Here is a 144,179-nt window from a genome sequence, read left to right on the forward strand (position 1 = left end):
CAAAATGCAGCCTTGACATACTCCTTTCCCGATTTGGAACCAGTCTGTTGTTCCATGTCCAGTTCTAACTGTTCTTCCTGACCTGCATACAGATTTCTCAAGAGGCAGGTCAGGGGATCTGGTATTCCCATCTCTTGAAGAATTTTCCACAGTTCATTGTGATCCACACAGTCAAAGGCTTTGGCATAATCAATAAAGAAGAAAAAAACGTTTTCTGGAATTCGCTTGTGTTTTCTATGATCCAACAAATGTTGGCAATTTGATCTCTGTTTCCTCTGCCTCTTCTAAATCTAGCTCGAATATCTGGAAGTTCACGTTCACCTACTCTTGAAGCCTGGCTTGGAGAATTTTGAGCATTACTTTGCTAGCATGTGAGATGTTATATACACACATACAAATGTATTCATAACAAAGTAAGAAAGAAATATTCATGACAATTACTTCATTTCTGTACTTGGCCACTGGTTGTAGCTGGTATCTATAATCTCCATGTTCTACTACCCAAACTGGTTTCCCTTCACCTTCATCAAGCACCTCAGCTGGTCATAGTTCTTTACCTGATGGGTGATCAAAACCTTTATTCCTAAAGGATCTGAGCCACTAGTATCCTTCTTGGGTTGGGTTGTTGTATTTTTCTATTAATCTTAATAACAAAACATGGTAATCCTTAGAGATTTCCTAAGGGATCTTTTGTATTCTAAAGGTACTCTTTGTTTTAATTTCAGTGAAGATTAGTAACCAATTCCCCGTGGTAGTCAGTATTGGTCATCACAGCCAGCAAGGTAATTCCTTTCTCTGCCTATTTATTCAGAGGCATAAGGAGACCAAAGTGACCAGGTGGCAGTCTTAACCTTCAGACAAATGATGTCATTGTTGTGTTTCCTAGTAGAAGTATCCTTTCTTTGAAACTTAGACCTCTAGACAAGCAAAGCATAAAGTCATGGAAAGAAGAAGCCAAAATTTTGCGAGTGACATCACTGGGGTAAAAAATACAACAGTTGTTGATACAAATGTCAGTGGAGCAAAAAGGAGGGCCACTTACTCCAGACTAGAAGAAACAGGATCAAGTAGAAATGAATGTTTGAGTAAGTTGAATTTTGAAGAACTGAATCAAAACTGGCTGAATATAAGGAAATTGACACACAGAAAACACAAATGTCTGGACTGGCTATTAACCTATTGTCTCTTAGCTCTATGTCAATTCTACTACACTATACTATGCTCTGAAATATTAGAGCCCAGAGTCTATAAATTGCATCTGCCAAACATCCTTTCTAGCTGACTTCCAGTCAGCCTCTGCTGATTGGAATGCACTGGGGGGATATTGGGCTTCCTAGATGGCTCACTGGGTAAAGAATCCATTTGCCTGCAATGCAGGAGACACTGGAAATGCAGGTTCGATCCCTGGGTTGGGAAGATCCCCTTCCTCTGGAGGAGGAAATGGCAACCCACTCTAGTATTCTTGCCTAAAAAATCCAATGGGAAGATATTAGAAAAAAGGAGAGAGAAATAACTTTAAATCCAAAATTTGCCACATGACAGCACCTCCATCATGGTCCCAGCTCCTGAAGTTGTGGCCTCCATTCTCATAGTTCCAGGTACTGTAGTGACAGACCTTCCTTGGATAAGCTCACCTGTCCCCTCTCTTTTGCCTATGTTTAGAGAATTTATTAGCTTTACTTCCTCATTTCATCTCCTTTTTGTTTTCATAGGCTTCCAGTATCTATGTAGTCAATTCCTTCTATTAAATCCTCTCCTCTGAAATAGGTGATGTGGTTCCTCTTTCCCTCATTAGTGTCCAACTAACTTGTACTTAGTAACAAGCTGAGATTCTTGAATTAGATTGCTAACTTTTTGAGCTTAAATGCAGTGAAAACCTCTTCATCAAAGTAAATCGGGACACTAGTAATTTGTGATACGCAATGACATCATGCTTTTGCTTGGAATGAATTATCTACTGAAAGCAAAAGTTTGGGAGCCCAGGTGGCTACTGCACTTAATAGGAATGATGCCCAGGAGAACTGAGAGGCTGCCTAACTATATTCTACTGTTCTGGAGAGCTTACAAAAAAATAAAAGATTAAGTTTAGTAATTTAATCTCAAACTATGAAAAAAAAAATCTTTCTTATAACTACAGGACAAGTATGTGTTAACATCACACCGGATGAAGTTAAGAAATTTGAATCCTAAGATTACTCTGATATTTTAATATTTAATTTAAAATTAAATTTACTGTATCCTTGCCAGTATACATAGATCTTCTTCTCTATGAAAAACACTAGTTTTCCAGTGCTTGAAGACATTGCAATGGCTTTACCTGAGGTTAATAAACTTACCAAGAAATTCCTCAAGGACCAAACCATAAACCTTCATTCATTGCTTCCAATCCTATAACTGTAATCAGATATCAATATACCCCAGGAAGATAACTATTGAGCCTGACCTAAAAAAAAAAAAAAAATGCAGCTTATACTCCTAAACTTTGAAAGGCTTTAAAAATACACAGCAACAAAACAGTCCTTTCGACAAGTAGTGCTGCAATGAGTGAAAATATTTAGCAATCTGCTCCAATGTTGTATTTCATCCTCTTTGGTTTAACACCCTTAGAATAAAATTATACATATGCATTTATGAAACAGCTTTATTGATGCAATTTTTATACACATATATATGTATATGGGCTTCCCAGAAGGTGCAGTGGTAAAGAATCTGCCTGCCAATGCAGGAGATGCAAGAGAAGTAAGTTTGATCCCTGGGTCGGGAGGATCCCCTGGAATAGGAAATGGCAAACTGCTCCAGTATTCTTGCCTGGAAGAAATTTCATGGACAGAGGAATCCAGTGGGCTATAGTTCATGGGATCCCAAGGAGTGATACATAAATGAGCAAGCAGACACATACATATGTATATACCCCAGGAGCATGCATGCATGCTCAGCCTCTTCAGTTGTGTCTGACTCTGCGACCCTATGCACTCTAGCCCACCAGGCTCCTCTGTCCAAGGGATTTTGCTGGCAAGAATGCTGTAGTAGGTAGCTATGCCCTCCTCCAAGGGATCTTTCAACCCAGGGACTGAATCCATGTCTCCTGCATTGCAGGCAGATTCTTTACTCACAGAGCCACCTGGAAAACCCAGTATACCCCATATGCACATATATTTCACCTTTCCAAGGATTCTAGACTTAATGTATGACTCCAAGAAGTTGGGGAGTATCTCTAATAGTTTATTTGATTGTTTGATGGAAATAGAGACTCATCAGTGAGCTACTTTTAATGAAGTTGAGTCATCACTCCCTGAGTTAATATAAAAGAAATAAATGGTTTAGGAAGATGACATAACCTGAAAATGCACACTTCACTATGTCTTCCACAGAATAGGACATTCCATAACCAGGAATAGGGAAATGACTTAATAAAGAGAATTTTGCATTGCGTCAATTACAAAGCTCTGTGACACTTGTCGTCTGTAAGTTAGAATGATGGTGGGAGATTCTGTAGTTATAACCAGATTCCTGGTAGTAATGGAAATAGTGGAATCTCAGAATTTTTAAGATAGGCAAATTAGCATAATAGGAAATAGAACCAGAGCTGCAATCAGAAGGTTTGAACACTGGTCTGTAGATGTTTGGTAATGGCTAATTAATCACCTTATCTCTGGAAAGAAAATTGGTGAAAATCTTATTAATGTATTACTTGATCTTGATAACAAACTCCAGTTCTTATGGGCACTATAATGTAGACTCACAGCTTCTTGCTCAGTTACCCAATCTAATGGAATCCACTTTAAGAAAAATCCAACGATGCTGCCCAAGACTATACTGAAATATTCCTCCAAGCTTGACTTAAAGGGATCTAAAATTATTATTCCAGATGAGTCTCCACAGGAAAAGGAATCTTTCAGGGATTATTAAATATTGTCCCTAAGTTGATTCTAATTTGGAAGTATCCAAAACATTAGAGGCCCACCAACAAAGGGAAAAATTAATGAGGTCAAGAGATAAAACATTTTGGCCCAGCTCTCACAATGAGTAAAATAATTCTACAAAACCATTATGCATTGTCTTTCCAGTGAGTAAATGATTGAATTCAACAGACTTATTTGGCAACTGGACAAATGGAATGTGACAGTAGGAAGAGCCAAGTGAAATCCCCTAGAACATTCCCTCCATCCAGGAAGCCAGCACTCCTAGAACAAGCCAAAAGGTATGGCTTCAGTGGCCCCAAGTGTGTCACTGACACACTCCCTTAAGTGTCCCAGCAGCAACTGTCTGGCACCCATTAGGATATCAGATGCCCCCTCCATGGGCCCAGTCTCTGAAACTGTGATTTCTCATCCACAGTCTTAGCTCCTGAAGTGATGATATTTCTTTAGGCCACTGGGGTTTTTGAGGAAGTGATCCCTCCTTCTCACTTCTAAGTTGTGATTAACAAGATCTCCTCCCTGTTGTTTTTCCAGACTTGAATAACAGAGTGCATGCATGCTAAGTCGCTTCAGTCATGTCTGACTCTTTACCAACCTATGGACTGTAGCCCACCAGCTCCTCTGTCCATGGGATTCTCCAGGCAAGAGTACTGAAGTAGGTTACAATGCCTCCTTCAGGGGATCTTCTGAGCCAGGAATTGATCCCAAGTCTCTTACATCTCCTGCATTGGCAGGGGGTTCTTTCCCACTAGTGCCACAGGAACTTCCAGCAAGTGCTAATCTTTCTTTATTAGCTCTTTCAGATTTTCAACACCTGCATAACCAGTTTCCTGAATTACACTCTTTCATCTTGAAAGACTTTGCATAGTTCCTTTGTCTCTGAGCAGAATCTGACTAACATAGGGGATCAAAGATACAGGGTATTTTTCATGGAATGAGATAATGAGATTCAGTGATTTATGTAGTAATCACATATTTCAGTATTTGATGTGTGGTTCCAGGAGTATGCTTACCTTGGTAGAGAGCAGCACTGTTAAGAAATTATCATATAGAAATTAAAAATACAGCCATGGTGCATCAACAGCATGTGCAACATGACAAAAGTAAGCACAGGTAGAAGAGATAAGCCATTTCTAAGACTCTAGAAGTGATGGCCTCAATACCAGGAGTAAAATAGAGTAGGAGAGACATCTCAGAGAGGGGAAATGAAGGAATCTTAAAACTTACATAGAATAAGGGACTGTTGTGATACTTATTCAATTGCCTGACAAAAGTTCAAAGTCAACTTGCTCAGGGAAATAATTGATGGCATTTTCCTAACTCTATCATCATACATTCTTTTTGTATTTTATTGTCTCCTTTTTAATGCCAGGGTATAGATAGTCAAACTGATTCCTAAGAAGTTTGCAAGCCTAGTATTTCCTGGAGGTTGTTTAAGATATAGACATAAACATAGACATAGACAAGGATATTAGCATAGATATAAATATGCTTAATAGTCAAAAGTGACTGACAATCCCATCTGACATATTGAGAGCTCTAATGATGGACTACAACTTTATCCAAAATTTATTTTTCAGTTTTTTTTAACAATTGGTAAATGATTATGTATTGTTTTTTGCATTCAAAAAATATGGTTGACTTGTCCACAAAATATGGTATGAAATTTTGATACTTTTAATTTAAAGCATTGTGCAGTAGGATTTGCTGAAAAACTGAAATTAGTATTCTACTAAGAAATTGGCTGCATGTTACTTTCAGAACATGCACAGATATAATCGGAAAAACTTATGATTGGGGGAATACTTTAATAACAGTATATTATGAGTGTTGTCTTCATTTACCCATGCCTTTCTGTATTCTTGCTTTTTGTTTTTAATTGCTTTACTTTAGCTTCATTAATGCCAATTTTGTTTTCAGAGTGAACCGACAAGTCCAGTAAGCTGATAAAGTAGCCAGCAACTAATGAAGCTAACTCTGGACCCTAACTATGAAGTTAACTAACTAAGCTAACTATAAATGGATGGTTTTATGTAACTATTACACATAGACCCAATAGATTTATGATTTGGAATAAAGGACAATGAAAAACAGAGTGACTGTGTGAAGAGGCAGCTATTTTATCGTGGACCAAATTAAGATGGCTTCATGGTTGAGAAAGCAAAGAAGCTGTAACTATGACAGGGCAGCAGTAAGCCTACAGAGAGCCATCAGGGTTCCAGGGTTTCTGGTTACTCCTTCTCTATGGTTGTTTGAGCGTCTATTTGGGCTAACCTATATATGTCTATTTATAGACTGCCTATTTGGCAGGTCAGTCAGTCAACAAGTAATTATTAAGAGAGGCTAGTATGCCCTAAAGTGGGTCTGAGTGTGTTGTGAACAGTGTATTAAGTGATGAAAGCCAAATTCCTAGAGACCATGAGCTGGAATGTCACTAAATCTCACATACTTAGAGCAGAACATCTTCTCAAGGAGGTAGAATAAATTAGCTAAAGTATATTTGATCATTTGAAAGGTATCAAATGAATGCATTAATAAGTAAAAAAATTCAAGAAATATTCTCTTTAATTCATGAATCATATTAACTATTAATATCAAAAGGATAGAGGAAGGATACAGATTCCAACTAAAATACATTCTGTCAGAATTCACAGTGGTGTAGATTCATCCCAGAGACTCTTCCAATTGTAGGGCTCCCACCTCCTGGCACTGTGAACCAGTCAGCCCTGAGCTGTCTCCCTCTCCCTGCAGATACTATTGCTGAAAGAGAAGAGGATTTCACTGCTCTAGCAACACATTCCTCTCCTACTTCTTCGGCAGTGACAGGGAGGCCAAAAGAAATTATCCATAGAATAAGAGTCTCAGCCTAGGGACTCATAATCTTGGCTTCCAGAGTGGTTAGAATGCAAGGGTTCCTGGTGGACTGGAGGGAGTGAGGGGTGACAAAGGAGAAAAAAGAAATGGTAGTATATACACCTTGTCAAGTTCATGGAAAGGATTATATGTCCTTTGAATTACAAAGGGGAGATTTCTGCAAAGAGCTGGAAATTTAGTCCTGCACTCAGCTGATTTGTTTAATTATAGCAAATCTAAGGTATCCCATTAGTTCAAGCTTTACTGTATTATTGAGGGGAGGTTTTTAGGGATAGAAATATCTCTGAAATATGAGAAACCTTTCTTGCTGCTGTAGGTGAACTTATCTCTCAGTCATCATCTTCCCAGCTCAGCTTTAACGTCTGGAATACTGTTACCCCAGACACAACAGTTATTTAATCTCATTTCATTTTTCAATGTCAGGGCACATTAATATTTTAAAAATAGAAACAATGTCCATAAGCTAATTTTTTTCTCATAAAAATGCACAGACATACTTTTTAAAGTGACATGATTAATTTTATCATTATAATTTTATGATCTTTTAAAGCATCTAACAGTGAATATCTGAAGGTCTTCCCTTCATTGCATTGAATCATCTAATAATGTTTGGTATGTGAAAACAACAATCTTCTATTAAACAACAGAAAGTACCAAATGCAGTGCTATAAGGATATTTAACTTGAAAGAAACTAAGAAAAAGAGTATCTCTATAAATAAAAGCAAATTTTAAGAGCTATAGCAAAATTATTCAGAGTAAATGAATGCTGTCATGATATTTTACTTACTCCTTTATAATTTACCTAAAATGCCAATGTTTAAATGGATTTTTGGTTGTCAAACATTAATTTTTAAAGGAAACAGTAAACAATAATTGCAAAGGATTTAATTTAATGACCCCCATGCCAAACTTTTTTCACTTCACATGGTTGACAATTTAGTGTGTTCCCACTTAAAAAAAAAAAAAACCTCTTATGGGGACAAATACATCACTATTGCTTATTACTTTATAGGCCCCATGTCTGAGGGAGTATAGACAGTGTGGATCAATGGCACACACAGGCCAGATTAGACACTGCGTGGTTTCATTTCACTGGACACTCATAATTTGGCAAGTTTTCTCCTCCCTGTTATTGGCGATTTTCTACCAATCAGACACCTTCATCACTGAATTTTTCCCCAAAGCACACTAAAAAACACTACCACCCTGCAACAAACATAACACCCCTCTCCCTCGGTGCTTTTAAACATCTGGTACTGAATCGCCTCATATGTTAGTTAAAAAAATTTTTTTCGTAGCAACGATCTAAGACAAGGGTCTCCAGATAACAAGTCCTGAGTGTCCCCTGAAAATGTTTAGAACACATCCCTTGAGGCTGGACTACTGGGACCCTTGACCCTCTACTTTTTCTCTATTTCTACCAGTTTCACTCTTCTTTCTCCCCTTTTACTTTGAAGTTCATCATTAATATACCGTTTAAGAGAAAAAGTAAAAGGTTCCATTATTTTTACAAGTTTAAGAATCTTTTACTCTCAGGCTGATTATATCTCATGAGGCAGATTTTTTTCTTTCATTTTTCTCCTAATTGAAGAAAATGTGTGTTGCATCTGGCAAACGAGGGGACAAAGGCAGATGAGCATTAAGTGTGTGTGTGAATCATTTATGGCCTATTAATAGCTCTTCTTGAATAAGTATAAGTTTCAGGAGGACTGGAAGCTCTTCACATGCTGTTATCCTCTGAAGCACTAAAACAGTGAACAAAGACAGTGAACCTCAGTAAAAACTAGCTGGTTTTTATTTTCCTCTTTCATCCTCCATCAATATTAAAATAACTTTAAATTCTGAATGATGTTTATTTTTGGATAAGTATGCTCAAATATCTGCAACCATGAGTCATATCTACTTAGTGGACAATTTAAAGCACCTTTTCAACAGGATCCTGAGGCTCAACTGTGTTTTGTGCACGGAGTGAAAATCAATGCTCCATCTATGTCTATCACCACATGTCACATCTCTGATTGAATCTTTTCAACCTCCTTATCAGACATACAGCACAAGGATAAATTTATCTTTATACACCTTATATGTTTCACCAAAAATAGCCTCAGGAGCACTATAACCTAATGAACTAAGAATGCCCGATAAACAATTAAGCTGCATTTGACAGGGCAAGCTCACTCTTTTTTAAAAAATCTAAAGTACAATATTTCTGGGGAGAATCTAGTTCCCCAGAAATTCCTCCTAAAATAACACCCATGATATTTTAACATTTTCCAGATGCATAGTCTTCAGCTTTTTGTCCTAATTTTACTGACATTTTTCTACAAAGCACCCATAAAGGTCATTTTAATCATAGCCACTTTTTTTTTTTCCCAAGGAATAGCCCTAAATAAGGGCTTCCTTCAGAGAAGGCAATGGCACCCCACTCCAGTACTTTTGCCTGGAAAATCCCATGGATGGAGGAGCTTGGTAAGCTGCAGTCCATGGGGTCGCTACAAGTCACTACAGTCCATAGGGTGGCAAAGATCTGGACAGGACTGAAGCGATTTAGCACATATGCACAACCCTAAGTAACTTTGTTATTCCTGCCAACTTTAAAATTGAAGGTATCCAAATTTTCTGATTTTAATACTTTATCTGCTACAAACATAGTCCAGAGTGTAATTTATCTAAATATCTATAAGTACCTCAAGATCAATCGTTTTCAGAAGAAAACAGTTTTATGGCCCTAGCCTAAGCTTACAAAATAAAATGGTATGATCTATAAATTACTCAAGTAAGAATCGAATAATAAATAAGACTTTTGTAACACAATATAACTAATAATGTAAGTGGGGACAATCAAGGAAAGTCTTTTTATCAAAACACATATAAATCATAAAATTCTCCTGACAATTCAGAGGCTATTATACATTAATTAATTCAAGTAACTTTTCTAAGTCTATGATTATATTTGATATGCATTATGTTAACCCTGGAGGCTTATCTGTCACTTTATTTTCAAATGTAGTATAATAGAGAAATAATATTATACTTGGACTTATGCATATAATATGCTGAAGAGGTAAAGATGAAGTTATCAGCTTGCCATTGCTAGGTAATATGCTGCTGCTGCTAAGTCACATCAGTCGTGTCCGACCCTGTGCAACCACATAGACGGCAGCCCACCAGGTTCCTGTCCCTGGGATACTCCAGGCAAGAACACTGGAGTGGGTTGCCATTTCCTTCTCCAATGCATGAAACTGAAAAGTGAAAGTGAAGACGCTCAGTCGTGGCCTACTCTTTGCGACCCCATGGACTGTAGCCTACCAGGCTCCTCTGTCCATGGGATTCCCCAGGCAAGAGTACTGGAGTGGGGTGCCATTGCCTTCTCCAGCTAGATTATATACATAATAGCTGTTGTTCCATGAAGGGAAATTGATTTTCAATGATCCACACATGCTTTTTCATTTGCTTTTGTTTGTAGCCAAAATCATAAATCTGCAGGTCAGTTGGCCAAGCTGTATAGCGTAATCTCTAGTTACAGACATAAATGAAGCAACTGGTCCTTACAAAGATGAAACTTATTGCTTTAACCTCATCATTGTAATGTTTTAAGCAACCTAACAAACCAGTTTGAATCAAGGATGCAAATCCTTGCAAAATATAAATGAAATACAATCATTTTGATTGCCAACTCTAAGGATCTCTGATCATCTGGGAAAAAATTTAATCATTAGCAGGGTATATAAAAGACCCATCCTGAATTGATGACTTTTTTATTTCTTGCTTCATCCTCAGCTATTTCCTCATTCATTAACAAACATTTATAGAAGGCGTATGCTAAGTAAGCACTGTAGTAGATTAAGTGGACACAAAAATAAGCAAGTAATAATTATGGCCCTTGAGAAGCATTCAGTTTTCTAGGAGGAAAAAAAAAAAAAAAAAGCAATAACAAACAGTAAGAGTGCAAGATAATAAAGTGCTTTCTGTTCAAATTGCTAAGGGGACTTAATAAAAGGCATCTTAATCAGATTGGGGGAAAGGTTGGATTCTCAAGAAAGAAATTAAGCTTTGATCGATGCCTAGGAAGTAGCCACATAGAGAAGGTGTGGAAAATGCCAGGCATGCAGCTATCTGTGTAGATTTTCAGCTTCTTCTAATCCTTCAAGCTCAAGTTGTGCTCCCCATGTGTGCTTCCTGGACATTTTTCAGTTCTCATGATAACACTACAATTGTAATTTATTCTTTATTTACTTTCACCTACCATTCTACACTATAACCTCTCTTTTATTTGCTTTCAAGTCCCTGTAGTCTGCAACCAACATAAAGGCAAAGACAGCATTTGTCATTTTAATAGGTGTAATAACACCCAGTATCTTGAATTGTCATGGCATAAAAACAAGAGCTAAGTAAATCATTATTGAATTAAAGTTGAGGGAAGGGACAGTTTGTGTAAAAGCACTAATATGAGAAACAACTTGATAGGAAGCTTGTATATCTAAAGGAATATGTAATGGATAACAGGGTAGAGATGTTTCTAATTCTAATTCTTGACAAGAGCTGTGACCATTTTGCGGCATAGAATAATGGGTTCAATTACAGCTTGGAAGCTAAACTGCTTAGAATGTATCCTATCTATTAAAATTTCCTAACTGTTTTATGTTAGGAAAGATATTTAATCTTTCTATGCCTCATTTTCTTCATCTGTAAAGTACCTACATCAGGATTTTGTGATGTAAAATTGAATTATTTTATATACACTTAGAATAGTATCCTTTAAATGGTATGCACTCAATAAATATTAGCTAACATTTCTAGACAGATAAATTTTTCTAAGAACTATGCAGACAAGAATTTCAAACAGTAATGAGATATGATCATCTTGGATTCTGTATCAGTCAGAATTCACTGCAGAAACCAACACTTTTCACCCTGGTTGGTTGTTGTCTGCAAAAATTGTCTCCAAGTTGTGTTTCTCAAAGGTATAGACACATCTTATTTATTTATGGAAGATTTTTCATCTTCCATGTATTCTGGCACATATTAATTCCTCAACAGCAGTTAATGAATGAATGCCTTTGGAATAAAGAAGAACATTGTATCCAAACCTTTTTATTCTACTAAATTCTTTCTGAAACTGTTACTCTGAGAATTTTATGATCATTGCTGCATCCTCTTGTGACAAATAGTAAATGCCATATAAAAAGCAACGTAGATAGAAAATATAACTCAGACACACATCCATGCAGAGTTGGAAGAGATTAGTGATACAATTCAGAGTAGTACCATGGTTTGTGAGCCACATTCCTTCTGCCAATTAATTCAAAACAAGACAGTAGAAACCATCCATGGACTCATCCAAAACCACTGTAGTGATCAGCTTCCATTCCAGTAAGTCACCATCTACATTCCTGCTGTTTGATTCCAGGTGTGTAATTATCAACTTGTTCATTTATTCAGGATACACACCTGCCAACAGTTTTCTCCATAATAATCCAAACAGCTTTTTTCAACCACTCTGGTTGTCCAAAATCAATGATAGGTTGCTACATGTGCTAAGTCCCTCAGGACAATAAACACACAGTAGAGGAGCAATGGATAAATATCTTTTTCCCAGCTGAACATTGCAAGCCTGAATTTGTAACCCTGTGGTCAAAATCTTGGCAACTGCCTTTGGCTTTATAACCCATTGGTACTATGGATTCTTGCTGTAGTATATACTTACAGGTGAGATCATTTCAGAAGGCCATCCCTTGAGTTCTTCAACTACCAAACCTTATTATATTGCCTACAGAAAGACCTTACTAGCACTTTAAAGATATTTATGTTTTAAAAAATGTTTGTTGTTGTTCAATCGCTCAGTCATATCCAACTCTTTGAGACACCATGGACTGCAGCATGCCAGGCTTCCCTGTCCTTCACTGACTCCTGGAGTTTGTTCAAACTCATGTCCATTAACTCTGTGATGCCATCCAACTATCTCATCCTCTGTCCCTCCCTTCTCCTCCTGCCCTCAATCTTCCCCAACATCAGAGTCTTTTCCAGTGAGTTGTATCTTTTCTTCAGGTGGCCAAAATATTGGAGGTTCAGCTTCAGCACCAGTCCATCCAATGAATATTTAGGGTTGATTTCCTTTAAGATTGACTGTTTTGATCTCTTTGCAATTCAAGGGACTCTCAAGAGTCTTCTCCATCACCACAGTTCAAAAGCATCAATTCTTCAGTGCTCAGCCTTCTTTATGGTCCAACTCGCATATCCAGACATGACTATTGGAAAACCATAGCTCTGACTGTATGGCTCTTCATTGGCAAAGCAATGTCTCTGCAAAAAAAGTTTACCTATATTAAAATCTTCCTCAAGAATCTGTCTCTAGTACTCATACATAAAGCTCAGAATAAGAATGTGCAATGAGTAGGAGTCAATTAGAGGAACCTGTTTGGGATAGGAGGGAGTTAACACAATCATGGTAGAGATCAATCTTCTCAAGCTCCTACTGAGGAAAATTTCAGTTCCTAGTTCAGAGCAGAGAATTCAAAGAAAATTTTGTGCTGAGCCAAGTGCCATGTGCCCACATCATCCATGGAGGTGTCCTACTCAGATCTCCTTCAAGGAGTAATGTTGACCAACAGCTTTCAACTGCTATACCTGTAGATCTATCACACCATTCACACCAGGCCGTGCTTCCTCAGGATTGCTCCCAGGGAAAGCCTGAACACAGTGAGGGCTGGAACAGAACACTGATGTCTAATGCAGGATGAAATTCTGACTCAGGAGCTTCTCTTAAGCTTGAATGGACCTTTCTCAGAACTAAGCTTCAGTCTGAGTGTCTTCTTATCCAACCCTTCCTTCCCTCTATTCTTTTACAGGTGTCAGGTCCATATTTCAGTCTGAAGGTTCTCCTTGCTTACTCTTGTTATCTTTTCTCGTATCTTTCACCCGCATTTCTTCCAATCAGTCTCTTGCATATCTCACCTCAATGTAGGTGTTTACTTCTCATAATTCTTGAATTGTCAAGGTGTGATGATATTCAAAGCAGAGAATTAGGCTGACTTCCTGCTCAGAGGGCTTGCAGTGGAATGCATGCATTACCTTTTAGCATTGCTGCTGTTATTTAAAGTCTCTCTTCTGTTGTATTATTTGGAGATTCGAACATATTAAAGTTTGCAGCAACAGAAAGTACTCAGTTCTCACTTCATTTTCTTCAATAGGCAAAATGTGTTTAGGTTTATTTTCAAGGTCTTTTATCATACTTTTTCATTTATTCCAAGAGATTTTATGACCCCCAAAACATGATCTGGTCAGTAAGTATTTGAGTACATTCAGGATGTTGGATCTCTCAAGAGAATCAGGGGGATCCAGGCACTGCTAAAGAGAGCAAGTAGCTCACCTTCCCACAGGTCATCGTTTGGGGCTATGGTCAAGGACACACCACACACTTATGATCAGAATGGATAATAGATTTGGCAACTTCCTTAGTCCTGCTCTCTTCAATATTTTATAGAGCTTTGTACTAAACACTGGGTCTAACAATATAAAAAATCATATTTCAATAGGAAATATCATTCTTTTCTCAGTGTGAGCATTCAGACTATTGATTTACAGACCATTAATTTACAATGTGAGCACTTTTTTCTTTTTTTCTTTTGTCTTTATAGTTATTACCCTTTTTTTCCTCCAGATATGTTTGATTTCTATATATGCATTACCTTTTTGATGCTAACAGATTAAGAACAAAATATTTCTCCTCTACCTGAAAGCATGTTTACAGTGCATATATTTGTAGAAATTCTCAGCTTTCTTTCGTGTTCTTATTTTATCATAGACTTTTAGTTCTTGATATTTCTCTTAATTCTTTTACTTCTTAAAAAAAATTCCCTGAATACTATTTATTCACATCTTATCACAATTTACTGGATATTTGTAAATGTCTAATCCTGTGTAAATCACCTTAAAAACAAATTTAAAAGGGCATAAACCCTGTAGATAAGATTAAGTAATATTTAAGATAAGTCTGAGGGTATAAGACATGAGTCTAAGAAGGTTTCCTGGCATTTCCAGATCATCCAAATTTCTCGCTCTTCTGAAATTCAACCATCTTATCACACATTCAGATCAGGTATAGGATTTTTAGAATCTTGAACTACAAAATATCACATTTACAACTTATCTCCATACTAAATTGTAAATCTTTTTTAGAAGGTATTACTTGCGTAGTACTGGCTTAAAGCTCAACATTCAGAAAACGAAGATCATGGCATCTGGTCCCATCACTTCCTGGGAAATAGATGGGGAAACAGTGGAAACAGTGTCAGACTTTATTTTGGGGGGCTCCAAAATCACTGCAGATGGTGATTGCAGACATTAAATTAAAAGACGCTTACTTTTTGGAAGAAAAATTATGACCAACCTAGATAGCATATTGAAAAGCAGAGACATTACTTTGCCAACAAAGGTCCATCAAGTCAAGGCTATGGTTTTTCCAGTGGTCATATATGGATTTGAGAGTTAGACTGTGAAGAAAGCTGAGCGCTGAAGAATTGATGCCTTTGAACCATGGTGTTGGAGAAGACTCTTGAGAGTCCCTTGCACTGCAAGGAGATCCAACCAGACCATTCTGAAGGAGATCAGTCCTGGGATTTCTTTGGAAGGAATGATGCTGAAGCTGAAACTCCAGTACTTTAGCCACCTCATTCGAAGAGTTGACTCATTGGAAAAGACTCTGATGCTGGGAGGAATTGGGAGAAGGAGGAGAAGGGGACTACAGAGGATGAGATGGCTAGATGGCATCACTGACTCGATGGACATGAGTTTGAGTGAACTCCGGGAGTTGGTGATGGACAGGGAAGCCTGGCATGCTGCAACTCATGGGGTCTCAAAGAGTCGGATACAACTGAGCGACTGAACTGAACTGAACTGACTGTATAACCTCCACTTTATCTTATGTATATTAAGTCCTCAATGAAGTATTCCCTGTAGTACACCTAGGCAGGAATCAGCCTTAAGTCTCCATCTGAAATCCCACCATCTCTCTAAATATAGCCTGACTAAAGTGGCCTGATTTGGAAGGTAATCATGGACTTAGAGACACCATATTGCTTAGGGATAAATTGAGGATTGGGGGCAGGGAAAGCCTGAAAAAGATATTCCCTACTACCAAAAACAAATAGACTTTAATATGCTTTACTGTACAGCATGGTGTGTGTGTGTATGTGTGTGTGTGTGTGTGTATTAGTCACTCTGTTGTGTCCAACTCTTTGTGACCCCTTGGACTGTAGCCTACCAGACTTCTCTCTCCATGGGATTTCTCCATGGGGATCTTCCCAACCCAAGAATTAAACCTGGGTCTCCTGAACTGCAGGCAGATTCTTTACCATCTGAGCCACCAGGGAAGCCTGTATAGCATGGTACATATATAATTAACATAGTATAAAGTATACTTGAAAGTTGCCAAAATATCAAATATCCTCCTTACAAAAAAGAAATAGTAATTTTGTGAGATGGTAACTTTACTGTGGCTATCATTTCATAATATATGCATATATCAAGTCATCACTTTGTATACCTTAAACTAACATTATGTTACATGACTATTATACCTTACTGGAAATAAAAATAAAATTCAGTTCCTCAGTGACAATGTGTGTGCTCTTTGGCTTAGTCATATCTGACTCTTTGCAACCCCATGAACTATATAGCCTGCCAGATTCCTCTGACAATGGGATTTTCCAAGCAAGGATATTGGAGTGGGATGCCATTTCCTCCTACAACTCAGTCACACTAGTCATATTTTAAATTCTCACTAGCCATTTGTGGCTAGTAGCTACCATGTTACAGACTGCAGATACAGGACATTTCTATTGCTGCAGAAAGTTCATTGGAGAGTGTTGATCTGTATTATTTAAGTGACACTTTAATTACCAAGTACACAAATAGTTTTGGTTTCTATACTAAGGTATATTTGGCATTATACAGTGTTACTGTAAGTATTGCAATCTAATGGGAAAAAAAATAACTGAAGCAAATGAATGTGTAAAAAATATATTCATGACAAATGAAGAACAAATGACACTGAGAGGTCTATAAAAATATTGCTTGGTTAGTAAACCATGAAGCACTGGAAGATGATAATAACATGTGGATTTCAGAAGGACTTTCTTTGAATATTTCACTTTGCTAAATATATTTGAAAATCAACTTAGTCCAATAAATTAAAATTTCTTGATTTTTTTAGTTTAATATTTATATTTTATTTAATTTGCAATAATTTCAGTTTTCAAAGTTAAATATGAGCCCTGGATATAAGTTTATTGATAGTTGGGTTTATACATAATTTAAAAATATCAAAATAAACATTATCTGTCAACATCGAGGGTACTCAAAAATTTACTTCAGTTCAGTCACACAGTCATCTTTGACTCTACAACCCCATGGACTGCAGCACGCCAGGCTTCCCTGTCCATCACAAACTCCCAGAGCTTGTCAGACTCATGTCCATTAAGTTGGTGATGCCATCCAACCATCTCATCTTCTGTTGTCCCTTCTTCTCCTGCCTTCAATCTTTCTCAGCATCAGGGTTTTTTCCAGTAAGTCCATCTTCACATCAGGTGGCAAAAGTATTAGAGTTTCAGCTTCAGCATCAGTCCTCCAAATGAATATTCAGGACTGATTTCCTTTAGGATGGACTGGTTGGATCTCCTTGCAGTCCGAGGGACTCTCAAGAGTCTTCTCCAACACCACAGTTTAAAGAATCAATTCTTCAGCGCTCAGCTTTCTTTATAGTCCAACTCTCAAATCCACCCATGACTACTGGAAAAACCATAGCTTTGATTAGATGGACCTTTTTCACAAAGCAACGTCCCCACTTTTTAATATGCTGTCTAGGTTGGTCATAGCTTTTTCTCTAAGAAGCAAATATCTTTTAATTTCATGGCTGCAGTCACTATCTGAAGTGATTTTGGAGCCCCCCAAAATACAGACTCTCACTGTTTCCATTGTTTCCCTATCTATTTGCCATGAAGTGATGGAACCAGATGCCGTGATCTTAGTTTTCTGAATGTTGAGTTTTTTAAGCTAACATTTTCACTCTCCTCTTTGACTTTCATCAAGGAGTTCTTTAGTTCTTCTTCACTTTCTGCCATAAGGGTGGTGTCATCTGCACATCTGAGGTTATTGATATTTCTCCCAGAAATCTTGATTCTAGCTTGTGCTTCATCCAACCCAGCATTTTGCATGATATATTCTGTGTAGAAGTTAAATAAACAGGGTGACAATATACAGCCTTGATGTACTCCTTTCCCAATTTGGAACCAGTCTGTTGTTCCATGTCAGTTCTAACTTGCTTCTTGACCTGCACACAGATTTCTCAAGAGGCACATCAGGTGGTCTGGTATTCCCATTGCTTTAAGAATTTTCCACAGTTTGTGGTGATCCACACAGTTAAAGGCTTTGGCATAGTCAATAAAGCAGAAGTAGATGTTTTTCTGGAACAGTCTTGCTTTTTTGATGATCCAATAGATGTTGGCAATTTGATCTCTGTTTCCTCTTTCTTTTCTAAATCCAGCTTGAACATCTGGAAGTTCAGGGTTCATGGACAACCTTATCCTAATCCGTCAGAGGACAGACAGAATGAAAATCACAATCACAGAAACTAATTAAACAGATCACATGGAACACAACCTTGTCTAACTCAATGAAATAATGAGCCTTGCTGTGTAGGGCCACCCAAGATGGATGGGTCATGGTTGAGAGTTCTGACAAAGCATGGTCCACTAGAGAAGGGCGTGGCAAACCACTTCAGTATTCTCACCTTGAGAACCCCATGAACAGTATGAAAAGGCAAAAAGATAAGACACTGAAAGATGAACTCCCCAGGTCAGAAGGTGCCCAATATGCTACTGGGGAAGAGTGGAGAAATAACTACGGATAGAATGAAGAGACAGAGCCAAAACAAAAACACTGCCCATTTGTGGATGTACTGGTGATGGAAGTAAAGTTTGATGCTGTAGCAAACCGTATTGCATAGGAACCTGGAATGTTAGGTCCATGAATCAAGGCAAATTGGAAGTGGTCAAACAGGAGATGGCAAGAGTGAACATCGACATTCTAGGAATCAGTGAACTAAGATGGACTGGAATGGGTGAATTTAACTCAGATGACCATTATATCTACTACTGTGGGCAGGAATCCCTCAGAAGAAATGGAGTATCCATCATGGTCAACAAAAAAGTCCAAAATGCAGTACTTGGATGCAATCTCAAAAACGACAAAATGATCTCTGTTCGTTTACAAGACAAACCATTCAATATCAGGGTAATCCAAGTCTATGCCCCGATCAGTACCGCTGAAGAAGCTGAAGTTGAACAGTTCTATGAAGACTTACAAGACCTTCTAGCACTAACAGCTAAAAAACAGATGTCCTTTTCATCATAGGGGACTGTAATGCAAAAGTAGAAAGTCAAGATATACCTGGAGCAACAGGCAAATTTGGCCTTGGAGTACAAAATGAAGCAGGGCAAAAGCTAACAGAATTTTGCCGAGGGAACACATTGGTCAAAGGACATACCCTCTTCCAACAATATAAGACCAGACGCTATACATGGACCTCACCAGATGGTCAATATAGAAATCAGATTGATTATATTCTTTGCAGCCAAAGATGGAGACGCTCTATACAGTCATCAAAAACAAGACTGGAAGCTGACTGTGGCTCAGATCATGAACTCCTTATTGCAAAATTCTGACTAAAATTGAAGAAAGTAGGGAAAACCACTAGACCATTCAGGTATGACCTAAGTCTAATCCCTTACGATTATACAGTGGAAGTGAGAAATAGATTCAAGGGATTAGATCTGATAGACAGAGAGCCTGAAGAACTATGAACAGAGGTTTGTGACATTGTACAGGAGGATCAAGACCATCCCCAAGAAAAAGAAATGCAAAAATGCAAAACTGTCTTTTTGTCTGAGGAGTCCTTACAAATTACCTGAGAAAAGAAGAGAAGGGAAAGGCAAAGGAGAAAAGAAAAGATATATCCATTTGAATGCAGAGTTCCAAAGAAAAGCATGGCGAGATAAGAAAGCCTTCCTCAGTGATCACTGCAAAGAAACAGAGGAATAGAATGGGAAAGTCTAGAGATCTCGTCAGGAAAATTAGAGATACCAAAGGAACATTTCATGCAAAGATGGGTACAATAAAGGACAGAAATTTTATGGACCTAAAAGAAACCGAATATACTACAAAGAGCTTGCAAGAATACACAGAAGAACTATACAAAAAAGAACTTCATGACCCAGATAACCACAATGGTGTGATAACTCACCTAGAGCCAGACATCCTGGAGTCCAAAGTCAAGTGGGCCTTAGGAAGCATCACTACAAAGTTCATGGTGATGATGGAATTCCAGTTGACCTATTTCAAATCCTAGAAGATGAAGCTGTGAAACTGCTGCACACAATATGCCAGCAAATTTGGAAAACACAGCGGTGGCCACAAGACTGGAAAAGGTCAGTTTTCATTCCAGTCCCAAAGAAAGACAATGCCAAAGAATTTTCACATTTTTTGTTTAAGGGAGGTCTGTTCATTATACAAGTGTAGTAAACACTGAGCCGAGCTAACAAATGAAGGATATTAACAGCTGAGAGCAACCTTTGAATGTGCATGATTAGCACTCCAAATGAATTGCTCCCCAGCAGCGGTGCATTACTTTGAATTTTTCTTTAAGGTTTATGTATTTGCATTCTAAGTTCATTCAATTAGATTTCATTCAATCTATACCTTTATTTGTGCTCAAGTTTTTATTTTCAGCATTATAAACAATGAGATAATAAAGGATGAGATCCTTAATCTATTTAAGGGGCAAAAAGGTCATTTCACATCCCAGTAAAGGGTTTCAAAACACATTCTGAATGTCAGAGACCCTGCAATAACCTCCTCTTGAAGAGGTTGTAGCAGGTGGATGAAAAGGCACCAGGGTCCTTAACAGACATCTCTGGTCTCCAACTCATTCTCCTTGGATCTGATGTAGTTACATGTTCAGTGTGCAGTATTCAGTCTAAGAACATCCAACCCCTTTGTTTTATTTTGTACATCTTCTGCACTAATATTGTTTAGTTTTCTTCACTTTCACTATAAAGCATGTGTAGCGGAGGATAGAATGAGGAATCAAGGCAGGCTTCACAATTTTTCACAGAAATAAGGTTATGTTTAAGTTATTTGGACATCTTTGCTCATAAAACAACTCCTACTTTATGGGATTGGTTATTGGGAATATCACTCTGCAATTTTCTAAGTCAACCAAGGAAGCTTAATGGTTTTTTATTATATTCCTATTTTTGGACTCTAAAGTGGAAAATGGAATTCACAGAAGAGCAGGATATGAAATTCTAAAAGCCACATTCAAGGAAGTAGAATGTAATTGTCACCAAAAAAAAGAAAACATATTTTTGTAAGAATAAATCTGGCTATGAAAACAACATAACATGTCACACAACTACATACGAGCCCCCGACCCCCCACACACACACACAGCTATATGTACATATCTTATATGAAAAAACAATAATACAGACATGTATATATTACATATATGTCTGTATATATGTTTAAATCAATTTTCTGAGCAATCAGAGTTTTACATTAATTAGAAGTTACATAGTGAACTTTGCCATTCATTAGCTTCGTTTTTGTCTTGGACTCAATTAAATAAAATCCTAAATATTTGTGGGTTTTAATTATGATTTAAGGTAAAGATCCCAACTCCTCATGCCTTTCTGCTTTCATGGTAATTAAATCTTGATAAAGGTTTTATTGCAGAGTGAAATGCTTTGACTATGAAATCACTGACTTACAGAGTATCCGTAGGATATTTGCTTAATGATATTTCACAAACGGAAGTGTGGAAATAGCTTGTGGCATTACTAGGCCATCTCTTATATAGATTATCTGCATTGAAAATTCAAGATTAAATTATTCTGATTATGGCAAAATACTCCTAAGCTGCAAAAGACTGTGTTGTTTGTTTGTTGTTGTTGTTTTTCTTTTTTGCACAGTGAGTTTGGAAGACCCATTGCTGAGCCCTCCACCCATCTCCCTACCACTGACCCCCAATTCCACCACTCTGTGAGTTTATATTTGAGCTCCTAGTTGCTTACAAGGAAAAAAGCTCTGGATATTTCCTCCTTTGGTTTCAGTGTTGGTAGCAGGAAAATATAGATGTTTTCATATAAAATGCTTTTATAATATATTTTTTAAAGATAACTACTAATATAAAGTGGTCTGAAGTAATATTTGTCAATTTGGAAGTAAAAAGCTTTCTAGTTACAATGCTAAACAGTCAACAGATCATTTTGGATCAAGTTGTTTACAAATTAATGTGGTCCTCAGTATTTCCTTCATCCTCCCCTAATCAATCTACACATTTTCTTATAATATTCATCTCCCTTTATTTTCTAAGCTAAGAGTATTTACCTCACCCCTTTCATAAACATTAAAAATAGATCCACTCATTCCATATACCCCCCTCCATCTCATGGTTTTACAAAATCACAATGGGTCTATAGAGAGATTGGAAAAAAATAAAAGTTTATATATATATATATATATATATATATATGTAAAATCTTCTCCCTGATCTTTATGGACAACATCCTGAATGTTAGACTACTTTCATGATGACTCAAACAAGTACATGAGGTTGTATGTACTTACCTGTAACAATGGAGAGTCTGGTCTGACAACAAACACATGAACCAGAAGTGTCCAAATCTAATGTCAATTCTGGGAGAAATTAATCTCTCAAATTCTCACATTTTTCACATTTAAACCTTGAAATGGGATAATTGAGAGGCAGGTCTTAAAATCCATAGTAAGTAATTCTGTAAGTATAATACACAAAGGTTAAAAAAAAAAAAAAACCCAAACTTATTTGATTTCATTTTCCCTCAAGTCTTAAGATTTCCTTGTTGCAGTTTTCTCTTGAATTCTCAAATTTTTTTCTCTTAAAGACAATTTAAGTTTGATATGCTAAATAACACATGAGGGCTGATGAGCAAAATAGTTGCCCGAGGTGCACACTGCTCAGGACGCAAATCACCTCATTTGGATTTTGAAGGTCATGAAACAGCATCATCTCAGAACCACATCATACACTAAAGCTAAAAAGATATCACATGCTACAGGAAGTCTTCTGAAATGAAACCTGGCATGTGTACCTAAGGGTTGGCAGCAGAATAAGGGAGGAGATGGAAGAAGCAAAGGAACACCTACATTTGCTGAGTGCCTCTCACCGACCGGGTGCTCCATAATCCTCCCCACAGAGGCCTGTATTCACCCCAGTCTTATCACTGCCCACAGGAGGGGTGATTGTGTGTTTACTTATCTGTCTTCTCCACTGGATTATAAATTCCATTAAGGATAAGATAAAATATTATTTAATATCTACTTGCTGTCTGCAATGCAGAAGACCCAGATTTGATCCCTGGTTTGGGAAGATACCCTGCAGAAGGAAATGGTTATCCACTCCAGTATTCTTGCCTGGAGAATCCCATGGATAGAGGAGCCTGGTAGGCTACAGTCCATGAGGTTGCAAAGAGTCAGACATCACTGGGTGACTAACACTTTCACTTTCACTTCACTTCCTGTGACAAAACATTACTTACAGTGATCAGCACAAAACAGACAACATAGATTTGTTGATTGAATGAACATGGCTGTGTGTAACAACTCATATTCCCAGTAGATGAAGAAGAAGACAAAGGCTGAAAACCATTCAGTAACCTATCCAGGTCAAGGATCAGAGAGGTTAGTGAGTAGCTGAAAAGGATAACCAATCCAAGCCCATCACACTTCAGAGAACCAGGTTTCCTATGACACCAAGCTGCTCCACGGAAGCCAAAGTAGGATCAAGTGTCAGACAAGAGCCTCAGATTTTGATGGAAGGATGGCAGTGGGAGAGAAAAGTTTGACACATTTCTGCCTGAAATGGAAAAATCTCAGAGACATTTGACAGTGAATAACTTTTTTCTGCAGATGGTGATTGCAGCCATGAAATCAAAAGACGCCTACTCCTTGGAAGGAAAGTTATGACCAACCTAGATAGCATATTCAAAAGCAGAGACATTACTTTGCCAACAAAGGTCCGTCTAGTCAAGGCTATGGTTTTTCCTGTGGTCATGTATGGATGTGAGAGTTGGACTGTGAAGAAGGCTGAGCACCAAAGAATTGATACTTTTGAACTGTGGTGTTGGAGAAGACTCTTGAGAGTCCCTTGGACTGCAAGGAGGTCCAAGCAGTCCATTCTGAAGGAGATCAGCCCTGGGATTTCTTTGGAAGGAATGATGCTAAAACTGAAACTCCAGTACCTTGGCCACCTCATGCAAAGAGTTGACTCATTGGAAAAGACTCTGATGCTGGGATGGATTGGAGGAAGGAGGAGAAGGGTACGACAGAGGATAAGATGGTTGGATGGCATCACTGACTCGATGGACGTGAGTCTGAGTGAACTCGGGGAGTTGGTGATGGACAGGGAGGCCTGGCGTGTTGCAATTCATGGGGTCGCAAAGAGTCAGACATGACTGAGCGACTGAACTGAACTGAACTGAACTTTTTGCTGGCTGTAGTACACAGTAGGATAAAAGTAGAAGCAGTGACAGATTTTCTTTTCTTGGGCTCCAAAATCACTGTAGACCATGACTGCAGCCATGAAATCAGAAGACATTTGCTTCTTGGAAGGAAAGCTATGACAAAACTAGAAAGCATATTAGAAAGCAAAGACATCACTTTGCCAACAAAGGCACATATAGTCAAAGCTATGGCTTTTCTAGTAGTCATGTACAAATGTGAGAGTTGAACCATAAAAAAGGATGAGCACTGAAGAATTTGTGCTTTTGAACTACAGTGTTGGAGAAGACTCTTGAGAGTCTCTTGGACTGCAAGGAGAGAAAACCAGTCAATTCTAAAGGAAATCAACCCTCTATATTTGTTGGAAGGACTGATGCTGATACTGAAGCTCCAGTACTTCAGCTACCTAATGCAAAGAGCTGACTCACTGGAAAAGACCTGATGCTGGGAAAGACTGAAGGCAGAAGAGGGTGGCAGAGGATGAGATGGTTGGGTGGCATCACCAACTGAATGGACATGAACTTGAGCAAATTCTGAGAGGGGAGGACAGGGAAGCCTGTTGTGCTGCAGTCCATGGGGTCAAAAAGAGCCGAACATGACTTAGCGACTAAACAACAAGGATAAAATCAGAGCGTCAGAGTAGGGAGAGTCTTGTTTTTATGTCCTGGTAGCTTCTTCAATGTCTGTTCCTCTCCAACAGCTTGTATTTGTTTCCTTTTCTTTTATTTTATTTTCTCCTACCTCTCTCAGCACAGACTCTACTTACGTGGTTCAAACTTCCAGGGAGATGACTCTATACAAGGGTCAGAAGAAGTAGCCAACAGATTATGGATGACAGCACAGATTCTGGAGTCCAGCTGCCATACTTCCATCCCAGCTCAGCCTCACTCTAACCATGTGACATTGAGCAAATTATTCAATCTCTTACTGTCTCAGTTGCTTTATCTTGGAAGTGAAGTTGTTAAATCAACCCTTCTATTGTTATAAGAATTAAAACAGTGAATATAGGTCAATTGCTTAGCACAGTTCTGGCACAAGGTAGGAACTTAATTAGGAGTAGCCATTACCATGCTGTAATGTAACGTACCATGCTATCAGGGAAGCTCTCAGGGCTTCCCTGGTAGCTCAGATGGTAAAGAATCTGCCTGCAATGTGAGAGACCTGGGTTCAATTCCTGGTTAGGAAGATCCCCTGGGGAAGGGAATCCCAACCCACTCCATTATTCCTGCCTGGAGAATCCCATGGACAGAGAAGCCTGGCAGGCTAGAATCCAAGGGGTTGCAAAGAATCAGACATGATTAGCAACTAACATTAACTAATTACCATGCTGTTAGCCCTAAATCAGGACCAGAGTCAGCTTCATGCATGCTACAGCCCATTAATCCCCAAACACAACTGTCATGGTCCAGATTAAGCTCCATATATAGGACCGCCATGTGCTCTTTCCTCAAAGGCAGCAGTGAAGTGTCACAGGAAGTAAATGAAAGAAATCTGAATAATTTCTTCTATCTCCAGGGTTATATGGCCAGTGGTTTGGGACATAGGCAGGTGTAGTCAAAAAGGATAGTCTTTTTCTTTATTTTATTTATGACTGTGCTGGGTCTTCATGGTGGCAGATTAGTGCTTTGTTGCTGCATTCAGGCAACTAGAGTTGTGGCAAGCAGGCTTCTCATTGCAGTGGCTTCTTTTATTGAGAAGCAGAGGTTCTCAAGTGCACAGGCCTCAGCAGTTGTGGCACACATAGGCAGTTGCCTCATAGCATGTGGGACCTTAGTTCCCAGACCAGAGATTGAACTCATGTCCCCTGCATTGGAAGGCAGATTCTTCTTAACCAGTGGACCACCTGGGAAATCTCAGAACAGTCTTTCTTTATAGTTCTCTGAGCATGAATCTCTCTAATAGTATCACAAATTCATCTCAATTCAAGAATGAATCTCCCCACCCCTCAATCTGGAGAACCAAGGACTAGAGATAAGGGAGAGTGCCTGTAGACAGGAAACCAACCAAATTTATTTGGAGCCATTTTCTTAGCTATGAGTCATGATCAGCAAAAGCAATGATGAGGATGAGAGAGGGGCTAAAGTAACTAAACAGAAGCTTATTTTTCTAATACAATAACATCCAGAGGTATGCAGTCCAGAGTTGATGTAACTGCAGTGCCAGTTATTGAGTTAAAGTCCAAAGAAGAATAAGTGAAGGGAAAAGGCAAAGAACAGAAAGTTGAAAAAACATGCAAGCAAAACATAGCTCCTATAAATTGCTTCACAAAAACTCCACCCAGTGATATGCATTTACATCTTCTTGACCAAAAATATTAGGTTTGGTCACATAATTTTTGCTGATAATCAGTTGTGTTTGTACTGCATATGGTGACTGTCACCATGAAATCAGAAGACAATTGCTTCTTGGCAGGAAAGAGATGACAAACCTAGGCAGTGTGTTGAAAAGTTGAGGCATTACTCTGCTGACAAAGGTCTGTATAGTCAAGGCTATGGTCTTCCCAGTGGTCACATAAGGCTGTGAAAGCAGAACTGTAAAGACAGCAGAACACCAAAGAATTGATGCTTTTGAACTGTGGTGCTGGAGAAGACTCTTGAAAGTCCCTTGGACAGCAAGGAGATCAAACCAGTCAATCTTAAGGGATATCAACCCTGAATATTCACTAAAGGGCTGATGCTGAAAGCTGAAGTTCCAGTATTTTGGTCATCTAATGTGAACAGACAACTCACTGGAAAAATTCCTGATTCTGGGAAAGATTGAGGTCAGAAGAACAGGGCATCAGAGGATAAGATGGCGGATGGTATCACTAATGTGATGAACATGAACTTGGGCAAACTCCAGGAGATAGTGAGGGACAGGGAGGCCTGGCATGTTGCAGCCCATGGGATCACAAAGAGTAGTACACAACTGGTTGACTGAACAACAACAACATAAAAATAAATATAGTGTATGATTCAACCTAATGTGGCATATGGAAACCACTGGCTACAAGAGAGGCTGGGAGATAGGATGTTCATGTGAACCGACTGCCACTCTGAATAGAATCAAAGTTCAGCTAATAAGAATAAATGTTAAATAAATACTGAATAAGTAACTAGCAATGTCTCCCATGTTCACAGAGAGAAAGTTTAAATGCTTTGGAATGCATTTCCTAATCAGAATTTATCTAAAATAGCCAAGCCACCATGACTGAGGAGAATAATGATGAAATATATTCTCTTAATGGAATAGAATAATCTCCCCACTTTAGCAGAGCATGTGCCCAGAAGCAGGGTAAAAATAAGTGAATCAATAAATACAAATATAAGCCTACAAAAACAGAGTTCTATTGCAGCAATGACTCAGATTCCAGCTTCCTATCCTCATCTCTGCTTGACAAAGATGACCAAATGGTTAATATAAACTTACCTTCCTACATAGGTTCCAAAGAAAAGATTCAAAAGATCCCCAAGGAGAGAGTGATGGTACTCAAAGAGATTCAACCTGCAACTGTTTTTCAGCAATTAAAACAGAAAAGAAGATGTGGATTCCGTTGAGAGAGAGAGGGGTGGGGTGGGGGGAGATATAATGAGATGATATACAAGAGTTTGAGGGAAAGACAAATGGGCAATACTACAAAAATAATCTGAAAGAGAGAAAGAAAGGAATCTGAAAACTCACTGTAGAAAAGTAATAAGATAGGTAATGGGATTTAGCAAGAGACACAAAAGGATCATGGAAAAGGGGGAAAAGGCAATCAAACACAAATGATAGACATGAAAGATACATCATGAGCTACAATATAGAAATAATTGTGTGTGTGTGTGTGTGTGTGTGTGTGTGTGTGTGTGTGTTTAGTCGATAAGCTATGTCTGACTCTTTTGCAACCCCTTGTACTACAGCATGCCAGGCTCTACTGTCCATAGGATTTCCAGACAAGAATACTGAATGGGCTGCCATTTCCTTCTCCAAGGAATCTTTCTGACACAGGGATTGAACCCACATCTCCTGCATTGGCAGGTGGGCTCTTTACCACTGAGCCACCAGGGAAGTCATAGAAATAATAGCTATATATGAAAACAAAAGTCTACAAAAACAAAAATTAATTATTTAAGAAATATTTCTACTTGGGGTAACATTAAAACCTATATTCTCTGAAAAAATCTGTTCAAAAACATAATTTCAAAATAAAATGTGATTTTTTTAAAGTATAAATATACAGCTGAAGTGGTGAAACCATAAAGGAAATTCTCAAACACAAAAATGAATAGACAAAAAGGAGAGGGAGATACAAAGATGACTAAATAATAAAAATGAAATAGAAGTAGGGGTTTAAACTAGAATAAAACTTCAGTTGTCCTGAAGTCATTGACAGTATCTAGGATGGCCAAGTTTGAGTTTTGACAGCCCAGAGGACAAAAACAAGGTATTACATATGGGAAAATGCATCTTTTAGAAAATGGAAATGAAAAATTAGAGAGTCAAACATAAATCTTAAGTTATAAAAAAGAAAACATAAAAACTTGAGAGACAAAAGTAAAAATTAATATTTTGGAGAAATATTGCTTGAAATATGAGACCAATGTTAACACTGAATATTTGAAGACACATAAAATAATCTGGCAAAACTGTTCATGAAAAATAAGTCAGGAGGTAAAATTAAGTAACACTTAACTAATACCTAATTTTTAAAGGGGGCATATTATACAGTAGATATTTAAACAAATAAGAATGTTATGCATAATTTTATGCTACCAAATTGAACTTACAACTGAAATTCAACACCTCCTAGAAAATGGCACTTGTAAAACAGAACACAAGAAGAAATAAGAAACTTTAAAATATCTCTACTCATTTTAAAATATAAAATGATAGTCCAAAATCTACACACACACACATAAATCCAGACAGTTTTACAGATGAATTCTACCAAATATCAAAGAATTCCCATCATAGGGAACATGTTAAAGACAATAAAACACTTTTAAAGATCATTTTATGAAGTTAAAATTTATGACATTAACATAATCTTAGTTCCAAACTCTAACTGGAAATAAAATTAAAATCTAGTATTATTATCATAGAAACACTAAGAGCTTACTTGAAGTTAGTGGACATGAATTTAAAGTAAAATCACCCCTCATGATTTTGTGCCTCCCCAGATACTTTGAGTTTCATGAAGGCAGGTGCAAAGCATGTTGAGAGTTAAATTTAGCCAAGCTGGTGGTTTTGCCAAATGCATTGGAAGGGCAAGTGGAGGAAAGGAGTTGAGAGCATACAAAAGGGAGTCGTTATAACCATAGGTCATAGAATCTATTCTGAATAAGGAAAGAAGAAAGGACATCAACAGATGAGGGATGGTTTAAAAGGCCTAGGGGCAATGAACTGTAGTCTCTGTTGGAAATGAAAAATTAATTTTATCAGTAATCCTCAGAGGTGGGAAAGGCAATATAATTGTCACATTCATGCATGATGAATCTGAGACTCAGATATGTTAAAGGACTTCTCTAAAGTAACTAAATACAGAGAAGAATTAGCAGAGCTTTCACTCCAACCTGAATACTCTGGCTTGAAGTCCCTTTCCTAGCCGTGGCTGCGCGGGCGCAGGAGGGCCTAGAGGAGCTATCCCACATTGAAGGTCAGGAAGGGCGGCGGTGAGGAGATACGCCTCGTCCAAGGTAAGGAGCAATGGCTGCACTTTGCTGGAGCAGCCGTGAAGAGATACCCCACACCTAAGATAAGAGAAACCCAAGTAAGACAATAGGTGTTGCAAGAGGGCAAAAGAGGGCAAACACACTAAAACCATACTCACAGAAAACTAGTCAACCGATCACACTAGGACCACAGCCTTGTCTAACTCAATGAAACTAAGCCATGCCCATGGGGCAACCCAAGATGGACGAGTCATGGTGGAGAGGTCTGAGAGAATGTGGTCCACTGGAGAAGGGAATGGCAAACCAGTTCAGTATTCTTGCCTTGAGAACCCCATGAACAGTATGAAAAGGCAAAATGATAGGATACTGAAAGAGGAACTCCCCAGGTCAGTAGGGGCCCAATATGCTACTGGAAATCAGTGTAGAAATAACTCCAGAAAGAATGAAGGGATGGAGCCAAAGCAAAAACAATACCAGGCTGTGGACGTGACTGGTGATAGAAGCAAGGTCCGATGCTGTAAAGAGCAATATTGCATAGGAACCTGGAATGTTAGGTTCATGAATCAAGGCAAATTGGAAGTGGTCAAACAAGAGATGGCAAGAGTGAATGTCGACATTCTAGGAATCAGCAAACTCAAATGGACTGGAATGGGTGAATTTAACTCAGATGACCATTATATCTACTACTGTGGGCAGGAATCCCTCAGAAGAAATGGAGTAGCCATCATGGTCAACAAAAGAGTCCGAAATGCAGTACTTGGATGAAATCTCAAAAACAACAGAATGATCTCTGTTCGTTTCCAAGGAAAACCAGTCAATATCAGAGTAATCCAAGTCTATGCCCCAATCAGTAACGCTGAAGAAGCTGAAACTGAACGGTTCTATGAAGACCTACAAGACCTTTTAGAACTAACATCCAAAAAAGATGTCCTTTTCATTATAGGGGACTGGAATGCAAAAGTAGGAAGTCAAGAAACACCTGGAGTAACAGGCAAATTTGGCCTTGGAATATGGCATGAAGCAGAGCAAAGACTAATAGAGTTTTGCCAAGAAAATGCACTGGTCATAACAAACACCCTCTTCCAACAACACAAGAGAAGACTCTATATATGGACATCACCAGACGGTCAACACTGAAATCAGATTGATTATATTCTTTGCAGCCAGAGATGGAGAAGCTCTATACAGTCAGCAAAAACAAGACCAGGAGCTGACTGTGGCTCAGACCATGAACTCCTTATTGCCAAATTCAGACTGAAATTGAAGAAAGTAGGGAAAACCACTAGACCATTCAGGTACGACCTAAGTCAAATCCCTGATGATTATACAGTGGAAGTGAGAAATAGATTTAAGGGCCTAGATCTGATAGATAGAGTGCCTGATGAACTATGGAATGAGGTTCATGACATTGTACAGGAGACAGGGATCAAGACCATCCCCATGGAAAAGAAATGCAAAAAAGCAAACTGGCTGTCTGGGGAGGCCTTACAAATAGCTGTGAAAAGAAGAGAAGCGAAAAGCAAAGGAGAAAAGGAAAGATATAAACATCTGAATGCCGAGTTCCAAAGAATAGCAAGAAGAGATCAGAAAGCCTTCTTCAGCAACCAATGCAAAGAAATAGAGGAAAACAACAGAATGGGAAAGACTAGGGATCTCTTCAAGAAAATCAGAGATACCAAAGGAACATTTCATGCAAAGATGAGCTCGATAAAGGACAGAAATGGTATGGACCTAACAGAAGCAGAAGATATTAAGAAGAGATGGTAAGAATACACAGAAGAACTGTACAAAAAAGATCTTCATGACCCAGATAATCACGATGGTGTGATCACTGACCTAGAGCCAGATCCTGGAATGTGAAGTCAAGTGGGCCTTAGAAAGCATCACTACAAAAAAAGCTAGTGGAGGTGATGGAATTCCAGTTGACCTATTCCAAATCCTGAAAGATGATGCTATGAAAGTGCTGCACTCAATATGCCAGCAAATTGGGAAAACTCAGCAGTGGCCACAGGACTGGAAAAGGTCAGTTTTCATTCCAAGCACAAAGAAAGGCAATGCCAAAGAATGCTCAAACTACCGCACAATTGCACTCATCTCACACGCTAGTAAAGTAATGCTCAAAAGTCTTCAAGACAGGCTTCAGCAATATGTGAACCATGAACTTCCTGATGTTCAAGCTGGTTTTAGGAAAGGCAGAGGAACCAGAGACCAAATTGCCAACATCCGCTGGATCATGGAAAAAGCAAGAGAGTTCCATAAAAATATCTATTTCTGCTTTATTGACTATGCCAAAGCCTTTGACTGTGTGGATCACAATAAACTGTGGGAAATTCTGAAAGAGATGGGAATACCAGACAAACTGATCTGCCTCTTGAGAAATTTGTATGAAGGTCAGGAAGCAACAGTTAGAACTGGACATGGAACAACAGACTGGTTCCAAATAGGAAAAGGAGTTCGTCAAGGTAGTATATTGTCACCCTGTTTATTTAACTTATGTGCAGAGTACATCATGAGAAATGCTGGACTGGAAGAAACACAATCTGGAATCAAGATTGCCAGGAGAAATATCAATAACCTCAGACATGCAGATGATACCACCCTTATGGCAGAAAGTGAAGAGGAACTCAAAAGCATCTTGATGAAAGTGAAAGTGGAGAGAGAAAAAGTTGGCTTAAAGCTCAACATTCAGAAAACGAAGATCATGGCATCTGGTCCCACCACTTCATGGGAAATAGATGGGGAAACAGTGGAAACCGTGTCAGACTTTATTTTTCTTGGCTCCAAAATCACTACAGATGGTGACTGCAGCCATGAAATTAAAAGACACTTACTCCTTGGAAGCAAAGTTATGACCAACCTAGATAGCATATTGAAAAGCAGAGACATTACTTTGCCAACAAAGGCTCGTCTAGTCAAGGCTATGGTTTTTCCTTTGGTCATGTATGGATGTGAGAGTTGGACTATGAAGAAGGCTGAGTGCCGAAGAATTGATGCTTTTGAACCGTGGAGTTGGAGAAGACTCTTGAGAGTCCCTTGGACTGCAAGGAGAACCAAGCAGTCCATTCTGAAGGAGATCAGCCCTGGGATTTCTTTGAAAGGAATGATGCTAAAGCTGAAACTCCAGTACTTTGGCCACCTCATGCAAAGAGTTGATTCATTGGAAAAGACCCTGATGCTGGGATGGATTGTGGGCAGGAGGAGAAGGGGACTACAGAGGATGAGATGGCTGGGTGGCATCACTGACTCGATGGACGTGAGTCTGAGTGAACTCCGGGAGTTAATGATGGACAGGGAGGCCTGGCGTGCTGCGATTCATGGGGTCGCAAAGAGTCAGTCATGACTGAGCAACTGATCTGATCTGATCTGATCTTACACTGGCTTGCAGATCCTTCTAGTTACTGCTGTTTCTCAGGGGTCATGATATGAGAGTTGGACCATAAAGAAAGCTGAGCACCAAAGAATTGATGCTTTTGAACTGTGGTGCTGGAGAAGGCTCTTGAGAGTCCTTTGGACTGAAAGGATATCAAACCAGGCATTCCTAAAGGAAATCAACAGTGAATATTCATTGGAAGGACTGATGCTGAAGCTGAAGCTCCAGTACTCTGGCCAGCTGATGCAAAGAGCCGACTCATTAAAAAAGACCATAATGTAGTCGGTAGTAACCACAGAGTTTTAATCTATTCCCTGTACAGATGGCTAACAAACACATGAAAAGATGCTCAACATCATTCATTATCAGAGAAATGCAAATCAAAACCACTATGAGGTACCATTTCACACCAGTCAGAATGGCTGTGATCCAAAAGTCTATAAGCAATAAATGCTGGAGAGGGTGTGGAAAAAAGGGAACCCTCTTACACTGTTGGTGGGAATGCAAACTAGTACAGCCACTATGGAGAACAGTGTGGAGATTCCTTTAAAAACTGGAAATAGAACTGCCTTATGACCCAGCAATCCCACTGCTGGGCATACACACTGAGGAAACCAGAAGGGAAAGAGACACGTGTACCCCAATGTTCATCGCAGCACTGTTTATAATAGCCAGGACATGGAAGCAACCTAGATATCCATCAGCAGATGAATGGATAAAGAAAGCAGTGGTACATATACACAATGGAGTATTACTCAGCCATTAAAAAGAATACATTTGAATCAGTTCTAATGAGGTGGATGAAACTGGAGCCTATTATACAGAGTGAAGTAAGCCAGAAAGAAAAACACCAATACAGTATACTAACGCATATATATGGAATTTAGAAAGATGGTAACAATAACCCTGTATGTGAGACAGCAAAAGAGACACTGATATATAGAACAGTCTTATGGACTCTGTTGGAGAGGGAGAGGGTGGGAAGATTTGGGAGAAGAGCATTGAAACATGTATAACATCATGTATGAAACGGGTTGCCAGTCCAGGTTCGATGCACGATACTGGATGCTTGGGGCTAGTGCACTGGGACGACCCAGAGGGATGGTATGGAGAGGGAGGAGGGAGGAGGGTTCAGGATGGGGAACACATGTATACCTGTGGCGGATTCATTTTGATATTTGGCAAAACTAATACAATTTTGTAAAGTTTAAAAATAAAATAAAGTTTAAAAAAAAAAAAAAGACCATAATGCTGTGAAAGATTAATGGCAGGAAGAGAAGAGGGTAACAGAGGATGAAATAACCGGATGGTATCACTGACTCAATGGACATGAGTTTGAGCAAACTCTGGGAAATAGTAAAGGACAGGGAACCTGGTATACAGCAGTCCATGGATCTCGAAAAGTCAGACATGACTGAACAACAACAACAAATTTTCCTCTAGGGTCAACTTAGATTCCCATATCATCAGATATTGTTAAGGTTCAGATTTTATTGTTATTTTACCAGCGTTTTAAATTCTAATTTTTCAAAATTAATATTACTTTCAGAAGACAGTATACATATTTTTAAAAGATAAAGTTAGTTCTGTTGCCATAAAATGTTAACTTTAAAATGGATAAGAATGGAAATTTCAGCCCAACATTCTCAAAAATCCATTTATGTTCTACTGACAATTAAATTTTCCTTCAATTTTTCTCCTCCTTTTGTAACTCATTCACAAGGTCCTTTTGCTCCTTTCTGAAATGTTAAATTTTGAATGCACTATTTACTACCACAAGTTTTGTTGTTTCTTGGTTCTATATAACAGATTGACTAACAAGTGCCAAGAATTTTCTTCGCTAGGTACTTGTAAATCTCCTCATAATGTCTGTGTGTTTGACAACCTTCCTCCCCCTTGATAATCTTACCAAGAATTTCTTCAAGGTCATCAAACTTGAAATATATATTTGTAATCATTATATAGTAAGGTCTTCAAAAGGAGGACTTGTTTGGACATTTTTTGGTACAAAGTGACATTTATTCTTCGGCCAGTATCAATAAATAAGAACAGGGACAATTTATATGTGTGTCATCATTCAGAAAATTGACAAAAATGGCTAGAGAACTGTCTCTTAAGTAAACCAGTTATCATTTAGTATCTGGGTCAGAAAATGTATAGTGGTTAGGTTGATTTATCTTCCGTGTTGTATGCCAACTTCTTCTTATCATCTGTTTCCTGCTGCTGCTGCTGCTGCTGCTGCTGTTGCTGCTGCTAAGTCACTTCAGTCGTGTCCGACTCTGTGCGACCCCATAGACAGCAGGGATTCTCCAGGCAAGAACACTGGAGTGGGTTGCCATTTCCTTCTCCAATGCATGAAAGTGAAAAGTGAAAGTGAAGTCGCTCAGTCATGTCCGACCCTCAGCGACCCCATGGACTGCAACCTACCAGGCTCCTCCATCCATGGGATTTTCCAGGCAAGAATACTGGAGTGAGGTGCCATTGCCTTCTCCAATCTGTTTCCTAAGTGTAACCTATCAACTTTGAGAGATCACTCTCAGGTTCAACAACAGTGTGTTAACATCTTTGAAGGCATTCATCATATATGTAAAAATCAAGAGTAAATTCCTTCTAAGAGTATATTTCTAAGATGTTTTTGGAAAGGGACAAAAAGTGTAACATAAATAAAAACAGAACACTTTAAAATTGGAATGCAGAATTCTGACTGTCCTGTCTAAATTCATGTCATAAGTAGAATCTGTGTTTAGAAATCACAGGTATTACCTTGATATTTTCTCCTTCTTTCATCACTCCTAAAAGGCCATATGTGCTTTTATTTTCATGTCTTCTCCCTATCCCACCATATAAGATTTTCTTACACTTATTTACTTTTGATTTCTCTGTAGTTTACCCTATGTGATCTTCTATACAATACCAAATCCCTACCAGTTCTGCAAAACACATTTCATATTGCTTTAAAGTGTGGTTTTTCTCAAACCCCAGATGCAGTAAATGTGAAACACTATGGCGTGTGTAAATGCAAGTCACTACATTCATTTGGTTAAGACAACTTAATTGCTTGCAGAAGCAACTCCACTTTCATCTAGGAAAACAAGTCCAATGATCATTGGAAAGTGAGAATAAAAAAGAAATAATCCATCATCTGTCTGCCAGTGGCTCTTTTATAACACCTCTCACCACCAAAGAGTCAATGCTGTAGGGAGGGGTGTCAAAGACAGTGAGGATGGTGAACTGACAGCTAATGTTCCAATGAAATTACTGCTGAACCAGAGGTAGAAAAATAATACCAAGCAAATGTTTCAATTAGGAAAGAGCTGCATGCAATGACAGCTCTGAGAGCTTTTGTCACAATAAAATGTATAAAAGGAGAAAATGGTGTTTCTTAGAATTCTGAGCTTCTAAAGGGAGCAAATTAGAGAGATCTGGTAAGCTGTGAATAAAACAGAAGGCAGTTGACATTACCCAAGATTTTCAAAAAATTGTAACATATATATTATTATGAAAATTCACTACACCTCTTCTCTAACTCAGAAATGCATATGGAGTATTTAGAAGACCAAGGTTACAGAAGGAGAAGCAGGTGAGTCTAATCCCAACCAAACTACTTGGATATTTCACAATTGAGGCAGCATGGGACGGATGTTGGTGACAGAATCCTAAAGAATCCTATAAATGACCCTATATTTTAAGACCATCTGCAGATGTACAGGAGCTTGAGGGAGTAAAGGGAACTACAAGAGAAATCTTAAGGAAAGAGGATGCCCACTTGGGGCAAATGATTTATTTTGATGACCTCTGAAGATTTACTTCCACTGAAAGGCATGCTCAGGAGAGACCATAGTGCTTAGGTTGCTAAAACTGGCAAGAACTCTGCTGCCCAGGACAGATGACAGTAGGATATACCTTTGAGCTTCATACTGGTAGTCCCCAAGGATATTGTTTTATTTCTACCATTTGGTGGGACCTGTGAAAGCCTGGAACATTAGAGTTCCCTTTTGAGTGTGAGGTACATGAAAAATTAATCAAGGAGAATGCAGAAATTCTCTCTCAATTGAGCTGATATTAGATAGCAGTTTGTAGAGCTGTTCACTGGATGTTATCCTTGAAAAGATCAGAATAAAGGTCATCCAGTGACTCATTTTGCAAATGAGTAGAAAAACAAAATACCATGGAGAACTGTCTCCCAACACTGCCTTTCACTAATGGCTGTCCAAGGGATTAACATTTTTTCCAAAAATATTCATAGACCAAAGGAAGTACCACACCCCTACTCATACATTCTACCTTCAGAAAGTAATTGTATAAAAAACATTTATTCAAATACAATTTTCAGCATCTGATGCAATTTTTATCTCCTCATGCTCTTATCTACCATTTTGTAATGAACTTAGTGATTCTATTTCATAGTAAAATGCTCCATAATATTTACTGAGTATTTTTATAAGCCAGGTATCTTGCCAAGCACACAACATGCTTTATATCACTCAAAGCTTGCAATGAACTTATAATGAAATATTATTATCTCTATCTTATAGATAAAGAAACAGGACTTCCAGTCAAGATAGCATGGTAAGTCTCTGTAAGGTACATACACTCACACGTCCACCCACACAAAAAAAGCACACACTCATGCACCAAACACACACATGTTCAGCCAACTGACACTGATATTCCAAAAAGAGTTGATAAAACTTAAAATGAAACATTATAGAGATGTAGCCATTTTCAAATATAATATTAATGACTATATATACCTGAAAAGCAACAAAAATAAAAAGCAGAAAGCAGAGGTAAAAAACAGCTTCCAGGGTTTCACATCTGAAAGTAGGCAATGGAATCTGACTCCTGAAAGGGATTGGAACTAAAACTATTCCCACAGAAGGTGAGGATCCGGAGCCAAACTCATTGCTTAAATAGGATAAAGCTTCCCTATTGGTAAAAGAGAACTGTAAAAGGCTGACCATTGTCATTGAACACATCTTAGATAAATGCTACATTTTGATAGAAATAGAAGGAGCAAAAATGCCTTCCTTACAGTATCTGGGCTTAGTCACCCAGAGGTTTCGTGACTGTTCTCTGATACGCATAATACCAACATGGGCCAGGGGCTTGGAACACATAAAACAGTTCTAAAACTGGATGTACCAGAAGGATAACTGGTGAAAATAAGAACCTGAATATGGGGACAGGGAAGGGTAACAAATAGGAGACTAAAACAAGATGATAGACTTAAACCCAGACAGATCCACAAGTATGCTAAATTTTTTTATAATAAGCACTCCAATTAGAAGATAGAGATTTGGGAATGGATTTTTTAAAAACCCAACTACATACTTTTAATAAGAAACATGTTTTAAATAAAGACACAGATGGGTTAAAAGAGAAGAGATGGAAATACACATACTATTAAAACTCTAATCAAAAGAAAGCTGGTATGATTCAATTAATACCAGCCAGAGGAGACTTTAAAACAAAGAATATTTCCCAAGACAAGGAAAGGCATTTCATAATAATAAGATGGTTGATGGTTTATCAAGAAAACAGCAGTTCTTAATGTATAAGAACCTAAAACAGAGCATCAAAGTAAATGAAACAAAATTAACAAAACTAAAAGAAAAAAAAAAAGATCATGTTTGGAGATTTCAGTACTCCTCTATCATTGATAGAAGAGTTAGGTGAAATAATCAATGCAAATTTAAAGAAAATTTTGAATAATACTGTCAACTTGTCCTAATCAAATGATAATGCAACACATCCAGAAGCTACAGCATACACAGTCTTTTCAAAAGCACATAGAATATTCACCAAGACAGACCATATGATGACCTCAAAATAAACCTCAAATTTCTCAAAGTATTGAAACAATACAAAGTATTTTTGATCACAAAGAAGTTTAACTAGAACTCAACAATAATGATGTATCTAGAAATTCTCCAAATACTTGGAAATTAAGCATACATTTCTTAATATCCTAGAGGTCAACAAAAAATCAAAAATGAAGTTACAAAATATTTGAACTTAATGATAATAAAAAAACAATATGTCAGATTTCGTGAGATGCCACTTATGGCATTACCATAAGAAGTTATAGAGAGAAAAAAAGATTAAAGTAACCTAAACGTAAATAGAAGGCTTTCCAGGTGGTGCTAGTGGTAGAGAACCCACCTGCCAATGAAGGAGACTCGAGATGTGGGTTTGATCCCTGGGTCGGGAAGATCCCCTGGAGGAGGGCATGGCAACTCACTTCAGTACTCTCTTCTGGAGAATCCCATGAATAGAGGAGTCTGGCAGGCGCCAGTTCATTGGGTCACAAAGAGTCAGACATGACTGAAGTGACTTAGCATACACACACCCAAGATAAATACAAGGAATAAAATATAAAAAATACTTTCTCTAAATTAATAAAGATCAAAAACCAGAAAACAAAAATTAAAAAAAAAAAACTCAACAATGAAATTTGGCTTTTTGAAAGATAAAAAATTGATGAATCCCTAGCAATTCTGATCAAGTTGAAAAAAAAAAAAAAAGACAGAGAGAGCAAGAAACACAAAGTACCAATATCAATAACGAAAACTGGTACCTCAAGACAGATCTTACAAACATTAAAAAAAAAAAAAAAAGGAAATATAATTAACACCTTTAGGCATGCATTCTTCAGTCGATGGGGTCACAAAGAGTCAGACACAACTTAGTGACTGAGCAGCAAAAAGGCCAATACATTTGATAAAGTACATTAAAAGAACAAGTTCCCTCAAATACACCAATTAGCAAAATTAAAGCAAGAAGAAATAGGTAACATATATAGCATTTTCTTTGATAAAAGAAATTAAATCAATCATTTTTAAACTTTCTGAAAAGGAAGCTCCTTCCAGGATGGCCTCAGGGATGAATTCTATCTATCATTAAAGTTAAAAAAAAAAAAAAAAAAAAATCACCCAATACCACCCACACACTTTCAGAAAACAGGAAAAGGAAACACTTTCCAACCTATTTTGAAACCAATAGTACCATAAAATCAAACCTTGATAATGATATTACATGGAAAGGACATCTTTCATAAATATAAATATAAAACATAAAATAATAGCAAGTCAATCCAATATTATATTAAAAGGATAGTAAAATAAGAAAGGGGGAATTAATTCCAATAATACAAAGGGAAGAACTAGATAACCTCAATAAATGTAATAAAAGGATTAGTCAAAATCCAGCACTGCTTTAAAAAAAAAAAAAAAACTCTCAGAAAACTAGAAATAAAAGGAAATATCCTCAATTTGATAGACGACTTCCACAAAAAGTCTACAGCAAACTTCACAGTACTAAAATATCACTGTTACTCAAGTCACAAAAAAACCCAGGAAGTATTTCTGCTCTCAGCACTTCTGTTCCCATTGTACTGGGGTTCTATCTGATAGAGTAAGGGGAAAATTTTAAATAATAGTCATAAAAATTACAAAAGAAAAAGGGAAACGTGATTGTTTCTAAATTGAACAAGTGTGGGTGCATGTGTGCTAAGGCGTTTCAGTCATGTCCAACCCTCCGTGACCCTATGGACTACAGCCCGCCAGGCTCCTCTGTACACGGGATTCTCCAGACAAGAATATTGGAGTGGGTAGCTATGCCCTCCTCCATTGGCAGGCAGGTTCTTTACAACTAATGCCACCCGGGAAGCCCTTAAACAAGTGTACACCTAAAAAATTCAAAATAGTCTAAAAAAAAAAGTACTAGATCTCATAAATCAATTCTACCAAGTTCAGTTGTGTCCTACTCTTTGCAATCCCAGGGACTGTAGCCCACCAGGTTCCTCTGCCCATGGAATTTTCCAGGCAAGAATACTGGGGTGGGTTCACATTCCCTTCTCCAGGGGATCTTCCCGACCCAGAAAATGAAGCTGGGTCTCCTGTATTGCAGGCAGATTCTTTACTGTCCGAGCCGCTAGGGAAGCTCCCACCAAGTCTTAAGTACAAGGTTAATATATGAAATATATTTGTTCATGTCAGCAACAAACAATGGGGATTGAAACATTTTTAAATTACTATATTTTTTAGTAGCAGAAAAAAATCTAAAATAACCAGCAATAAACTACAGGGAGCTTGGGGCTGGTACACTGGGATGACCCAGAGGGATGGTATGGGGAGGGAGGTGGAAGAGGAGTTCAAGATTGGGAACATGTGTACACCCGTGGCGGATTCATGTTGATGTATGGCAAAAACCAATACAATATTGTAAAGTAATTAGCCTCTAATTAAAATAAATAAATTTAAATTTAAAAAAAATAAAAGACATTTAAGGCCACTATATAGAAAACTATAGAACATTATAGAATATTCTGAGGGAAATTGTATAAATAATACTTACTAAATAAATAAGGAGGTGTATCAGGTAGCATAATGGTAAAGAATCTACTCACCAATGCAGGAGACTCAGAGACGTGAGTTCCATACCTGGGTCGGGAAGATCCCCAGTAGTAGGAAATGGCAAATCCATTCCAGTATTCTTGCCTGGAAAATTCCATAGACATAGGAGCCTGGTGGGCTACAGTCCTTGGGATCACAATGAGTTAGACATGACTGAGTGATTGAGTGCATGTGTGTGTGCACACACACACACACACACACACACCATATCAATAGGTTAGAAGACTCACTATTATAAAGATGCTTTTTGTCCTAATATTGGTTTACTAATTCAGTACAATTCCAGTCAAAATCCCAACACATTTTATTGAGAAATTGGCAAGCCAATACTGAAATTTATATAGATATACAAAGGATCTAGGGTAGGTAAAGTAAACTTCAGAAAGAAGGACAAAGTTGAAGAAAATACACTGCTTGGTTCTAATAGTTACTATAAAACTGCAGTGGTTAAGATGGTATCATGCAGACATAAAGACAGAAAGATAGAATGGAACAGAATAGAATACAGAAGTATGTGAGAGAGGTAGGCAAGAAAATTGTTGCAAACCTAAAGACCACTAAACATAAAAGAAAAATCATAAACTATGCATTGTAAACAGTAAAAACAACAGACATTGTTAAGAAAAAAAGAAAAGGAAAGCCAGATTGGGAGAAAATATCCACAACTGTGGTTGCTGTTCAGTCGCTAAGTCGTGTCCAACTCTTTGGGACCCCATGGACTGCAGTACACCAGGCTCCTCTGTTCACCATGTCCATTGAGTCAGTGATGCTATCTAACCATTGCATCTTCTGTTGCTCCTTTCTCCTTTTGCCTTCAAATTTTCCCAGCATCAGAGTCTTTCCCAATGAGTAAGTTCTTTGCATCAGGTGGCCAAAGTATTGGACCTTCAGCATCAGTCCTTGCAATGAATATTCAGGACTGATTTCTTCTAGGATTGACTGGTTTGATCTCCTTACTGTCTTGTCCAAGGGACTCCCAAGAGTCTTCTCAAGCACCACAATTCAAAAGCAACAGTTCTTCAGCACTCAGCCTTCTTTATGGTCCAACTCTCACATCCGTACATGACTACTGGAAAAATCATAACTTTGACTAAACAGACCTTTGTTAGCAAAGTAATGTCTCTGCTTTTTAATATGCTGTCTAGAGTTGTCCTAGCTTTTATTCCAAGGAAAAAGTTTTTAAATTTCATGGCTGCAGTCACCATCAGCAGTGATATTGGAGCCCAAGAAAATAAAACCCATCACTGTTTCACTTTTTCCTCTTCTATTGGCCATGCATATATATTTTTTTTTCTTCAACAATGTATGTTTTACAAATCAATAACATAAATGACTGAAAAGCCAATTAGAAATGCACAAAAGAATTCTAAGAAGTTCTTTAAAAAGCTAGACATACAAATAAAAAGTGAAAGTGAAGTCACTTAGTCGTGTCCAACTCTTTGCAACCCCATGGACTGTAGCCTACCAGGCTCCTCCATCCATCCATGGGATTTTCCAGGCAAGAGTACAGGAGTGGGTTGCCATTTTCTTCTCCAGGGGATCTTCCCAACCCAGGGATCGAACCCAGTTCTCCCACATTGTAGGCAGACACTTTTACCATCTGAGCCACCAGGGAAGTCACCATACAAATAAGAGATAATATTCAAATAAAAGTTTCATATCATATGTCATGAGTGAAATATAAATTGAAACCATGAGATGCCACTACACATGCAAGAGAATGGTAACCATTAAAATGGTTGACTATAACAAAAGAATATGTAGCACTTAGATAATGGATCTATGGTACAATCGGTTTGAAAAACAATAGTAGATTTTTTAATACATTTATGACCTAACAATTCCACTGTTGTTTATTACCAAAAAATTGAAAACTTGTCCATAAGCATGTCAATTGCTGCTTTATTTACTTAACAAAAAAGAGTGTAGTATCCAGAAACAGGAGACTGTGTGGTGTCTTGAAATCCAAGTGAAGAAAATATTTCAAGAAGTGGTAATCAATTGTATCAATTTATAATGTTCTAAGTAATATGAGAACTGAAATGATCACTGGATTTAGGTAGGTCATTAAAACCTAAACAATATTAAGTATCCTAAAATTTAGTACAATTTTTAAAATTATTTTGCTTAATATAAAATATTTCAATTAAGAGTAGAAATTGCATTACAATCTATTTTCCATTCTTCTGCCTTGCAACTTTGTTTCAATACACTTTTGGGGAACAAAAAAGGTATAATGTTCTTCTTAAAATTACCTAATCTACTCTTTTAGAGTTTCCATAATAATCAATCCATTTACATCATATTGTTTTAATATACCTAACAGTCAATGTTTGCACAAAATATTAGCAGCTTTCACAATCAATAATTTTTACAACATTCCCTGTTGTAGTAATAAATTTATCCTTATGATCCCAAGTAACTCACAGGAATTTCAAGATATAAAGCATAAGTGAGATTTTGCATTATAGATATATGCTTACTTAAATGTGAAAGTGAAATTCTCAGATAATAGCAATTCAAATCAAAGTTTTGGTTTACTTACCTATATGAGTATGCTGATAAGATGGTAGCTTGCATGAGCACATAAACTGGCCAGATATGTCTTTGAAATGGACATTAGCTCTCCGACCTTCCTACTAGCAAGTATGAACAATATGAGACCAGGATGGTGAGCTGGTTGAGGCTAGTATGTGGAAGACCTGAAATGTTATCACAGAAATTTGACCTAAAAGCATCAAGTGAAAGGTTAAACTGAGTGACCTTTAAATACCTCCATCTTTGAATCTTTATAGCTCTGTAGTTCTAAGATTATTTCTCCCTGGAATCATTATTCACACAGACCTAGTAATTTTTTTTTTTTTTTTTAGAAAGATGGTGTATCAGTTCCTGCAAAATTTCATTAAGCAGTAAGGAAACCATCCATTAAGTATTGTGCCCTTTAGAATAGTCTTCAAAGTGCTAGGTAGGTAGAATAGGGGAAAGGAGTCCAAAATGGCGGTGGCTAAAAGACAAGAAAGGGGAAAGCCCGCAAAAATAGAACAAAGGAAGGTCCAAGGACCAGAGTGAAGACCTCAGGTAAAACAAACAACACTCCTGGCTGGCCCAATTTACATAAGAAAGGCCCGGGGTGGGGGGGAACAGTTAAAAAGAGGAGCCAAAGCCAGCGGGAGCACGCACACACACGCGCTCTCTCTGTCTCTCTCTCTCTCTCTCCCCACCCCGCTGCATGCTGGGGCACTCTTCTCTTCATGTCTTTGGATCGACGTGCCCTCATGCCTCGAAGATGAATTTTCCTGCTATCTTCTAAATAAAATAGAGCTGTAACACTGAGCTGTAACACTGGTTTGTCTAAGAGCTATAACATGGTCCGTTTGAGACCTGAGAGCTATAACATGGTCTGTCCAAGACCCAAGAGCTGTGACACGCCGAGGGGGCTTTAATATCCATCACTCCAAATCTTTGTTGTGATGAGACAAAGAACCGAGGAGCATACACTCGCATGACATCTATGGTGCCGTGACTCAGGTTTAACCTGGCTGAAACAACTTCTGTGCAGAAGAGGCCAAGCACAGCAGAAGCCCACCTCAGCGAAAGCTCCCGTGGTAGAACCGGAACACCAAGAAAATCCAGCGCAAGGGAAGGCCCATCGTCCTGGAAACCGGACAGCGAAAAATGAGCTCAGCAGAAAGCTCACTTGGCCCAGTCTCAGATTCCAAAAGATCTCCGGTTAAGGTAGTAGGTCCTCACTCCTATGGCTGGAGGGACATATCCCTAACGAAATTTTAATTCCTTGACGATCTCTTGTTTCTTGTCTCCTCGAACCTCCTGCAAACATGCGGGCAACAGTGGGCACAACTGAGGGACTCTGGAGAGGCTACTCCTCAGCATGTCCCAAAGGCACTATCTGCTGAGCCCCAGTAGCTGTTACACAAGCCAGTGGGGGTTCTTCTGTCCTTTCTCTTCTCTGTGCCAAGAATCAGACCAATGAAAATTGTGAGCACTGGTCAGATATCTAGCAGATTTTCCGACAGGCTATGAAGGGGATTCCTTGGCACGTTTTTCCCACTGCTTTTTCCTCCTGTCCTTCAGCTCTCTTTCCCGGAACTTGAGCCCGACCAAAACCCAGGATGCCCGACTTCAGGACCTAATGAAGCTCAGGCTCTGATGTCGCGTTGCAAAAATTCAGTGAGAGACAAACCGATAAGTGAGAAGTGGATTTGTTAGGATTCAGAGAAAAAGCGCCGCACTCTACAGTGTCCAGGCCAAGGAATGTGGCCTGGCTAGGTTTTGCGAGCCAGGCGAATTCATATGCTAATGAGTGGAAAGATCATCCCAACCATTGGGGAACCACCCACTCCTCTGTCTTTTGGCAGTGGCTTAGAGCTGTCCTGCCACCTCTGGGTGTGTCTTTTGGCTTATAGATTGGGGATTAAGATTTACTTGAATTTGACTTGTCATCTTGGACCCAATTGATTTTAATTGGCTTACATTATGCCCTTGTGCTATGTCATTCTTTCAAAGATTGTGCTCTGTCCCCTTCCCTCCTGTTTCATGCTCTTTTCCTCAGCCCCAACGGGGCCCACGGTGTCACCTCTACAATCTTATAGAGGTACAACCAGAAAATAGTTGGCCTTTGGGATGGAAATACTGTATAATATCCAATCCCTCTAGATATTCAGCCCTTCACCTTCCATGTTTCCTACAACATGTGAAACATCAACATCTCCCAGTGAACCCACTAGGGTGGGCGACAGGCACACAGTGCCTGCTGGAAGTCCATCAGTTGGCATCCCTTCAAAGGCAATTGGGCTTCCAGAGATAATGTTTGCCACTTTGGGAGTTAGCCCTGCATGCTGTTTGGGCCCAAACCCCTACCACCCTTCTCCTAAAGTTACAAACATTCCCCTGGATCAAATCTCCTCTCCACTTTTGTGGAACATTTGGTCTGTTGCCTCTTAACAAATTTGTTCTTAAGCCAATTACTAACTCCTATAATCAGGGCTCTGCCCTCTTGTAGGCAACATTGCTCCACCCAGCCTACTATTAAAATACCTTAATGTCTCTAACAGAGCCAGATAAACCACTCCTTTGTCACTATTTCTGTTATTACCTAAAGTGGATCTATGACAACGAAATGCTTACCATTGGAGACACCCTAACCTGCTCTTATGGAGGACTAGGGAAAGAAATCAGTGATTTACAACCCCTTAGAGCAGCACTACAATCCCCGACAGAATGTGGTCCACTGGAGAAGGAAATGGCAAACCACTTCAGTATTCTTGCCTTGAGAACCCCATGAACAGTATGAAAAGGCAAAATGATAGGATACTGAAAGAGGAACTCCCCAGGTCAGTAGGTACCCAATATGCTACTAGAGATCAGTGGAGAAATAACTCGAGAAAGAATGAAGGGATGGAGCCAAAGCAAAAACAATACCCAGGTGTGGATGTGACTGGTGATAGAAGCAAGGTCCGATGCTGTAAAGAGCAATATTGCATAGGAACCTGGAGTGTCAGGTCCATGAATCAAGGCAAATTGGAAGTGGTCAAACAAGAGATGACAAGAATGAACATCGACATTCTAGGAATCAGTGAACTCAAATGGACTGGAATGGGTGAATTTAACTCAGATGACCATTATATCTAATACTGCAAGCAGGAATCCCTCAGAAGAACAAGAGTTCTTGTTCTTGGTTCATGGTCAGCACAAGAGTCTGAAATGCAGTACTTGGATGCAATCTCAAAAACAACAAAATGATCTCTGTTCGTTTCCAAGGCAAACCAGTCAGTATCACAGTAATCCAAGTCTATGCCACAACCAGAAACGCTGAAGAAGCTGAAGTTGAATGGTTCTATGAAGACTTACAAGACCTTTTAGGACTATCACCCAAAAAAGATGTCCTTTTCATTATAGGGGACTGGAATGCAAAACTAGGAAGTCAAGAAACACCTGGAGTAACAGGCAAATTTGGCCTTGAAATACGGAATGAAGCAGGGCAAAGACTAATAGAGTTTTGCCAAGAAAATGCACTGGTCATAACAAACACCCTCTTCCAACAACACAAGAGAAGACTCTACACATGGACATCACCAGATGGTCAACACCGAAATCAGATTGATTATATTCTTTGCAGCCAGAGATGGAGAAGCTCTATACAGTCAGCAAAAACAAAACCAGGAGCTGACTGTGGCTCAGATCATCAACTCCTTATTGCCAAATTCAGACTGAAATTGAAGAAAGTAGGGGAAACCACTAGACCATTCAGGTATGACCTAAATCAAATCCCTTATGATTATACAGTGGAAGTGAGAAATAGATTTAAGGGCCTAGATCTGATAGATAGAGTGCCTGATGAACTATGGAATGAGGTTCATGACATTGTACAGGAGACAGGGATCAAGACCATCCCCACGGAAAAGAAATGCAAAAAAGCAAACTGGCTGTCTGGGGAGGCCATACAAATAGCTGTGAAAAGAAGAGAAGCGAAAAGCAAAGGAGAAAAGGAAAGATATAGGCATCTGAATGCAGAGTTCCAAAGAATAGCAAAAAGAGATAAGAAAGCCTTCCTCAGCGGTCAATGCAAAGAAATAGAAGAAAACAACAGAATGGGAAAGACTAGAGATCTCTTCAAGAAAATTAGAGATACCAACGGAACATTTCATGCAAAGATGGGCTCAATAAAGGACAGAAATGGTATGGACCTAACAGAAGCAGAAGATATTAAGAAGACGTGGCAAAAATACATAGAAGAACTGTACAAAAAAGATCTTCATGACCCAGATAATCAAGATGGTGTGATCACTGACCTAGAGCCAGACATCCTGGAATGTGAAGTCAGGTCGGCCTTAGAAAGCATCACTACAAAAAAAAGCTAGTGGAGGTGATAGAATTCCAGTAATCTATTTCAAATCCTGAAAGATGACACTGTGAAAGTGCTGCACTCAATATGCTAGCAAATTGGGAAAACTCAGCAGTGGCCACAGGACTGGAAAAGGTCAGTTTTCATTCCAATCCCAAAGAAAGGCAATGCCAAAGAATGCTCAAACTACCGCACAATTGCACTCATCTCTCACGCTAGTAAAGTAATGCTCAAAATTCTCCAAGACGGGCTTCAGCAATACGTGAACCGTGAACTTCCAGATGTTCAAGCTTGTTTTAGAAAAGGCAGAGGAACCAGAGACCAAATTGCCAACATCCGCTGGATCATGGAAAAAGCAAGAGAGTTCCAGAAAAATATCTATTTCTGCTTTATTGACTATGCCAAAGCCTTTGACTGTGTGGATCACAATAAACTGTGGAAAATTCTGAAAGAGATGGGAATACCAGACCACCTGATCTGCCTCTTGAGAAATTTGTATGCAGGTCAGGAAGCAACAGGAAGAACTGGACATGGAACAACAGACTGGTTCCAAATAGGAAAAGGAGTACGTCAAGGTAGTATATTGTCACCCTGCTTATTTAACCTCTATTCAGAGTACATCATGAGAAACACTGGGCTGGAAGAAGCACAAGCTGGAATCAAGATTGCTGGGAGAAATATCAATAACCTCAGATATCCAGATGACACCTGCCTTATGGCAGAAAGTGAAGAGGAACTAAAAAGCCTCTTGATGAAACTGAAAGAGGAGAGTGAAAAAGTTGGCTTAAAGCTCAACATTAAGAAAACGAAGATCATGGCATCCGGTCCCACCACTTCATGGGAAATAGATGGGGAAACAGTGGAAACAGTGTCAGACTTTATTTTGGGGGGCTTCAAAATCACTGCAGATGGTGACTGCAGCCATGAAATTAAAAGACGCTTACTCCTTGGAAGGAAAGTTATGACCAACCTAGATAGCATATTCAAAAGCAGAGACATTACTTTGCCAACAAAGGTTCGTCTAGTCAAGGCTACGGTTTTTCCTGTGGTCATGTATGGATGTGAGAGTTGGACTGTGAAGAAAGCTGAGCGCTGAAGAATTGATGCTTTTGAACTGTGGTGTTGGAGAAGACTCTTGAGAGTCCCTTGGACTGCAAGGAGATCTAACCAGTCCATTCTGAAGGAGATCAGCCCTTAGATTTCTTTGGAAGGAATGATGCTAAAGCTGAAACTCCAGTACTTTGGCCACCTCATGCGAAGAGTTGACTCATTGGAAAAGACTCTGATGCTGGGAGGGATTGGGGACATGAGGAGAAGGGGACGACAGAGGATGAGATGGCTGGATGGCATCACTGACTCGATGGACGTGAGTCTGAGTGAACTCCAGGAGTTGGTGATGGACAGGGAGGCCTGGCGTGCTGCAATTCATGGGGTCGCAAAGAGTCGAACACGACTGAGCAACTGAACTGTACTGAGAGCAGTAAGAGAATAAGGCTTATGACTGTTACACTGTTTCCCAGTCTCAAGGCATGGGCTTGGACTGCTTTACATCATGACATCTATTCCCATCCACGTTGGACAAACCAGCAATGAGTTAAGATTATAACCCCTTAATCCTACCCAGCACTGGTCACACTGGAGATCTTGGGGATGCCTAAACTCCAGTCCGGGGGTCCCAGGAGGTCATCACGCCTTGACCTGCCTAGGGATCTGGTCCTCAGAAGGTTGTCACGCCTGAAGCTGCTTGGGGATCTGGCAGTCCCAGGGGTCCCAGGAGGTCATTACGCCTCGACCTGCCCAGGGACCCAATTCTCAGGAGGCCGTCACATGTCGGCCTGACAATTCGATCTCTAGGAGGCTTGACAATTCGATCTCTAGGAGGCTGTCACGCCTCAGCCTGCCTGGGGATCTGCACCCTGACCCAGGGACGCCTGGCTCTCAGGTTGCAACAGTATTGGGTAGGATAAGCTTCAGAAAGACTCGCCCCTAAAAATGGAAATTGAAAGAGGCCTATTAGTTTTTTTCTTTTTCTTTTCTCCCTGTCCTGACTGTCTTTCAGATGGGAAATAACCAATCCACTTCCCAGCAGACGCCTTTGAGATGCATCCTTGATAACTGGAAGCTGTTCGACCCTCTAGCTCTAAGGAGAAGTCGCTTAAAATTCTTTTGTGCCACTGCGTGGCCACAGTATCCACTGGGGGATAAGGAACACTGGCCTGAGGATGGGACTTTAAATTACAATACCTTCCTGCAATTAGAATTATTCTGCAAAAGACAAGGGAAATGAACAGAGATCCCCATGTCCAAATTTTCTTCCAAATAAGAGATATGAAGGAACTCTGTCTTAAGTATGGGATTGTCGTATGCCCTAAAAGTGAGCCCACTAGGCAAATGGTGTTAGGCACAGGCAACTAAGAAAAGGAACCCCCCGTAAAGGCTCACCTCCCACAGCTCCCGAGTTGCCTAGTGCTCCTTCCTTGTATCCAAACGTGCCCCCATATCTGGGAGCACCCCCTCCACTAAAGCCAGCTCGAATTTGTCCCTTAGTTGAAACTAGAGGAGAATTTGGACCAACCCGGGTCCATAAGCCCTTCTTCCTCTTAGAACTAAGACAGATCAAACAAGACCTGGGAAGCTATATAGATGACCCAGGCAAATATATAGATACATTCCAACATATTACCTCGGCCTTTGACTCTACGTGGAAAGACATCATGGTCATATTTAGTCAAATTTTATCTGATCCTGAACATACCAGGGTCTTAAAGGAAGCCTGGAGGTATGCAACAGGGCTTCACATGTCCAGTGATAGATACCCAGTAGGGGAAACTGCAGTCCTCTCCTCCGATCCTAATTGGAATTATAATGACCCTGAGCACATATGGGAAAGGGATCATTTTCTAATCTGTGTGAAGGCAGGACTGAAAGCAGCCCAACAAAAAGTAATTAGTTATGCCTGGGTCTCAGCAATAACTCAGGAGCCCAATGAGAATCCCATTGCCTTTCTGGAGAGGCTAAAAGAGGCCCTCCAAAAGTTTACCAACCTGGACTTAGACTCTTACAAGGGATGGGTGATTTTAAAGGACAAATTCCTGTCCCAGTGTGCATCAGATATCAGAATTAAGTTACAACAGCTACAGCAGCAGGACCCTGCTGCCTCTTTAGATGAGATGGTCCAGACAGCCACCAATACCTTTTATAACAGAAAACAGGAGAGGGAGAGAAGGAAAGAGACAAGGCATGCCCAGATGCTGGCCGCCCTCCAGAGAAGCCCTATGGCAAACCCCGAGTCTTTGAAGGACAAGGCATGATACAAATGCCTAATCTGTAGACAGGCGGGGCTTTGGGTCAAAGAGTGTCCAAACCGTGACAAGTCTCCTAAAACAGCTTGCCACAAATGCCATCAACTGGGACACTGGGCGGCACTATGCCCTCAGGACCCAAAAGCCTCAAGGTCAAGCACCAAGCCTTCCCTCACGATGGTTCAAGAGGACTGAAGTGGCCCGCTCCAGCCAGCCCGGCTGTCACAGATAACCATCACGGGGCTGGAGCCAAGGGTGCAACTGGATGTGGCAGGTAGGTCCAAGAATTTCTTGGTTGACACGGGGGCTACCTACTCTGTCTTGATCTCCTATTCCAGAGCCTTCTCCTCCCAAACCTGTACCATTTTGGGTGCTACAGGAAAAACAACTACTAAAAGATTCACCCGAGCACTTCTTTGTTGCTGGGATGGACAAATATTTTCCCACCAGTTTCTGGTGGTCCCTGAGTGTCCTACTCCCTTAATGGGAAGAGACATACTCACTAAACTGGGGACCACCCTTGTGCTGGGAAGCTTTTCAGCCCCTAGAGCCCTACAGCTCCTGGTTACTACTGAAGAACCCATTACACCTTCTCCAATAGGAAGGGACCAAAAACTATGGGAAGACAAAATTAACCCCCAGCTGTGGGACCAGGGAATTCCTGGACGAGCCCACCAAGCTGAACTGGTCATCATTGTCCTCCAGGATCCCACTCGATTTCCTAACCGGAAAAAATATCCCCTCAAAAGAGAGGCTTGGGAGGGACTACAGCCTTTAATAAATAAATTCCTTGCTTGTGGGCTATTGGTCCCCACCAGTTCACCATGTAACACCCCAATCCTCTCAGTAAAGAAAAAGGACAGAACCTGGCGAATGGTTCAAGATCTCCAGATCATAAATGAAGCTGTAGTCCCTCTCCATCCCACAGTACCCAACCCCTATGTAATCTTGGGAGAAATCCCACCCAGTGCCAAGTGGTTTACAGTCTTGGATCTCAAAGATGCATTTTTTTGCATACCACCAGCTAAAGAATCCCAATATCTTTTTGCCTTTGAGTGGGAAGACCCAGGAGAAAAACACCAACAGATGACTTGGACAGTATTACCTCAGGGGTTCAGAGATAGCCCCCACCTGTTTGGACAGGCCCTTAGCTGGGATCTCCGAGTTCTGGACCTAGGACCTAATGGGAAAATATTACAATATGTAGATGAATGACCCACTAATCTACTCTCCTGATGAGAAAAGTGCCCAACAACGTAGAATTCAGGTTCTAAACTTTTTGGTAGAAAGGAGATATAAAGTCTCCCGTGCTAAGGCACAGATGATGGAGACAAAGGTCACTCACCTGGGAGTTCAGATTACACATGGGTCTAGGAGGCTGTCCTCTGATCAGGTACAAGGAATCCTCCAATTGCCCTTACCCCCCACGACTCAAATACAATTGCAAGCTTTCCTGGGGCTAACTGGGTATTGTAGAATCTGGATACCCAACTATGGACTAATTGCCCAGCCCTTATATGAAAGCTTAAAGGGACGAGATCATTCCATCCCACTGATGTGGGAAACTTCTCAAAAGAAGGCAGAGGCTACACTAAAACAGGCCTTAACTCAGGCACCTGCCTTGAGGTTGCCAGACCCAGAAAAAACATTCCAACTTTATGTCCATGAAAGAGAGGGAATAGCCTTGGGAGTGTTAACTCAAAGGTTGGGATCTGAGCCCCAGCCTGTAGCTTAATTATCCAAGAGGCTCCATCCAACCGCCTGAAGCTGGCCCTCCTGCCTTCGAAATCTTGCAGCTATTGCAATCATGATAGAAGATGCTTTAAAACTCTCCTTTGGAGGCAAACTATTTTTACCAGACACCAAGTAAAACAACTCCTAAATGGGAGAGGCCATTTATGAGTGTCTGATCAACGAATCCTCAGATATCAAGTAATGCTGATGGAAAATCCAGGCTTCACTATATCCCCTTGTGAGGTTCTTAACCCAGCCACCCTCCTGCCTACCCCCGAGGGCTCTCTCCCCTTTCACTCTTGTCTAGAAACCTTGGACCACTGGACAAAACCCTGAGAGGAATTGTTGGAAGATCCTCTGACCAATCCTGGGGAAATCTGGTACACTGATGGAAGCAGCTTTGTCTTGGATGGAAGAAGAAGAGCCGGGTATGCAGTAGTCCCCAATTTTGAGACCATAGAGGCTAAGCCTCTGCCACCAGGTACTTCAGCCCAATTAGCTGAGCTCATGGCCCTGACTCTAGCTTTAGAGTTGGGAAAAGGAAAAAGAATAGCCATTTACACTGACTCCAAGCATGCCTTTCTGGTGCTACATGCACATGTGGCTATTTGGAAAGAAAGGGGCCACTTGACCACCTGAGGGTCCCCAATCAAATATGATGATCAAATTCTTAGACTCTTGGAGGCAGGGCATCTGCCCACTGAGGTTTCAGTCTCCCACTGTAAAGGACACCAAAAAGGGAGCACGGAAGTGGCACAAGGGAACCAAGCAGCTGATCAGGCAAAGAGAGCAGCATTACAGAACAATGACCTTATAGGGATTGCCACCTTAGTTCCACAGACTACTTTGCCAGAAACTCCTTCATGTACTAAAGGTGAGACTCTTAAAGCTAAGAGTAAGGGCTGTCAAGAAGATCATATGGGGTGGTTCCAAAAGGAGGGACTCCTTTTTCTGCTTGGGAACCTCCAATAGAAGTTGGTTAACTCCTTACATGCCACCACTCATTTAAGGGAAAAGACCCTCCAAAGATTACTAGAAAGGTCCTTCAGAAGAACAGGCTTCCAAACAACTATAAGACAAGTGGTCTCCTCTTGTCCCACTTGCCGATTAAACAACCCCCAAGGAGCTTGAAGACCCCAGCTGGCCCAGCCCGTCCAACAACGTGGGACCTATCCAGGAGAGGACTGGCAGATGGACTTCACACAGATGCCAGTTTCTCAAGGGTATAAATACCTATTAGTCATGATAGATACATTCACAGGATGGATTGAAGGCTTTCCCACCCAGACTGAGAAGGCTGAGGAGGTTGTAAAAAAAACTATTCCATGAAATCATTCCAAGATTTGGTCTGCCCAGGTCATTACAAAGTGACAATGGGACATCATTTACTTCTAAGGTCACCCAAGGGGTCTCTAAAGCATTGGGCATTACTTATTACCTCCATCGTGCCTGGAAGCCTCAGTCTTCAGGAAAAGTAGAAAGAGCTAATCAGTTCTTAAAATCAGCGATAAAAAAGATAACCCAAGAGACCTCCCTGAGTTGGAAGGAGGCTTTACCAATAGCTCTTCTCCACACCCATATTGCCCCTAAGAAACAGGTTGGTCTTAGTCCATATGAGATGCTATATGGGAGATCTTTTGTTTATGTCAATGACCTCTTCCTAGATCCAGAGGTTCGGACTCTCCAGTCTTATACCATGGCCATTGGACAATTCCAACAGGATATACGTTTGTAAGGTATAAACCAGGACCCAGAAGAGTCTAAGGAGTCACCACTATATGTTCCAGGGACTCAAGTCCTAATTAAAGTCTGGAAAGATGGGTCCCCAAGGGCTCAACTCCAGCCCACATGGAAGGGCCCCTACCCTGTAATAGTTTCTACCCCCACAGCAGTCAAGATACCAGGACATGACTCCTGGATTCACTACTCACATGTCAAGCTGTGGAAGAAAACAGAAAAGGACAATCGATACACCTGTGATCCCCTGGGAGATCTCAGATTCCTATTCAGGACTACAAATGAGTGCCATTCTAATGAATACCCCCAAAATCTGGTTTCTGGGGACAAGATTTCTCAGGATAGCTCTAAAGAGCCAACACAGCTTGGTAGGGACTGTACCCCAAAACAGACAGGAGATAGATCTTCTGATCCCTGAACAAGGAGGGACTTGAGCCACCCTGGTGATGTGAATTTAAAATTGGCTAATGCCCCTACTAGTCCTTGTTATGCTATACTGATGATGCTTATGATTATTCCATGTACTATCAATTGTCTAACCTGTTTTGTCTCTGCCTAGGTCAACAAACTACAACATATAGTGCCAGTTCAACAAAGATATAAAACTACAGCCAACCATGGAAAATATCACACACCCTTAGATGGATATTGCTATAAGTACTCTGAGGCCTGAGACTAGAAAGAGGGGGAGGCCCAATACCCCTCGCCATCCCAGTTCAGCAGGAAGTAGCCAGAAAGACCTCAACGCCCCTATTCACAAAGAATTGGGCCTCCCATCTCTTGAGGGGGGAATGTTAGGTAGGTAAAATAGGGAAAAGGAGTCCAAAATGGCAGTGGCTAAAAGACAAGGAAGGGAAAAGCCCATGAGTGAAGACCTCAGGTAAAAAAAAGCAATACTCCTGGCTGGCCCAATTTACATAGGACAGGCCCCGGGGCGGGTGGGGGAGAGGGCATATAAAAAGAGGAGCTAAAGCTAGCTCTCTCTCTCTCTCCCCCACACACTGGGGCACTCTTCTCTTTGCCTCTTTGGATCGACGTGCCCTCACGCCTCGAAGATGGATTTTCCTGCTATCTTCTAAATAAAATAGAGCTTTAACACTGATTTGTCTAAGAACCATAACACGTCTGTTCGAGACCTGAGAGCTATAACACGGTCTGTCCAAGACCCAAGAGCTGTGACACGCCGAGGGGGCTTTAATGTCCATCACTCCAAATCTTTGTTGTGATGAGATAAAGAACCAAGGAGCATACACTCGCGTGACAAAAGCATTCCAAACTGAAAAGCTTCAATTCTTGTCCTCAGTATATAAGAAATAGGGCTAGAAGGAAATTGATGGGTTTATAATAATTTGGGGGGTTGGTTTTGTCCCATGCATCTGAGTCACACGTGTTGTAAAGGAATTAATCAGTATAGTACAAAGTTGATTTCTCCCATGCTTCTTAAGTCATCTGCCCTCCAGGGCCTGGCTCCTGACCCCAGATATTGAAGCTCCTATAAGCTCAAGACACACCCAAATACAAAGGGTCTGTGTTGATCAGGGAAGCCCAGAAGCCAGGTTGTACCACATGGAACATAAAATAGCAGTCCTCAGCTGGGAGCCAGAAGAACTGTATCTTAGTCCTGATAAATATTTGTAGCAACAGAAAAGAAATACTCTCTGAATTTCAATTTATTTGAACACTTTTTCACACCTTTTCTTATATATCTCTAGTTCCCACAGACTTTGAGTTCCTTGAGGACAAGAATCATGTTTATCACTTTCCCTTATACAGGAATGTAGGCCTGGTGCTTTGCCCTGGAGATGGAATAGTGAACAAAATTGATATTTACCTCCCAACAAGTAAGTTAACATAGTAATGAGAGGGTAACAGGCAGGAAGGCCAGGGGTCTCCAAATGGAGGAAATAGGCTGCAAGTGCCAGACATTTTTAATCTCTCTTAAGCGCAGGAGGAAACAAACTAGCGATATTATTTTTCCTTCTCTATACAAAGTTAAAAGGAGGTTTCTCTTAAAATACTGTGTTGCCATAATGACACCTGGTTTCACCTGAAGTTAACTATTCTCAAACCTTGAGTTAACCAGTGCATTTTTCTTATGGAAATGTTTGTCTTAAGCTATGTTAATGTACTATGCATTTACCCCAGACTCTGTCTTCAAGTCGGTTCCACCTAATGGCTCAGAACCTACTTGACAAACCAGTATGTTACACTCAGACATTGTTCCCCTAATCTATGTAAACGAAACTATTTGTATGGTAATCTGCCCTTCTACAAGATTCAAGTCAATTGTTTTATGGCCCGGGATGAATCTTCTGGTGCCAAGATTATCCCAAAATGCATCTTATGGATGAGGGGCCTGGTGCTATTCTGAGTTTTAAGACATTCCTTTCTTTCATTAATAGACTGCTAGTGACTATATAACATCCAGCTGAAGACTAGCAGGGGGGTACTCTTTCTGCCCCCTTCTGATGCCTATGTCAGAAGCTTTCTCTATCTCCTTTGTACTTTAATAAAACTTTATTACACAAAAGCTCTGAGCGATCAAGCTTGTCTCTGGCCCCAGATTGAATTCTTCTCCGGAGGCCAAGAATCCCGATGTCTTTTCGTTCAGCAACAACCTTTCAGTAACACATAATAAATGTTTGTAAATTAGTAACAATGTATCACCAAAGCAGAGGCTCAGTATAACTTATCCCTGAAAATTAAGGAGCATCTAAAATGGAGTAAGGGACCCTTCTTTAACTCTACATTTCTCTGTGCATAGCAATATTAGTGATTTTGCTAAATTTTATTGGAATTACCTCTTCATGGTTCCTTTCTCATCTGACTATGTATTCTTGTAAGGAAGGGGCTATTTATAGTTTCTGTATCAACCAGCATGTATCACAGGATCTGACACTTTGTATGTGCTCAAAAATACTTGTTTAACATATGTTTATCCTTTGTAGTTTCCCAAGAAGAGAATTAACTCCTTTTTACCTGTGAAGTACCTATAGGACATCCAAGTGCTGATACTAAGTAGACATTTGGAAACCCAACAAAAAAAAGAACAGATAGGGTTCAGTAATCAAGTGAAAATTGAAATGACAAAATTGGAAAAAAGATTATTTAATACTTCTATGGTTCCTTTCAGATCCTGCACTATACAGCACCTATGTAACTCCTGCCTTGATAACTTTAACTTGAATTGTTGGCTGGGTGTTTAGTAGTTCAGTATTCAGTCATCTCTATGTGTTCTACTGAGTTATCAATTTGCTTCAGTCACTCAGTTGTGTCCAGCACTTTGCGACCCCATGGATTACAGAACACCAGGCCTCCCTGTCCATCACCAACTCCCAGTGTTCACTCAAGACTCACGTCCATCGAGTCAGTGATGCCATCCAGCCATCTCATCCTCTGTTGTCCCCTTCTCCTCCTGCCTCCAATCCCTCCCAGCATCAGTCTTTTCCAATGAGTCAACTCTTTGCATAAGCTGGCCAAAGTACTGGAGTTTCAGCTTTAGCATCAGTCCTTCCAAAGAAATCCCAGGGCTGATCTCCTTCAGAATGGACTGGTTGGATCTCCAGTCCAAGGGACTCTCAAGAGTCTTCTACAACACCACAGTTCAAAAGCATCAATTCTTCAGTGCTCAGCCTTCTTCACAGTCCAACTCTCACATCCATACATGACCACTGGAAAAACCATAGCCTTGACTAGACGGACCTTTGTTGGCAAAGCAATGTCTCTGCTTTTTATTATGCTGTCTAGTTTGGTCATAGCTTTTCCTCCAAGGAGCAAGCGTCTTTTAATTTCATGGCTGCGGTCACAATCTGCAGTGATTTTGGAGCCCAAGAAAATAAAGTCTCTCACTGTTTCCATTGTTTCCCCATCTATTCACCATCGAGTGATGAGACCAGATGCTATGGTCTTTGTTTTTTGCATGTTGAGTTTTAAGCCAGCTTTTTCACTCTCCTCTTTCACTTTCATCAAGAGGCTTTTTAGTTCCTCTTCACGTTCTGCCATAAGGGTGGTGTCATCTGCATATCTGAGGTTATTGATATTCCTCCTTGCAATCTTGATTCCTGCTTTTGCTTCATTCAGCCTGGCTTTTGCATGACATACTCTGCATATAAGTTAAATAATCAAGGTGACAAAATACAGCCTTGATGTACTCTTTTCCCTATTTGGAACCAGTCTGTTGTTCCATGTGCAGTTGTAACTGTTGCTTCTCGACCTGCACACAGATTTCTCAAGAGGCAGGTCAGGTCATCTCTTTAAGAATTTTCCACAGTTTGTTGTGATCCACACAATCAAAGGCTTTGGTGTAATCAATAAAGCAAAAGTAGATGTTTTCTGGAACACTCTTGCGTATTCAATGATCCAACAGATGTTGGCAATTTGATCTCTGTGTCCTTGGCCTTTTCTAAATCCAGCTTGAACATCATATGCTTCTGCATTTATTTTACAAAAATTGGCTCATATATAAAGTTTCTCCACTGTAATAAAATCCTTCCTACTCAGCTGGTGTAGCTCTAACTCATTCTTACCAATGGTTGCATAATATTTCATGGTATGCTACTCATTAAAGTATATGACTACATTGTGAAAAGGAAGAGATCTAAAAATGCCAATGATCAAAAAAACCAAAGTTTTCCTTTCATCTCATAGTTCCAGACAGTTTTTCCCTCTCCATACACTGGCTACTTTGTTTCATATAGCTGTTTGGGGTCCAGCTTGATGGCAGTTCTCCTGTCCTGGACACCTAGCTTTCAGGGTTTGCTCTAGTCATTTCTAGCCCCACCCTGGGTGGAGAAACAAGCCTGAAGGATGCGTGTGGATCTAGCAATTGAATAAGTCACTTCTAGTCACAACCCATTGACAAGAACTAATTTACAAGGCCACGCCTAGCCCTGGGGTTGGGGGGGGTGGGTGAGGGGGCTGCCTTGGAAGACTCTGGCCAGGCAACCACATACATCCCAGATTTGCCCTGACTTCTTTAGAAGGAAAGAATAAACGTTGGTGGTCAACTGGCACTTTCACCACAATATAGACTTACCAAAATATCTTTAACCTTTCCCCTAATGATTTATCTCTATTCTTTTTTATTTACACTTATCTTACTAGTGTTTTTGTTTACAAAAATTCCATGAAATGGAAGTATGATTTAATAAAGGTGGTCACATTGCTTTCCCAAGTGTGTCGTATTATTCTGCAATTCCACTAGTAATACATGGGACAGAGCGCTCTTTTCCCACCCTATTTGCTCCAACTCAAGATATAATCATTCTGCATTCTTTTGCCATGCTATTGAGTAGCAATAAATAATGTAGAAGCTCACTATTAATTTTAATTGGCATTATCTTGACCACTATAAAACTTTAGCTTCTATTATATATTTGCTGATCATTTGGATTACTTTTCTCTGAATTGGCTTTTTATAGCCTTTGTCTATTTTTCCATTGAGTTATTACTCTTTCTGTTGTCAATTTTATCTTGCTGACTTCATATTTTTAAAAATACAAAGAGATCTGATAGTCATGAAAATACGTATTTGTTGATTGATTTCTTCCCCCAATCCTCTCTGTACTTCATAAAAATCATAGACATTAATATATTCCAAAGGGTAATGTTTCAAATGCACTAGAATGTTTTCATGATCCCTTATAAATCTGAATATACAAGCCTGAGCTTAACTTGTTCTTTAATGAATAATCGATAGTGCAGGCTGATATTTTATTTAACAGTTTTAAAATACCACCACAAAAGGTAGGAATCAAGAAGTCTTCTTTTGTCAAGAAACACACAATCCCAGGCCTGCTAAACTACTCTGCCAATTGTAGAAGAGCTAATTCGTTGAAGAGGAAAGTGATCATCTTGTAAATAGAACACCAGGCCCCTGGTTCAAGTACACTGTGATTTGAGATTGATATGCAAGGCATTTGATGGGCTTAATTTGATCCCCAGTGATATGTAATCAACATTACAAAATTCTCACACATCACCAGGATGAATTTGGATAATCTTCCATTCTGCATTCAGAAAAACCCCTAAGCAGAGCACATCTGTAAGACTGAATAATTACGTCTATCCTCTTTCAGAAAGCTCAAGGAAGTTTGCAAGCAATAATTAAGTCCTGGAACATTTTTAAGTCATGGGACGAATATTTTCTCTTTATACACAAACTGCAGGATGAAAACAGTCAAATGATTAAATGAAAGAGCTAGTCAAAGACAGATCCCCGAAGGCTGATGTCAGAATAATACTCAAGCCACTAGACTCTGCTTCTCTCCTTGTTATTTAAGAGGCAGGTCTCTTTAGGTCCTGGTTTAGCAAATGCAAGCAGCATAAAGGAGCCTACTCTGGAGCCAGTCAGCAGATAAACAAGATAATTTCACTTTGCTGAGAGGCCAGACTTTACTGTTCATAAGCCTAAGTTGTATCACACAAAGGAAGATTAAAAAATAAAAAAATGTTCGAGGACCTACGATGCTTTCTTTTGAACATTTGACAAAATTTGTCTAATTTTAAATAATAATAATTGTGTTTAGAATAATCTGACTAAAAGTATTAAAATCATTTTACTTTCATTTTCTTTTTCAAGGTACTTAAAAAGGGCTATCCTACCTAGGCTGGCAAAATTCAAATAAAATCTATTTTAAAATACATATGGCTAATAGAAGAATAATTTTCTTTAGTTTTGATACATTTGTAATAAAATTATCTTTTGTATATTTAATACATTATTCAGTATGGTAAAAATAAATATCAATTATGTATATGTCTCTGTTTGAATTGCAAATTTTATATAATATATGCACCTTGAATGAATGTTTATTTAGCTTTTGTCTTTTTAGAATTTTCCTTTTTCTTTAGTATACACTTTAGGGACATATGCATGAAGTCATTTTATTAAATCTGTTAAAGGTTTTCAAAATGATATTCACTGGGTAGAAGAAGACAGTTTATTTTTAGATGCACATTGCATTCTTGATATAATAATAATAATATTTAACTTACTGATAACCATTTTCACAACTAAAACTTAGATTGGATTGTATGACTTGCAAACCATTTTCTATATATGCCATTTCACCACAACAAACTCATGAGTTGCATTTTATTATTATTCCCTTTTCATTGAAAGAGAAGTGACAATTCAGACAAATTAAGAAATCTTTTTCAAGGCCACACAGTTTAGTGACATAGCAGGGGCTGGAAAGCAGGTCTGCTGATTCCAAATCTGATTCCTTCCTACTATCTTGTTAGTTGTTATGAACTTATCTCCAAATAGAATTTTTGTTAAGGCTAAAGGGATCTTTAACTTAATCATAAGACTGTGCTGACTGGTTTCACTTTAAATTTATCTCCACAATCATAGATTCTCAGCACAGCCTGGCAGCCCTCCTACTTCTCATTTGTAAATTTGCTCTTCTACTCTCAATTTCCTATTTTCCCTTTGTCTTCTTTCCTCAAACTTTCGCCCCCTACATCTTCCTTTTCCCCTTCAAACTTGACTCATATTTCCCTAAAAAATCCTATGAGGACCTCCCAACCTCCCACCAAATCCACCAGGCTACCACAGCTGTTCCCTGACTCTCAGTCTCTACTTCTATTCCAGCAGAAGACAACCCTCCACTCCTATCAAAGAACAATCCCTCCAGTGGTCCTCTACACCTCAGGTCCTTTCACTTTCTTATAATCTTCCATCTTCATTAACCCAATATCCCAACTTAAAAAATAGACACCAAGAAAACTTCCCATGACTCCACATCCTATTTTCCTATACACGCCTTCTCACCAACCCAGGTAAAACTTATGAAGTGTTGCCTATACCCACCATCTCCATATTATAATGATCCACTCATCTTTCATTCCTGAGAAACCTGTATGCAGGTTAAGAAGCAACAGTTAGGACTGGACATGGAACAGACTGGTTCAAAACTGGGAAAGGAGTACGTCAAGGCTGCATATTGTCATGCTGCTTATTTAACTTCTATGTAGAGTACATCATGTGAAATTCTTGCTGGATGGATCACAAGCTGGAATCAAGATTGCTGGGGAAAATATCAACAACCTCAGATATACAAGAGATACCACTTTAATGGCTGAAAGCAAAGAGGAACTAAAGAGCCTCTGGATGAACATGAAAGAGGAGAGTGAAAAGACTGGCTTAAAATTCACCAGTAAACTAATATCATAGCATCCAGTCCCATGACTTCATGGAAAATAGGAAAAAGTTGAAACAGTGACATATTTTATTTTCTTGGGCCTCAAAATTACTGCAGGTGGTGACTGCAGTCATGAAATTAAAAGACAATTGATCCTTGGAAGGAAAGCTATAACAAACCTAGACAGTGTATTAGAAAGGCAGAGACATCACTTTGCCAAAAAAGATCCATATAGTCAGAACTATAGTTTTTCCAGTAGTCATATATGGATGTGAGAGTTGGACTGTGAAAAAAGCTGAGCACCAAAGAATTGATGCTTTTGAACTGTGTTGTTGGAGAAGACTCATGAGAGTCCCTTGGACTGCAAGGAGATCAAACCAGTCACTCCTAATATTCCATGAATATTCACTGGAAGGACTGATATTGAAGCTGAAACTGCAATACTTTGGCCAACTGATGCGAAAACCCTGGTGGAAAAGAACAAAAGACCCTGATGCTGGGAAAGATTGAAGGGAGAAGAAGGGGATGACAGAAGATGAGATGGCTGGATGGCATCACCAACTCAATGGAGATGAGTTTGAGTAGACTCCAGGAGTTGGTGATGGACAGGGAGGCCTGGTGTGCTGCAGTCCATGGGTTGCAAAGAGTTGGACAAGACTGAGCAATTGAACTGAACTGAACTGATAGCCAAAGCTATGGTTTTTCCAGTATTCACATACAGATGTGAGATTTGGACCATAAAGAAGGCTGCAGTCTAAAAAATGGATGCTTTCAAATTGTGGTGCTGAAGACTTCAGAGTCCCTTGGACCACAATGAGATCAAACCAGTCAATCCTAAAGGAAATTAACCTTGAATATTTATTGGAAGGACTGATGCTAAAGTTGAAACTGCAATACTTTGGGCACCTGATGCAAAGAGCTTACTCATTGGAAAAGACCCCGACGCTGGGAAAGATTGAGGGCAGGAGGTGAAGGTGGCAACAGAGGATGAGATGGTTGGATGGCATCACAGACTCAATGGACATGAGTTTGAACAAACTCCAAGAGATAGTGAAAAACAGGAAAGCCTGGCATGCTGCGTCCATGGGGTTGAAAAGAGTCAGATAGGACTTAATGGCCAAACAGTAGCAACAACTCATCTCTCAGGCTCCCAATCCTTCTACTTCACATAAAAATTACTTCTAAAGTCACATCAGTTCAGTTCAGTCCAGTTCAGTCACTCAGTCGTGTCCGACTCTTTGTGACCCGATGAATCACAGCACGCCAGGCCTCCCTGTCCATCACCAACTCCCAGAGTTCACCCAAACTCATGTCCATCAAGTTGGTGATGCCATTCAGCCATCTCATCCTCTGTCGTCCCCTTCTCCTCCTGCCCCCAGTCCCTCCCAGCATCAGGGTCTTTTCCAGTGAGTCGACTCTTCACATGATGTGGCCAAAGTATTGGAGTTTCAGCTTTAGGATCAGTCCTTCCAATGAACAGGACTGATCTCCTTTAGGATGGACTGGTTGGATCTCCTTGCAGTCCAAGGGACTCCAAGTCCAAGAGTCTTCTCCAACACCACAGTTCAAAAGCATCAATTCTTTGGTGCTAAGCTTTCTTCACAGTCCAACTCTCACATCCATACATGACCACTGGAAAAACCATAGCCTTGACTAGACGGACCTTTGTTGGCAAAGTAATGTCTCTGCTTTTCCATATGCTATCTAGGTTGGTCATAACTTTGCTTCCAAGGAGTAAGTGTCTTTTAATTTCATGGCTGCAATCACCATCTGCAGTGATTTTGGAGCCCCAAAAAATAAAGTCTGACACTGTTTCCACTGTTTCCCCATCTATTTCCCATGAAGTGATGGGACCAGATGCCATGATCTCAGTTTTCTGAATATTGAGTTTTAAGCCAACTTTTTCACTCTCCTCTTGCTCTTTCATCCAGTCTCCTTATTACCAATCCAATGGTCACAACTCCACCTTCATCTCCCTCAAATGTCCTTCAGGAAGTGAAGTGCTAACTCTAGGCGCTAACTCCTCCATCTCCTTCCTACATTTCTGGCCATTCCTTTTCAGTTTTACTTGCTTGTTCCTCCTCCACTGTCAATCTCTAATCTTTGGAACTTTCCACTTTTCTATTTCCTTGTCCTAAGTAATCTCATCTTCCTCTCTACACTGACTTTGATTATCATCTATACAGTGAAAATTCAAAATGTCTGTGACTCTGCCCTTACCCCTGCTGTCTAAACTCATCCACAAATATGTTCATTCGCCATCGATCAGCATTCCACAGCTTAAAAGTCGAAAACAAAATTCTCTACTTTTCTTCTGCAAACTCATCTCACTGTCATATTCTCCACCTCAATAACCCAGGTATTCACATCAAAAACCTAATAGGCATTCTGGAGTCTTCTTTTCCCCTCAGATCTCCAATCTAATCAGTCAACAAGTCCTGTAAACTCTGCCACTGAAACATATACCCACACTTGATTTTCTCCATCTCCACTGCTGTTGAGCAGACTGATATCATAGCAGAAACTCTCACTGTTCTCACCTGAACAACTAACTGTGGGACAGCTAGTCTTTCTGTCTTCATTGTTGTCCACTCATATTTTCTTCAACTAGTCAAAGTGATACTTTAACAAGATAAATATGAGCAAGTCACCTCAAACTGAAAACACTTATTTTTTCTCATTGCACTAAAAATGAAATCCAAATCTCTTACCATAAATAATAAAATCCTCTATAGTATTCAGTTCAGTTCAGACACTCAGTTGTGTCCGACTCTTTGAGACCCCACAGACTACAGCACTCCAGGCCTCCCTACCCATCACCAACTCCCCCCGAATTTATTCAAACTCATGTCCATTGAGTGGTGATACCATCCAACCATCTCATCCTCTGTCATCCCCTTCTTCTCCTGCCTTCAATCTTTCCGAGCATAAGGGTCTTTTCAAATGAGTCAGTTCTTCACATCAGGTGGCCAAAGTATTGGAGTTTCAGCTTCAACATCAGTCCTTCCAATGAATACTCAGGACAGACTGGTTGGATCTCCTTGCTGTCCAAGGGACTCTCAAGTCTTCTCCAACACCACAGTTCAAAAGCATCTATAATTACCACAAAATTCTAGAACTTCATTTCTTACCATTCAGAGAGATGATATTGCTTGTTATTCTCCAACTTCATCAATCTCCTTTCAAACATTCAAACATACCATGCTGATTTCTACCTCAGGATCTTTACAGCTGCTTTTTCCTCTCCTCAGAATTCTGTTTCACTGCTTAGTGACACCTCTTCATGATTTCAGATCTCAGTTAATATGCAACTTTCTCAGAGAGGATTTATAAGATCCCTTTATTGAATACTGTCATTTCTTAGCACTGAAATTATTTTATCATTTTTATAGTTTTGAGCTTTCCTAATAACTTCTGTACTTCCCAGACTAATACAATATCTCCAACAACAGAAATACTGTCTTTCTAATCCATATTATCATCTCTGGTGTCTAAAATGCTCTGAAGCATACTAAGTGTACAGTAAGTATTTTGTAATGAATAACTTCAAGTTCATGAGTATTTGCTCACATTTAAAAGAGAAAATTCTAGAAACAATCCAGTCTGAATAACGTGTTCAGTAATTTTTAGTCTTCCTTTAAAACTCTTTAGGATATACTAAGTCTTTTGTAAAAAAAAAAAAAAAAAAACTCATCTATCCTACCTACCAGTACCTTAGCCCAAGTTACTGTGGCATAATTCCTAGGCTACTTCAATAGCCTTATTATGTTCTCCCTACTTCTGCTTTTTTCTCTTTACAATGAATTCCACATATTAACTTTTAAAATATAAGCATGTATACCATTCAAAATCTTCAGTGTCTCTCCGATGTACAAAATAATGTCTTATCTCTCCATGGTCTAGTTCCTAAACCTCCAAGTTCAGACGGTAAAGAATCTGCTGCAGTGCAGGAGACCCAGGTTCGATCCCTGGGTCAGAAAGATCCCCTGGAGAAAGGAGTGGCTACCCACTCCAGTATTTTGCCTGGAAAATTCCATGGACAGAGAATACTGGAGGACTACAGTCCATGGAGTCATAAAGAGTTGGACGTGCCTGAGTGAGTAACACATCCACTTTCATGCTCATACTGTGTTAATTTCTAAAATTATGCTTCTTTCATGCTCTTATCCAAATCTTAATGACCTTTAAAATCATTCTATTTTACCCTTGATAGACCTCCTGTTTGTTCCAACTACCACTGATCTCCCATTGCCTTTAAAGAAATCAGTATCTGTATGATATTGTAGCAATATCTGTTGACCCTTGATATTAACTTAATGCTGTTCTGCATTATTACTCAAGTATTTATGCAACACTTTTTTTCACTCACTAGTTATTTACTGAGCATCAACTGTCGACAGATATATACTGGATGTTACAGCTATATAAATACTAAAGTTCTCAAAGAAATCACTCACAGTCTACTAGAAGGGAATAATGCATGTGCTATGTTCTTTTAATCTTTTCTAATACTTGCATTAATGCTATAAATTTCCCTCTAAGCACTGCTTTCACTGCCCACAAAATTTTGACAAATTATGTTTTCATTTAATTCAAAGTTTTAAAAATTTCTAAGATTTCCTCTTTGATACTTGTATTATTTGGAAATGTGTTGCTTAATCTCCACATATTTTGAGATTTTCCCATTATCATTTTGTTCTTATTGAATTCTACTGTGGCCTGAAAGTAGAAATTTTACAATTTCTATTCTTTTAAATTTTATACAGTGTGTTTCATGACCTAAAATGTAATCTATCCCAGTGAATGTTCCATGTGAACTGAAAAAACTGCGTTCTGTGGTTGTTGGATAAAGTAGTCTATAGATGTCCAGTGTCTAAGTGATTGATATTTTTGTTGAATTCAACTATGTCCTAACTGATATTCTGCCTGATGGATGTGTCCATTTCCAATACAGGGGATTTGAAGTCTCTAACTATAATAATGGATCCATCTATTTCTCTGAATTTCTATCAGTTTTTGCTTCATGTGGTTTGGCACTCTGTTGATATGTGCATACACATTAAGAATTGTTTTGTCTTTTTGGAGAATTGCCCACTTTATCATTATGTAATGCTCTTTATCCCTGGTAATTCCCTTATTTGAAATCTACTGTCTGAAGTTAATATAGCAATACCTGTTTTCTTTTTATTACTTTTCGCATAGTACAGGCTCCCTCTCTATTTGACAGTATAGCATTCCTACCTACTAGAAACCTTTCCTAACCCAAATGACATATAGTGAAGAGTATCTGCTTTCCAAAAGTTCACCTTACACCACTTCACTTTTACAACACCACCACCAAAAAAAAAAAAAAAAAAAGCCCTACATTAGTACCCATTTATTGTTAACTGAAAGAAATCCAAAGAGGATATTCACTTTTACAAAAAAGTCATCACTATACTAATGTATGTCTTTTGTAAAAGCAAAGTGATATAAGCAAATTTTTGGAAATCAGGGGATACCTGTATGCTTCTCCATGCATTTGCTTTTACGGTATATCTATATCTAAAGTGGGTTTTTTGTACACAAAATATAGCTGGATCTTATTTTTTAATCCACTCTGACAACCTCTGTCTTTTAACTGATGCATTTAGACCACTGTCCTTCAAAGTGATTATTGAGGAGTGACATCAGCATCATGGTGACATATGTCATTCCTTTTTTCTCTCCCCTTTAACTTACAACTAATTGTACATTTATAACGAACAAAATGCCTCTCACCAGGACACCCAGCAACCAAACTCAAAGGCAGGGAATATTGTGACCTAACTGATAAAGAACTAAAAATGCCTATTACAAAAGAAAAAAAAAAATCAACATGCTACAAGAAAACTCAGAAAGGCAATTCAATAAATTCAGGAATAAACTTAATGAATAGAAAAAGTTCTTCACCAAGAGATTGAAATGACAAAACTGAACCAAAAAGACATTCAATAGCTGAGAAAATACTGAGCATATTGCCTTGGAAAATCATGAAATTACAAGGTCAGACAGAAACAGAGGGAAAAAGAAAAAATGGAGGTACAAAGCCACCAGAAGGCAAATAAGATGGCAGAAGTTAAGTCCTGACATATCAATAATCACTCTAGATGCAAATTGAGTAAGTTCACCAGTAAAATGGCACAGAGTGTCTGGATAGATTTTTAAAAGGAAAACACTCAACTATATGCTGCCTACAGGAAACTCATTTCAGTTCTAAGGACACACACAGCATCAAAGTGAAAGAATGGAAGGTAATACTCCACACAAGTGGAAACCAAAAGTGGAGCTAGACATACTTATATCAGACAAAACAAACTTCAAGCCAAAAATGGCAACAAGAGACAAGGTTATTAGATAATGATAAAGGGGCCAATACATCAAGAAAATATGCATGAATGGGTGCTGAGTCGCTTCAGTCATGTCCGACTCTTTGCAACGCCACAGTCTGAAGTCCACAGGCTCCTCTGCCCATGGGATTCTCCAGGCAAGAATACTAGAGTGGGTTGCCATTTCCTACTCCACAAGAAGACATAACAATTTGTAAATATATATGGACCCAATATCAGAGCACTGAAATATAAGGAAATACTAAGTCTAAAGGGAAAAATAGACAACAATACAACAGTAGCAGAGGAATTCAATATCCTACTCTCAGCAATAGACAGATCATCTATAAAGAAAATCAACAAGGAAAAGCTGGATCTAAGATATATTTCAGACCAAATGGATGTCACAGCTATATATAGAACATGCTACCCAAAAACAGCAGAATATACATTTTTCTCAAGTGTCATGGAACATTCTCAAGAACAATAATAGGAAATAAAAGAATTCTTAGCAAATTTGGGAAGATTAAAATCATACCAACTATCTTTCCTGACCACAATGGTATGGAACTACACATCAACAACAATAGGAAAGCTACAAAATCTATGAATATATGGAAATTACAGAGCACTCTTCTGAAAAACCAATGGATCAAAGGAGAAGTCAAAGGAAAAATTAAACTTTATCTTGAAATAAATGGAAAGGGAAATATAACATATGAAAACTTATGCTGCTGCTGCTGCTAAATCGCTTCAGTCATGTCTGACTCTGTGTGACCCCATAGATGGCAGCCCATGAGGCTCCCCCGTCCCTGGGGTTCTCCAGGCAAGAACACTGGAGTGGGTTGCCATTTCCTTCTCCAGCAAAAACAGTTCTGAGGAGAAAGTTTAGACTGATAAGTGTATATATTAAGAAATTTAAAATATCTCAAATAAACAACCTAACTTGATATCTCAAGGAACTAACAAAAGAATAAATGAAACTCAAATTTACTAAAAGAAGGAAATTATTATAAAGATTACAGCAGAAATAAATGAAATAGAGACCTGAAAAGTAATAGAAAGGTTTGATGAAACTAAGAGCTTGTTCTTCCAAAGGATAAACAAAGTCAACTCTTTAGCCAGAGTGCCCAAGAAAGAGACAAGTCTCAAATACATAAAATTAGAAATGAAAGAGGAGTGATATAAGTGTACTACAGAAATACGTGGAAGCATTAGAGGGCACAATGAACAACTGTATGCCAACAAATTAGATGGCCTAGAAAAAGCTTGCTCAAAATATACAACTGAAATAGAAAGAAATAGAAAATCTGAACAAACAATGGGTAAAGACATTGAATCGGTAACGAAAAACCTCCCAACACAGAAAGTGCCAAGACCAGACAGATTCACTGGTGAATTCTACCAAACATTTAAAGAATTGACAACAGTCCTCAAACTCTTCCAAAAAATAGAGAAAGGAACACTTACAAGCTCATTCCATGAGGATAGCATTACAGCATTACAGAAAAGAGCATCACAAGAAAAGTATAGAACACCATCCCTAATGAGTAAAATCGCAAAAATTCTCAACAAAATATTATCAAACCAAATTTAAGAAGACATGAAAATTATTATTCATCATGACAAGTGGAATTTATCCCTCAGACACAGGAATAGTTCAACATATGCAAATCAGTATGTTGTAACACATCACGTAAATAAAATGAAAAATAAAATCACATGATTATTGCAATAGATGCAGAAAAAGCATTTCACAAACTATACCAATCTTTCATGATAAAAACCCTAGGTAGGTTGGGTATAAAAGGAACAACTAAATTACATTCCTGTCTTACATCACTCACAAAAACTAATTCAGAATGAATGAAAGATTTAAGCACAAGACTTGAAACCATAAAACTCTTAGAAAAAAAAAATGTAAGGAAGAAGTTCATCAATATTGGCAGTGATTTTTTTTACATGACACCAAAAGTATAAACAACAAATCAACAAATGGGACTACATCAAACTTAAAGGCGTCTGTACAGCAAAGGGAATCATCAATAAAAAGCCAAACCACAGAAAGGGAGAACATTTTAGAAAATCATCTATCAAATAAGGAAATAATATCCAAAGTATATAAAGAACACAGCTCAATAACAAAAAAACAAACAATTCAATTTTAAAATGGGCAAAATAAACAGACACATTTTTTCCAAATAAGATATCCAGATGGTCAATAGATATTTAAAAATATGCTTATTATCAGTAATCATCAGGGAAATACAAATCAAAATTACAGTGTTCTTGTCACCTCACACTTGCTAGAATGGCTGTCATCACATAAATAAGAGATAACCAGTGTTGACAAAGATGTCAAGAAAAGGGAACCCTTGTACACCATTGATGAAAATATAAGTTGGTTCAATTACTATCGAAAACAATATGGAGACGGCTCAAAAAAATCAAAAATATATCTGCTGTATGACCCAGCAATTCCACTTCTGGGTATATACTTCAAGGAAATGAAGACAGACTCTCAAAGAGATAGTCTTCTTTATTCACATTCATGTTTATTACAGCATTATTTATAATGACTAAGATATGGAAAACAACCTAAGTGCCTACCAATGGAGGAATAAATGAAGTTGTACTCAGTGTTCTTCCTTTCTTTATGCAGATCCAAAGTTACTAACCTATATTATTCTTCTCCTCTTTAAAGAATCTCTTTGAACATTTCTTGCAAGGCAACCCTATCAGCAACAAATTCCCTCAATTTTTGTTTGTCTAGGAAAGTCTTTATTTCATCTTCATTTTAAAGGATGATTTCATAATTTACAAAATTCTGGGTCAGTGGTTATTTTCTCCCAGCACTTTACTCTATTCCTTTCTTTTCTTGCTTGCATGGTTTCAGAGGATTAGTCAGATGCAGTTTCTGTTACGGTTCCTCACTAGATAAGGTTTCTGTGGTTTTTGCTGAGATATCCTCAAGCACAGAAATTTTTTCCTCAGTCATGTCTTGTCTACCAATAACACCATCAAAGTTATTCTTCACTTGCGCTACAGTGTTCCTGATCTGTAGTATTTCTTTTCAGTTTTTACTTAGGATTTCCATCTCTCTGTTACAGTGTTCATCTGTTCTTGCATGTTGTATACTTTATCCATTAGAGCCCTTAGCATAGTAAGCCCAGTTGTTTAAAACTCTTCATCTGATCATTCCAACATCCCTGCTAAGTCAGGTTCTAAGGCTTACTCTGTCTCTTCAAATTGTGTTTTTTGTCTTTTAGTCTCCAGGTAATTTTTTCTTGATAGCAAGATCTGGTGTACTGGATAAAAGGAACTATCATAAATATGCTTTTCATGATATGATGTTGAAGTGTGGGAGGTAAGGCATTCTAGAGCCCAATGATTAGGTATCGGTCCTTTAGTAAGCTTATTCCCATGAACCGTGAACTTCACAGGTATTCTTATCATCATTCTCCTCCCCGACTTAGGCAGAAGAGGATTGCTGGAGTGGACTGGACTTCAGTATTTCCCTTCTCAGATGAGTTGGGCTCCAGTAATACCCCAGCAGGTTAGGCTCTAGGTAACTAATTTCCCCTAAGGGTAGTCTTTGTCAAGAAGAAGATAGTGGTCTGGCACTTTTCATTTCAAAAGGGTTCCTTTTTCCCTCCCTCTGCTAGAAGCATAAGGAGATTTTTCTCTTGTATTCACTGTGAAAACTTGGTTTCTTGCAAAAATATAGGGGCCTCTCTCATACAGGTTCCCCTTGAGTTTTTAACTCTCAGACTTCTCATCACTGAAGCTGTGGCAATTTGTCAGTTGCAGTTCTGATTTTCCTAGTGATTTGTGCCTAATGTCACTCAACTGATAAAAGACAGATTCAACATAAGCAGCTGGGTCTGAATGACCATAAAGTTCAATTTTAACACTGTTCCTGAGTAAATATTTTATAGATATTAATATATTTTTATACTATCTTAATAAGAAACAGTGAAAAGTTTTATATACAAGTACACTAAAACCTCAGAAATGTAACATATCCTTCTGTAGAATAAAGTCTCATAAAACAGCAACTATGAACTCCATTTGGAAATGAGGGACCTGCTCTCTGAAATCATACTGAAGGAATTTGATATTTTATCTGAATTAACACCTTAGCTTCTGACAAGCAATTCCACAAAGCATAAAGCCTTCCTGAAGTCTTCCTCTTATTGTTCTAAACACTGGAGTCTAAGATTCCAGAATATTGGCAGCTTGAATTGTAAACAGCCTCTCTGGATCTTTAAACTCTTCTGAGTGTCTGGTACTAGTAGGTAAATTAGGCATGGAGAATGCAGTGGGGACTCCAGGCTCTCTGAGTGTTCCTACAGAAAGACTCAGAGCAAAGATACTGCAGAGTTGGGTGTACCTTTGATGGAGTGAATGAGAATATGCATTGATGAATGGAATTTTCTAAATCCATAAGGCTATGAAATTCTAAGGAAAGTGCATTGCAGATTTTTATCCTGGTGCCCTTTAGACACAGAAAATTGGCAGCCCACCTGCTGCCATCCCACCAGCCCAGGTCAACACAGACCACTGTATTCCAACATCCACTGTAGTGGCTTTAATTAAGTTATTCTGACTTTTCAAAACAGCAATAAAAGCTAGTAGTTAGTGAAAAAAACCTTCAGCGTGCTAAAAGAAAGTGCTAAGAGAAAGTACTAAAAGAATTCCAGCTGGAATTCTATGCCAAATTAAACTATTTTTTAGCATGGATAAATGAAGACATTTTCACACAAACAAAACTAAATGAATTCATCAACAGACCTCATTGAAAGAAGTTCTAAAGGGTGTTATTCAGGCAGATAGAAAATAATTCTAAATATGAGGTATGGAATACAAGATAGTGCAAAAAAATTGATATGGGGAAATCCAAACTAATGTGACCATGTAAAAATAGTAGTAATATCTAATTGGTGAGGTGGAAAAGGGAATAGGATCAGCCTAAAGGATTTGACACATATATTGGGCATATTTAAGGAACATCTCCTCAGAGGGCAGTAATCTAAGTTAGTGTTCTGTTTCAAAGTTTTGCTTGGGAAGAGGGTAAAGATCTTGGTTTACCTCTGAATTTGCCACGGGGTAAATAAGTAAATGGGCTTCCCATGTGACACAGTGGTAAAGAATTCGCCTGCCAGTGCAGGAGACACAGAAGACATGGGTTCGATCCCTGGGTCAGGAAATGACAACCCGCTCCAGTATTCTTGCCTGGAGAATCTCCATGGACATAGGAGCCTGGTGGGCTACGGTCCATGGGATTACAGAGTTGGACATGACTGCGCAACTGAGCACACACACACAAACACACACACACACACACACATAAACATACACACACACACACACACACACACAAATAAATAAATATGAGAAGAATAACTCCCAAGCAAGTGAGGCAGGGAGTTATAATGAGGGAGAAGAAAGAAAACAAATTGCCTACCCAAAAGGAAGAAGAAAGAGAAAACAAAAAGCTTCTAAAGAGAGAAAGAAGAAATAAGACCAAAAAAAAAAAAACTCTATCAATACTTTTAATCACTTCAATTAAAAGACAAAGATTATCTATTGGACTTAAAGAATTGTTAAGCATATTCTATTTCAAGAGACACAAAAAACTTTAAAAACATAAAATTTTCAAGTGAAAAGATGGAAAAATATGTGCAAATTAAATTTTTATCAAAATAAGTGTGTGTTTCAGATATAATAGACTTTGAAGCAAAAACAGTTAAACAAAAAGGTTGATACACAAAGGGTTTTATTCTCAAAGAAAATATAAAATTAGAAGATATCTCTAACTTAATAAAAATATTATATACTGTTATTGAATTCTCAATAATTCTCTAATGTTTATCTGAATAACTATTACTTTTTCCAATAATTTCAGATTTTTCTCCATGACAAAATAATGACAACATAAAATTCTTTTAATTTTTATTAACATGTCTAGCCTGTGTGACAAAATCACTAAAGAGATTTTGCATAAAAATATAAAAGTTAAGAGAAACAAGAAAAATGTATGAAAGACAAAGTTATCAAGGCTTACATATGTGTAACAGGAAAATGTTCAAAGCTATGGTATAGGTGTATACTGCCAAGCTGCAGACACTCAACTGGGCTACGTGGGTGTTCCTTTGTTTAACTGCTCCAGCTCTTCTGTCCAAGGCAGTCAACCGAAACAGAATGCATACGGTGCAGGACTCAGAGTAAATGAGCAAGGACACTCACAAGCAACTCACATTATGATGCAGAAATTGTTAAACTTAGGCTATTCAAAAATCCTGTATACATGGGCTCAAAATGTTCCAATTTTTTTTCTTAGAAGATGCATACACTTAGAAGATACATACCACCAGTTCCAAAGCCTTACAGATCTAAGATGCAACTCTAATACTGTCTCTCCCCAAGGTCCCTAGGTGCTCTCTTCTGAGCTGTGGGTATATACATGCTTCCGTTATATAAGGAGGTTTTTGCTCACAGATATCATCTCTTAATCATGTATTTGAAGTATCCAGCACAATGCACAGCATATGGTTGGTGTCTGATAACTTTTGTTTAATAGTTGATAATGAATTAATTGATTTAAATTTATATAGGAGCTCTTTTAAAGGAAGTAAACCTTTTTTAGCCTGTAAAATTGAGTTCAACATTGAAGTAATAATAAAAAGTGCTTAGCATGATATCAGGCCTTCAGTAAGTGCTCAATAAATGCTAACTATTAAAACCTCTGATACTGTTTATAGAATGATAGGTAGGTCAAGCCAGAAATTTTTAAACCTGCCTGTCAACCATATTTAATTAAACAAGGAATTTATGTATCACATTCAGAACTCAAAAAAATGAAGTTAATCTGTAGGAAAGACACTATGAATGATTTACTACTGCATAGTTAGAAGTCAGGATGCATTATTCACTTAAATCCTGTTTGCCCAAACCCAGAAATGAGATACTTTTTATGTCAAGCTACCTGTGCTGAATATATTTCAAGTAGATTTAATTACATTTGAGGAGAAATTCAGGATAAGATCTATGTAAATGTGTATATTCACCATTAGCTAAATTTTATCAACTTGCTTATACAAAATTAGAATTTTTCCATCCTCTGTCATATCTCCTTATTTGTATGTATCAGATATTCCTCAAGCCTTTCCCATTAAAAAGCAGTCTATTTCTCTGCAAAGATGTATTTAATGCCATTGACTCAACAGATAAAGTAATGGTTTTTGAAGATAGTTTTCTTCAATAATGTTGAGCATTGTAAACTCACAAAATCACAAATGGATTGCCCAAAATTAGACTTATAAACAAACAAAAATGTAGAACTTTCCTGGAACATGAATTTTTCATTAGAAAATTACCTATAGCACCATGTAGTAGAAAGCAGGCTTTAGGATCAAGCCAAGTATCTTAATCAATAAAATGGGGAAATAATACTCTACCTCTTATTATTGATTTTAAAAATGGAATAAAGTATGTAAAACACCTAAGACACTGCTTGTTATATAAAATACTAAGGCAATTTGTTAGCTTTCCTTCTTCCAAAAAACAGTAAGAAACTTTTTCCATGTAGAATTATGAATTTTCTTTTCTTTCCCTGTTATAACAAAGTATCTGGGCTTTGAGATTTGTGTTCACTTTAGCATCACAGCTTCCTGAACCATAGAGTTAGATCCTCATCTTAGAAGAGATTTTGTGTGATTGGTACAGAGCAAAGTTCTCTCTCCTTAGTTTTACTTTTGGTTCTTTGCAAAAATAAACTTTCTCTTAACAAAGGGTTTCTTTCTCAGGTCCTGATATGCTTGACTCTCATTCAAGGATTTTGCTTTGACCTGATGTAATTTAATTTACTAGGATTCTCCTATCAGCATTATTAGACAGGAACATTTCATTTTTTAACATTTACTTAGCCATTTTTAAATGTTTAAATGCTTTAACAATCTTCCTTTAAGTAATGATTTTCCAGAATAGCCCTTTGTAATAGTTAAGCTATATTTGAAAGAATGTGGAGGAACTGGAAATAGTCCAAAGAAGAGCAGGGAAAATGATTAAAGGAATGGAAAATAAATTCTCTTAGAGTAAGCTACAGAGTTGGAGCTAAAAAGAGAAAGCAAAGGTGTAATGTCACTGGTCTAGTTCTCCAAACCCTCAGACAAATCAGTTGGTGGCATTAGACAAACTAGAGTGGAAAGCCAGCACGCATACTTCTGAACCACAAGAGTAGAGAAAGTCTTCAAAGTCTCTCTAGTTCCAACTTCTGATTACTCTAGTCCTTTGCTGATTGCTCACTTCAATTGTAAATCAGAAGCAGAAAATGAACTGCCTTATATGAACTAACTCTGGTGATGGTTTGGTAATTTGAAGATTATGAGTGCGTTTTTACAATGAATAGGGTCTCCTTAGAAATTTGGGGGATTAACTTCACATCCAGTTATGACTCACCAGGACACTAGGATCTTATGAGAATCCTGTGATAATTAGTACCTGAGTCATCCAAGGAAAAACTATCTATATTCCTACTCAAACACCAGTTCTTATTCTGGGAACAAGGGGAAAATGTATAGGTAATGACACTCTTCCAGTTTATAGTCCTCAAAAGCGTGCCTACACTAGTTATCTCGTATTTTCCTCTGCTCTTTGTCACAAAATTCCTGAATTACCTGGGAATCTACATAAAATGGACTTCCTGCCATGTGGCTCCCAGTGAGAGGTGCCGGCAGATCAGAGGACAAAAGGAGAGGGTGGTCAAGACATCCCCTGCCTGACTCACTGCCTGCTACCGAGTTAGCTGAGGCTCTCCCAAAGCCCGGTGTTCCTTTCAGCAGGTGTTTCCCACATAGCTCTCTTTCCACATTTGGTAACCACTTCATCTCCTTGGTGAGTGGGCTTCCCTTGTGGCTCAGCAGGTAAAGAATCCGCCTGCAATGTGGGAGGCCTGGGTTGGGAAGATCCCCTGGAGAAGGGAAAGGTTACCAATCCAGTATTCCAGCCTTGAGAATTTCATGGACTGTATAGTCCACGAGGTCACAAACAGTCAGACACGACTAAGCAAATTTCACTTTCACTTTTCACTTTTTTCATCTCCTGGGTAACAGCTCCCTCAGTTGCTAGGTATAGGGCCCTGAACTCTTCTTTGCTGATTTGTTTAACCCCACTTACTTTATAAGCACTTCCCTTGTTAAACTCTGCTTATATTGCCCAGTTTGAATGTACAGTTTTTTTCAAGAATCTCAACTGATACAGTACCCCATAAGAATAAAGTGGTATACATGCACAGTCAAGGAATATGGATGCTTCTGAATGCTTTTCTCTGAGCTCCATAATTGAGAATTACATTATATATGCATGTCTAAATGTTGCTGGGCTTCCCTGGTGTCTCAGACGGTAAAAAAAAAAAAAAATCTGCCAGCAATGCAGGAGACCCAGGTTTGATCCCTGGGTTGGGAAGATTCCCAGGAGAAAGGAATGGCTACCCACTCCAGTATTCTTGCTTGGAGAATTCCATGGACAGAGGAGCCTGGTGGAGTACAGTCCATGGAATTGCAAAGAGTAGGACACAACTGAGTGACTAACACACTTTAGACAAGACAAACACTAAGTGATGCTAAAAGATTAATAAAAGTAAATGTCTCAATGTTATCTAGTCTTAAGCTCATAGAAATATCACCCCTCATTTTGTGTATCTCCAGATTATTCTGCTTATAAAGGGGAAGCTATCATTGGTCAGTACAGTACTGTGACTTACAGACTTTCTGAAGCATCTACTCAAAAACAGTTTAGATTTCCAAGGGCTGAATAATGTTTTGGGCGTCTTGGGGAAACACTATTGTGTTTTCCTTGATAGTCACACTCAAAATACTTCTGACACTAAATGTGTGGGGTTTTTCCCCTACATCAACCAATGTTCCAACAATAGTTGTGTGTCCTACAACTCAATTCAGTGCTGACACTGTCTACCTGGATTTAGTATCAGATTCCACAACTGAAAGGCTCGATCAGTCACACCAGGCTCCTCCCATTTCAGATGCCAAGGGCAAGTTCCAGGTTGTCACCTGCACTTCTGACTGGTCAGCTCTAAATCAAGTTCCCATGATCCCCTCCTCAAGTTTGATCATTTGCTAGAATAGCTCAGAGAACTTGGGGAAATAATTCATACCTACTAGTTTCTTATATAATAAAGGATATTGGAAGGATATGGATGAACAGCCAGGTAAAGAAATATACAGACCAAGGTCCAGAATTGTCCTGAACACAGGAGAGTCTGTCTCCATGGAATTGGGACACATCACACTAATCACAGCACACACATCCTGCACATGAATGCCTTCACCAACCTGTAAGCTCCCCCAAATCACACACTTTGGGGATTTTATGGAGGTTTCATCATGTAGGCATGATCGATCATTAACTGTTTTCAGCTATTCTCCCCTTCCTTGAAAAAAGGGCTGAGTAAGGGCTGAAACCTCCAAGTTTCCAATCATGGCTTGATCTTTTTGATGACCAGCCCCTATCCAGCAGCCTGCTAACCATCACCTCATTAGAACAAAACACGATCCTATCATTAGAATATTCCAAGGAATTAAGGAACTCTGTGTCAGGAATAAGAGTCAAAGATCAAATACACTCCTAGTAACCTTATCTGGAGAAGGCAATAGCACCCCACTCCAGTACTCTTGCCTGGAAAATCCCATGGATAGAGGAGCCTGGTAGGCTGCAGTCCATGGGGTCGCTAAGAGTCGGACACGACTGAGCGACTTAACTTTCACTTTTCATTTTCATGCATTGGAGAAGGAAATGGCAACCCACTCCAGTGTTCTTGCCTGGAGAATCCCAGAGACGGAGGAGCCTGGTGGACTGTCATCTCTGGGGTCGCACAGAGTCGGACATGACTGAAACGGCTTAGCAGCAGCAGTAACCTTATCAACTAGGAAATTACAAGGATTTTTAGGAGTTCTGTGCCAGGAACTGGAGGCAGAAACCTATATATAAATGTTTTCTATTATTTCTCACTGGACTAGTTTCTTAACTTTTCTTCTGTGATTAAGCTCCCCAGGTTTTCTAAATTCAATCAAAGTTTACTGAACCCTTAGTATTGCCAAGTAAAATATTACCAATGAGTGTAGTGCAAATCCCAAATCCAGGATAGAATTAAGTGGAAGTGTTACTTTTCCTGGTTACCTCCCCCCTCCACCCCCTGCCAAGGAGCTCTGCTGCTGCTACTGCTAAGTCGCTTCAACTCTGTGCGACCCCATAGATGGCAGCCCATCAGGCTCCACCATCCCTAGGATTCTCCAGGCAAGGATACTGGAGTGGGTTGCCATTTCCTTCTCCAATGCATGAAAGTGAAAAGTGAAAGTGAAGTCGCTCAGTCGTGTCTGACTCTTAGTGACCCCATGGACTGCAGCCCACCAGGCTCCTCCGTCCATGGGATTTTCCAAGCAAGAGTACTGGAGTGGGGTGCCATTGCCTTCTCCGGCCAAGGAGCTCACAATCTAGTAAATGAGGTAGAAATATAAATGATCAAATATAAGACAAGACAGAATGAACTAGTAGGTCAATATTCATTTATTGAATATTTACCAGGCAAAGTGCTTGGTATTGAAGATAAAAAGATTAGTAAAATTGGCCCATACTCTCAAGATGCTCACAAATCTAGAGCGTCGCACATTGCAATTCAGTGTGAAGAGTTCTTTGAAAGATACAAATTAAAAAGCAACTAATTCTTGTGATGGAGCATTTGAGAAAGATCACAAAGGAGATGGCATTTGAGGAAGATGAGGGACCTGCCTAGACAAAATCAAAGAAAAATGAAATTACATGGAGCGTTTAAAGACTGAAAAAAGGAAACTGGTGTGAATAGAGCATGAGACAGGCTTCAGTGGTAAAGACTCCACCTGCAATGCAGGAAACACAGAAGACTTGGGTTTCATTCCTGGGTCCAGAAGATCCCCTGTGGGAGGAAATGGCAACCCGCTCCACTCTTGCCTGGAGAATTCCATGAACAGACAGCCTGGTGGGCTACAGTCCATGGAATCATGAGGAGTCCCACAAAGAGTCAGACACAGCTAAGTGACTGAACAAACAGCATAAGACAGGGATGGGAGACACAAAAGTACGAATTGGGACTTGGGGGTCTAAACCCTGGAAGAGTAAACTGAGGAGATAGTTACCATCAAAGATGAATTATTCACTGGGCTATTACAGCAGTTATAAGAAAAGTAGTAATGACATGCATCTGAATGAAATAAAAATAAAGCAAATACATTGGATTTTCCCTTCCCTACTACACAATCAGTTCATATTTACTCCTACCTGACTTTTTCTCTTGTGCCTTATGAAGAAAGAATAATAAAAAGTCCAGCACATTTACAGATGAATGGTTTGACTTCACTTTAACAAAAATATTGAAACCCTATTCTTAATAGTTCTTTTATTTATTTATTTGGCTGCATCCGGTCTTAGTTAAGAATGCAGGCATCGCTAGTTATGTTGCATGGGCTTGGTAGTTGTGGCATGCCGGCTTAGTTACCCCGAGGCCTGTGGGATTTTTGCTTTAACCAGAGATCAAATCCATGTCCCCTGCTTTGGAAGGCAGATTCTTAACCACTGATGACCAGAAAAGTGTCCCCACTCTTTCTGAAGCACTATGCCAAGCACTAAGGAAGAATACAAAGCAACAAGATATTCTCTTGCCCCTCTTTTTATAAAAGAAAGAAGAGTGTTATGAAATAACTTGTCCAAGGCATTCATCTATGTGAAGGCAGCCTTAGCAATATTCCAGCTACTAGGATACTATGAATAGCATCTTCTTACTCCCCTAATTGCTTTCAAAGTATCTCTATATTATAAATAATACTTGACAAGAAATTGTACGATTCCATCACCTGCAACAGTGATAAATTAAGACTCAAGACCTTTACATGTTGATGTTGATCTCCACCAGAGCTTCCCAACAGAAAGCAAAACTGGAAAGCAGCACCAGGAAGCCTGAGAAATGTAGTTTGCAGAAGTCAGATCAAAACAAGAAAATGACAGGGAATGAGTCTGAGATCAAACAAACCAACATCCTGCACACTCTATGTATGTTCTCCCTTGCCATTAGTAAGGTGTCTCAGCATCCTTGCCCCTCTTTCTCCCTGTTTGTATGCCTTCCTTCAAGGAAGGTCAATGTCTGTGTCCTTAGCCATTCATTTATGAGAAATTGCTAGTACTTTAGGAATACACTGTACCTGGACAGAGGTTCCTGCAAGAAAAGCAGTATAATCACCTACAGAAAAGCAAATCAGAGGTGGTTTATGGGAAAGTTTCATATTTCAGAATGTCCTCAAAGAATGTTTAATAGCATCATCAAGCTGTTTTATGAATATCCATTCCTAAAAACAATGGTGATCATTGTCTAATACAGGAGTTGCGGAACCCCTTCTTCCCCACCTTGCCCCAGCCGCACAGCAGGAGGTGAGCAGCTGGTGAGCAAGCAAAGCTTCATTGCTATTTATAGCCAACCCCCATCATTCGCATTACCACCTGAGCTCTGCCTCCTGTCAGATCTGCAGTGGCATAACATTCTCAGAGGAACACAAACCCTACTGCGGACTGGGCATGTGAGGATCTAGGCTGCTAATCTAATGCCTGATGATCTGATTCTGCATTATGGTGAGTTGTGTAATTATTTCATTATACATCACAATTTAATAATAAGAGAAGTAAAGTGCACAATAAATGCAATGTATTGAATCATTCCAAAACCACCCCCACCCACTTTAGTGGAAAAATTGTTCTCCATGAAACTGGTCCCTGGTGCCAAAAAGTTTCAGGAACATAGGTCTAATAGATTCAGGAAACTGAATATTGTCTTATCCTTTTATGAACTGTTTCTTAAAGTCACCTTTCTGGTAAAATTGACCATGCCCTCCTGTGAAATAGAACTGTGCAGTGATGATATTGTAATCCCCAGCATTGTTTGAGCTCTTTAGAGTACCAGGTATTGGGCTAAATACTTTTATGAATCATCTATTTCTCCTAATCACCCCATGAAGTGGGGTGATTCAAAACACACTTTGAAGATAAAAGAAATGAGAGGAGGTTAAATAAATTATCAAGGTCACATGGCTTAGCAGACTAATACTCTAATCTAGGACTTAAAGACACTAGAATGCCCGCCCCCTCCTCCATTTAACTATTATACTGGCTGGTAAAATGCTGTAGACCAGCTATTTCTTTGCATATCTTATATCTTTCATAGAATACAAAAGTGGGCAAGGTAAAAGAAATACACAGAAAGTGCATTCTCACCAAATATACAAAGCAAAAGCATTACAAGCTGTCTTCTTAATCTCACAACAGATTTATTCTAGAACTCAATTTTGTCTTCAATAACTCTCAAGCCATCTAATTTTGAAGCGTTTATTACCAAAATGCATTTAAATGCCTTTCTGTGCATTCTAAACTCAAGCTCTGTAGATCAATAAAACTCAAATTGCTTTTTAAAAAGAGATTCTAAGACTTATATTTTAAATACTTCAAAAGCAAGATCAAGATTACAAAGTGAGTTCAAACTATGGAAAAACGCTAAGGAATATCAAAAGGTTTTCCCAAAACAAGCCAACTGATGCTTGGAAATTAAGAAAATAAGAAAGATAAACATTCTTAATTAAGTCAAACAGCAAGCATAAGAGAACATTCGCATCAAAATAGGAATTATTTTTCCTCTTCATCCTTTGTAATTCTCCACATTCAGCTATGTGAATACTGATAAATTGTTTTTTTACTTTGTCAAGAAGTAACTTTAGAATCACACTCCTCAAAAGTTATTTTCACTAATATTCACCTCATTATCCATCATGGCTCTTAGTCCTTTAGGACCAGCAACTATCTGGTTCACTATTGTAGTCCCAGCAACCCACAAAGCACGTGTGGGTAACAGTCAATGTTTATAGTATGCAAAATAAAAGAATGAATGCATCTACCCTGAAGATTGAGATTTGTTTCATTCATTATCAAAAGACACTATAATTCAATGAAAAAATACTGTCATCCACTGACTCTTATCCTTTCATATCAACTATCCCCTGAGGTCAATGTCTTTCTTAATACTTTCAGAGCAACTAGAAAAATAAGATTCTACTTGTTGTACTACCATGGCCATTGCATTAAGAAAAGTGTTTGTAGGAAGCTTTAAAAAATTGAAAACCTAGAGATAATCTTGGATCTGCTAATTAGCACTATATATGCCAGTTATAGGGCTTTCCAGGTGGCACTAGTGATAAAGAACCTGCCTGCCAATGAAGGTTAGAGGTAAGAAATGCCAGTTCAGTCCCTGGGTGGGCAAGATCCCCTGGAGAAGGAAAAGGCAATCCACTCCAGTATTCTTGCCTGGAGAAACCCTTGGACGGAGGAGCCTGGTGGACTACAGTCCATAGGGTTGCACAGAGTCAGACATGACTGAAGCGACTTAGCACAGCAGATGGCAGTTATAAGAAGTGATAACAATCTGAAACAAAAAGATTTAGGAAGAGTACTTTGAAACAGTTCAAATATCACCTATTGCTTTGGCAAGATTATTTGCCATGCCCCTTTCAAAACTCTCAAAAGTACCTCAATTTAGATGATTAATTATACAGTTGTTCCAATTTTAATTTATTAATAAGTTCAATTCAGTTCAGTTGCTCAGTCATGTCCGACTCTTTGAGACCCCATGAATCGCAGCATGCCAGGCCTCCCTGTCCATCACCAACTCCTGGAGTTCACTCAGACTCACGTCCATCGAGTCAGTGATGCCATCCAGCCATCTTATCCTCTGTTGTCCCCTTCTCCTCCTGCCCCCAATCCCTCCCAGCATCAGGGTCTTTTCCAATGAGTCAACTCTTCGCATGAGGTGGCCAAAGTACTGGAGTTTCAGCTTCAACATCAGTTCTTCCAATGAACACCCAGGACTGATCTCCTTTTGGATGGACTGGTTGGACCTCCTTGTAGTCCAAGGGACTCTCAAGAGTCTTCTCCAACACCACAGTTCAAAAGCATTAATTCTTTGGTGCTCAGCTTTCTTCACAGTCCAACTCTCACATCCATACATGACCACAGAAAAAACCATAGCCTTGACTAGATGGACCTTTGTTGGCAAAGTAATATCTCTGCTTTTCAATATGCTATCTAGGTTGGTCATAACTTTCCTTCCAAGGAGTAAGCGTCTTTTAATCTCATGGCTGCAATCACCATCTGCAGTGATTTTGGAGCACAAAAATATAAAGTCTGACACTGTTTCCACTGTTTCCCCATCTATTTCCCATGAAGTGATGGGACCAGATGCTATAATCTTAGTTTTCTGAATGTTGAGCTTTAGGCCAACTTTTCACTCTCCTCTTTCACTTTCATCAAGAGGCTTTTTAGTTCCTCTTCAGTTTCTGCCATAAGGGTGAGGTCATCTGCATATCTGAGGTTATTGATATTTCTCCCGGCAATCTTGATTCCAGCTTGTGCTTCTTCCAGCCCAGAGTTTCTCATGATGTAAGTTAGGATACCCCAAATCTCCTTCTTAATTGGCTCTGCTCTTATTCTATTTTTCTAAACTGTTTTCCTCATTTTTCAGACTGCCTTTCTCTCCCACTCTGTATTTATTTTGTCATTACCAATGTGAATGAGTGATGAAATAAATATTATCTATTATTAAAACAAATTGCCAAAATACACTTTTGGTAAATAAGGTTGGACCTTGCCTAAATGAAGATCATAAAGAAAATAGAATTTTTATGAGTTCTGGAACAAATGAAAACACTCAGAATATATAGCATCAGTTTATGGCCAAAATATCTCTAGTTTCTTTAAGCAAAGTTTTTTTTGTTTGTTTTTTTTTTTTTAGTGTTACAAGTTTAAGGCCAGTTTTACCACAAAATTAAGGCAACTGAAGTACAGTTGATTCATTTATTTCAACTATCTCAGCCATCCATGCAAACCACTCCAAAGTCATTGAGGCCATGAAATCACTATTGATCATAAAGACAATTGAAATTAATAATCAAGTTCATAAGAAGATTGTATGCATGACCTTGCTTCAGTGGAATATTGTATTTCTAATGTGTCTTCACAAAAGATGTTTCATAGGTTTCTGGTAAATAAGAAATTTTTCTGAACATATTCAATGGCAGAGAATGCAAGTCATTCCATGAATTCTCATTTTCTCATTCATTCTTGCATAAACTAATTTTCTAAGGCCCTAATAAGAGCCAAGGATTGTGTTACACACCAAAGATAACAAAGACACCATCTAAGAACCTAGTAGAGAAGACAAATCCCTAAAGATCGTACAATATGTTAAACAGAGTGCTGTGCTAGGTTGCTTCAGTTGTGTCTGACTCCTTGGGACCCCATAAACTATAGCCTGCCAGGCTGCTCTGCCCATGGGATTCTCCTGGCAAGGAGTGGGTTGCCATACCCTCTGGCAGGGGATCTTCCCAACCCAGGAACTGAACCCAAGTTCAGTTACGTCTCCTGCATTGGCAGGTGGGTTCTTTACCACTAGCGATACATGGGAAGCCCTTGTTACAGAACCATGCTCCAAATGTGATGCAGTCACAGGAAAGAAATGATTAGCTGCATCAGGAGTGAGATAAGACCTTACAAAGGAAAAAAAAAAATTCCATAGCATTAATGGTTTTCCTTGATCTGCCCAACTTTCTTCTCTATCTTCATGTAATATTTCCATCTAACTTTTCTCTTACCTATAATACCAGCTACTGGAAGTTTCCCAGATGTACCATGCTGTGTATAATTTCCATGTGTGCTCAGTCACTTCAATTGTATCCGACTCTTTGGGACCCCATGGACTGGAGCCCACCAGGCCCCTCTGTCCTTGAGGATTCTCCAGGCAAGAATACTAGAGTGGGTTGCCATGCTCTCCTCAGGGTATCTTCCCGACCCAGGGATGGAACCTGTGTCTTCTACATCTCCTACATTGCAAGTGGATTCTTTACCCCTGAGCCAGAGCAGAAGCCCATGATATATCCATACACTGTGCCTCTGAATGTGGAAATTCCGACTGCTGTGTTCTCACCCAATGCCTGTTTAATGGATTCCTATATCTCCTTTAAGATCCAGCTTATGTCTTTCCTGACCACCAATCCTGAGAAATTCCTCTTTTGAAAGTTTTGCATGTTTTTTCAGTGTGCTTTAGGTAGAGTTTTTCCTATATTCACCTATGATCCCCTGGTATCTTGCACAGTGTATTTAGTAAGTATTTATTGAATGAATAAATGAAAAATTTAGCTAGATCTTAATGAGCACCACAAAATAATTAAAAGCTAAAATTTTATATGTATATAATATTGATTGTGTGACCCAGCATTTCTACTTCTAGTTATTTACTCAAGAGAAATAAAAACATATGTCCACATAAACATATGTACAGGAATAATACTTTATCCATAATAGACAAAAACTGGGAATAATCCAAATGTCTGTCAAGAAATACTACTCAGCAAGAAGAAGGAATTAACTATTGATTCTCAACAGCATCATGAATGAATATCAAAAATGTTAAGCTGAGCAAAAACAGCCCAGACACAAAGCAATACATACTGAATGGTTCAATTTATATGAAACTTTTGGAAAGACAAGTCTAATCTATGATGATAGAAATCAGATCAGTGGTTGCCTGGGGACAAAGAATAGTATCGACTGAGAAGGGACACAAGGGCACTTTATGAAGCGAATAAAATAGTCTATATCTTGATTGTGGTGGTGGCCAGATGGCTATTTACATTTGTCAAAGAGTGTCAAACTCTACACATAAAAATGTAACCATTTTGTTACATATAAATTATACCTCCATAAAGTTCATCTGTTAAACTTTAAGATAATTTGCATCTACAGGGGCATATCAGATCTGGTGAACCAGAAACTCAGAGATTTTGAGTATCCTCCTTAATAAAAAATACAAAAATATATTAACAGCTCCTAAAACGAAGATCATGGCATCCGGTCCCATCACTTCATGGGAAATAGATGGGGAAACAGTGGAAACAGTGTCAGACTTTATTTTTGGGGGCTCCAAAATCACCGCAGATGGTGACTGCAGCCATGAAATTACTCCTTAGAAGGAAATTTATGACCAACCTAGATAGCATATTCAAAAGCAGAGACATTACTTTGCCAACAAAGGTCCGTCTAGTCAAGCCTATGGTTTTTCCAGTGGTCATGTATGGATGTTTCAGCTTTAGCATCATTCCTTCCAAAGATATCCCAGGGTTGATCTCCTTCAGAATGGACTGGTTGGATCTCCTTGCAGTCCAAGGGACTCTCAAGAGTCTTCTCCAACACCACAGTTCAAAAGCATCAATTCTTCGGGGCTCAGCCTTCTTCACCGTCCAACTCTCACATCCATACATGACCACAGGAAAAACCATAGCCTTGACTAGACGAACCTTTGTTGGCAAAGTAATGTCTCTGCTTTTGAATATGTTATCTAGGTTGGTCATAACTTTCCTTCCAAGGAGTAAGCGTCTTTTAATTTCATGGCTGCAGTCACCATCTGCAGTGATTTTGGAGCCCAGAAAAATAAAGTCTGACACTGTTTCCACTGTTTCCCCATCTATTTCCCATGAAGTGATGTGACCAGATGCCATGATCTTCATTTTCTGAATGTTGAGCTTTAAGCCTACTTTTTCACTCTCCACTTTCACTTTCATCAAGAGGCTTTTTAGTTCCTCTTCACTTTCTGCCATAAGGGTGGTGCCATCTGCATATCTGAGGTTACTGATATTTCTCCTGGCAATCTTGATTCCAGCTTGCGTTTCCTCCAGTTCAGCGTTTCTCATGATGTACTCTGCATAGAAGTTAAATAAACAGGGTGACAATATACAGCCTTGACAAACTCCTTTTCCTATTTGGAACCAGTCTGTTGTTCCATGTCCAGTTCTAACTGTTGCTTCCTGACCTGCATACAAATTTCTCAAGAGGCAGATCAAGTGGTCTGGTATTCCCATCTCTTTCAGAATTTTCCACAGTTTATTGCGATCCACACAGTCAAAGGCTTTGGCATAGTCAATAAAGCAGAAATAGATGCTTTTCTGGAACTCTCTTGCTTTTTCCATGATCCAGCGGATGTTGGCAATTTGAACTCTGGTTCCTCTGCCTTCATAAAAGTAAAAATCCACAAAAGCAAAGATATGGAAACAAGCTAAGTGTCCATCAATGAATGAACAGATGAAGAAGATGTGAGATATATCTATATATCTATCTATATATATATATATATATATATATATATATATATATATGACAGAATACTTTTTCAACCTTAAAAAGTTAGGGAAAACATGTACTAATGTATTAACAGGTCTCTCATAAAAGAAAAGGGTCATAAAGTAAACTTTCAAAAAATAGGGGATACCTGTATTCCATTATCAAGTATATTACTTAAAAAAGTCATTTTGATCAGGCATCAATGAAAATCAAATCCTCTACTTAAGATTTTACACATTCCGGTGTTTGGAAAAATTCTCCCTAATTTGGCTTCTAGTTTTTACTTTTCAAATATTGTGTCTTCTCTCCTACCCACACTCCTGGAATCAAGTACTGCAGGGGACATTTGAATCACTGTAAGATCTCTGGCACTAGATGTTCCTGACCTAATGATGGTTAAGTTGGCAGATAGGACACTAGTACACTGAAATGTCCTGCAATGACATCTAGCAATAATTTATTTATACCAAGAAGTGACTGAAAACGATATAAACATACTATCAAACCCAAACTAAATGTATCTGAAACTCCACTTCATCTTAGATTTCCCACAGCCACATCAGTGTCACGGACATGAGGGTAACAAAGGGAAAAATCGGAGGGAAAGGAGACGGAAATTAGATTTTAAGTGATTGCTCTTAGAAAATACAACTTCTGCAAATTTTCCAAAAACATATGACCATTTGAGTACATTGCTTAATCTAATTCATTAGCTGCACAGTAAATCCACTCTTAATATTTCTTGTTCATTGATACAACAAATACTTTATTTTTCTAGCAAAGAAAAATTACAAAGATTCTTTCTGGACATAATCATGAACTTGGTAATCCTTAGTGAAATTTAGCATGAAGCTGTGTAATTCTATATTAATGATGTAGGCCAAAATGTTTCATATATGGGACTGAAGACTGAAAAATGAGTTTCTTGGTTGGTTTCAATTTTGATAGTTACATTATACCTGCCAAATATCTGAACAATTCACATGCATCTTGTATCAGACTCATAACAGCTTCACGGAAACAATGAAAAACAATAGTACTTGCTGTGTAGCAAGGGGAATATATTTTTTGAGATTTGAAATCTAGAGTCAATGTTCTTCAAACAACTTAAAGGAGGGAATGACCAGCTTTCTGAAAGAATTTTTCCAGTAAGCATTTCTCAAGAGGTTAGACAATCTATATATATAATATAGAGATGTATAGACATTTACAAACACTCTTTTTCATTGTTTCTGGGGAAATGATCTTTCTCTGAGATTGTAAAACGGCTAGAGGAAGTACAAATGCTGATTGATCAGTCTGAGGAGACTAAAATGTATGAACTGGAGCAATATTTGCAATAAATCTTGTGTTTTCCTCAATACCTTGGGACTACTCAGAGAACGTGACTCTGCTTGCTATATATTTTAATACTTTCACAAATACTTTATTGCATTGCAACTCAAGTTTTGTTTAAATTCTTTTTTTAATTTTAGAAAGCAAATTTTATTAAATATTTTACTTCAAAAAATGTAGGTTAGCCTTCAAAGATACAAAGTATTTACATCAAATGATATTACAACATGTAGATGGTTTGTATCTCATTAATTTTAAAGATTAGGCAAATATAAAAAAGGGAAATTGGCAAATATTTCCTGCTCCAAAAGAAATACCATCTTTGTTGCTTCTAAGTTTCCTTCTCCATCTACCCAAGTGGTCAAGTAAAGGGGCATGCAAATAATTCACAGTCCTATGTTAGATCAGTAGACCACCTAGAATAACATCACAGAAGCCTTTAATAACCCTGGTCTACAGCTCACCCTCCTAGAGGGAGGTAATGCTTGCTCTTGAGACAGATGGACTTCTACTCTCGTTTAGCCCACAAAACCAGCTCTGTGTCTGCCTCATCCCCAGTCTCTACTCCCATTGCCCTACACTTGGGCATTTAACCTCTCTGGTAAATGGATCCTAGCTTTATCCATGGACTAAGACATGAACTTGGACTTTCTTTCCTTAAGACTAACTCTTTTCCAGAGGGATTTTTCAGTCCCTGTTGGTAGGAGAACATCTCACTAGTCTTACAGACATGTCAAGACACACCTGAATCCTGAGTAGAGCATAGCTTAGCTTCAAGGGATGGATCATACTATATTATGATTTGAAGTTGAGACAGAAAAAACTTTCTAACAAATAATTCATATAAACAAGTTAATGAAAAAGAGATTAATTGTGTGCATTTAAAATAAGCTGAGTTTATGTATGAAGAATTTAAAAATCTTATTTTCTAAACACTGGCAAAAATAAATCATTTTTTGGAAAGTACCTGTTGATATTATGTACATTTGTTCTTTTAGGGCCTCATTTGCCTGTTGCCTCTTTTAGAAAACTGAATGTTACCCCAGAAGCAATGAGTGGTTAACTCATCTTAACTCAATGCTGAATCTGAATCTTTACAAAAAGAATAAAATCCATGAAAGCTACTATTGTTTTGTTGTATGACATAAAACAATGTTGCTGAATAATAGAATTCTATTAAGCACAAAATAATTCAAAAATTGGTTATATTTCCATTTATAACAGGAAAAATAGCATATAATAATGATATGGCAATATTTAAGTTTTCTGTATGAGAATTCTAGGATTTCTGCTCAATACTGTCATTTGCACACAGAAATTAAGATTTCTATGAACTCTAATAATTTATCTTTATTTCCACTTTAAAATTAGGTTTCGTGGTTATCACCATCTCAGGATTAAGACTATTTTTAGATCTCAGGTTCAAAATATAAATGGAAAAGGGATAGCACTATGTAAAAGCATGCTGTCATTATACAGAGTGAAATAAATCAGAAATAGAAAAACAAATGTCATATATTAATGCATGTACATATATATATATATATATATATATATATATGCATATATGGAAACTAGTAAAATGGTACTGATGAGCCTATCTGTAGAGCAGAAATAGAGATACAGACTTAGAGAACAGACTTGTGGACACAGAGAGGGAGGGGCTCAATTCAGTTCAGTTCAGTTCAGTGGCTCAGTCATGTCCAACTCTTTGTGACCCCATGGACTGCAGCATGCCTGGCTTCCCTGTCCATCAGCAACTCCTGGAGCTTACTCAAACTCATGTCCATCGAATCGGTGATGCCATCCAATCATCTCATACTCTGTCATCCCCTTCTCCTCCTGCCTTCAATCTTTCCCAGCATCAGGGTCTTTTCCAATGAGTCAGCTCTTCACATCAGGTGGCCAAAGTATTGGAGTTTCAGCTTCAGCATCAGTCCTTCCAATGAATATTCAGGACTCATTTCCTTTAGGATGGACTGGTTTGATCTCCTTGCAGTCCAAAGGACTCTCAAGAGTCTTCTCCAAGAAGTCTTCTCCAAGATAGGGTGGGATGCATTGAGAGAGTAGCACTGAAACATATACATTACCATATGTAAAATAGATAGTGGGAAGTTGTTGTATAACACAAGGAGCTCAACCTAGTGCTCTGTGTCAACCTAGAGGGATGGGAATGGGGCTGGGAGGGAGGCTCCCCAGGGAGGCAATATATGTATGACTATGACTGATTCACCTTGCTTTATGGTAGAAACCAACACAACATTGTAAAGCAATTATCATCCAATTAGAAATAAATTAAAAACTATTTTAAAGCCAAAACAAATATCACTGGGGGCCAGCTATATCTAACAGAAAAATAAATCTTCCAAATATTAAAAAATGCCATTTTTCTTCTTCTTCCTTTTTTTATAGAGGTTATGAAGTTGATGCAATCAACTATACATAAAATACAATAATATCAAAAATTTTCCAAAATTTTATAAAATCAAAGAGAACTAAAAAGAAGTAGAAAATTAATGAACCCCAATGGGGAGCAGTAAACTTACATGTATAGAACACATACCATGTGTAAGACACTACAAATACACCTTATTAAATTTTTGACACAATATTTTTTAAATGACATTATTCTGATTAATAAATTATATAATTAAGATTTTTTAATTTAAGTAAACTTCTCATGTTATATGATTAGTAAATAGCAGAGCAAGAGTTTGATAAGAGTTTTTCTTAACTCAAAGTACAGGATTTTTCTCCCACATACACTATGCTGCCTTCAAGAAAATTAACTCCTGGGAGGCAGTCAAAAATTTTCATGGTTACCTGTTTCTGTTCTGATTTATTTTACAGATTACAAACCCAAATAATGAGTAAAAGACTTTTTAGACCTGACAATGCCAAGGTTAACAGATAGCTGCTTCTCTACTGGTTTCAGTTGCATTAATGTGTTGACTTAAAAATCTTCAAGTTCCCATGTTAGCATTTGCTAAGTAATGTGTTCAATTCAAAAGTCCCAATGAGGATCCTCTACTACAACGTTCTCATTGATCATTTTCTCTAAAAATAAAATAATGAGATCTCATGGCATTGATATGCATTAGTAAGGCAAAGGAAGTAGAATTTGCTTTTTGGTTTTCAAGAGACTAAAGAACTCAGTATGAGTCTTCTATTTCACTCATTTACTCATTTTTCCATTCATTCATTCATTCATTAAACAGAATGCATCACATGCCTTATATTATTTTTGCTATGTATATAAATAAGTAAATGAGACAAAGTTTCTCTCCTCATAGAACTTACATTTTAGAAGATCATAGGGTGGAGAAGAATAAAATTTCAAATATTTATTCACCAACTCCCTTCCAATAAGGTAAGTTTGTTGGCTATGTCCCTCCGTTTAAGTCTATTCCTTCTTCAGGTGACCCTCTCTACACAACTAATCTATCCTGATACTCAGTTTGAGAGTAACTTGTCCAGTATACTTTTTGGGTTATTTTAACCCTGCCCACACCTTCATTAAACTTCTATCATGACGCTGTTTGGTTATGTCATATATTTCTTACTATCTTGGAGCAAATTTGGAAAACTCAACAGTGGCTACAGGACTGGAAAAGGTCAGTTTTTCATTCCAATCCCAAAGAAAGGTAATGCCAAAGAATGCTCAAACTACCACACAATTGCACTCATCTCACACACTAGCAAAGTAATGCTCAAAATTCTCCAAGCCAGGCTTCAACAGTATGCGAACTGTGAAGTTGCAGATGTTCAACCTGGATTTAGAAAAGGCAGAGGACCCAGAGATTAAATTGTCAACATCTGTTGGATCATAGAGAAAGCAAGAGATTTCCAGAAAAACATCTACTTCTGCTTTACTGACTATGCCAAAATGTTTGACTGTGTGGATCACAAAAAACTGTGGAAAATTCTTCAAGAGATGGGAATACCAGACCACCTGACTTGCCTTCAGGAACAGTTAGAACTGCACATGGAACAATAGTCTGGTTCAAAATTGGGAAAGAAGTATGTCAAAGCTGTATATTGTCACCCTGCTTATTTAACTTACATGCAGAGTATATCATGTGAAATGCCAGGCTGGATGAAGCACAAGCTGGAATCAAGATTGCTAGGATCTTGATAATAATCTCAGATATGCAGATGACACCACATTATGGCAAAAAGTAAAGAAGAACTAAAGAACCTCTTGATGAAAATGAAAGAGCAGAGTTAAAAAGTTGGCTTAAAACTCAACATTCAAAAAACTAAGATCATGGCATCTGGTCCCATCACTTCACGGCAAATACATGAGGAAACAATGGAAACAATGAGAAACTTTATTTTGGGGGCTCCAAAATCACTGCAGATGGTAATTGCAGCCATGAAATTAAAACACACTTGCTCCTTGGAAGAAAAGCTATGACCAAACTAGACAGCATGAGAGATTAAAAAGCAGAGACATTACTTTGCCAACAAAGGTCTGTCTAGTCAAAGGTATGGTTTTTCCAGTAGTCATGTATGGATCTGAGAGTTGGACTATAAAGAAAGCTGAGTGCTAAAGAACTGATGCTTTTGAATTGTGGTGTTGGAGAAGACTCTTGAGCCTACCTGGACTGCAAGGGAATCCAACCAGTCAATTCAAAAGGAAATCAGTTCTGAATGTTCATTTTTGGAAGAATTGATGCTGAAGCTGAAACTCCAATACTTTGTTTGGCCACCTGATGCGAAGAACTGACTCATTTGAAAAGACCCTGATGCTGGGAAAGATTGAAGGCAGGAAAAAAAGGGGACAACAGAGGATGAGATGGTTGGATGGCATCACCGACTCAATGGACATGAGTTTGAGTAAGCTCCAGGAGTTGGTGATGGACAAGGAAGCCTGCCATGCTGCAGTCCATGGGGTCGCAAAGAGTTGGACACAACTAAGCAACTGAACTTATCTGAACTGAATATAGTGACCTAGAAAAAAAGAAGAAATGATCCAAGGAACATGATCTAAAAATTGACTTTTGAGTTAAGATGCCTCTGAATTTAAGTCTATGCTGCTATTGATTGCTGCTTGAATTTCAGCTAAACCAAGTACAGTTCAAGGACTATTTTTAGAAAAGAGGAAATACCTAGAGATTATAATAATGATATCCTTCATTAACCAAGCAGAAAGTTTCTTGTCCCATCAGAAAACTTCTTGTCTCATTAACCCTACCATCTACTCTACAGGCCAGCTTGCCAAAATACAGAGCAGATATACTTTTCAGGATAAAATTGCATGAGAAGGAAATGATAAAGAGCACTTTTTTCATATATATGTAAATATACACTGAATGAAAATGTCATATTTATATAGAATTTTATAGAATTCTCTATATATAGAATTATATAGAATTCCTTGCCTGTTCAAAACACTCACACAAGTATTAGATCATTATGCTCTATCCTACAACAACCATGAGCAGCAATATTAACAAATCATCTTCAGCAGCAGAAAACCTGGTAGCAGTAGAAAACTGGCATCACCATGGCATTTTGAAAGCATCATACTCTTGAAAACTCATAGAAGGATCCCACCTATAACTTAACACGATTGTGTCTTTAACATAGACTTCTTTCTAAGATCATGAAACATTCCAGAATTACATATTTACCTTTGATTGGCAAAAATATAGTAAAGTTGTGGACTGTGATGCTGTGCTATCCATTAGAAATTGTTTTCAGGAACTAGTTCTAAATCATAGATCATCTTTCTCTGCTGGAGCTTCCCTAGTGGCTCAGATGGTAAAAGCATCTGCTTGCAATGCAGGAGACCCGGGTTCGATCCCTGGGTGGGGAAGATCCTCTGAAGAAGGAAATGGCAACCCACTCCAGTACTCTTGCCTGGAAAATTCCATGGATGGAGGAGCCTGGTGGGCTACAGTCCATGGGTTCACAAAGAGTCGGACACAACCGAGCAACTTCACTATCTCTGCTAATTTTTTTTAATTTTTTGAAATTTATTTATTTTTAATTAAAAGATTATTGCTTTATAATATTGTGTTGGTTTCTGCCATACGTCAACATGCATCAGCCACAGGTATACATATGTCCACTCCCTGTTGAACCTCCCTCTTACCTTCCACCCATCAAGGTTGTTACAGAGCCCCAGTTTGAGTTCCTTCTAGGCTGTGTGTAAACCATTTCTTTCAATAACACTTTTCACTTTTCCTACAAATAAGTTTCCGACACCAGGGATACCTAGACAAGATTAATATGACTTCCCCACTCATATAAATCTTTTGATTTGTTGCTGAATGGACTGTTCTTCGGCACAGCTATCTAACTTCAAGGGACAATGCTGTTTATCATTTGGTCTTGAAGGCAGTCGACCACATCTGGATATTATAGTTCTTTGAATTCGGAAACCATGAAATATAAATGTGCTGCTATCAGCAGTGAGCAGAAATCAAATGAATCATGCTGGTTAGACATCCAAAGTGGTTTATACCTCCTTTACATTCCTGATATGTTAGTTAAAAATAAAAGACCGTTAATGTAGGAGGTACAGATATTTTTGGCAGCCAGACTTCAAACAGAATAAACTCAGGGGATGTCATTAAAAATTTCTAATATTTCATGTTTGTACTCTTCTCCCAGTGTTTTTAAAGAATCTCAGCTAAGCTATGCTACACACCATAGCAAAATGTAAGACGGGCTTGCCAAATGCTTATCACCAAATATGTCCCTAGGTATTAAATTGAACTGTTTTATGAGACTGTCACCTGACAGGATTTAGCTGTGTTAGTTTACCTTTCTTATCTTTTATTGTCCATAATTCAGCATATAGGATATTGTCCATAAGCAAAGTTATGACATGGGCATTATTTTCTCTAGTAAACAACTCACTAAGCTTGGCAACTTTTGGTTAAAAGCAATATGTGGATGTGCAATTAGGTTGATTTGCTTATCTGCACCACAGACTGGTTTTGAATGCAGTTCTAAAAGAAGAATTATATAAATAATTTCATATATTTATACTTTCATTCATTTAAAAAGGTACCTCTTACTATCTTATGTTGTAGAAAGTTTCAAAACGCTTGCCATCATAGACCTTACACTATGAAATGTAAGTGAGGCAGACAATCATTACTGACAAATTTTCAATAATAGCAGCATCATTTTAGCAAGTTTATGGAAGCTAACAAAGCTGCTCTGCAGTACTATGCCAATTCAATGCACAAATTAATTTACTCATTCAAAAAACACTCAATGAGTGTCTATCATGGACAAAATGCTATTCAGACACTGGGGAACAAATCTCTGCATTAAACAGACATGAATATCTATGCCTATGGAATTTACACTCAAGGGGATGTAGACATACAATAAATACGTACTTTTTTAGATATTGGTAAGTGCAAAGGAGAAAAAGGAAGAAAATAAATATGGCTTGTCAGTAGAGAGCAATTTTAGATGGAGTAGATAAGAGGCATCTCTGGAAACATGACGTGGGAACACATGTAACTATATTTTAGGGTAAACATTCACTCGTCAAAGTGAATGGGTTTCTCACAGGAAAAAACATGAAGTTCCCAGAGGCAAGCCTGGTCTATGTCCCATCTCAGGAGAAGGATGCCCAAAGCAAGCTATTTCCAAATAACCATAATGAGATGAAAAATCTACATCTTATGGAATAGATTGTACCTTAGGATTAAAATATTCTAAAAACTCACTAACTGGAAACTTTAGAAAAGTTTTAGGGTTATGTTGTGCAAACTGATCCTGTAGTGATAGTCTGTACACAGTTTTGAGTCTCATAACTTCTAACTCTGACACGTTTGAAGTGTTCTCTTTTAAGCCACCTTCTCGTTACTCTTAAGCTGCTTTTCGCACAAAATTCATTCATTATCTTCAATGCTATGTGGTTCACTGAAGCCCTTGGGCATTTTAATTTCTGAAGCAGGGAGTGAAGGTTGTCCTGAATTATATTGTAAATACTTACATAGAAGAGTAGCGCCCTCTGGGACCTTCAGAAAGTCCCCACACATATACACTATCCTACTGGGATTCTGTAGAATAGCAAAAATAGATATTAGAGAATCTACATTATATCCAGAGATGCAACCCTATCCTAGACATTACAACAGCAGAGATGGTGGTGACATTGGGATTGTTTGTCCTGCACGTTGAACTGTAGCCTAATCGAGTGTTAGTTGTTCAGTCGTGTCTGACTCTTTGCGACCCCATGGCCTGTAGCCTGCCAGACTCCTCTGTCTACGGAATTCTCTAGGCAAGAAAACTGGAGTGGGTAGCCATTCCCTTCTCCAGGGATCTTCTGACCCAGGGATCCAACCCGGGTCTCCTCCATTACAGGCATATTCTTTATTGTCTGAGCCACCAGGGCTAATTAAATGACCTCTTAAAGTCAGTAAGAGTACATTTTGTTATGTCATTGTTTGATTTTACAAATCATTTCCTCTTACACTTGGGAAACTCCTGACTTATTGCTCTATCTTATTCTTTCTGATCTTTGATAATATTTCAGTTTTCATGTATAATGCAACTTCTTTGACCATTAAGTTTCTGGCAAGAACCAAGTCTTGCCTACATGGGCAGTTGCTCTTTTTACTACTTTGCGTGACCATTTTTCCTGATTAAAAGAGACCACAGTCCATGGCTTACCATTTATTCACTCAACAAGTAATGTCTGAGTACCTACTATGGGCCAGGCACTGATCTGAGTGCTGGGAAGAAAATGGGATAAATTAGGAGCAAAAGATAAATTAGGAGCCTGCTCTCATGGAGCTGACATTCTGAGGAAATTCAGTAAGCAAAGGAATGTAACTGGACAAATAATTTAGGTAGTAAGTGTCATAATGAAAATCAAGTAAATGTGGAAAGAAATGAATGATAGATGTTTCTATGGAAATCCTCTCAACTTGAACTGAGTTTTTTATTTTTTCTATTATCCTGCCAGATTCCCTCTTGTTATCCTTTTATAGTAATACCTTCCCTCACCCTTAGTCCCTGGGACTAGCACCCGTAGCTTTGAATTTTTTAAATCTTCGTATAAATGAATCATACAGTATAACCTTTTGGGATTGTGTCTGATAGGTACAAAAGGTAGTGTGTACCACTAACTCAGTTCTTCTTATTGCTGAGCAATATTCCATTGTATGAATGTAGCATAGTCCGTTTATGCAATTACAGGTTGAAAGACATTGGGATTATTTCTAATTCTTGTGATTATGAAGAAAGCTACTATAAATGTTTGTGCACAATTTTTGTGTGAAAATAAGTTTTTATTTTCTAGAGTTTAAATACCTAGGACTTAAGACTACTGGGCTTCCCTGGTAGCTCAGCTGGTAAAGAATCTGCCTGCAACTTGGGAGACCAGAGTTCAATACCTGGGTTGGGAAGATCCCCTGGAGAAGGGAACAACTACCCACTCGCAGTATTCTGGCCTGGAGAATTCCATAGGCTGTATAGTCCACTGGGTCCCAAAGAGTCAGACACGACTGAGCAACTTTCACTTTCTAAGACTACTGGAGCATATGGTAAATACATATTTACTTGGTAAGACGCTGTTAAACTATTTTACAGAGTACCTCTACTATTTTACACTCCCAGAAGCAATATATGAGAGTTCCAGAAGCTCTACATCTTTGTCAGAACTTGGTACCACCAGTATATTTAATTTTATCCATTTTAAGAGGAGCATAGTGGTATCTCATCCTGGTTTGAATTTGCGTTTTCCTATTGGCTGATGCTGATCATCTGTACTTGTTTGTTATCAATATACCCTCTTTGGTAAAGGTCCAAGTCTTTCATCATTTTTAAATTTCCTTACTGTTAGGCTCAAGAGTTCTTTATATATTGGAATCAAGACCTGAATTTTAAAGTTCTGGTTCGAGATGATGGCATAGGGAGATCCTGAATTCAGCTCCCTCCACAGACACTTGAGTCTAAAACTATTTATGAAGCAATTTTTTCTGGAAAAACTGAAAGTGTGGCTGAGCAATGCAAACAAGAAAAAAAAAAAAAACATCAAAATAGGTAGAAGATACCAGGATGCAATCGCATCATGAACCCCATCCCACCCCCACCAGGGCTTCCCTGGTGGCTCAGATGGCAAAGAATCTTCCTGCAATGCAGCAGACCTGGGTTCAATCCCTGGGTTGGGAAGATCCCCTAAGGAGGGGAATGGCTACCCCCTCCGGTATTCTTGCCTGGAGAATTCCATGGATGAAGGGGCCTGGTGGGCTACAGTCCTTGGGCTTACAAAGAGTTGGACACGACTGAGCGACTAACACTTTCGCTTTTCACCCCCATCACAGTGACCCACAGTTGGAGAGAACTCAAAACCTGGAAGTTCCTCCTGAGAAGCAAAACATTTGAACCTCACATCAGGCACCCCAACTTATAAGATCTGCTCTTGAAAGACAAGCTTCCAAAACACCTAGCTTTGAAAGCCAACAGGGCTCTCAAACACAAGATCCACAGGACTGTTTGATCTAAGAAACAACTCTTAAAGCTCTCAGCCAAGGTCTCAGGTCAGAGGTGACAGATCACACCCAGAAATAAAGTGAAAGAAGCTCATTTGCTAATACCAAAGCGCTGGTTCTGAGGGACAGTGGAGCGGTGGTTTAATCGTAAGTCATGTCTGACCCTTGTGACCCCATGGACTGTAGCCCGCCAGGCTCCTCCGTCCATGGGATTCTCCAGACAAGAATACTGGAGTGAGTTGCCATTTCCTTCTCCAGGGGATCTTCCCAACCCAGGAATAGAACCCCAGTCTTCTGCATTGCAGGCTGTTTACCAACTGAGCTTCAAGGAAAGCTCCCCTGAGGGGCAGGCATCTAATTTAGTGTGCACATCTAGGAGTTTGCCGGAACCCTCTCTGGGGATTAAGACGGCAGGTGCCGCTTTCACAATCTCCCTCTGCCTGGCTCCAGCCAGCTGGTATCATCTATATATATATTTTTTTTAATTCCAGGGCTTTTATTATTCTCTTATTTTTTCTTCTTCCTGTGGATATGATCTCTACACTTTCCCTCTGCCTTTCTACAGCCAGTAGGCCACGTTGTGCTCCCCTTCTTCCACACTCCAAAACACTATCTTCTAAAAGGCAGGATTTACACACATTTGGTGCCTGAATTTTGTGACTGCCACCCAGGGGATGCCCTTTGATTGCTGGCTCTGGAGACCAGGGGAGACTGCATTGCTGGGTCCCATGGGACTGTAGCAATTGTACAGAGTTTTTGCAGACTCTCACCACCAAGGCACTGCAGACAATAGACTGAAACATACACTCAGGTTTTCCATGAAAGAGGCCTATTTGCTCGTGCAGGACCTCTGCCCTGAAGGGCAGGCTCTGTCTGGCATGCTTCTAGTGGCTAATGGACTTGCTCTCAGGGAACAGAGGCCAGAGAACACAACCTTTGTGCACTCCCTCTGCCTCACTGGTGTGTCCACAAAAAGGAGCTTGTACTCTTGTCTGGCACCCCCATTTTTGCAGTTGCCATCAGGGTACATGGTCTGGCTCTAGTGGCCAATGGGGCTTATGCTCACCATTCCCCAGGACTGTAACCAACAGAAAAAGAGCTCTTACATATCTACCAACCCAAGGGCACGAGCTTCCCAGGTAGTGCTAGTGGTAAAGAAGCCAGCTGCCAAGGCAGGAAACGTCAGAGACTTGGGTTTGATCCCTGGGTTGGGAAGATCCCCTGGGAAGGAAAAGGCAACCCACTCCAGTTGGGTGGAGAATCCCAAGGACAGAGAAGCCTGGTGGGCTACAGTCCATAGGGTCGTAAAGAGTTGGGAACAACTGAAGCAACTTAACATACACACATGCACACACCCAGGGCACAGCAAGAAGCAACAAATACAAGAGCTGTCTTTCTGTGAAAGAAGGCTGCTAGCTAATCATCCTAGCTGCAGCCTGAGGGGCAGGCTTCCAATCAAACTCACATCTAAGGACTGGCTGTAATCCCTTCTAGAGACCTCTGAAGGCAGGAGCTACATGCAATCTCTCCTGCTGCTGCACAAAAGAAAGCCAAAATCTCCCAGAGGGGAGCTTTTATACATTTCTGTTGCCCTGACTCTTTTTTTTTTTTTTTTAATTTTATTTTATTTTTAAACTTTACATAATTGTATTAGTTTTGCCAAATATCAAAATGAATCCGCCACAGGCATACATGTGTTCCCCATCCTGAACCCTCCTCCCTCCTCCCTCCCCACACCATCCCTCTGGGTCGTCCCAGTGCACCAGCCCCAAGCATCCAGTATCGCGCATGCAGCCCAGGGCCAGCCTCGGATTGTTCCCGGCGGAACAACCTAGAGCCCGAGCAGTGTGGACAGGGAGGCTACACGCCCCGTGAGCGGGGGCAGACCCAGGGTGGCTGAGGCACTGCGAGCCCACGCCAGTGTTATTTGTTTGCAGCATTCCTCCCTCCCTGCCCTGACTCTTAATGCCTGGTGCTCTGATTTTTGTGACTGCTGCTGAGGGGACATGCCTCAACCCCTGGCTCTGGTGGCTGTGGGAGCTTGCATTTCTGGATCCCACAGGACACTAACAATCAGAGAGACCATTCTTGGTAGGTTACCACCCCCAGTACACTGCACAGTGACTGAAACACATATCTACTCTTTCTGTGAAAGAGGCCTAGCTCCTTGTCCTGGAGCTTTAGCTTGAGGGTCACGCTTCAGGTTTGACTCATAACTAAGGACCTACAGAGCTGCTCTCAGGGAACATAAGATGGTGGATGCCATCCTTCTCTCACCCCAACTCACCAGAATCTCCAAGAAAAGAACTTAGACACTCATCTGGAGCCCCATTTTTGGGACTACCATCCAAGGGACATCTCTATTAGCCTTGCTCGAGTGACCAGCAGGGCTTACTCTTGAAGTCCCAGAGACTGCATATATTTTCATACTTGGGGACTTCTCTGGCAGTCCAGTGGTTAGGGCTTTCAGTGTACGGGGTGGGTTTGATCCCTGGTCAGAGAGCTAAGATACCAAGTGCCTTATGGCCAAAAAGCCAAAGCATGAAACAGAATCAATATTGTAACAATTCAATAAAGACTTTTTAAATGGTCCACGTCAAAAAAATCTAAAGGAAAAAATAGCCTTAGTCAAAGGGTCTGGCTTCCAATCAGCCTGAATATAGGTGTTGAGATCCTCCCTTTTGGGACATTGACAGTTCTGGGAGAACTCTTAACTACTAGGAGATATTAAGCCTATAATAAACTACTTGTGGAATCATGAGGAATTGAGAGACTAAGACCTGGGGCAGAATTCAATAACAAGTTTCATCTACTCAAAGCCAGTCTTCAACACTGAGAGACATGGTTGTTCCATCTGCTGTATATAAACCGATACTGAGAATCAAGCAAAATGAACAGGAGTGTGTTCCAAATGAAAGAATACGATGAAACCTAAAAAAAGAATAATAATAACAACCCTAACAAAATGGAGATAAGTCGTTTACCAGATGAAGAGTTGAAAGTAAGGGTAACAAACATGCTAGCCAACCTTGGGAAAAGAATAAATGAACTTAGTGAGAATTTCAACAAAGAGATAGAAAATATAAGAAAGTACCAAATAGTAGTCACAGAGTTGAAGAATACAATAACTGAACTGAATGATATACTAGAGTTGTTCAAAAGCAGAATAGATGAAGTAGAGGAAACGATCAGTGAATTCAAAGACAAGTCAGTGGAATTCAGCCAAGGAAATGACAAATATCAAAGCCAAAATAAATAAAATAGAGACCAAAAAAAGAGTTGAGAAGACTGATAAAACTAAGAGATGATTCTTTGAAAAGATAAAATTGACAAATTTTGAGCTAATGTGCATGCTCAGTGGTGTGCAACTCTTTGCGACCCCACGAGCTGTGTAGCCGCCTGGCTCCTCTGTCCACGGAATTTTCCAGGCAAGAATACTGGAGAGAGTTGCCATTTCCTATTCCAGGGGATTTTCTTGACCTGGAACCAAACTGGCGTCTCTTGTGTCTCCTGCATTAGCAAGCAGCTTCTTTACCACTGTACCACCGGGGAAGCTAGTGAAAGTCATGCAGTCATGTCTGACTCTTTGTGACCCCATGAACTCTGGGCCATGGAACTCTCCAGGCCAGAATACCAGAATACTAGAGTGGGTAGCCGTTCCCTTTTCCAGGGGATCTTCCCAACCCAGGGATCAAACCCAGGTCTCCCACATTGCAGGCAGATTCTTTACCAGTTGAGCTACTAGGGAAGCCCAGGAATACTGGAGTGGGTAGCCTATCCTTCTCCAGTGGATCTCCCCAACTCAAGAATCAAACCAGGGTCTCCTGCACTGCAGGTGGATTCTTTACCAGCTGAGCCACCAAGGAATCCTAGACTTAAACACACACAAAAAGAAAGAGGACTCAAATAAACCAACCAGGAAAACAGTTGAGATGTTACAATGGATACCACAGAAATAAAGAGGTTTCTAAGAAACTAACTATGTTCAGTTTTACATTCAGAGTTGGACAACTTAGAAGAAATGGATAAACTCCTAGAAATATAAAACCTATCAAGACTGTATAAGGAAGAAAAAGAAGATCTGAGCAACCAATTACTAGTAAGAAGATTGAATTTGTAATCAAAAACCTCCCAATAAACCACAGCTCAGGGCCAGATATTTTGGTGAATTCTATCAAACATTCAAAGAAGAATTAGTATCAGTTCTTCTCAAACTCTCCCAAACTCATTTTACAAGATTGGCATTACCCTGATAGCAAAACCAGACAAGGATAACCCAAGAAAAGACAATAAAAGGTCAATATCCATGATTAAAATGATTCAAAAATCCTCAACAAAATATTAACAAACCAAATTTAACAATACATTAAAAGGATCATATAACATGATTAAGTGGGATTTATTCCAGGAATGCAAAGATGGTTCAACATCCACAAATCAATCATTATGATACACTACATTAACAAGACAAAGGAATGAAAATTATACAATCATCTCAATAGATGCAAGAAAAGCACGTGACAAAATTCAGCATCCATTTATGGTAAAAACTCAACTTTTTGAGAATGAGCTGTGAGTATAGAGAGAATGTAATAATAATAACAATATAATAACATTTTTTAAATTATAATGACAATCATTAGAAGAAATCTGAAAAAAATAAAAAATGTTTTAAAAAAACAAACCTAATTCTATCACTCAGAACAAATGCAGAATATTTTAGTGCACTTCTTTCTAGATCCCTCATCTCTGTAATTATATTTTTACATAGCTGTATGAAAATATATTATGAAAAATTACTGTTTTTAATACCTGAATTTTTCTCATGATAAAGGAGGTACATGTCTATAGCTACAGAATATGAAACTTGAAAAAATTTAAAAATTTAGAAACCAATCATTCAGAAATTTCAATGACAGCAATTTTCCTATTATTTCCTTATGATATTTGATGTGTGTGTTAATCTTTTAGATATCATACTGTATGCACAGATTTCTGGCAAAGTTACTAGAGGAGTAATCAAAAATCTTTGTTGAATCATTACATGAAGAATTTGGTAAAATATAATTAGTGCCATCTTGTATTTTCTTAGTCTTAAAATCTATATAAAATAAAGAAAAATAAGAAAACACTGTTCAAGCTGCTTCAAAATTGTGTAAGCTCTGTGGATGGAGGCACTTTTACTGTTATAGAGTTGTGATAGCCACTAGCATTGACCACAAATTATTTTCTGTTCTGGTACTTTGTAGGTTCACACTTGATTTTTCCTTCCTTTCCTCTTTTGGTTTTGTCACTTATCCTGGTCAATGAATTGTGAACAAAAGTGTACCCAGTACATCTGAAGACAATCCACTTAGTTGACAGTTTACACCCTCCACAATTCTCACCACCCACCACCCACCCCAATCAGGTTGATTTGAAGTGTTTCAGGTGGTCCAGTTCAGTCAGTTCAGTTGCTCACTCGTGTCCAACTCTTTGTGACCCCATGAACCACAGCACGCCAGGCCTCCCTGTCCATCATCAACTCCCAGAGTTCACCCAAACCCATTCCATTGAGTTGGTGATGCTATCCAGTGATCTCATTCTCTGTCATCCCCTTCTCCTCCTGCCTTCAATCTTTCCCAGCATCAGGGTCTTTTCAAATGAGTCAGCTCTTCGCATTATGTGGCCAAAGTACTGGACTTTCAGCTTCAACATCAGTCCTTCCAGTGAACACTCAGGACTGATCTCCTTTAGGATGGACTAGTTGGATCTCCTTGCAGTCCAAGGGACTGTCAAGAGTCTTCTCCAACACCGCAGTTCAAAAGCGTCAATTCTTCGGTGCTCAGTTTTCTTTACAGTCCAAATCTCACATCCATACATGACCACTTGTGTGGAAAACCATAGCCTTGACTAGACGGACCTTTGCTGACCAAGTAATGTCTCTGCTTTTTAATATGCTGTCTAGGTTGATCATAACTTTCCTTCCAAGGAGTAAGTGTCTTTTAATTTCATGGCTGCAGCCACCATCTGCAGTGATTTTGGAGCCCCAAAAATAAAGTCAGCCACTATTTCCATTGTTTCCCCATCTATTGAACATGAAGTGATGGGACCAGATGCCATGATCTCAGTTTTATGAATGTTGAGCTTTAAGCCAACTTTTTCACTCTCCACTTTCACTTTCATCAAGAGGCTTTTTAGTTCTTCTTCACTTTCTGCCATAAGGGTGGTGTCATCTGCATATCTGAGGTTATTGATATTTCACCCAGCAATCTTGATTCCAGCTTGTGCTTCCTCCAACCCAGCATTTCTCATGATGTACTTTGCATATAAGTTAAATAAGCAGGGTGACAATATACAGCCTTGACATACTCCTTTTCCTATTTGGAACCAGTCTGTTGTTCCATGTCCAGTTCTAACTGTTGCTTCCTGACCTGCATACAGGTTTCTCAAGAGGCAGGTCAGGTGGTCTGGTATTCCCATGTCTTTCAGGATTTTCCACAATTGATTGTGATCCACACAGTCAAAGGCTTTGGCACAGTCAATAAAGCAGAAATAGATGTTTTTCTGTAACTCTTGCTTTTTTGGTGATCCAGCAGATGTTGGCAATTTGATCTCTGGTTCCTCTGCCTTTTCTAAAACCAGCTTGAACATCTGGAAGTTCATGTGGTAGTACCTGGGTTTTGGTCCCAGGAATATTTGAATGGGCATGGCAGTATTTGTGAGAAATAAACCTTTTTTTTTTTTTTTTTAAGCCACAGAGATTTTGCCTTTATCTGCTACTGCAACCTATTCTAACGAGTAGAGAAGTTGGTACCTAGAATATAAGAGTTGTCATTAAAAATAATCTAAAGTTTATGGCATTAGATTTGGGCCAAGCAGCATGTTGAGAGACACTGGAAGGATGACACTCTATGTGAAGCAATTATGAAATATTTGGTAACACACTCACCTGCAATCAGTAGTGTGCTAGAGCTGGCTGTGTCCAGATCTGCATCCAAGAGATAATTGTAAGTATCTCTTCTAAACTTCAGGTTTTGTAATGCATGTTGCTAACTTAAATCTGCCATAGTGTGAGAATTTATACCACTGAAATTGGGAAGCACTACAAATCAAGGCTTTTTTTTATGAAGAGCCAGCTATTAAACATTTACCACCACGAAACCAAATGCTATAATTTATAAGACAGACTCCACATCTAATGACCTTGCATTTCTCCTGGGAGGTTAGCAATGTGTCCCAGTTGCTGTTTGTTGTACTTTGCAAAGTACTAAAAGAAAAAAGTAGACTCAGGAATAAAAAAAAAAAAAAAAAAAAAACTGTTCCAGTTTTAAGCAGGAATAACAGAGACTAGAAATTTATATTTAGGGACTCCTAGAAGTGGAAAAGGCAATGGCACCCCACTCCAGTACTCTTGCCTGGAAAATCCCATGGATAGAGGAGCCTGGTGGGCTGCAGTCCATGGGGTCACTAAGAGTCGGACATGACTGAGTGACTTCACTTTCACTTTTCAGTTTCATGCATTGGAGAAGGAAATGGCAACCCACTCCAGTGTTCTTGCCTGGAGAATCCCAGGGATGGGGGAGCCTTCTGGGCTGCCGTCTATGGGGTCACACAGAGTCGGAGACGACTGAAGCAACTTAGCAGAACTAGAAGAGCTTAGTGTTTCTCAATCCGAAATAAGAAAAATTAGAACTTAATCTAACAGCAAGAATTAAATCAAGGTATATCGTTAGACTCATTGTTAAAAACCTCTTAATGGATTAAGGTGGAACAGTGTAAATCCTTTCAATTTGTCAAAATTATTCAAGGAGAAACAAACCTTAAGTGTAGTTCTCTCAGACAGATAGAGTATGCTACCGCTAAGTCGCTTCAGTCCTGTCAGACTCTGCGCAACCCCTTAGACAGCAGCCCACGAGGCTCCACCATCCCTGGGATTCTCCAGGCAAGAACACTGGAGTGGGCTGCCATTTCCTTCTCCAATGCATGAAAGTGAAAAGTGAAAGTGAAGTACCTCAGTCGTGTCGGATTCTTCGCGACCCCATGGACTGCAGCCTACCAGGCCCCTCCGTCCATGGGATTTTCCAGGTAAGGGTACTGGAGAGGGTTGCCATCGCCTTCTCTATAGATAGAGTATGCTTACTGGCAAATAGAGGGGACTAGAATCACAAATAAGAAGCCTACATTTTTAAAATACCTGTAAGTCAAATAAATCTGGAGCCTGTGAAGGAAGAGTAAGGAAATAGAGAGTTGGTGAGGAAAGGGGAGAAGAAATTCTTGAATTTTTAAGAACAGCTCTTTGACCTGCCCTGTGAAAAGGAGGCACACTGAAAAGCAGATCAACCAAAGGGAAGGCACATCCTCTAATTCTCAGTTTTAGGTAGAGTCAAAGAGGATAATGAAAAAGGAAGAGCCCCAGGGATGTTAGAGCTAAGGCCTAGAGAACCATGGACTGAGGACCCCTCTTAGGAATCAGAATCAGGACTGAGGCAAATAGGATAGCAAGCCCTTGCAAATTCTCCCTAATAATGATGCTTAGAATGGCTGTGAACCAATGACTTCTGTGAGTCTTCCTTTCTATTACCAAACAAGAATGTTTATTCTGCTTGTCCTGCTCAACCATTGTATATTTAATTTGAAAAACACATAGCTAATCTTTTTAGCTCACAGATCTATGAATTAAGAGGAGCCACATGTGGACCTAATGAAATCACTAAGGCCTTCCCCTAACATCCACAATATAAACCACCATGAATCATCAGAAAATCCTAGACAATAACTGGAGGTTACATTATGTTACAACTGGTTGTTAGGACTGGATAAGATTGTTTTTTCACATGCAATAAATGATTATAATCAAGAACAAACAAATTAAAAAATGCTGGCAATAATATGTAGAGAAATTAGAAACTTTAACACATTGCTTGTGGAAATGTAAATTAGTGCAGACATTTGTACAGTAGCTTGGCATTTCCTTAAAAAGATAAAAAATAAAGTTACAGTTTGATTCAAGAATGCCATTCCTAGACATATGCCACAAAGAACTGAAATCAGGTGTTCAATAAAAACTTTTACACAAATATTTACAATGGCATTGTTGACATTGGCCCAATGATAAAAAAAATTCCATCAGTGAGTGAATGGATTAGCAAAAGGGGGGTAGATCTATAAAGTTCCGTATCATTCTGTCATATACATAAATGGAGAAAATGGTGCATCTGCTCTAGAAAAGAGTATGGCGGTTTGTCAAAACCTTAAACATAAAATAATGAACAATCTGTTAATTTCACTTCAGTACATATATTCAAGTTTTGAAAGTAGAAATTCAAACATATATTTGTACACCTGTATTCATAGCAGCATTACTCAAACCAGCCAAAATGTGAATGCTACCCAAGTGTCCATGGATGAATGAATCTATAAACAAAATGTGATATATATACAAAGGGATATTATTTAGCCCCAAGAACTAAGGAAATTCAGACAATGCCACAACATGTATGAGCCCTAAAGTCATCATGCTAAGTGAATTAACCTGGTCACAAAAGGACAATTGTATTATTACATTTTTATGAGGTATCCAGAGAGGTGAGATTTAGAGACATAAGGTAGAATGTGGTTGACAAGGGTTGAGGAGAGTAGTGTTTAATGGATGCAGTCTCACTGGGAAAAAATGAAAAAGTATGAGAGATGGATGGTAAAGATATTTGTGCAATAATCGGCGGCCGGGAGGACCAACCCCACATCCAAGGAGCAGTGGCTGCACGAGCGCAGGAGGGCCTAGAGGAGCTATCCCACGTTGAAGGTCAGGAAGGGCGGCGGTGAGGAGATACCCCTCATCCAAGGTAAGGAGCAGCAGCTGCGCTTTGCTGGAGCAGCCATGAAGAGATACCCCACGCCCAAGGTAAGAGAAACCCAAGTAAGATGGTAGGTGTTGCAAGAGGGCATCAGAGGGCAGACAACTGAAACCATACTCACAGAAAACTATTCAATCTAATCACACTAGGACCACAGCCTTGTCTAACTCAATGAAACTAAGCCATGCCCGTGCAGCAACCCAAGACAGGCGGGTCATGGTAGAGAGATCTGACAGAATGTGGTGCACTAGAGAAGGAAATGACAAACCACTTCAGTATTCTTGCCTTGAGAAACCCATGAACAGTGTGAAAAGGCAAAATGATAGGATACTGAAAGAGGAACTCCCCAGGTCAATAGGGGCCCAATATGCTACTGGAGATCAGTGGAGAAATAACTCCAGAAAGAATGAAGGGATAGAGCCAAAGCAAAAACAATACCCAGCTGTGGATGTGACTGGTGATAGAAGCAAGGTCCGATGCTGTAAAGAGCAATATTGCATAGGAACCTGGAATGTCAGGTCCATGAATCAAGGCAAATTGGAAGTGGTCAAACAAGAGATGGCAAGAGTGAATGTCAACATTCTAGGAATCAGAGAACTCAAATGGACTGGAATGGGTGAATTTAACTCAGATGACCATTATATCTACTACTGCAGACAGGAATCCCTCAGAAGAAATGGAGTAGCCATCATGGTCAACAAAAGAGTCCGAAATGCAGTACTTGGATGCAATCTCAAAAATGACAGAATGATCTCTGTTCATTTCCAAGGCAAACCATTCAATATCACAGTAATCCAAGTCTATGCCCCAACCAGTAATGCTGAAGAAGCTGAAGTTGAATGCTTCTATGAAGACCTACAAGACCTTTTAGAACTAACACCCAAAAAAGATGTCCTTTTCATTATAGGGGACTGGAAGGCAAAAGTAGGAAGTCAAGAAACACCTGGAGTAACAGGCAAATTTGGCCTTGGAATACAGAAGGAAGCAGGGCAAAGACGAATAGAGTTTTGCCAAAAAAATGCACTGGTCATAGCAAACACCGTCTTCCAACAACACAAGAGAAGACTCTACACATGGACATCACCAGATGGTCAACACTGAAATCAGATTGATTATATTCTTGGCAGCCAAAGATGGAGAAGCTCTATACAGTGAACAAAAACAAGACCGGGAGCTGACTTTGGCTCAGATCATCAACTCCTTATTACCAACTTCAGACTTAAACTGAAGAAAGTAGGGAAAACCACTAGACCATTCAGGTACGACCTAAATCAAATCCCTGATGATTATACAGTGGAAGTGAGAAATAGATTTAAGGGCTAGATCTGATAGACAGAGTGCCTGATGAACTATGGAATGAGGTTTGTGACATTGTACAGGAGACAGGGATCAAGACCATCCCCATGGAAAAGAAATGCAAAAAAGCAAACTGGCTGTCTGGGGAGGCCTTACAAATAGCTGTGAAAAGAAGAGAAGTGAAAAGCAAAGGAGAAAAGGAAAGATATAAGCATGTGAATGCAGAGTTCCAAAGAATAGCAAGAAGAGATAAGAAAGCCTTCCTCAGCGATCAATGCAAAGAAATAGAGGAAAACAACAGAATGGGAAAGACTAGAGATCTCTTCAAGAAATCAGAGATACCAAGGGAACATTTCATGCAAAGATGGGCTCAATAAAGGACAGAAATGGTATGGACCTAACAGAAGCCGAAGATATTAAGAAGAGGTGGCAAGAATACACAGAAGAACTGTACAAAAAGATCTTCACGACACAGATAATCACGATGGTGTGATCACTGACCTAGAGCCAGACATCCTGGAATGTGAAGTCAAGTGGGCCTTAGAAAGTATCACTACAAACAAAGCTAATGGAGGTGATGGAATTCCAGTTGAGCTATTCCAAATCCTGAAAGATGATGCTGTGAAAGTGCTGCACTCAATATGCCAGCAAATTTGGAAAACTCAGCAGTGGCCACAGGACTGGAAAAGGTCAGTTTTCATTCCAATCCCAAAGAAAGGCAATGCCAAAGAATGCTCAAACTACCGCACAATTGCACTCATCTCACATGCTAGTAAAGTAATGCTCAAAATTCTCCAAGCCGGGCTTCAGCAATACGTGAACCGTGAACTTCCTGATATTCAAGCTGGTTTTAGAAAAGGCAGAGGAACCAGAGATAAAATTGCCAATATCCACTGGATCATGGAAAAAGCAAGAGAGTTCCAGAAAAATATCTATTTCTGTTTTATTGACTATGCCAAAGCCTTTGACTGAGTGGATCACAATAAACTGTGGAAAATTCTGAAAGAGATGGGAATACCAGAGCACCTTAAAAAGCACCTGATTTTCTTGAGAAATCTGTATGCAGGTCAGGAAGCAACAGTTAGAACTGGACATGGAACAACAGACTGGTTACAAATAGGAAAAGGAGTACATCAAGGCTGTATATTGTCATCCTGCTTATTTAACTTTTTTTTTTTTTTTTATTCTTCCAATTTTATTTTATTTTTAAACTTTACATAATTGTATTAGTTTTGCCAAACATCAAAATGAATCCGCCACAGGTATACATGTGTTCCCCATCCCGAACCCTCCTCCCTCCTCCCTCCCCATACCATCCCTCTGGGCCGTCCCAGTGCACCAGCCCCAAGCATCCAGCATCATGCATCGAACCTGGACTGGCAACTCGTTTCCTACATGATATTTTACATGTTTCATTGCCATTCTCCCACATCTTCCCACCCTCTCCCTCTCCCACAGAGTCCATACGACTGTTCTATACATCAGTGTCTCTTTTGCTGTCTCGTACACCGGGTTATTGTTACCATCTTTCTAAATTCCATATATATGCGTTAGTATACTGTATTTATGTTTTTCCTTCTGGCTTACTTCACTCTGTATAATAGGCTCCAGTTTCATCCACCTCATTAGAACTGATTCAAATGTATTCTTTTTAATGGCTGAGTAATACTCCATTGTGTATATGTACCACAGCTTTCTTATCCATTCATCTGCTGATGGACATCTAGGTTGCTTCCACGTCTTGGCTATTATAAACAGTGCTGCGATGAACATTGGGGTACACGTGTCTCTTTCCCTTCTGGTTTCCTCAGTGTGTATGCCCAGCAGTGGGGTTGCTGGATCATAAGGCAGTTCTATTTCCAGTTTTTTAAGGAATCTCCACACTGTTCTCCATAGTGGCTGTACTAGTTTGCATTCCCACCAACAGTGTAAGAGGGTTCCCTTTTCTCCACACCCTCTCCAGCATTTATTATTTGTAGACTTTTGGATCGCAGCCATTCTGACTGGTGTGAAATGGTACCTCATAGTGGTTTTGATTTGCATTTCTCTGATAATGAGTGATGTTGAGCATCTTTTCATGTGTTTGTTAGCCATCTGTATGTCTTTTTTGGAGAAATGTCTATTTAGTTCTTTGGCCCATTTTTTGATTGGGTCGTTTATTTTTCTGGAGTTGAGCTGTAGGAGTTGCTTGTATATTTTTGAGATTAGTTGTTTGTCGGTTGCTTCATTTGCTATTATTTTCTCCCATTCTGAAGGCTGTCTTTTCACCTTGCTAATAGTTTCCTTTGATGTGCAGAAGCTTTTAAGGTTAATTAGGTCCCATTTGTTTATTTTTGCTTTTATTTCCAATATTCTGGGAGGTGGGTCATAGAGGATCCTGCTGTGATGTATGTCGGAGAGTGTTTTGCCTATGTTCTCCTCTAGGAGTTTTATAGTTTCTGGTCTTACGTTTAGATCTTTAATCCATTTTGAGTTTATTTTTGTGTATGGTGTTAGAAAGTGGTCCAGTTTCATTCTTTTACAAGTGGTTGACCAGATTTCCCAGCACCACTTGTTAAAGAGATTGTCTTTAATCCATTGTATATTCTTGCCTCCTTTGTCGAAGATAAGGTGTCCATATGTGCGTGGATTTATCTCTGGGCTTTCTATTTTATTCCATTGATCAATATTTCTGTCTTTGTGCCAGTACCATACTGTCTTGATAACTGTGGCTTTGTAGTAGAGCCTGAAGTCAGGTAAGTTGATTCCTCCAGTTCCATTCTTCTTTCTCAAGATCGCTTTGGCTATTCGAGGTTTTTTGTATTTCCATACAAATTGTGAAATTATTTGTTCTAGCTCTGTGAAGAATACTGTTGGTAGCTTGATAGGGATTGCGTTGAATCTATAAATTGCTTTGGGTAGTATACTCATTTTCACTATATTGATTCTTCCAATCCATGAACATGGTATATTTCTCCATCTATTAGTGTCCTCTTTGATTTCTTTCACCAGTGTTTTATAGTTTTCTATATATAGGTCTTTAGTTTCTTTAGGTAGATATATTCCTAAGTATTTTATTCTTTCCGTTGCAATGGTGAATGGAATTGTTTCCTTAATTTCTCTTTCTGTTTTCTCATTATTAGTGTATAGGAATGCAAGGGATTTCTGTGTGTTGATTTTATATCCTGCAACTTTACTGTAGTCATTGATTATTTCTAGTAATTTTCTGGTGGACTCTTTAGGGTTTTCTATGTAGAGGATCATGTCATCTGCAAATAGTGAGAGTTTTACTTCTTCTTTTCCAATTTGGATTCCTTTTATTTCTTTTTCTGCTCTGATTGCTGTGGCCAAAACTTCCAAAACTATGTTGAATAGTAATGGTGAAAGTGGGCACCCTTGTCTTGTTCCTGACTTTAGAGGAAATGCTTTCAATTTTTCACCATTGAGGATAATGTTTGCAGTGGGTTTGTCATATATAGCTTTTATTATGTTGAGGTATGTTCCTTCTATTCCTGCTTTCTGGAGAGTTTTTATCATAAATGGATGTTGAATTTTGTCAAAGGCTTTCTCTGCATCTATTGAGATAATCATATGGTTTTTATTTTTCAATTTGTTAATGTGGTGTATTACATTGATTGATTTGCGGATATTGAAGAATCCTTGCATCCCTGGGATAAAGCCCACTTGATCATGGTGTATGATCTTTTTAATGTGTTGTTGGATTCTGATTGCTAGAATTTTGTTCAGGATTTTTGCATCTATGTTCATCAGTGATATTGGCCTGTAGTTTTCTTTTTTTGTGGGATCTTTGTCAGGTTTTGGTATTAGGGTGATGGTGGCCTCATAGAATGAGTTTGGAAGTTTACCTTCCTCTGCAATTTTCTGGAAGAGTTTGAGCAGGATAGGTGTTAGCTCTTCTCTAAACTTTTGGTAGAATTCAGCTGTGAAGCCGTCTGGACCGGGGCTTTTGTTTGCTGGAAGATTTTTGATTACAGTTTCAATTTCCATGCTTGTGATGGGTCTGTTAAGATTTTCTATTTCTTCCTGGTCCAGTTTTGGAAAGTTGTACTTTTCTAAGAATTTGTCCATTTCTTCCACGTTGTCCATTTTATTGGCATATAATTGTTGATAGTAGTCTCTTATGATCCTTTGTATTTCTGTGTTGTCTGTTGTGATCTCTCCATTTTCGTTTCTAATTTTGTTGATTTGATTTTTCTCCCTTTGTTTCTTGATGAGTCTGGCTAATGGTTTGTCAATTTTATTTATCCTTTCAAAGAACCAGCTTTTGGTTTTGTTGATTTTTGCTATGGTCTCTTTTGTTTCTTTTGCATTTATTTCTGCTCTAATTTTTAAGATTTCTTTCCTTCTACTAACCCTGGGGTTCTTCATTTCTTCCTTTTCTAGTTGCTTTAGGTGTAGAGTTAGGTTATTTATTTGACTTTTTTCTTGTTTCTTGAGGTGTGCCTGTATTGCTATGAACTTTCCCCTTAGGACTGCTTTTACCGTGTCCCACAGGTTTTGGGTTGTTGTGTTTTCATTTTCATTCGTTTCTATGCAAATTTTGATTTCTTTTTTGATTTCTTCTGTGATTTGTTGGTTATTCAGCAGCGTGTTGTTCAGCCTCCATATGTTGGAATTTTTAATAGTTTTTCTCCTGTAATTGAGATCTAATCTTACTGCATTGTGGTCAGAAAAAATGCTTGGAATGATTTCTATTTTTTTGAATTTACCAAGGCTAGCTTTATGGCCCAGGATGTGATCTATCCTGGAGAAGGTTCCATGTGCGCTTGAGAAAAAGGTGAAATTCATTGTTTTGGGATGAAATGACCTATAGATATCAATTAGGTCTAACTGGTCTATTGTATCGTTTAAAGTTTGTGTTTCCTTGTTAATTTTCTGTTTAGTTGATCTATCCATAGGTGTAAGTGGGGTATTAAAGTCTCCCACTATTATTGTGTTATTGTTAATTTCTCCTTTCATACTTGTTAGCATTTGTCTTACGTACTGTGGTGCTCCCGTGTTGGGTGCATATATGTTTATAATTGTTATATCTTCTTCTTGGATTGATCCTTTGATCATTATGTAGTGACCTTCTTTGTCTCTTTTCACCGCCTTTGTTTTAAAGTCTATTTTATCTGATATGAGTATTGCTACTCCTGCTTTCTTTTGGTCCCTATTTGCATGGAAAATCTTTTTCCAGCCCTTCACTTTCAGTCTGTATGTGTCCCCTGTTTTGAGGTGGGTCTCTTGTAGACAACATATGTAGGGGTCTTGTTTTTGTATCCATTCAGCCAGTCTTTGTCTTTTGGTTGGGGCATTCAACCCATTTACATTTAAGGTAATTACTGATAAGTATGTTCCCGTTGCCATTTACTTTATTGTTTTGGGTTCGAGTTTATACACCGTTTTTGTGTTTCCTGTCTAGAGAATATCCTTTAGTATTTGTTGGAGAGCTGGTTTGGTGGTGCAGAATTCTCTCAGCTTTTGCTTGTCTGAAAAGCTTTTGATTTCTCCTTCATACTTGAATGAGATCCTTGCTGGGTACAATAATCTGGGCTGTAGGTTATTTTCTTTCATCATTTTAAGTATGTCTTGCCATTCCCTCCTGGCTTGAAGAGTTTCTATTGAAAGATCAGCTGTTATCCTTATGGGAATTCCCTTGTGTGTTATTTGTTGTTTTTCCCTTGCTGCTTTTAATATTTGCTCTTTGTGTTTGATCTTTGTTAATTTGATTAATATGTGTCTTGGGGTGTTTCTCCTTGGGTTTATCCTGTTTGGTACTCTCTGGGTTTCTTGGACTTGGGTGATTATTTCCTTCCCCATTTTAGGGAAGTTTTCCACTATTATCTCCTCAAGTATTTTCTCATGGTCTTTCTTTTTGTCTTCTTCTTCTGGAACCCCTATGATTCGAATGTTGTAGCGTTTAATATTGTCCTGGAGGTCTCTGAGATTGTCCTCATTTCTTTTAATTCGTTTTTCTTTTATCCTCTCTGATTCATTTATTTCTACCATTCTATCTTCTAATTCACTAATCCTGTCTTCTGCCTCTGTTATTCTACTATTTGTTGCCTCCAGAGTGTTTTTAATTTCACTTATTGCATTATTCATTATATATTGACTCTTTTTTATTTCTTCTAGGTCCTTGTTAAACCTTTCTTGCATCTTCTCAATCCTTGTCTCCAGGCTATTTATCTGTGATTCCATTTTAGTTTCAAGATTTTGGATCAATTTCACTATCATTATTCGGAATTCTTTATCAGGTAGATTCCCTATCTCTTCCTCTTTTGTTTGGTTTGGTGGGCATTTATCCTGTTCCTTTATCTGCTGAGTATTCCTCTGTCTCTTCATCTTGTTTAAATTGCTGAGTTTGGGGTGTCCTTTCTGTATTCTGGCAGTTTGTGGAGTTCTCTTTATTATGGCGTTTCCTCACTGTGTGTGGGTTTGTACAGGTGGCTTGTCAAGGTTTCCTGGTTAGGGAAGCTTGTGTCGGTGTTCTGGTGGGTGGAGCTGTATTTCTTCTCTCTGGAGTGCAATGAAATGTCCAGTAATGAGTTATGAGATGTCTATAGTTTTGGGGTGACTTTGGGCAGCCTGTATCTTGAAGCTCAGGACTGTGTTCCTTTGTTGCTGGAGAATTTGCTTGGTATGTCTTGCCCTGGAACTTATTGGCCCTTGTGTGGTGCTTGGTTTCAGTGTCGGTATGGAGGCATTTGATGAGCTCCTGTCAATGAATGTTCCTTGGAGTCAGGAGTTCCCTGGAGTCAGGGTTTGGACTTAAGTCTCCTGCTTCCGATTATCGGTCTTATTTTTACAGTAGTTTCAAAACTTCTCCTTCTATACAGCACCATTGATAAAACATCTACATTAAAGATGATAAGTTTCTCTACAGTGAGGGTCACTCAGAGAGGTTCACAGGGTTACATGGAGAAGAGAAGAGGGAGGAGGGAGTTAGAGGTGACCCAAATGAGATGAGGTGAATCAATAGTGGAGAGAGTGGGCTAGCCAGTAGTCACTTCCTTATGTGCACTCCACAACTGGACCACTCAGAGATGTTCACGGGGTTATACAGAGAAGAGAAGAAGGAGGAAGGTAACAAAGGTGGCCAGAAGGATAAAAGGGGGAATGAAAAGGAGGGAGACAGATCCAGCCAGTAATCAGTTCCCTAAGTGTTCTCCACCGTCTGGAACACTCAGAAATTCACAGAGTTGGGTAGAGTAGAGAGAGGTTAGGGAGGAGACACAGGCGACCTGGTGGAGAAAAAGGAGGGTCCAAAGGGAGAGAGAGCAGTCAAGCCAGTAATCTCACTCCCTAGTGAAAAATGGGTCCTGAAGATTGGGTCCTTAAAGGTACAAAATTGGTAACAAATACATAAAAGCAAAAATTAAAAATCTAGAGTAGAGTTTGGAATTTCAAAAATACGATGTTAAAGAAAAGAAGAAGGAAAAGAAAGAGAGAAAGAACGAACAAACAAAAACAAACAAGGTCGCGAAAATTATAAAGAAAGTACAGGTACAAAATTGATAACTAATACCAGAAAGCGAAAATTAAAAATCTATAGTAGAGTTTGGAATTTCAAAAATACGATGTTAAAGAAAAGAAGAAGGAAAAGAAAGAGAGAAAGAACGAACAAACAAAAACAAACAAGGTCGCGAAAATTATAAAGAAAGTACAGGTACAAAATTGATAACTAATACCAGAGAGCGAAAATTAAAAATCTAGAGTATAGTTTGGAATTTCAAAAATACGATGTTAAAGAAAAGAAGAAGGAAAAGAAAGAGAGAAAAAATGAACAAACAAAAACAAACAAGGTCGTGAAAATTATAAAGAAATTACAGGTAAAAAATTGATAACTAATACCAGAAAGCAAAAATTAAAAATCTAGAGTAGAGTTTGGAATTTCAAAAATACAATGTTAAAAAAAAAAAAAAGAAGAAGAAGAAAAATAAAGAGAGAAAACAAACAAACAAATACGAACAATGTCACAAAAATTATAAAGAAAATACAGGTACAAAATTGATATCAAATACCAAAAAGCATAAATTGAAAATCTAGAGTAAAGTTTGGAATTTCAGATATACAATGTTATATAAAAGAAGAAGAGAAAGAAACAGAGAAGAAGAAGAAAAAAAAAAAATCACAGAAATTATATAAAAAAAAAACTATAGGTACAAAATTGATAACATATACCAAAAAGCGAAAATTAAAAATCTAGAGTAGAGTTTGGAATTTCAAAAATACAATGTTAAAGAAAAGAAGAAAAAAACAAAAACCAACAACAAAAAAAAACAAGGTCAAAAAATTATAAAATATATATATATATGAAGTTTGCTGAAGAAGAAAAAAATAGGGTCTTTTTTTTTTTTTTGCAAAGTAATAGGTTATAAAAGTGAAAATTAAAGGAACAATAGAGGACTTAAAATTTTTTTTTTCTCTTAAAAAAAAAAAAAAAGAAAGAATGATCGTAAAAATAATAAAAATATATCTAGGACTTTTTTGTTTCTTTTTTTGTGGGTGTTGTGGGTTCAGTTCATTTTTGGCTAGTTCCTTGGTCAGATTTATATTTCTCAAGATCTATAGGCCCCTTCCTATGTAGTCCGTAGTAACCACAGGGTTTTGATCTATTGCCTGTAGCTTCCAAGGCGTTTCCCTCTGTTATATCTTCTTCTGTTTGCTAGTCTCTTCAGTATCTGGTTTCCGCCCTGACTCAAAGGGCACGGTGGAGGACACTTTTTTTTTTTTTTTTTAAGGCTTACTTGTTCAGTCGCGCTGTGGGGAGGGAGGGAGGGAGGGTGCAAACAAATAACACTGGCGTGGGCTCGCAGTGCCTCAGCCACCCTGGGTCTGCCCCCGCTCACGGCGCATGTAGCCTCCCTGTCCACACTGCTCGGACTCTAGGTTGTTCCGCCGGGAACAATCCGAGGCTGGCCCTGGGCTGCATGCACCTCCCAGGTCCAAGCCGCTCAGGTTCAGGCACTCGGGTAGTCCTCAGAGGCGCAGACTCAGTTGGGCCTGCGTTTTGTACTCTTCCCAGGTCCGAGCGCCAATTTGCTCTTCCCAGGCGAGCGCCAATGCTGCGACTTATCGCCTTCCCGCCACTCGGTTATCTGGATGTAAAACCGGCGCACCTTCTCAGGCAGATGTTGACCGTCCAGACCCCCAAGAAGTTTTAGTTAGCAAAGAAGCCTGCTTACAATTTTATAGATAATGTCTCTCTGGGGCTGCGATTGCCCCCTTCCGGCTCTGGCTGTCTGTCACCGGAGGGGGAAGATCTGCAGCCGGCTATCTCTGTTCAGTCCTTTGTTCCGTGCGCGGGCCTGGCGGTCTTAGGTTAGGGCTGGCTTTTCGCGTGGTAGGTATCCCACAGTCTGGTTTGCTAGCCCAAATTATTTCGCTCAGATAGCGCTCAGGGTATTCAGGCCAGATTCTTACTCTCAGCGATGCAGCCCCCGCCGCGCCTCCCTGCCCAGCCCCGATTCGCTAATGGCGGATGCAGGCGTCTGCGCTGCTTCTCTGCTGGGGGAGTTACCGTAGGGCTCGCAATCTGCGAGTTTTAAATTGTTTATTTATTTTTTCTCCCTGTTATGTTGCCCTCTGTGCTTCCAAAGCTCGGCACAGATTCGGCAGTGAGAAGGTTTCCTGATGTTTGGAAACTTCTCTCTTTTTAAGATTCCCTTCCCGGGACGGAACTCCGTCCCTCCCTCTTTGTCTCTTTTTTTTTTTTAATATTTTTTCCTACCTCCTTTCGAAGAGTTGGGTTGCTTTTCTGGGTGCCTGATGTCCTCTGCCGGCATTCAGAAGTTGTTTTGTGGAATTTACTCGACGTTTAAATGCTCTTTTGATGAATTTGTGGGGGAGAAAGTGTTCTCCCCATCCTACTCCTCCGCCATCTTGGCTCCTCCCCTCCTTATTTAACTTTTATGTAGAGTACATCATGAGAAACGCTGAACTGGAAGAAACACAAGCTGGAATCAAGATTGCCGGGAGAAATATCAATAACCTCAGATATGCAGATGACACCACCCTTATGGCAGAAAGTGAAGAGGAACTAAAAAGCCTCTTGATGAAAGTGAAAGTGGAAAGTGAAAAAGTTGGCTTAAAGCTCAACATTGAGAAAACAAAGATCATGGCATCCGGCCCCATCACTTTATGGGAAATAGATGGGGAAACAGTGGAAACAGTGTCAGACTTTATTTTTGGGGGCTCCAAAATCACTACAGATGGTGACTGAAGCCATGAAATTAAAAGATGCTTACTCCTTGGGAGGAAAGTTATGTCCAATCTAGACAGCATATTCAAAAGCAGAGACATTACTTTGCCAAAAAAGGTCCATCTAGTCAAGGCTATGGTTTCTCCTGTGGTCATGTATGGATGTGAGAGTTGGACTGTGAAGAAGGCTGAGGGCTGAAAAATTGATGCTTTTGAACTGTGGTGTTGCAGAAGACTCTTGAGAGTCCCTTGGACTGCAAGGAGATCCAACCAGTCCATTCTGAAGGAGATCAGCCCTGGGATTTCTTTGGAGGGAATGATGCTGAAACTGAAACTCCAGTACTTTGGCCACCTCATGCGAAGAGTTGACTCATTGGAAAAGACTCTGATGCTGGGAGGGGTTGGGGGCAGGAGGAGAAGGGGATGACAGAGGATGAGATGGCTGGATGGCATCACTGACTCGATGGACATGAGTGAGTGAACTCTGGGAGTTGGTGATGGACAGGGAGGCCTGGTGTGCTGTGATTCATGGGGTCGCAAAGAGTTGGACACGACTGAGCGACTGAACTGAACTGAACTGAATGTAAATATAGTTAATGTCACAGAACTATGCACTTTAAATGATTTCCCAGCTGGCGCTAGTGGTAAAGAATCTACCTGCCGATGCAGGAGACTCAGGTTCAATTCCTGGGTCAGGAAGATCCCCTGGAAAAGGAAATGGCATCCCACTCCAGCATTCTTGTCCAGAGAATCTCATGGACAGAGGAGCCTGGTAGACTACAGTTGATAGGGGCACAAAGAGCTGGACACTGAGCACACAAGCATGCACAATAGATTTACTCATCATGAAACACATGAATGAAGTACTGACACGTGTCATACATGAATGTTGAAAACATCCTAAGTGAAAGAAGTCATACAGAAAAGTTCACCCAGATTAGACTCATCTTATGTGTTTTAATTCCATCAAGGTTGTGAAAATGAGGGAAAGTCACAAGAACACTTCAAGAAAAACAAAACTGGATGAGAATGGGAAAAGATATGTTCATGCTCTAGGGCAAGTGGTGAAAGTGGAAGTGGGCTGTGGAATTTATTATAGAAGGTGAAAATCACAATGATTTCTCATTTGTGAGTTAAGTGGGTGTTCCCCGGGAGAGTGTTCCTTTTGCAGGTAAAACATAATGGAAGTTGTCCTTTAAATTGGCATGTATCATAAATCAAGGAGTACTGAGGACACTGAACTTACACATAAGAGTACATTGTACTGCTACTGCAAGTTTTCTGTACGTTTAGAAAGTAAATAACTTTTCAAAACGAACATGTCAATACCCTGCCAGAAAAGTAAAATAAGATGTCAAGCTTCATTACAGGGGCCAAACCTTACTCAGATTCAGTTAACTCAAAATGGTTAAGCTGATTGCTCTTGTAGGAATCTATATATTATTAAGAAGTAATATGGGAAGATTATATTAGTAGTCACTATGTCATCTGTGTTGTGAATGACTTGAGATATGGTAGAAGCAAAGGGATTTTTGAATTACAATTTTCCATATCAAATCACCAAACAGTACAAGTAATACACGAATTTAGTAAAGCTGCATAATACAAAAGCAATACACAGAAAGCAGTTGAGTTGCTATACGGTAATAAAGAAGTAGAAGCATCAGAAAGAAAAATTTAGGAAGCAATTCCATTTACAATCGCATCAAAAGGAATAAAATACCTAATGCATTGCTCTTCACCTTGTTCATGTCGCCACTTGTCTCACTGTATCTCACTGTCCTCACTGTTTGCTGAACCCAGGGTAGGTAAGGCACGAGCTAAGAGGCTGGAAGGAGACTCAAGGAGCCACAGGAACTGCAGACACGTTCATTCTCTCCTGGTTGATGCTGCAGCCATAGCAGCAGCCATAGCATAACCTAACATAACACAACCCCTCTCCTGACTGGCACAGTGGTCATAACAGTAGTCTCTCCTGGCTGGTACATTTCTTAGGTGGAGCTCACACAGGTGTACCACACAAAGTAGCCTGTGACAAAGTGAGTACCTCGTGATGTGCTTGCGCAATGCTATAAATGATCTCAGATGTTACATTGTCATTATCTACAAAACGTGGGGCCAGAGAGCCTGAACACCCCATCTTGGCTAATTTTCTCTCTCCCCACACTCCACTCCTTCAGGGTCTCTCAGCTCATGTTCTATGTGCAGTCCACCTTGTACAACAGTCCCTTGGCAAGTAACAATAACCCTTGGATTTGCATCTCACAATAGCAGTAGCTACAAACACAAACAGTTACAGCCCCAATACGTAGCAAAAACCCAACATCAGGTGTCACCTGAAACTCATGTTGCAGTCCTTGCCCTTGTGGGGCTAGAATAGCCACCCACTGCACGTGGAGTGCTTTATCTTCCATGGCCAAGTCCAGTCCATTGTCTGCCCTTGTGAGATTGCAGGAAATCCTCCACAGAGGCAACTCCACCCCTGCAGGGTTTTTAAGGACCTGCAAAACCCCCCACAGGCACGGGGCCACCCCTTCAAAGAGGAGATTTTTGTGGCATTCACAGTCCACCCACAAGATTGCAAATGCTTTCACATTGTTATAAATCTGCAAGAGAATCAGAGGTTAGTAGCACATCACAGGACACAGCCTTCACAGTTCACTGTTCCACTAAATCTACAGACACAACCTAAATCTACATCACAGGACAGAGCCCTTACAGTACACCTCCACACAAATCAGCCCACATCTGCATCCACATAACCTGGATGGGCCCCTGCCAGCTTAGGCTCCCTTTGGGGTCCTCACATGTTCAAAATGGCATCTCACATGCTGTCCCTCTATTTCTCTTAGTAAGGACCCACAAATCTCCATCACAGGTGCCAGGCCCACCCTATGTCCCAGAGTCACAAAAGCCAAGCTGCCAAGGTTTCCCCTTACATTTGCCAAAACTGCTTACCCAAGTCAACCAGCTCCACCTGACTACATGTTCAATACGTCGTGAACTCAGTCACATCGGGGGCCCCTTGAGGATGCCCCCCCAGGCTATAGGCTGCTCATGCTTCACTTTCTGCTTCACAGTGGCCTCACTGTCAAGCAGGGACCCGCAGTCTCACAGCGTTCATCATCAACATCCTTAGTCTCACAATATTCATCATCACTGTCACTTACCACCTCACTGTCAGAGGTGCTGGGTTCTTCAGGGCTGCAGGGTTCTTGCTCTAGGCTCTATAGTGTGGCTCAGATGGTAAAGCATCTGTCTACAATGTGGGAGACCCGGGTTCTATCCCTGGGTCGGGAAGATGCCCTGGAGAAGGAAATGGCAATCCACTCCAGTACTATTGCCTGGAAAATCCCATGGACAGAGGAGCCTGGTAGGCAAATCCATGGGGTTGCAAAGAGTCGTACATGACTGAGCGACTTTACCACCTTGTTTGGCAAATGAGAACTCACCGCTTGTAATGCCTTTTCAAGGCTATCTGATAACCCATCTACCACTTCCCAGTCTTCCACCACAGCCCACACCAAGAGGATCATGGCCACGTGGTACCACATGCCACCTAGTGGTCACTGGCTTCCTCCATCCAGTGGCGCCTCAGGCTCCTCTATCCACTGGATATCTGCCAACCACGCCAGTTGTATTGCACTTCATCCTATTCCTGGCGCCAGTTGTCTGCTGTGTCTCACTGTCCTCACTGTTCGCTGAACCCAGGGTAGGCAAGGCACAAGCCAAGAGGCTAGAAAGAGACTCAAGGAGCCACAGGAACTGCAGACACATTTATTCTCTCCTGGTTGACGCTGCAGCCATAGCAGCAGCCATAGCATAACCTAACATAACACAACCCCTCTCCTGGCTGGCACAGTGGTCATAACAGTATTCTCTCCTGGCTGGCGCTTTTCTTAGATGGAGCTCACACAGGTGTACTGCACAAAGTAGCCCGTAACCAAGTAAGTACCTCGTGATGTGCCTGTGCAGTGCTATAAATGATCTCAGCTGTTAGGTGGTCATTATTTATAAAATGTGGGGCCAGAGAGCCTGAACACCCCATCTTAGCTAATTTTTTCTCTCCCCAAACCTAGGTATAAATTGAACCAATGACCTACACAATGAAAACTGCAAGACACTAATAAAAAAGCTGAAGAAGAAAACTGTAAATAAAAAAAATATTTTGTGATCATGCATTGGAAGAATATTGTTAAACGTCCATCCAGCCTAAGCAGTGTATACATTCAGTTCAATCTCCAACACAATTAAAGTGGCATTTTTCAAGAAAAAGAACAAAGAATCCTATCATTTGTGTGGAACCAAAAAGGACCCCAAAGAGCCAAAGCAACCCTAAAAAAGGAGAGCACAGCTAGGGTCAACTCTCTCTCTGACCTCAAACTATATATCTAAGTTACAGGAACCAAAAAGGTATAGAACTGGTACAAAAACAGACACATGAACAAGACAAACAGACCAGAAAATGCAGAAATAATTCCACGTCTGTGTGATCAGATATTTTATGACAAGCTGCCCAGGACATATACCAAGGGAAGGACCCCCAATAAATGATGCCAAGGAAATGAGATACCACACACCAAAGAAAGACACTGGAGACTGTCTACACCATGCACAAAGCTACCTAAAATCCAGTTTTCCACATCAAGCCTTTTCTCTGAAGCCTCATCTGAAAATGGACCCCCTCAGCAGTCAGTCATATATAGGACATTTCTCCTCACTTTTCCTTCACCTTTCACTCCCACAGTGGTGCCTCCCAGCAGGTCCTGAAGATACTGGACCTCAGTCTACACAGACGAGGCTTCAGTGTTGTCCAGAAGCTGAAGTTCCAGTATGTCCTGAGGAGACCCACATCCCATCTATGTCCACTCACTCAGGCATTGTCTGGAAGCCAAAGTGATGGCAAATCTCAGACCCAGTTCAACCAAAGTTGTGATGCTAACTAGCTTTATAGGAGTCCACATGTATTAAGAGACTCCGTGAGAAGGTTACATTAGGAGCACCATGTCTATAGATGACCTGGCAAGTGCCCACGGTGGGCAGGGTCCTCCCCTAGGACTCAGGGACTGCAGAGAAAGAGACGCTGAACCAGGAGTTCTGGCTCCGCAGGGACCAGGCTCCATTCCAAGCAGCAGGAGTGGAGCTCTGAATTAAATTTTTTAAATTTTGTCCCATGGGAGAAAGACAGTATATGTTGCCTATAGGAAAGAATGAGCTAAATATTTGTGACCATATAGGTAGAATGTGATTGTTTTCAGTGACGGTCACTATAATTTCCAGCCCCACCTCTTCCAAAGTAGGATTTTACTCCTTCTTGGCTTCTTTCTGGATGGTTGAGTTTATTTGATCTGGAAATTGAGTTGTGAATAAAAGTAACACAAATCACTTCTGATCCAGAATTTTTAACAGCCAAGGGCATGACCGTGCATAGGTCATTTTTTTCCTCTTCCATAATGATTGGCAGTGACCCAAATAATGACTGTTCTGACAACCTAGAACCTGGAACGCAGATTATACACAGAAAAGCCCCCTCTTCCAAGATGGAAACTGTGCCATGAGTAAGAAATAAAACTTTTTCATTTTAAGCCACTAAAAATTATATGAGATTTTTTTAATGCCACTAGATATTTTATGACAGTAAGCATAAATTAACATTTATTTACTAATGATTTTTACTTAAATTCTCCTCTGAAAGTATCCCATTTTTAAAAATTTAGCTGCTTAAACAAATGTTGTTTATAACAGTATTATGATCAAACAAGTGAAGAAACGTCATCTAAACTTTGTAGCAACAGGTATAGCACAAGAAATATGCTTCCTAATGTTAGGAAATGTGACGAAGCAAAACCCAGGAGGGCCAAGTTTTGCCCACAGAGATGATGTTAAAACGTTTGCTTGCAAAGCTTCCTTAGATCATCCGTTTTTATTTATATCTCACTTTATCATCTCAACTGTTCTCATCTTGTGCTACTATATGTCAAATACTATATACTGGAGAGCATTTTTAAATTAATAATTTGCTACCCAAAGTAGATCATTTAAAAGATATACTCAGTATGAAATCAAATTTCAGTATGATTTTGTCTTCGCTTTGTGATATTTACATGTAAGCCCTGCATGTTATTTCTTTTTCTCTTGTCTTACTCAAGTAAGAAATCATTAACTATAGAAAAGATATGTAGATGCCACATTGGTTCACTGTTAATTTATGTTTTCTTTGTTTAAACTACCTTCTCAAATATTAATACTGGACATATTATACGTTCCAAATGTATTCAATTTCCAGGATGGAACATGCCTCATCCATAGTGCCTGTTTTAATAAACAGAAGGAAGAATTTCTGATAATCCCCACAGTTTGATGCTCTAACACTCTGAAGCAATACAGCTCATGAAAAGTTATAATCTCCAGAATGTTCTATTTCCAATCAATTCATATTCCCAAATCTGATCTTTTATCTATGGACACTATACTTGCAAGAATATAAGAGATTGTTGTAAGTTTCTCCTACTTCATGCTTCATGTTCTTAAAGTTGTAGTTTTTTTTAAGTAGAAAATTGTGCATAGGAATTCAAAAGTATCAATGAATCACAGAACCAACAATCTTAAGAAGAGATGTGAGAATATAAGGATTACTGCTTAGTTTTCTGGTGGGCACTAATCCAGGATCTCAGCCCAGATATCCAGGTGAGAAAGAAGTATCTTCTAACACTCATCCAGCTAGGTAGGGCTTCTATGTTCTATGAGGCAAAGCACATAACAGGTACAATTTTTTCTCAATCCAGTTTTATGACTGACACTGTTGGTTGCTGGTACAATAGACATTTTCCCATTCTTCCTTGCTAAAAGAACCTTGATTGGGTGCTTATGTGTGTGACAATGTGCTTATACCTAGACCAATTACTGGTCACCACCTGGCGTGCTGCGATTCATGGGGTCGCCAAGAGTCAGACATGACTGAGTGACTGAACTGAACTGAACTGAATGTATTACCTTTGAAAGTGAGTAAGCTAGAGGGTGATCAAAAGAATTCATGCTTTTGAACTGTGGTGTTGGAGAAGACTCTTGAGAGTCCCTTAGACTGCAAGGAGATCAAACCAGTCAATCCTAAAGGAAATCAACCCTGAATATTCATTGGAAGCACTGATGCTGAAGCTGAAACTCCAATGCTTTGGCCACCTGATGTGAAGAATTGACTCACTGGAAAAGACCCTGATGCTGGAAAAGGTTGAAGGCAGGAGAAAAAGGGGGCGACAGAGGATGAGATGGTTGGATGGCATCACCGACTTGATGAACATGCATTTGAGTAACTCTGGGAGTTGGTGATGGACAGGGAAACCTGGCGTGCTGCAGTCCATGGGGTCACAAAGAGTCAGACACGACTGAACTGAGGGGGTGGTCATGTGACCCAGTTCCAGGCAATGATGTAAAGTCTACTGAAGACTTGGGGTGGAGGGGGAGGGGGAGGTTTTCCTTTCATAATAAAAGAGTGGCCTGCAAGGAAATAGTTTGTTTTCGTTTTGTTTTGTTTTGTTGGCCCCTTTCCCCTTCCTTCCTGCTTGAGATAATGTTGTTTTGGGATGAAATATCTGGCGCTGTGGCAGCTATCCTGGTACAATGAGATGAAAAGCTGAGGACAAAATACCAACACACTGAGGATAGCACTAGGATTAAATGAAAGATCCTGACTTCTTGATGTTGATGTTGGGCAATGGAAGCATGCAGAGAATACCTGACTTAAGGCTATTTCTTAAACAATAAATGCCCTTATGTTTCACACACTGTGACTCTCTTATTTGTAATTGAACTGAATCCAACTAACTTATAGAAGCACAGTTATCCTCTTTAGAATAACTTTTCCCCAGGTTTTGGCAGTTTTTTCTTTTTTTCCCTATGTCCTTGCTTTCCATATTGCTAGAGAATTTTATCTTTTTTCTTTAACTTCTTAAATTTTTTAGTGGAAATAAAGTCAGCACTAGGGGTGACTAACAAAATTCCACTTTAAATTGAAATTCCACTATTCATCTTTTGATGACTTTACTTTAAAAAAAGACTTGACAGTCTCTGGAATGGGCCCCCCATACCACCACTCTATCCCTTTTTCTTCTATAAAAAGTGTATAATTCAAACAATCAGATTATCTTTCATATGGGTAGCACCTTACAAACAGATTTAACAGGCATTAACTCATTCGATTCTCAATTCAAAACATTCAACAAATATTTATTGCACACTTTAATCTCAATGCCCTGGGCTAAGTGCTGTGATGACTACAAAGATAAAGAATAGCTACTACTTCCCTACAGTTCACATATAGTTGAACTGATAATCATATACACCTATCTCTAAGACAATTGTGACTGTTGTAAGTATAATATGAAATATAAGCTCTGTGGTTTTGAAGTGAGAAGTAGAAATTAGTGAATTCTCCATGGGGGAAAATCATTGAGTTTATGGCACAAAATTGAGTTTATGGCACCAGACACTCGCTACATCCTTGTCCTCTTTACTACTAAAAGATTATATTCATACAAAGGCTGCAGCAAACAGTATAAGAAAGATAAAAGAATGATTTATACAGTGCACATCTGAATCCAGGTTCTGTTAGTTTCTGGTTTTGTGATTTGGCAGAAGTTATGTGACCTCCATAAATGTGTGTATTCACCTGTAACAAGGAGCTAACAAAAAGCCAATATTTCAGTGTTTGTTGAAAGGTTCAAAATAACAAACATAAAGCACTTAGTAAAAAGTTCATCTTATAGTGTTTATTTTTTTTTTTTGTATTGCCATTGTGTTGTTGTTGATATCATTATTGTCATTTAGTGATACCAAAATGGGAACGAGGTTCTGTTTAACCAAGGTCAGAACATACAAAAGGTTCAAAATGTGAGGTTGGAGGCAGCATATAAGGGATAAAAGTGCAAAAAAAAAAAAAAAAATAGATAAACCAGGCAGAAGCACATCTTATTTTGTTCTCAATTCAGTTGAAGTTTGGTTCTGCTCATATATTCTGTGGGCCTTCCCAGGTGGCACCAGTGGTAAAGACCTCCCACCCCAACCACCACCAATGCAGGAGACGTGAGAGATGTGGGTTCAAATCCTGGGTTGGAAAGATTCCCTGGAGGAGGGCATGGAAACCCACTCCAGTACTCTTGACTGGAGAATTCCATGGACAGAGAAGCCTGACAGGCTACAGTACATATGGTAGAGTAAAGAGGTGGACATGACTGAAGTGACTTAGCAGGCACACATACATCCTTTGCATCAGCAGTCCCCCAAAATTTTGGCACGAGAGAGCAGTTTTGTGGAAGACAATTTTTCCATGGCTGAGGTGGGGGGATTTGTTTGGGGATGATTCAAACACATTGCATTTGTTGTGTACTTTATTTCTATTATTATTATGTTGTGATATATAATGGACACAGTTCACCATAATGCATAATCAGTGGGGCCCTTGAACTTGTTTTCCTGAGTTCAGATGGTAATGCAAGCAATGGGGAGCAGCTTTAAATACAGATGAAGTTTCCATACATCTGTGTCTCTTTTGCTGTCTCGCATACAGGGTTATCATTACCATCTTTCTAAATTCCATATATATGCGTTAGTATACTGTATTGGTGTTTTTCTTTCTGGCTTACTTCACTCTGTATAATAGGCTCCAGTTTCATCCACCTCATTAGAACTGTTTCAAATGTTGATGTATGGCAAAACCAATACAATATTGTAAAGTAAATAAATAAATAAATACAGATGAAGTTTCACTCTCTTGCCCACTGCTCACCTCCTGCCGTGTGGCCCAGTTCCTAACAGGCCACAGACTGGTACAGGTTCCATGGCCCAGGGGTTGTCCCGTTTTATATGACTGGGCAAGAATACATTTATTCAACAAATAAGAGATGGCATTTTATAGTACCACCAACACAGACTGATGTTGAAGCTGAAGCTCCAATACTTTGGTCACCTGATGCGAACAGCTGACTCATTAGAAAAGACCCTGATGCTGGGAAAGATTGAAGGCAGGAAGAGAAGGAGACGACAGAGGATGAGATGGTTGTATGGTATCACCGACTCAATAGACATGAGTTTGAGCAAGCTCTGGGAGATGATAAAGGACAGGGAAGCCCGGCATGCTGCAGTCCATGGAGCTGCAGAGTCAGACATGACTGAGTGACCGAACAACACAGGAGACTATAACCTTCCTCTTGTTTCTACTTGTGATTCCTATACTTGCTGTAATTTAAGAAACTAGAAAGCCTAATATGTTTTTTCATAGGTTTTATTATTACTCTGGTGTGGCAAGGGCAACAGATCAGGAGATGATTATCACTGGAAAGACAGTTTATTACTTATGGTTGCCAAGAAGAGAGGGCATGGTACCCCATGCAGGGCAACATGGGTCAGTCAAAAGAGGAGAGGAAGGAACTGTGGGAAAGAGCATTTATTGTGGTTTCCACAAGAAGAAACAAGCAAGACAGGGTAAGCCAGCTGAGGCTTGGCTACCTAATGTCAGCAGGTTGCTCCTAGTGTCTAGTAGCTGATCCTGTGGTGATCCAGAGCAGGTGGATAGTGAGCGCTACATTCAGAAGGTGGCTGCAGGTGCATGCTTTGCATTGGTTGGTTTGAATCTGAAAAGCACACCCACAAGGAAGTGCCTTATTATCTCAAGGAACTGCCAAAACCCAGATGGGGCAAGTCCTCCAGTGCCAGCAAGGCCCCAGATATCAAAGCATCAGAATGAAGAAAATAAAAGACATGCTTAACAGAGTATGTGAAAAGTAAAAGGAAATTGAGCCTGAATTTGGGTCACTGCAGCTCTTTTCAAGTCCCAGGAGTAAAGTACTTGAGGTTTGGATTGTAAAACCATCTGTTCAGGAATTTCTGAGGCTGACTTTCTGGTCTCTGCTGTATTTCAGGTGGTAGAAGCTCCTGGTTAAGGAAGGTATTTTAACTGATAGAATATGTCATTAAAAATACCCTTGTTGTTCAGTCACTCAGTTGTTTCTCTTTGAGACCCCATGGACTGCAGCATGCCAGGCTTCCCCATCCTTCACCATCTCACAGAACTTGCTTTAACTCATGTCTATTGAGTCAGTGATGCCATCCAACCATCTCATTCTCTGTCATCCCCTTCTCCTCCTGCCTTCAGTCTTTCCCAGCATCAGGGTCATTTCCAATGAGTCAGTTTTTCACATCAGATGGGCAAAGTATTGGAGATTCAGCTTCAGCTTCAGCATCTGTCCTTCCAATGAATACTCAGGGTTGATTCCCTTTAGGATGGACTGGTTTGATCTCCTTGCTCTCCAAGGGACACTCAGGAGTCTTCTCCAACACCATAATTCAAAAGCATCAATTCTTTGCTGCTCAGCCTTTTTATGGTCCAACTCACATCCATACATGACTACTGGAAAAACTATAGCTTTGACTATATGGACCTTGGTCAGCTAAGTAATGTCTCTGCATTTTAATATGCTGTCCGGGTTTGTCATTGCTTTTCTTCCAAGGAGCAAGCATCTTAATTTCATGGCTGCAGTCACCATCTGCAGTGATATTGGAGCCCAAGAAAATAGAGTCTGACACTGTTTCCATTGTTTCCCCATCTATGAACATGAAGTGATGGGACCGGATGCCATGATCTTAGTTTTTTTGAATGTTCAGTTTTAAGCCAGCTTTTTCATTTTCCTCTTTCACTTTCATCAAGAGGCTCTTAGTTACTCTTCACTTTCTGCCATAAGGGTGGTGTCATCTGCATATCTGAGGTTATTGATATTTCTCCTGGCAATCTAGATTCCAGCTTGTGCTTCATCCAGCATGGCATTTCACATGATGTGCTCTGCACATAAGTTAAAAAAGCTTACTCCTTGTCAAAAGACCAGTCCAAAAATGAAATATTCAATTCTCAACTGGTATGAATAAATTTCCTTATTCTAGACATTTAAGTAATCCCCATAGCTTCCTTGGTGGCTCAGACAGTAAAGAATCTGCCTGCAATGCAGGAGATCCAGGTTTGATCTCCAGGTTGGGAAGATCACCTGGAGAAGGGAATAGCAGCCCACTCCAGTATTCTTGCCTGGATAATCCCATGGACAGAGGAGCCTGGCGGGCTACAGTCCATAGCCCACGGGGTTGCAAAGATTCAGACATGACTGAACAACTGCACTTTCATGTTCACATAGCTTATAAGAGTATTTTGTTTGTTTTACTTGATTTAAGTAAATTTTATTGCAGATGACCCTGAAATTTTTAACTGAAATTCATGCAGAAGATCATCCTAGACCTGAAGCTATTTAACATTTTCTTCCATCCTTCATCTTGGGGAGAAAGTGCTCTTCATTACATCCACAGATACATGGCCACCAGTGTGGAAGAGAAAGTTGAGTACTTCACCCTGAGAAGATAAAATCAGATTTCCAAATGACCCTGGCAACAGGAGGAGTCAGAAATAAAAATCATAACTTTGAACTAATGTGAAGGAGCATTTTGAAATGAAAAACAAAATGCAAAAATTCAGGATGAGCAACAGCTGACATTATGGAGCTACAAAGAGAGAGTCACAGACATTGCTGACCTCAAGCTAAACAGGTTTCAGGAGTGGTTCTGTTATTAGTGGGGAAAAGTGAACTTTATTCTTTGAGATTCATAAATAAAAGAAGCAATAACAAGAGGAATTCATGTTATTTCTGTATTTTTTGCACTAAATTAATTCAAGGTAGATATATAGAATTTGGAAATGATTCAAAAGAGAGCAGCTACAATTAAAAAAAAATTTTTTTTCAACAACTGTTTAGAATTCCCTGATGGTCCAGTAGTTAAGACTCTACTTTTTCACTGTGGTGGCCCAGGTTCAGTCCCTGGTCAGAGAACTAAGATCTTGCAAGCCATGTGGAAATCCCCAGGACAAGCCAAATTAATTATTTAAATAGTTTAATCTTGGGAACAGAAAGTTAACTGGGATTCTCAGGTGTCTACTTTATGTACATATACACAGAAGCGGCAATTGCCCACATGGTGTGAAGGTGCTCTTGCCTAAAAATATCTTCTGCCCATTAAACATAGTTTTACTATTGGAATATTATTCACAGCACCACAAAAGAGGTGATCTAAATCAAACTAATACTGTCTTAATGGATATTCTAGATATCACCTAAAAGTAGCCAGTTAGCCACTGATTAAATACTTTTAGTAATGGCATATTAGCTATCTGATGATCATGGTGATGATGATGACTCCTATCATTCACTGACCACCTACTGTGGGCTACAAATTATGCTAAGACTTCTTAAAATATATGATAACACTCAATCATATTTTTAGTGGACAAATTGGAAGCCTGGCATGGTTAAGGCACCTGACTAATATTGCACAAGTCAGGTATATCTCATTTTATTGTGCTTTATTGTGTTTCCTAGATACTGTCTTTTTTTATATATACAAATTGAAGGTTTGTGCAACCCTTTGTTGATCAAGTCTGTTGGTGCCATGTTTCTGACAGCATTTGCTCACTTCATGTCTCTGTGTCACATTCTAGTAATTCTCTCAATATTTAAAACATTTTATTATTATATTTATGATGATGTTTTCTGATAAGTGATCTTTGATGCTATTATTGTAATTGTTTCGGCATTCTTTAGCAATAAAGTATTTTTCAATTCAAAGAGGTTCTTTTTAAATAAAGTACTTTTAAAATAAGGTGTGTACTTTTGGGGGGATTAAGGAGACTTTCCTGGTGGCTCAGTTACAGAATCGGCCTGCTAATACTGGAGACACAAGTGATGCAGGTTTGATCCCTGGGTCAGGAAGATTCCCTGGAGCAGGAAATGGCATCCCACTCCAGTATTCTTGCCTGTGAAATCCCATGGACAGAGGAGCCTGGCAGATTAGCCAGGCTACAGTCCATGGGGTTGCAAAAGTCAGACACGAATATGTACATGCAAGTATGTACTTTTTCAACATAATGCTATTGCACACTTAAAAGAATATAGTATAGTATAAATATAACTTTTACATACACAGGGAAACCAAAACATTCCTGCAACTCACTTTTTTGTGATATTCACTTTATTGCAGCCATCTTGAAGTGAATCCGCAATATCTCTGACGTATGCCTGAAGTTAAAAGTACACAGTCTGATTTTAGCATCTCTGCTGTTGACAAGACTAGGGAGCTCACCATTAAATACATAAGGAAACCCATACAAAGAGAAGTTAAGCAATATTCCAAGGTTTCGTGCAGGTCCAGCCTCGAGTTTGGCTCTGAACAGGGGGTCTGTCCAACTCCAGGGTCTTGACACTGTCCCCTTGTGCCACATTGACTACTTGCTGACATTCAGAAACCTTCTCACACACTCACCATGCTCCTTCTCAAGCTGTTACTCTATGGAACTGCTACAACTTGAATAAAATTGCAGACTCCTAGTAAATATCTGTTGAATAAATATAACTGAGTTGATGCAATAGCAAGCAAGCTGCATCATAAAATAATTACAATGTGATATAGAATTCAAGTTCCATGAAGACAAACAAATCTATCTAAAGAAATAAATATTGCTTTGCTGCAATGTGGTTCCCAGAAAAGGTAGCAGAATTCAAATCCTTTCTATCTATCTGTGTAAATTTGCAAGGATTTTCTCTAAATCTGGCCACTGCATCATGGTTAACCTATTTAAATGTGTGGCCTTTGTTGTGACAAAGATGTGGCAGAAATTCAAAGCCTTGTTTACTAAGAAATGGATAGACTGTCAGAGAGCACATCTTTGGGCTCCCTGTGGCATACAGCAAATTCCCACTGGCTGTTTTTATCCTCCAATAAAAAATAAAATAGGAGAGAACAAGATGGCTGAGGAGTAGGTGGATGTGAAGTACATCTCTCTCCATGGATACATTAAGAATACACCTTCAGACACAGAAGTACATTCAGAACACTAGCTGAGAGTGGACAGGAGTACCTGATCAGCAGAAAAGAACATATAGACCCACGCAAAACTCGGTAGGATGAAGGAACTAGGGGGGGAAACATGAGTGTTAGTAGGACTGGACCTACCCTCCACTGTGGGGAACTGAAGCAGGGGTCCGATCCCCACAACAGGGCAGTCGTCTGAGTCAGAGGGGAAACATTTAAGGCTGAGAGTGAAACAGCTGATCTGTGGCAGCCTGAATAGAATGAGAATCAGACAGTCCTTGCCACAGTCATACATACCCGGGACAGGGATGCAGGTCCCCTGGAAGGGACAGCAGCTGGGAGCTAGAGTTTAGGGATTGTGGAGCAATCCCAGGGCAAGGGCTGCTGTTGACTGTGGAGAGACGGATCGAGGGGGTGTGAGGGAGGAGACCGTGGTGGGAAATGCCTGTGGAGGAAAGCCAGGCAGCCACAGAAGCAAGGCAATACTGCTGAGTCACACATAGTGGGTGGAGCCATCACCATAGCACTTCTCTCCCCACACACCAGCATCAGCAGCTGAACAATAGAGAGCCTGGCCCATCAAATGCCTGATACTGAACTACAGAGTAGGACTCCAGCCAGGGGGGCCCCTCTCTGTGCCTGACACACCGAACAACAGAGAAGGACCCCAGGCAAGAGAGCCCTCTAGGTGCCCAAATGGGCGAAGCTAAGAGAAGACTGGCCAAAGAGGCCTTCTGATCATCAGCTACAAGAGGCTTGAAAAAGACTCTGATAGGGCCATAACTCCTGCAGCAGAGGCAGTCCATGTCCCTGCACACTTGGTACCACCAGGGTCCCCGCAAACCAAGCAGCTGTGCCACCTTCATGCTCAACTCTCACTGGGGCAGAGCTGCCACAGGCAAAAAAGTCTTGCGTCTATGCATGCAGGGTCACTTCGATTATGTCTGACCCTTTGTGACCTTGTAGACTGTGGCCTTCCAGGCTTCTCTGTCAGGGAAGGGGTTCTCCAGGCAAGAATACTGGAGCATATTAGCCAATACTGGTTGCCATACCCTTCTAGAGCACTATATTTCCTCCTGCCCTAGCTGCCAACTCCCCTGAGTACCTAGTGCTGCCAGAACCCCTGTGACCCAAGCAGCCGCACCACCTCCACACCTGGCCCTCATAGGGGCAAAACCAAGTCCTCCAGGGCAGCCTCAGAAGCAAACCCCAGTGGACGACCCACATGCAGAGGTGGAAATAAAACCACAATTGAAACACAGGTGCAGTGCAGCTAAGGAAGACCCAAAACCTTCCCACCAGCTGTACAAGCTGCAGATTAAATCCACATGATCAACTAGGCAGACTCTGTGTCTATGGTATATATAAAAGGACATTGAGAGCTCCCACAAAAGAAAACACGCTAGTTCTGACAGCTGTTGACATTAGAGGCAACAATACACAGGAGTAGGACCAGATTAGAATCTGAGCTGCCCCCACAGCAGGTCCAGAGACCAGCACAGTGTTGGAGGGCTTCCTAGGGAGGCAAGGTGGACTGTGACTCTCAGCGAGGGAAAGGACTCTGACAGCAGTGACTCAGGAAAAATATTTATTATTCTCATGTTTTGACTTGTTCTGTAGATTCTTTTGGATTTTTTTTCTTTTCTTTTTTTCCTTTTTTCCCTCCTCTGTTTTAGTTGTTGATTTTGTTGGCATTATGAAATCTAATTAATCTTTTGAGCTTTTTTTTTTTTTTTTTTCTCAGTCACATTTTTTATTATTGTTATAGACCTCTGCCTCTATGTTGGGCTTTTGCACTTCTGTTGTTTTCCTTTTATTTATTTTTTTCCTTTTTTTCTTCTTCCTTTATTTTTTCTCTTTTTATAATTTTAACTTTTTTTTTAATATACTATATTTTGTCTACATTTATTCCTTTGTTTGCCTTTCCTACTGTTCTTTCCCCTTGCAGTTAACCTTAGTGTATATAAATCTTCATCTAAATGTATTTAACTTTGCATATCTATTCTTTCTTTCTATTCTTTCTTTCTCTTCCTCTCAAACTATTTGTTAATTTTTTCATTGCTTTATTCCCCACTTGGCACCTTGTTTTAGTTTTGTTTTCCACTTTGTGCTTTAGTTAGTTTTGTTCTTTTCTGGTAAACATAATTTTTTTTTTTTACTTTTTTTTAAACCATTTATCTTTTTTTTTTTCTTCTTTTTTTTACTTTACAACACGTGTATACCCGTGTAAACATAATTTTTTTATTTCCTTAGTTCACTGGGTCAAACTATTGTACTTTATTTTTGATGGACTGTTTTGACTTTACTCTTGGAGTAGGCATTGGCGAACAACTCCAGTACTCTTGCCTGGAAACTCTCATGGACGGAGGAGCCTGGTGGGCAGCAGTCCATGGGGTTGCTAAGAGTCAGACACGACTGAGCAACTTCACTCTCACTTTTCACTTTCATGCATTGGAGAAGGAAATGGCAGCCCACTCCAGTGTTCTTGCCTGGAGAATCCCAGGGATGGGGGAGCCTGGTGGGATGCCATCTATGGGGTCACACAGAGTCAGACATGACTGATGTGACTTAGCAGTTTGACTTTACTCACGGGTATATATGTATACGTGTATATTCCATTATTTTAGTTATTATTTGCCTGATTTGTAACTGTTATTTGTCTGGGGTTCATCTTTACTTTCTCATTTTTGGATATTTGTTTAAATCTCACTTAATAGCATAGCAAACCACTTGTGGAATCTTTGTTCCTGACCAGAGATCAAGCCCTGAGCCTTTGGAGTGGCAGCACTGACTCCAAGACCCTAGACTACCAGAGAACTAACCCTAGGCAGTGTCAAATAGTGAGAACTCACACAGAGGAAACCCCTTGAATACAAGATCAAGCATCACCCAACCACCATTAGTACCCTGTGCAGGACGCCTCATCTAAACAACAAATAAAACTAAAATATAAACTCAATCATCAGCAGACAGGATTATCACCTTACTCAGCCTTGCCCAGCAGAGGAAAAATAAATGAACAAACACAGAAAAATTCGGCACAGTTCTCAACCTACACAAACCACTGGACAAAACTTAGGAGGGCAGAAACCAAAAGAAAAAAAGTATTCAACCTTAAAGCCTGGGAAAAGGAGACCTCAAACACAATAAGTTAAAAAAAAAATAATGAAGAGGCAGAGAAATACTACACAAATGAAGAAACACAGAAGTCCAAATAAATGAAGAGGAATTAGGCAAACTACCTGAAAGAGATGGGAATACCAGACCACCTGACCTCTCTCTTGAGAAACTTGTATGCAGGTCAGGAAGCAACAGTTAGAACTGGACATGGAACAACAGACTGGTTCCAAATAGGAAAAGGAGTACGTCAAGTCTACATATTGTCACCCTGCTTATTTCACTTATATGCAGAGTACATCCTGAGAAATGCTGGGCTGGAAGAAGCACAAGCTGGAATCAAGATTGCTGGGAGAAATATCAATAACCTTAGATATGCAGATGACACCACCCTTATGGCAGAAAGGGAAGAAGAACTAAAGAGCCTCTTGATGAAAATGAAAGAAGAGAGTGAAAAAGTTGGCTTAAAGCTCAGCATTCAGAAAACTAAGATCATGGCATCTGGTCCCATCATTTCATGGCAAATATATGGGGAAACAGTGTCAGACTTTATTTTTCTGGGCTCCAAAATCAATGCAGATGGTGATTGCAGCCATGAAATTAAAAGATGCTTGCTCCTTGGAAGGAAAATTATGACCATCCTAGACAGCATATTAAAAAGTAGAGACATTGCTTTGCTAACAAAGGTTCATCTAGTCAAGGCTATGGTTTTTCCAGTAGTCATGTACGGATGTGACAGCTGGACTATAAAGAAAGTTGAGCACTGAAGAATTGATGCTTTTGAACTGTGGTGTTGCAGAAGACTCTTGAGAATCCCTTGGACTGCAAGGAGATCCAAACAGTCCATCCTAAAGGAGATCAGTCCTGGGTGTTCATTGGAGGGACTGATGTTGACACTGAAACTCCAATACTTTGGCCACCTGATGTGGAGAGCTGACTCGTTTGAAAAGACCCTGATGCTGGGAAAGATTCAGAGGAGGAGGAGAAAGGGACGACAGAAGATGAGATGGTTGGATGGCATCACCGACTCAATGGACATGGATTTGGGTGGACAGCAGGAGTTGGTGATGGACAGGGAAGCCTGGTGTGCTGTGGTTCATGTGGTTGCAAAGAGTCAGACACAACTGAGTAACTGAACTGATACTGATACTGATACCTGAAAAAGAATTCAGAATAATGATAGAAAGATGATCCAAAACCTTGAAAACAAAATGGAGAAAATACAAGAATCAATTAACAAATACCTAGAAGAATTAAAGAATAAACATACAGAGAGAAACAACACAATTACTGAAATTAAAAATATTCTAGAAGCAATCAATAGCAGAATCTCTGAAGCAGAAGAATGAGTCAGTGAGCTGGAAGATAAAATGGTGGAAATAACTTCTGAAGAGCAGAATAAAGTAAAAGGAATGATAAGAACTGAGCAGTCTCAGAGACTTCTGGGACAATATCAAATGCACCAACATTCAAATTATAGGGGTCCCAGAAGAAGAAGAGAAAAAGAAAGGGTGTGAGAAAATTTTGAAGAGATTATAGTTGAAAATTTCCCAACATGGAAAAGGAAATAGTCAATCAAGTCCAAGAGGCACAAAGAGTCCCATACAGATAAACCCAAGAATAAACATACCAAGACACATACTAATCAAACTAACAAAGACTAAACACAAAGAAAGAATATTAAAAGCAGCAAGGGAGAAGCAACAAGTAACATATAGGGAAAGCCTAAACATTTAACAGATGACCTATCAGCAGAAACTCTGCAGGCCAGAAGGGACTGGCAGGATATATTTAAAGTACTGAAAGTGAAAAATCGACAACCAATATTATTGTACCTAGCAAGGGTCTCATTCAAAACTGATGGAGAAATAAAAACTTTTCAGACAAGCAAAAATTAAGAGAATTCAGTACCACCAAACCAACTTTACAACAAACATTAAGGGGACTTATATAGTCAAGAAATATGAGAGAAAAAAAGATCTACAAAATCAATTAAGAAAATGGCAACAGGAACATATATACTTTAAATGTGATTGGATTAAATGCTCCAACCAAAAGACACAGACTGGTTGAATGAATACAAAAACAAGACCCATATACATGCTCTCCACAAGAAACCCACTTCAGATGTAAAGACACGTATAAACTGAAAGTGAGAGGATGGAAAAATATATTCCATACAAATGGGAAGCAAAAGAAAACTGGAGTAGCAATCTTCATATCTGACAAAATCGACCTTAAAATAAAGATTACAAGAGATAACGAAGGACACTACATAATGATCAAGCAAAGCTAGTGGAGGTGATGGAATTCCAGTTGCTGCTGCTGCTGCTGCTGCTAAGTCACTTCAGTCGTGTCCGACTCTGTGTGACCCCATAGATGGAAGCCCACCAGGCTCCCCGTCCCTGGGATTCTCCAGGCAAGAACACTAGAGTGGGTTGACATTTCCTTCTCCAATGCATGAAAGTGAAAAGCGAAAGTGAAGTCGCTCAGCTGTCTCTGACCCTCAGCGACCCCATAGACTGCAGCCTTCCAGGCTTCTCCCTCTATGAGATTTTCCAGACAAGAGTACCGGAGTGGGGTGCCATTGCCTTCTCCAGTTGAGCTATTTCAAATCCTGGAAGATGATTCTGTGAAAGTGCTACATTCAATATGTCAGCAAATTTGGAAAACTCAGCAGTGGCCACAGGACTGGAAAAGGTCAGTTTTCATTCCAATCCCAAAGAAAGGCAATGCCAAAGAATGCTCAAACTACTGCACAATTGCACTCATCTCACATGCTAGTAAAGTAATGCTCAAAATTCTCCAAGCCAGGCTTCAGCAGTACATGAACCATGAACTTCCAGATGTT

General features: G+C 39.4%; 1 non-coding gene across 1 annotated transcript; it reads left to right on the forward strand.

Annotated features, from left to right (window-relative positions):
- Positions 1 to 97,278: 97,278 nt before the first annotated feature.
- TRNAC-GCA (transfer RNA cysteine (anticodon GCA)) lies at positions 97,279 to 97,351 on the forward strand. The gene has a single exon. It is a non-coding gene; the product is annotated as a tRNA-Cys (tRNA).
- The last annotated feature ends 46,828 nt before the right edge of the window (positions 97,352 to 144,179 follow it).

The sequence above is a fragment of the Bos javanicus genome, chromosome 15 (assembly GCF_032452875.1).
Source record: "Bos javanicus breed banteng chromosome 15, ARS-OSU_banteng_1.0, whole genome shotgun sequence".
NCBI classification, from domain to species: Eukaryota; Metazoa; Chordata; class Mammalia; order Artiodactyla; family Bovidae; genus Bos; species Bos javanicus.